The sequence below is a fragment of the Balaenoptera physalus genome (assembly GCF_965194825.1).
Source record: "Balaenoptera physalus genome assembly, chromosome: 7".
Lineage (NCBI taxonomy): Eukaryota > Metazoa > Chordata > Mammalia > Artiodactyla > Balaenopteridae > Balaenoptera > Balaenoptera physalus.
In genome coordinates, this window is record NC_138886.1 from 112,317,801 (window position 1) to 112,459,641 (window position 141,841).

General features: G+C 48.6%; 4 protein-coding genes and 1 long non-coding RNA gene across 11 annotated transcripts in view; 2 read left to right on the forward strand and 3 right to left on the reverse strand.

The window, feature by feature from the left end:
• The first annotated feature begins 1,098 nt into the window (after positions 1-1,098).
• Positions 1,099-34,453, forward strand: LOC309664022 (L-gulonolactone oxidase). Of its 4 annotated transcripts, none has more exons than XM_082468932.1 (12): positions 2,342-4,043; positions 4,800-4,900; positions 7,535-7,664; positions 8,947-9,041; positions 12,942-13,032; positions 16,138-16,323; positions 23,675-23,782; positions 24,626-24,702; positions 28,673-28,822; positions 29,706-29,870; positions 31,342-31,432; positions 32,084-34,453. In XM_082468932.1, exons 1-12 carry the CDS (start codon positions 4,041-4,043, stop codon positions 32,210-32,212), a joined length of 1,326 nt encoding a protein of 441 aa, XP_082325058.1. In that variant the 5' UTR covers positions 2,342-4,040; the 3' UTR covers positions 32,213-34,453. The 4 variants fall into 4 exon arrangements, with proteins under 4 accessions (XP_082325060.1, XP_082325057.1, XP_082325058.1 ...); XM_082468933.1 differs by having other exon boundaries at positions 2,364-4,043; positions 4,800-4,901; positions 7,539-7,664; XM_082468934.1 differs by lacking the exon at positions 29,706-29,870 and having other exon boundaries at positions 1,099-4,043.
• Positions 12,714-82,333, reverse strand: LOC309664109. Its single transcript, XR_014265622.1, has 3 exons — positions 72,759-82,333; positions 70,483-70,642; positions 12,714-12,725 (listed from the first exon to the last, which is right to left on the reverse strand). It is a non-coding gene; the product is annotated as an uncharacterized lncRNA (long non-coding RNA).
• CLU (clusterin) lies at positions 40,989-55,766 on the reverse strand. Its single transcript, XM_082468980.1, has 9 exons — positions 55,641-55,766; positions 52,043-52,159; positions 50,576-50,724; positions 48,316-48,486; positions 46,444-46,855; positions 45,290-45,394; positions 42,375-42,604; positions 41,487-41,656; positions 40,989-41,235 (listed from the first exon to the last, which is right to left on the reverse strand). The coding sequence occupies exons 2-9, from the start codon at positions 52,119-52,121 to the stop codon at positions 41,226-41,228; spliced, it is 1,326 nt and encodes a 441-aa protein (XP_082325106.1). The 5' UTR covers positions 52,122-52,159; positions 55,641-55,766; the 3' UTR covers positions 40,989-41,225.
• Positions 71,531-111,614, forward strand: SCARA3 (scavenger receptor class A member 3). Of its 4 annotated transcripts, none has more exons than XM_082468858.1 (7): positions 72,393-72,527; positions 82,342-82,409; positions 90,639-90,740; positions 91,961-92,080; positions 93,426-93,524; positions 94,511-95,554; positions 109,919-111,614. In XM_082468858.1, exons 2-7 carry the CDS (start codon positions 82,391-82,393, stop codon positions 110,368-110,370), a joined length of 1,836 nt encoding a protein of 611 aa, XP_082324984.1. In that variant the 5' UTR covers positions 72,393-72,527; positions 82,342-82,390; the 3' UTR covers positions 110,371-111,614. The 4 variants fall into 4 exon arrangements, with proteins under 4 accessions (XP_082324982.1, XP_082324983.1, XP_082324984.1 ...); XM_082468859.1 differs by lacking the exon at positions 72,393-72,527 and adding an exon at positions 81,428-81,443; XM_082468856.1 differs by lacking the exon at positions 82,342-82,409 and having other exon boundaries at positions 71,531-72,527.
• A 12,539-nt stretch (positions 111,615-124,153) lies between these two features.
• Positions 124,154-141,841, reverse strand: part of CCDC25 (coiled-coil domain containing 25) — an 82,680-nt gene continuing 64,992 nt past the window's right edge. The window contains exon 9 of the mRNA XM_082469036.1: positions 124,154-124,254. Within this exon, the coding sequence (XP_082325162.1) occupies positions 124,169-124,254 (86 nt within the window). The 3' untranslated portion in view covers positions 124,154-124,168. The remainder of the gene's footprint in view (positions 124,255-141,841) is intronic.

The following is a 141,841-nucleotide window of genomic DNA, read 5'->3' on the forward strand; positions in this document are numbered from 1 at the left end:
ACCCAGAGGTGGGATTGCTGGATCATACGATAATTCTCTCCACTGTACTGTTTTCCACACCGACTGAATCATTTTACATTCCCATCAGCAATGCAAAGGGCTTCAATTTCTCCACATCATCATCATCACTTGTTGTTTTCTGAGCTTTGGGTAATAGCCATCCTGATGGGTTTGAAGTGGCATCTCTTTGTGGTTTTGATTTGCATTTCCCTACTTCTAAGTGAAGAGCGTCTTTTCCTGTGCTATTCACCATTTGTATATCTTCTTTGGAGAAATGTGCATTCTTTGCCCATTTTTAAATCAGGCTTGGGTTTTGGTTGTTGAGTTGTAGGAGTTCTTTATATATTCTGGATATTAATCCATTATATGATTTGCAAATATTTTCTCCCATTCTGCAGGTCACAAACTCACTTTTTTTTTTTTTTTTAAACTTTAGTCTTTTTTTTTTTTAATGTATTTTTTTAAACGCATTGTTTACTTTGTTTATTTATTTATTTATTTTTGGTTGTGTTGGGTCTTCATCTCTGTGCCAGGGCTTTCTCTAGTTGTGGCAAGCGGGGGCCACTCTTCATCGCGGTGCGCGGGCTTCTCACTATCGCGGCCTCTCTTGTTGCGGAGCACAGGCTCCAGACGCGCAGGCTCAGTAATTGTGGCTCACGGGCCTAGCTGCTCCGCGGCATGTGGGATCTTCCCAGACCAGGGCTCGAACCCGTGTGCCCTGCATTGGCAGGCAGACTCTCAACCACTGGGCCACCAGGGAAGCCCCACTTTTTAATCAAGTAAAAATTTACTTCCAATTTTAAAAGGACCTGGGTTAGGACCTAGCCTCTGTTTTGTATGTAGTTCCTCACTGTTTTCCATAAAGTTACTGCCAAGATGGATGGGCAGAACGCCTCAGCACTGGGGAGCTTGTGTGACTATTCAGCTTGGGTCAGAATTTGGAAGACAAAAACAATGCTTTGTTTATGTAAATCAAGGTAAGAAAAATCCAGAGAAAGCCCCAAACAGTGGTCTTTGTTGCCATTGGAATAGATTGAGGAGATGTATTATTTGGTCACTGTCTCCATCAGTTATCCTGGACTGAGATGGAAAGAGTAGATCTCCCTGTGCTGTGCTGCTGCTTCCCACCAGCCAACTATTTTACCTTCGGTACAGCAGCCTTTTTAAAGAGAACGAGCTGGCTGAGTGGGACTAGGAAGTAATACCTACCGATCAGAAATCATTAAACACTCTTCCAAATGTTCACAGTGTTTCAAAGAAATGTGTTAAGTTACCATGTACAAATTGTATATTAAGAACTCGTTTTCACTGATTAATAAGCACAGGAGGGGAAAAGATTTTTTAAAAAAGCTTCAGTGGCCATCGGGATGGTAACATTAATTTCCCTTGCCAACAAATGTTTGGAAAAGTTAAGACTCAGCAAGTATAGAACAAGCTGAGTCCTTCAGACAAGAAGAAATGAGCAATATACCATCGACCTCAACCACGAGATGGTGGCGAGGCAGATTGAATTAACTGATAGACACCATTTTTGCTGATCTTTATATTTCTTTTCATGTCATTTTATTTTTTTTTTCAGTAAAGGCGATACATAAAAGTGATGCGACTGGTTTGGGGGTGAGGGAGGAAGCGTTCCACGCAAGGGCAGTAGCACAGGGTGAAGAAAGCAAGCCTGGTGGGTGACTCCAGGCTTCAGGAAATCTCAGCAGAGGAGGGAAGGGAGCCTGCAGGGAGTCTGGGGGCACAGGCCAGGCCCACCGACACCCATGGCATCCAGCTTCTGGAATGTCCTGCCTCAGAATGCATTCACCCAAAGGAGAAAACCTGGCTTCCGCTGTAGTTGCAGAGGAACATTTGTGGGTGGGCACAGGGTACATTTCGCCTGAAGCTGTGGGACAGGGCTTGAGGGTGAGCGGGAAGCAAGCTATTTATTTGGGGTGGCATCGGGCTGTGCCCTCCCCTCCTTGCCATGGGCCTCTTTGCCCTCCTGGCATGATGCTCACCCCACCCCATCTGGTGGCCACAGCCCCTGGACCCCCTTCCAACTCGGAGGAGGGACAGTAGCCGACCTGATAGGTGCTTTCTCCACCCCTCAGCCCTTGGGCCTCCCCACTGCACCCCTACCAAGGCCTGCCTCTCCCAGGCAGGGAGTCTATGGGGAGGTGCCCTCGGGTGATGGAGCTGGCCGCCTTGGAGCGCCCTGGCCCTGCCTTCCACCAGGGACAGCCCGAGGGAGACAGCGCAGAGGCAAGAGGCCTTGCTCTCCTCCCGCACAAAGTCCTTGGTGGAGACCCTAGCACGGAGGCTTGCAGACAGCCAGAGCGAAGAACCCCAGACCGAGTGGCTCCAACAACGGGCGCTCATGGTCTCACAGCTCTGGAGGCTGGAAGTCTAAGGCCAAGCAGTCGGCAGGGTTGGTTTCTCCTGAGGCCTCTCGCCTTGGCGTGTAGACAGCCGTCTTCTCCCTGTGTCCTCACCTGGCCTTCCGTCTGTGTCTGTGTCCTAATCTCCTCTTATCTAGACACAGTCATATTGGATCAGGGCCCATTCCAATGACCTCATTTTAACTTAATTACCTCTAAAAATCCTATCTCCAAATACAGTCACATTCTGAGGTCCCGGGGGTTAAGGCTTCAACCTAGGAACTTGGTGGGGGAAACACGATTCAGCCCATGACACAGGTCCCAGCTCTTGTGCCAGATTGGCTCGGCTCTGTGGCCCTGAGCTCTGCGTACCTGGGACTTTCCTCTCTGCTGTTGAGCTGCTGCTAAGCGATCATAAACAGCATCTCCACTAGTTGGGATCCCCCTGTGTGGAACACGTGGCTACCACTCCCCCTCAGCACACAACTTTGCAGTTGGGGAGTGTGATCGCACACACACACACACACACATGCACACGCACACACATATGCACCCGGCAGCTGGAGGAGATCCTGGTTTGGGGGACACAGGTGTCCCCCAACCCCCATTCCAGAACTTCTTCTGTGTATATCTGACCCCAAGCTCCGATCCTCCAGCCCGGCCTCGCCTCCAAAACCCTAGAGCTGTTGCTCACGCTTCCCGCTAGACCCCAGCTCTTGGCTTGGAGAGATCGAATGCCAAGATGCTCAGTGACTGATTAATCTGTTCATTGCACAAACATGCCTCAGAGGCTGGTGCGGTGCCAGGCACTGAGCCAAGGGGTGGTGACGTGGACAGGAACGTCCCAAGGAGCCTGCCACCGAAAGCTCAGCGCTGGGGGCAGATGCAAGAGCTTGATACCTTCGCAAGCTCTGATGGTGTCCCGGTGCTTCTCAGACGTCTGCTCTAACCTTTATGTCCACCCAGAGGATTAGGCAAAAATGCCACCACTTTATTGGAGAGAAAACTGAGCTTCACAGAGGTTAACCGGCAAAGCATGGAAGAGGAACCCAGGTCTGCCTGCCTTAAGGCCTGGGGAAGGAAGACCTCAGCTAGATGACTCTGCCTGGTCTGAGTGTCACTCGTCCGCCCCCTCACGTCCCCCGTCCCCCGCGTCCCTGTCCTACAGCCACCAGCATCCTGTTCTGTCTCCCTATAGCGATGGGCAGCCTGGTGTATCCCTCCCCCAGCTCTGACAAATGAACTAACACACGGGCCCCATGTCACAGCCTCCCCTGACCTGTGGCATTAAGGACCCAGTTTCGAGGCCGGGGGTCCCTCGGCTCCAGAACGCCTCTACTTGGTGTCAGAGCTCAGCAGCTTTCGGGAAGAGAGCAGCCGCCTTATAAATGCTGCGTGTCCAGCCTGCGGCCTGAGAGGAGCCCCGGGGCAGGGGCCAGGCCAAACTGCTGTTTGTCTGGGTGGAGCCTGTTGTCACACTGTTTATCCACCTCTGCCGGGGCCCCAGGCCCCTCTGTGTGCTGCAGCTGCAGAGTCAGCCCTGAGCTCCTGCAGTCACCGTCACCGCGCTGCTGGTTCCAGCCCCCCGCTCCGCCTGGCCTCCGCACCCCGCTGCCCTGTGCTCTGCTCCACGAGGAGGCCAGAGTCAGCCAAGGCCACTGACCCACCGCTGGAGCCATGGTAGGGCCACGTGGCCAGCCGCTCAGCCCTGCCCGTCTGCATCCAGGCTGTGCCTGTGAACCCGGCTTGGGAGGGCAAAACGAGGGCGGGTGTGGGGCTACTGGGAGGCCACGGGGAGGCCACGGGGAAGCTCTTGAATTAGACTCGCGGCTCTGGGGAGCCACTGGGGTGCTGGGGAAGGGATGGAAGAGGAAGGCCGGGGTTGGACTCCTGTGTCTTTCCTTGGTTGCTCTGTGAGCTCGGGGAGGTTACTCTACCTCTCTGGGCCTCAGTTTCTGCTCCTGAAAATGAGAGTAATGTTACCTATTTCATGGCTTTATTGTAAGGCCTAAATAAGGTATGACATGTGGAGAGATATGACATGTGGAGGACCCCAGAACAGTGCCCGGCACACAGCGGGGATCCCACAAACGGGAGTCTTTTCCCCAAGGCTCTCTGCTGTGGCCTCCAGGCCAGGAAAGGCTGCTGTGCTGTCTCCCAGGGCTGCACCCCTGATCTCATGTAGCCCCCTTCTCCTAAGGGGGGCCGAGTTTTCTGCGTGATCTGCTCCCCTGACCATGGGGGTCAAGGGAGATCGTAGCAGGAAGCCCGCACGTGGCTGCACGGCTTTAGGGCTTCCACTGTGTGTTTGAGCTTCCCAGTGGCTCAGCGCCGTGGCCCCAGCCTCCCACCTCTACAATGTTGGGACAGTGGGATGGGGGTCAGGGCAGCCCTAGACCACTTACTGGTGGTGACCCGGGGTTTGTCCTATCACAGGTCCATGGGTACAAAGGAGTCAAATTCCAAAACTGGGCGAGGACCTATGGCTGTTACCCGGAGATGTACTACCAGCCCACGTCCGTGGAGGAGATCAGAGAGGTGAGTGCCCATCTCAGCACAGGGCCCAGTGGTCCAGCCGCCGGACCTCCAGCTCCATCTGGGCCCTGTGGACCAGCCCCAGAGAGGAGGTGGACTTCCCAGCTAAGACCCTCATCCCCACCCCAGAACTGCCGGTGGGGTGACAGCTCCATGTGGTCGGCTCCAGCTGAACTCTGCTGCTGCGTGACCACCTGTGGTGTCTGCCAGTGACTGCCAGATTTTTATTTCTGGCTCAGGTCTCTTCTCTGAACTTCAGATTCGCTTTTGACTTCTTTCATCGAAGACATCACAAACTTATATGCCCCAAACGATGTTTTTGATGTTTGTTTGCTTTCAACCTGTCCTAGTGTAGTCTTTCCTGACTCTGTAGCAACCACGGGATTGCTCAAACTAGAAGCCAGGAAGTAGGTCACTGTCCCTTATCGGACCTCAGCAAGTCCTGCCTCAGAAGTTTCTAGAGCCCACCTCCTTCTCTCCGGCACTGTTGTCACTAGGCCCAGGCCACCATCCCTTCCTCACATGCCGTGGCCTGTGATGGCCTCACCCCTGATCTCCCAGCTTCAGTTCTTACCTCCCTCAAATGCACTTTCCACAATCAGCAAAAGTAATTGTCTTAAAATGTAAGTTGAATTGGGCTACTTCCTTGCCCTTCAGAGGCTTTCATTGTTTGTGGAATAAAATCCCAACTCCTGACCCCAAGGCCATGCATCCTCTGGGCCTGTCTCTCCGGCCTCCCTAAGGTCCCTCTCTCCCTGGCTCGCTACCTCCGTACCTTAGTACTTGCTGTTCCCACCGCCTGGGATGCCTGTCCCATCGCTTTTAATGCGACTGACTCCTTTTCATCCTTTAGGTCTCAAAGTAAATCACCTCCTCAGAGCCTTCCCAGACCATCTTATCTGAGTATTTCCCCATCTTCTGTATCTCAGCTCCTTGCTTATTTCTTTCATTGCATGTTCAAAACCTGTGGTTATTTCGTTGACATGAACGTTTGCATGCTTTTGTCTCTCTCCCTCATAAGGATTTAAGACCATGCTTGTCTTGTTTTCCATTTTATCCTCAGCACCCAGCCCTGTGACCTGTACACAGGAAGCACTTAATGAATATTTGTTGAATGAGTGAGTGAATGAATGAATGAATGGACATGACCCAACTTCTGCCCTTTAAAGGCTTGCCCCTAAGACAGGCTGCATGTGACTAACCCCAGAGGATGCAGACATTTCACTAGCACCAGCAGAGCAGAGAAGGGAGAAATTCATGCTGCGTGTGTGTGCATGGGTGTGAGTCTGTGCACAGGTGTGTGTGAGGGCACTTGGAGGAGAGCGGTGGGAACGACACTGTCACCACTAAGTGATCAGCACCACTGCTTCATATCTGTGGTCTCATCCATCCCCACAACCCCCTGTGAGGTAGTGATTATTATCCCCATTTTCCAGATGAGCAAACTGAGGCTCAGAGAGACTTCGTAATTTTCCCATATTAGTAAGTGTCAGAGCCAGGATCCAAACCAGGATTCAAAACCCCCAACTTCTCATGCATGAGAATGAAGGAAAGTGGTCACTGAGCCGGGCCCTGGAGGATGCATAGGAGCTCAACAGGGAGCTGGGCAAGGGCAGTGTGAGGTGAAGGAAGGTGAGGAGGACACCTGGAGAGTCGTCAGACGTGGCTGCATGGGGGAAGGGGAGGGCAGAAGAGGAAGGCTGGGAGGCAGAGTGGCTTTGAACAGATCTGAGGGCCTTGAATGCCGAGGCAATATGCTTCATTCTGAGCTGAGGGGAGAGGGTGGAGGGGTGCTGATGTCCTGCGTGTGAAGGCCGTTTCTAGCTGTGCTAGCCTGCACGATTGTGAATTACAAATAGGAGGAGGCTACTGAAGGCCCGTGTTTCCCTGGAGAGCTGGTAGGGTCGGGGGGCGGGGGGGGTGAATAAAAATAGTTGTGTGGTCAAGGGAGTGCGAGGGAGATGCTGTTAAACAGATGTCTTCATTGTACTGACATTCAGTAGAACCTGCAGCCTTACACGTGCTTCACGCATGGGGGTGGGCGTGGAAGACAAGGGCTATGGAGCATTTCCCAATCTTCCTTGACCCTGGAACCCCTCGAGGTATAAATCCGGAGACTGGTGTTCCACGCCCAGACACAAGGGTGAAAGAGTATGGATTCCTTTGAGTGACACCACGCGTTCATTTCTTTATTCATTCAAGATCACTAGAGACGGCCTATTCCCGTCAGGCCCGGGCTAGACACGGGGCTACAGTGTCAAATTAAGCCACCGCCCCTGCCCCCGGGAGCCTTCATCCCACCCTGGGAGGCAGCTGAGGCCCATGTGGGCCAACACGAGGAGACGGGCCTTCTTCTGAAGGTGCCGGGTGCCTTTGAAAGGTTTTGCCCAGGAGAAGAATGTGATCAGGTTTGCCAGCTGCCTCGGGGAGCACGCCCAGGAGCCCCACTTTAGGGTGCTTCCTTGCTTCTGCCTCCCGCTCGCTTCCCGGCCCGTCTCTCTGGCTCTTTCCCGGGGTGGCCTGCACAGCGGCCTCCAGCCAGGCAGGGCCTTGCGGGGCTGGGGGCCCAGAGCCTGGGCGGCCCGGCGCCCTCACGGAGAAAGGCCTGGGCCGGGGCTGACGCAGGCGTTGCCTCGGCAGGTGCTGGCCCTGGCCAGGCAGCAGAACAAGCGGGTGAAGGTGGTGGGCGGCGGCCACTCACCGTCAGACATCGCCTGCACCGACGGCTTCATGATCCACATGGGCAAGATGAACCGCGTACTCAAGGTACTCGGGGCCCTGGGCTCGCCACCTCTGCTGGGCCCCATGCCGGGCAGCCACGGTCTCCGTCTCAGAGTCCAGGTGGAGACTCCTTAGCCTTTTCCCTTGGGCCTTATCCCCTCCCCACCTCTGAGTCCCAAAGTGACCCCCCCATTCCTGGTCCCCGGTGATCACCCCTCCCCAGGGTCCTGCCTGGGCTTGCTCAGGCCTCTCGTCTGGTCTGTGCGCCCCCTTGTGGCCACGGAGAGGATGTCCTTCCTCCCCTCCGGCCAGAGCCTCCTCTCCACTTCTCTAGAACAAGAATGGCAAGTCAGGCCCCCAAAGGTGGGCTCACAATGAGAAATCCAGAAGGCTTTGCACTTAACTTGTTTTACTTTACGTATGGGGAAACTGAAGATCAGAGAGGGAGAGTGATTTGCCTAAGGTCACACAGCCGATCAGCAGCAGAGCGGGCCGCAGACTCAGGGGTCTGACATCAGCCCTGTGCTGGGATACTGTCCATGCAATTCAGCCATGAATTCAGGCCCCACCACCACCCCCTCAGGTGCCTTCCTGGGAGTGAGAGTTCTGGCAGACGTGCCGCCCGTTAGGAGGGCTCCTGTTCTCACCTGACCTGACGGGGCCAGCTCCCCTGAGCTGTAATTTTTGCCAGGTACCCTCCCCTCCAGCCCTGCTAGCAGAGGTTCTGGGTTTCTCTCTACTATTTATTTCCTGATTTGCTCAGGCTGACGGTCACCACCCCGTAGAAAATGTTCCAGTCAAGACATCAGTCATGGCAGAAATCAACTCTGATCGCTAATCAGTGAGGCCTGTGCTCCAGTAATTGATTTTGCCAGGCTCTGGGCTCGGGGTCAACGGAATGTGTGTTTTGGAGTCACACAGATGGGATTCTCATCTCGGTTCCGCCACGGATGTTTGTGTGACCTTGGGCAAGTGACTTCAAGTCCCTGAACTTCAGTCTCCTCGCTGTGAAATGGAGAGAGACTGCTCCTCCCCCGACCCCCGGGGCAGCCATGGTTGGGGGCGGTGGGTCTCAGGACACAGCACAGTTCCCCCAGTCCTGCAGTGACTTGGGCAAATCCCTTCTCTTCCCTGCTTCTTATTTCTTTCCTCTGTGAAAAGAAGGGTTACACAGAATAGTCCCAAAGCCCCAGCACGCTAGGGCTCTGCCTGCACCCCTTTGGCTGCCTGCAGCGGGAGACATGCTTGTACTCACAGCCCTGCGGGGCTGCAGGACAAGGACTGAGCGACGGCCTAGCTCATCCCAGTCTCCGCTGGTCTCTTGCAGGTGGACACGGAGAAGAAGCAGGTGACCGTGGAGGCCGGCATCCTCCTGGCTGACCTGCACCCACAGCTGGACAAGCACGGCCTGGCCTTGTCCAAGTAAGAGCCGCCTCCCTGATTCCCAGGTGGGCCAGTGATGGCCCCTGCTCCCTGCCCTGGCCTTGGCTGGACACTCAGGCATCTGTCAGGAGCCAGAGAGAAGCGCTTCTTAGGATGCACCTGTTTCTCTGGACCCCTGTTCCTCCCCCACAGAGTACCCATCTCCCCATCCCCTGTGTTCAGGGGCTATTGTGTGAGAATAGAAAGAAATAGGCCAGCATTAAAAAAAAGTCTAGTACAGGGATGGGAAAACCATGCATTAAGTCTTTCTTAAAACTTGCAATAAAACTATATGAGCCCAAACAGAAGGATGTACAAAATAAGCACTCAGAGAAGCAGAAGAGCATGCTGATTGAGACACAGGGCTTCCTGGCATACCTATATGTGGCTTCACTTGTTTCTCCTTCCAAACATGGTATCAGTGAATGCTCAAGTTTAATATCAGGAGGCTTCCACTGAAATAGGAAATGAATTTGGCTGAATGCAGCCAAAGGAGTGAATGTCTAACTGTGGGGTTTCAACCACTAGAAACAAGTGACAGAATTATTTTGGATATTGGGGTAGCAATCTCTTCACAGCTGGAAACTGCAACCATAGAAGCCTGTAGCTGGTCTTCAAGTGTGGGTGGTCCATTCACCTAGCTTTCTCATTGCAGGCCCTGAGGCATCACTATACTTTTTCACTCTGAAAACCATTCTGTTTCTGCCTCTCCAAGGGTCATGGCAACTCAAACATTTATGGAGTGTCTACCATGTGCAGGCTTTGTTCAGGCCCAGAAGAGGCCGGGATGAATAAGACCCAGACCCACTCACAAGGAGCTCCCTGCAAGGGGCAGGGGGGGGAGACAGACCCACGAAGTGACAATCATGACACAAAGCAAGAGGCTCTATGCCAGAGGAGTGTTCAGGGCACCGTGGGGTTCTTGGGGGCCCATGTTCAGCCTTGGCAGGCAGGGGAATGTGTGAAAGGATGGGAATCAGGGCAGGCTTCCTGCAGGAGGGGCCCCTTGGTGGAGCCCTAAAGGATGACCTGATGTGAACCAGAAAAAAGAGAGGAGAGAAGGGCTTCAGGCAGAGAGAGCAGCGTGAGTGAAAGCCCAGGAGAGGGAAGGTGTGGGAGTGTGCAGGGGTCTGTATGCAGCTAGCGGACACATCTCCGTGACCAGCGACGACAGGAGATATGTTCCGTTAATCACAGGCTTTAGCTTCTGGGCCCTGGAGCATCTCTGTGCCCTGCTCATGATGTATCTCTGTCCTCCCTGGGGACCCAGTCCTCCTCAAGTACCTGCCTGCACGGGGCTCATCTGCCTCTCAAAGGGAGTTTGGATGTCCTGTCCTGTGTATCCCAGGGGCCACCTAGGTCTGCAGCTCCAAGGATGCTGTGGGGACCTCGGGAGTGGCTGGGGGCTTGGGGGGAAGCACAGAGCTGTGTCAGGCCGCATGCCGGTGGCTTCATGCCCTCTCTCATCGTATCATCATCCCTGGGAGGAAGGACTGGAACCCCCATTTAAGGATGCAGAAAGCAGGGTCTTGAGGCAAAGGTGCTTCTCAAAGTCACGCAGCTGGAAAGCTCTGGAGCCCCCACTGTGTGGTTAGCCAGAGGGAGCAGGCCACAGGCACTGTTCCTAAGAGGGAGGACAGCAGCTTGGTGAAGACCCCAGCTCCAGAAGCAGGCCTGGGTGCGAATCCTGCTTCTACCTCGTACCAGCTGTCACTCAAGTTCCTTGACCCTTCTGGGCCTCAGAGTTCTCATCTAGAAAATGGGTCTGTGAAATAGGGGCGCTCAGAGGCCTGCGTGAGTCAAAGGTGCCCCACATAGTAAGGACTAAGTAAGTGTCAGTTCCCCCTTCATTTTGCTGGCTGTGTCTCGCTGCACAGACTCCGGAAGTGACCCCTCCCCTTGGCTTGTTCTCTCCACCCCTCGGGGGACAAAGTCTAATCCTTCCTTCCTAGGTCTTCCTCCCTGAGGGCCTCACGTTTATCCAGCTTATTTCTTTTACTTATTTATTTATTTTTATTGAAACATAGTTGATTTACAGTGTTGTGTTAGTTTCAGGTATACAGGAAAGTGATTCAGTTTCATGTATGTGTGTGTGTGTATTCTTTTTCAGATTCTTTTCCATTATAGGTTATTCCAAGATATTGAATATAGTTTCCTGTGCTATACAGTAGGTCCTTGTTGGTTATCTATCTTATATATAGTAGTGTGTATCTGTTAATCCCAAACTCCTAATTTATCCCTCTCTTTCCGCTTTGGTAACCGTAAGTTTGTTTTCTATGTCTGTGCGTCCACTTCTGGTTTGTAAATAAGTCCACTTGTGTTGTATTTTAGATTCCACATATAAGTGATAGCATATGGTATTTGTCTTTCTCTGTCTGACTTTTCACTTAGTATGATAATCTCGAGGTCCATCCATGTAGCTGCAAATGACATTATTTCATTCTTTTTTATGGCTGAGTAATATTCCATTGTATATATGTACCACATCCTTATCCATTCATCTGTCAATGGACACTTAGATCAGCTCTTTCTTTTAACGTGGCCCCAAGCCCACTTCCGTGTTGCTCTGTAGTCTCCGTGGGCTTCGTGGACAAGGGTAGACTTACTGCAGGTTGGTGAAACATCCCCTCCCCTGTCACGGGCACATGGCTGTCCTCAGTTGTTCACTATCGTTCATGATGCCTTGATGAATGTCTTCGTGCATCTGCCTTCCCACATGCTGGGGCATTCCCTGCGACAGGATTTCTGTGGTCTTCTTTTAACATTCTGGTATTTTCACAAGGGGTGATATCACCAAGTCACCCAACTAATGTGGACAAAAAGGCAAGAGTGACACAAGGGTGAGGGCAGAGGAAGGAAGAGGCTTTGGTTTCTTTCATCCTCTTCCTGTTTCACCAGGGCCGCCCCAGGTCCCATTGCAGGAGGGTATGAGGCTAGATTTTCTCATCATTGTCAACCTGCCTCTTTGGAAGCCAGGGCCCTCCTGCCTCAGGGGCCCTGGGTCTGCGCTGAGGGCCAGGTTGGGTCAGATCCCTGCCCTCCCGGCCGGGCCCATTTCTCAAGTGTGAACCAAGGCAACTGGGCTATTGTGAAGCTGTCGTGTAGTGTGCAAAGCTCCAATCTCCTTGGCCCCCAGTGGGCCTTCTGTAAACACTAGTTCCTTTCTCCTTTCAGCCGGGGCTGGGATGTCTCAGAGAAACCTCCTGAGAAGTAAGATTTCTTAAAAACTCCTGACCCACTCTCTCTCCTGGACCCTGAGATCTGAGCACATCTTTCTAATTCCCGTCCTCAGAGCCCACGCCGGTGGAGGCGTCTTACTCCCCTTTAGGGATCTGGTCCTCGTGCACACGGCATCCTCTTATTATTTGTTCCAGGGCCTGGAACACCATGCTGAGGGGTGCGGGCTTGATCCTGGAGGCCCCAGGGGACCCTGGAGGTTTCTGAGCAGGGCGTGACGTGGTCTCCTTCTCCTGCGTCCTCCTACCATCCTGGGATGGCTGTGTGTGCAATTCTGACACGGGGACTCTACAGGCCTCGATAGGCTGGGTCTGGAGAAGTCTTAGTAGGAGCGTTTGGCCTGTGGTTGGCGGAGAAGATATTGCTGGCAGATGGAGGTCGGAGGAAAGGGGTGTTCTAGGCTGCAGGAAGCCCGAGGCAGGCAGGCAGGCAGGCCTCCCCTCGGAGCTGAGCCGTATCCCCACCAGCTCATCTGACGGGCCACGCGGCTCACAGACAAGGGCTGGCTTGAGTCAGACGATCTAAGCTGTGGTAAGTTGGGGACGAGATTCCCAGGCAGGAGATGGATCAACTATTCTGTTCTGAGGGGCCTCACACCGAAACCCCAGGGGGCATTGTCACAGGAAGCCTCACTGGTCCCTTTGTCCCTCCCCCTCTCTCCAGCCTGGGAGCCGTGTCAGACGTGACTGCAGCTGGCGTCATCGGGTCCGGAACGCACAACACGGGGATCAAGCACGGCATCCTGGCCACCCAGGTGAGTCTATCCGCTTCACCACTGACCGCCAGGGAGAGGGGAGGATGGGACGGAGCCCCTTTCACCCTTTGCTCCGTGGCTGCTGGACAAGCAGGTACTCCAGGGCAGTGTCGGCACAGCTCCACGAGGGCCTCAAGCCCATCCGGGTCTCGCCTCTGACAGAGACTCGGCAGGGGTCCTTCAGAAACATCGTCTCCCCTAACCCTCATCCATTCCCAGCAGACACAAGTGATGAAGGTGCCCTCGTGCATGTTGACGCTGCCCTGCCTCTCAGGAGCCTCCTGGCCACCCTGGGGAAAAGGGCAAGCAGAGCAAAGGGTTCCATCCCCACTGAAAGGTCTGAGGCAGGAGCCAGGCAAGGCAAGGGGCCTTTCCAGATTAGCAAGTCGGGGAGAAGCCAGGAAGGAGCCCAGCACAGGCGGGCCTGGGATCCGCACCTGACCTTCACCAAAAAGCATTTCTTAAACTTCACGAGAGCCCAGTTTGGGGCACAAGTCTGGGACTCAGACCTGGGCCCCAGACCTAAGTCCGATGTGCTCTGTGTGCGGCATGTGGGCAGGTTACTTAACTCATCTGGACATCCCTGTTTTCAGCTGTCACCTGGGGAGAATACTCCTCAACCCAGGGAGGGTGGTCAATGGGACAGCGTGTGTCAGTGCCGGGGGCTGGATGACAGTTCACGACGCCTGCGTCAGGAACCACCCCTTTGGGGGGCAAACTCCTTTAACTTTCAGTATTAGGAGGAGCTTCTAACAGGCCAGGCTATGGCTCCGTGAAGCAGGCCGCGTGGAGGCTGGCCGCTCACCCTCAGGGGAGAGAGAGAGACCCTCGTGCTGGCCGTAGCTCACCGCGTGCTTCCCTGCAGAAGTCCACCTGCACTCTGGGCCATGTGGCCTCTGGCCATCGGAGCATCACTGCTAAGTGCTGGGCTTTGGCTTTTGCCTCCCAGCTCTTTGACTCTTGTCTGTGTGACCGGGGAGGGGACAGGTCTCTTCACCTCTGGCTGCCTCAGTTTGCGCCCCTGGAGAATGGGGATGGTCACGCCAGCAGTGCGTGCAGGGTGCTTAGCTAGGTGCACACAGTTAGTGCTCGGTACGTGTCTGTGATGGGCTTGTACGTAGGGCAAGGCCCTTTCCAGAGCCCACACTCTACGCTGTCAAAGAAATTTCAGCTTCGTGGCGGCACTGACCGCACTGATGACTTACGTGTTCCCCAGTCAGCCAGCCAGGAGCACGGCTCCCCTGTTCTAAGGAAGACGGACACCCCGGCAGGTGCTGTCTGACTGTGGCTTCTGGGAGCTGGTCCCACGTGCTCCAGTCCGGAGCTGCACTGGGTGGAAAGAAAATGGCCAACAGCACTTTCCAAGGATTCACTTTGTTTTCTCACCACGAGGGGGAGCCACTTCAGTTACTGTTCCGTAAATCCGCACTTTGCTTTCTCATCAGCCTTATGCACGCACAATGGTGGCCCTTGTCCTTTTCCTCCCCCCTCTTTCAAGCACAAAAGCCTCAGAGAATCACCAGGCAAGGGAGAGGCAGCCTGAGGGGATGCCTTGAGCCAGGGAAGGGGAAAGGCCCAGGGCATTCGACCACGAAGCAAAGCAAGGTAGGTTTTGTGGGACCTGATTCCCAGGCACTCAGAGCCCTCCGTAGACTTGTTGTTACCCCCTCAGTGCGGGTTTCACTGTCCAGGAGAGCCCAGTGGTAACTGGGGGTGAAGGGTAATAAACCACCCCTCCCAAGATCTGGCCACAGTCCTAGTCTACTCTCCAGGGGTGAGGTCAAGCTGTTGCCTCAGTTTCTACAAAGTGATCAGCAGAGTACGGAAAAGAATTCTGAGTGGTCAGAAATCAAAATGCACGTGAGATTTACTGGCCACTTCCCTGAGGAGGCTCAGCTGAGCAGGATGGGCCCTGCACGCAGTAGACGGGAGGGGACTGGCATCTTTAATATCCACTGTACCCCAGGCAGTTAGCTGGGTGCTTCACACACTCTCTCAGAGTTGCTTATTATCCTCATTTCACAGATGAGGAAACAGAGAGGTTAAGTCACCTGCCCAAGGTCACACAGCTGGTGAATCGTTGTCCGCATTTATTGTCACTGGACCCTGCTGCAGTGTTTCACTGGCAGCTCTCAGGCTCTGCCCTGGATCTCAGACAAAGTCTGGTTTTTATAAAAGTCATTCTGGCGCCCTCACTCCCACAGAGGGCCACCGTGCCCCATTTCTGCCAATTTCTCCTCTATGGTCTTGGCTGCTGTTGATTAGAATTAGTTCAGCTTTATCTGTTCTCTCACCCTGAGCACCCAGCCACCAGCTGCACATGTCGAAAGCAATTTCCATCCAAATGAGCAGGTAGCAGAAAAGTACTTCCACAGGCGATGAAAGAGGATTCCTCTGGAAATGGGGGCCAAGGGCAAGGATGCTGACGTTAACCACCTGTCTTCAACTGGGCAGCCCACTCTTTGCAGAGACCAGAGGTTTCCAGTTGTGTGTGGCCATGTAGGGGAATCTAGTTCCTGAGGCAAGTGAGAGGTCCCCGAATGAGAAGATGGACTTGGGTTGGTGCCCAGGGGGGCGACAGGCAGAGAGAGCCTGAAGGGGACCCTAGTCCCCGGGCTGCATGTTGGGACAGCAGGGCCGGCTCTCCCCCAGATGCACACACATCCTCCTTTTGCCTTCACAAGCCACTTCCACCCAGGGCCTCGGGGCTCTTTGGAGCCTGTCTCGTCTTAGACTTCTTCCGGGCAGAGGACAAGCTCGCTGCATCCTGAGTGTGAAGTCCACAGAATGATCAAGGCAGCGGTGGGAGGACAAGCCACCGGGGTCCCACGGAACCACAAGTGATATATGGGCCCCCTCCCTGCTGAGGGCTGATGCCACCCAGACACAGCCTCCTTCTCCCCATTTCCCCTTTCTCCCTCCCCCAAGACTGAGGCTCCCTCAGGCTGTGACTGGAGACCCAGCTGGGAAAGTTCCCTGTGACCAGATGAAGGCGGTCTTCTGGGAATAGGAGATACCTGGCCTCACTTCCAAGGACAAACAGGGAAGTGAGGGCTTCACGCAAAGTCTAGGGGTTCTGAAACGTGGCTCGTCTCCCACTGCCAGGTGGTGGCGCTGACCCTCCTGACGGCCGACGGGACCATTCTCGAGTGCTCCGAGTCCAGCAACGCGGAGGTGTTCCAGGCGGCACGGGTGCACCTGGGCTGCCTCGGGGTCCTCCTCACCATCACCCTGCAGTGCGTGCCCCAGTTCTACTTGCAGGAGACTTCCTTCCCCTCGACCTTGACAGAGGTACTGTCTCTCCTTCATCAGAAAATAAATGGAGGGCATTAATAAGTCATGCTCCACTGAGAGCCCCCGCGGCTCTGTAGGCCCCCTGAATGGGGCAGTGGGCTGACCTCACCAGACCTTCGCTGGCCCTAGGTTACCGTAGCATATCCCTTTGTGAGCAGGTCAGGGGAGCTCAGAGGACCTGGATGATGGGGGGCAGAAAGGATAGCTTCTGATTGATAGCAGTGTTTTTCTGAATGAATGAAAACCCATGTTGGTTAGCTGGATGGATGGATGGATGGATAAATGGATACATGGATGGATGATGGATGGATGGATGGATGCATGAATGAATGGATGGATGAATGGATACATGGATGGATGATGGATGGATACATGAATGAATGGATGGGTGAATGGATTATGGATGGATGGATGGATGATGGATTGATGGACTACTGGATGGATGGATGGGTAGCATGGAATAGGCCTGAAATGCCTGGCAAGCATGGATCTCTCCCTGGTAATCACTAAGCTACAGGACTCAAATCTATGGTTCCAAGTTCCTTGGCATTTGAGTTCCTCCATAATCACCTCACCATTCAATACAGGTAGACCCTCTGTGCAGGTGGAGTCGGCAGTGATGCAAGCACTACTGGCCCCACATGGTTATGGTGGGATTGGGGATCAAATTGATCTGGCCTTGAATGCTGGCAGTACCACTTCCAAGCTGTGACCCTGAGCCAGCCATTTAACCTTGCTGAGCCTCAGTTTCCTCATCTAAAAGCAAAGTAAATCATGTCTACCTTAAAGTATTGAATCTGAGGATTAAATCAGATAACACCTGCAAAGTGTCTAGTTCAGTATTAAAACATGTTCCCCATGGTACCTAGTCAGTGACAAATGGAAAATATTGTTACCTAGAATCTGGTCTAAAAATCCTTACCATTGGAATTTCTAATGCATTAAAACCTCAAGGCAAAGGATTTAGATCCAGAAGACCCTTTACTCAGAGGCATGGTGTTTGGTGAAACTTTAATCCCAGTTGGTGGCTGAGAAAGTGATTCCGGGGATGCCGTAGGGGACGCGGCACTGATCCCTAGGGTACCAATGCTGAGCCTGCACGGACCAGTCTTGGCAAATGAGCTGCTTGATGCTTTGGCCCAGTAAGGAGTTGTTTGGCAGTGACAGTGCATGGCTAAGCCGGGGAGCCCCATGAGGGCGGGGCTGGTCCGTATGACTGCCTGGAACCACCCCAGACTCTGAGCTCTCCGGGGCCACCTCCAGTCTGCCTCCCCAGACCGGCGTTAAGGGGCAGATCTAGGCCTCTTGTTCACTCCAAGCAGGCCCTAGCTTCAAATATAGTCACATTCTGAGAATGAGGGCTTCAATATATGAATTTGGGGTAGATGCATTTCAGCCCAAAGCAGAGACCAACAGCCCCCCGGGCGATTGACCATGGCAGTGGATGAGGTCACCCACGGAGAGAGGGTCTGGGTGAGGAGACAAGGGAGCCTTACTGCTTAGTGCCCAGGACAGAGCAGCCAAGAGTCCAACGCTGTGGGGAATCCGGGATCGACACGAGGGTCTGGTCATCAGGAGGCCGTCGCTGACCTCGGTGAGAATGGTCTCAGTGGAGCAATGGACAGGTTAAAGGGTGGGTGGGCATCTCAGGCAAAGAAGGGAGCTGGGCAGAGACCACCTTCAACCAGAAAGGGGCTGTAACGTGCTTAGTTGTTGAATCTATTTTCCTGCCTCTCACTTAGGTCAGAACCTGTTCATTTCGAAGCTGAATACTTTGACCCAGAGATAAAGAGATTGCTTCTTTTTTGCAAGTAGGACTGGCCCCCGGGCGCACACGCACACACACACGCGCACACACACACACACACACACACAATTACACAGCAATAACACTCAACGAGTATATTGTAAGGGCTCTGGGGAAGCAGGCAGGGCCCCAAGCCTGACTGTGCAGCTCACTCTGTGTGACCTTGACCAAGTCCTTCAAACTTCTGGAGCCCCGGTTTCTTTGTCTTTTAAAAGTGGGGTCCGATTAGGTGAACCCCGAGGTCCTTTTCAGTGCGGACGTTCTGTAAACCAGTGCAACACTTCGATACAAGACTGTGCCCTCACCTCGTCGCCCAACCCTGGAGACAGAGGGTCCTCTCTTACGTTATTCTTTCTTTCCCCTGGAGCATCTGGTGACGTTCTCGGCCTTTATCCCCAAGAAGGGGCATGAACCCTGGTGGGAAGGCCCCCGTCCTTCCCCTGTGACCCCAGCGCATCCTGCAAGGCCTCAAGAGGCTAGATCCTGCTTCTCCCCCTCTTCCATGAGTCAGCAGGTCCTCCGTGGATTCTCTCCCTCCCCACTAGCGGCTCCTGCTGCTATTCCACCCCGCGCCGCAGACCCAGCTTAGGTCTCTGTCGGGCCCGTCATCAGCATCCATGACACCCACGGACAGCCTTCCCTGCCCCCAGTCGCCGGCCACAGATAAGGACTGCGCAGAGGATGGGTGGCATTTACAACCCTGGCATTTACTGCCAGCAGTATGTACGGTCAATCGCCCCACATTCAATTCATTTTTGCCCTCTCTCCACTCAGAGCAGCCTTTAAGGGGCTCCTTCAAGGGGCTGGGAATGCTTGGGAAGAAGAGTAAGATGGAGGTGGAATCCGAGACCCAGGCTGCTTCCCTAGGAGGAAACAGCCCATAGAGGAAGGAAAGAGGACCAATCGGAAAACCGTCACTAGAGCAGTTTCTCCTCGCTCTTGAGTTGCCTGGAGGTTTTCCTTCTAATCCAAAAGGAAAAATAATGGGACCTCACTTCCAGGAGCACGCAGGTTCCTGAGAACCGATAAGAAGGCAATAAACCTTACTGGGTTCATACGTTGATATCGGCTCCCAGTTTCTTGCCATCCAGGTGTCTAGGAAGCTGTCCCACCTCCCCTGGGGCTGCAGACCATGCTGCCCCGAGCATTTGCCTCTAAGTAGCAGCTGCTCCGAGATGCACACAGCCCCCCAGCCTCATGTCCCCTCTAGACGAGGGTGGGCTCCCTGATGGCCAAGCCCTCCAGGTGGGCTGGTCGTGAGCCACAGGAGGGCATTGGAGGAGAGGACAGAAGCCAGGACAAAGGACTATGACGATGGCTTCCTGCATGTAAAGTTGGGTTTGAAGATTCAGCTTCTCGGCCATTTTTCCTTCCCTTGTATGTCTTTCCTTTCCTTTCCTATTCCCTTCCTCCCATCCAGCACGTGTATCTATCTTGGGGCTTCCAGCCTGAGTTCGGGAAGAGACCCAGGAAAGCCACCGCGAGGGTGCAGTGTAGAGCCTGTGACACCTCTCTGAGTCAGACCACCCTCTCCACTGACCCGCTGTGACTTTGCACAGTTCCTCCCTCCTCCAGCCCCGGCTTGGATTCCTCACCGATACAGTGGGGATAAGAGCACCACTGCCCCCACGGGGCTGCTGTCAGGACTCAAGGACACACAGCACTTGAGTCCTTGGCCCTTTATAGCCTCCGAGAGAGGGACCCTCAGTCCATCCTCTCTCTGGCTTTATTCGAAGAGAATACTACCTACTGGTACCTGCTCTGTGGGTAGATTCTAGACTCTGAATCTACACTGCACTTTCCAGACCACACATGCTGGTTTCCCTAATTTGCTCATGAGCCTCTTAACATTTTTTTTCCCTCCTCCTTCCTGCTCGGTGGTCAGTTTCTGGAGAGCAGGGATGTTATCTGAGGTCTTTTTACCTCCCCAGGGTCCACAAAATACAGACCTCAATACCAGGTAACTCAAGGTCAGTTGGTCAAGAATTTATTGAAAATCCATCCCTTTCTGGGATTTTCCGCATCTCCTCCCACCCATGCTGTGTGTGGTCCATCTCAGATGCAATTCCGTGCTTCCCATGACGGATGTTCTTAACTACATCTCAACACGGTTTCTGAAGGTTGCTCAAAGCCATATGAGGGGAAGGGGGAGTTCGGAATCAGGGCTTCTGGGCAGTGAGGCCAAGAAAAGGGCAGGTTTCATGGCTTTTTATGACAGTCTCAGCATTTCTGACTCTTTTTCAGTCTGATTGGTATGAAATCACAGCCAGTGAGAGGACATGAGGATTTTGGAAATTGCTGTCAACCTTTTGCCCTTTATGCCATGCAAAGCATAATGAGACGTGAGGAGTACAGCTGGCTGCCTGCATCACCCGCTCCCGCTACGCTCTGGGAAGCAGGTTCGGTCCCAGGGACACACCAGCCTTGTCAGCAGCGTCCCAATGCCTGCCACTATCTTGGGTGCTTGTTCGCTGGTGACTGGGTAGCCCCCAGCCACGGGACATGGAGCTCTCAGCTTCTGCTCTTGAGCCTGGTAACCACGTCCCAAGAACCAACTCAGTAGTGGCACTAATTTGGGGGGAATGAATCCTCTAAAGCCCTTCATGCCAATAACATGCCAAGGAAGACGTTCCTCTGGGGCCCAAACCCCTTTGATGGTGCTCCCAGGAACCACTAGTCAGACCGAGGAAATCCATGATCCTAGGGACCCTCCTCCTCCAGATGGGATTGTTTGTAGGCCCTGAAGGGAGAGGGTTAAGCTCACAATGGGATGGGGCTTGGGGTGGCTCCATCTTTCAGCCACCACTCGGTGCTAAGTTAGGGACCACAGAGGGTACAGAGCTGGAGCGTGCGTGGGGCATGCCTCCAGGAGCTTAGAGTTTAGAGTCGGGGAAAAGGATATGTCTTGTCCCTCTAATTCAGGGAGGAAAAGAAATGACAGATGTCAGGAGAGAGGCACAAAATGTGATGTGAAAGTGGCTCTCATCACTCCATTCGGGGTGGAAATCTGGGCACGCATCTCTCAGTCACCAGAGCTGAGAAAGGGGCGCCATTACATTTACTGCTAAGATTCTGGGTGATATAGGATGGCCTTGGATGCTGGGACACGAGGAAATGGGGGATTTTCTGCTCTCTTGTGTCCTAGCCCCATCCTCCATCCAAGCCCCAGACTGTGTTCCCTGCTCTCCCAGGAGAAAATCAGCTCTGCCCGGAGGTGATGGGTCATGGGTCCACCACCCAGTCAGGAGGGAAGTGATAGTAACAGGGTTCTGGAGTTTCTTCCTGAACTTCTCCCAGGTCTATAGCCCAGCAGAAAAGGCCCTCCTCTTCAAATAAGGAATCATAGGGCCCTCCCGCATTTATTGTGTCCAAGGAGCTATGCCAGCAGCTCTAGGGCAAGGGGTTGGGAAACTACGGCCCCCAGGGAAGAGCTGGCTTACTGCCTGCTTTTGTAAATAAAGTTTTATTGGCACACGGCCACGCTCCTTGTTAATGTATCCTCTGTGTCTGCTTTCACGCTACCATGGTAGAGTTGTGTAGTTGCAACAGAGACGGTAAAGCCTAAAATATTTACTATCTGGCCCTTTACAGAAAAAAAATTTGCTGATCTCTGCCCTCGGGGAGAAACTAAATATGAATGAAATAGTCACTGACCTATAGGAGACACTTGATGAATTTCAGAGACAGATGTATGCTTCAATACCTGTAATATACTTCTGGGATGGATGTGATATAAATAGAAACTGCTTAGAATGGAAGGAGAGAGCTTTGGGGCGGTGGGGGGGGGGGATTTACATTGAGCTTTAAAATTACAGTACATCTCAGTTCAGATCCCACACTTTCCAGGTGCTCCATTGTCACTCGTGGCCAGTGGTGAAGGTACTGGACAGTGTCTGTAGAAGGAGGCTTCTTAGCGCTGAACTGTTTGGGCTCGATTCCATAGGAAATGGAGTGCTGCTGGGGATTTTTGAGCTGTGTCTTGGGGTGCTTCCCTGTGACGTTGTCTGGAGAGATGAAAAATGGAGCAAATTATGAGGCTAGTGCAAGAGGGCAGGTGAGAGCAAAGAAGGCAGCTAAGTCAGCCACCTTCCTTGGCAGCAGGAGCAGATTATAGGGAAGACTGGAGAGACATGTACGGAGATGCAATAGGGTGACCGACAGCTTGGGCCTGGCATGGGCCGGGGGAGGTTTAGCATGGCAGCCAGGTCACTGGAAGGCAACCCATTCCTGTATCCCCCAGGCCCCATCAAGCATCGGTTAACAAGTTAGGGGTCCTCCCTGAAGTGATGACAAGGATCCAGAATTCTAAAGTTCCCCCACTGCTCCCAGATGCTCCAAACTGAAGTTCTAGGTGGGCTCACCTCAGTGCTTCATCTTGCCTTCACCTCCCTTCCTGGTCAGATGTGGAAATCACAAGTTGTGTTTAACAGCTTATAAACTGCTCTCACATTCATCAACTCCCTTGGTCCTCACAACAGTCCTGGAAGGAAGGAAGGAAAGAAGGAAGGAAGGAAGGAAGGAAGGAAGGAAGGAAGGAAGGAAGGAAGGAAAACTATTAATGTCTTGGTTCTACAGATGAAGACATGCTGCCCAGAGGCCTCAGAGGGCATCTTGAGACTCAGAGCTGAGAACTCGGGAGGTGGGGAGTAGGGCCGGGGCCCTAAATGTGTGCCAGCTTTGCTCACATTCAGAGACAAGACTCTCCACTGGGCACATGCCACGTGGCAGGCACTCGACTCGGAAGCGTCAGCGTAGGTTATCTCATTTCATCTGCACAAGTGCCCACATGTTATTGGTGGGAAAACCAAGGCTCAGAGGACGTGGTTCCTGCAAGGTCGTGCAGCTGCAGAGCCAGGACTTGAATCCAGAACTTACTCCAAGATCGGTGCTCCTCCCCTACCTCCCGGCTGCCTATCAAACCCCAAATCTGTCTCTGCTTTGGCTCAGAACTTGTCCTGTGTCAGCTTGATGGACGTCAAGGAGACATGATTTGCTCCGCGATGTTATTCCCACGTGTGCAGGTGATGAGCCGTATTCGAGCAAGGCTCTCCTGTCCGTTTTACTGAGGGCCCTCGACGTGTCAGGCCTCGTGGGGATAAGAGGTGATGACAAGGACAATGTAAGAGTAATTGTAGCAGCAGCAGCCTGCACCTGTACAGGGCTCACCAAGCTTGTGACACCACTTTAAGCACTTTCTAAGCATTAGTGCATTTAATCTTCATCACAAGCCTGACATAGGTACTGTTATGAATCCCACTTTACAGATAAGGAAACTGAGGCACTTGCCCAAACTTACATAGATAGTAATTATTCAAGCCAGAACACATGAGAAGTCATTTTTGTCCTCTAAGTTACTAAAGGAAGTCAACCTGTAAGTGGACCATTTTAATGTCCAGCATCTTATAAGACACATTCTGTGCTATTTGACAATGTTAGGACAATTTCAGGTATTTTCTTTTGATAGTGGGCTCTGACTTCCAGCAGCCCCACCATCATCCTGTGACCAATACAATGTCTGCTCCTTCCTCCTGCCTCGGACAGGTTCTTGACAACCTGGACAGCCACCTGAAAAAATCCGAATACTTCCGCTTCCTCTGGTTCCCGCACAGTGAGAATGTCAGCGCCATCTACCAGGACCACACCAACAAGGTAGCCGGGGCATCTTCCCCTCCTCACGCACAGCCCACCATTCGCACACGGCCCCACCCCCAGCTCCCAGGGCGCCTGACACCTGTTATCGTGCTGATGAGCTGTGAGAGGTGAGAGGAAAAGCAAGGGTGAGCATCACTGAGCCTGAGGAGAGAAACACAAAAAGCCAGAAGGTGGAAGGAAGGAGGAAGGTGGGCCCAGTAAGGGTCCGTGTGTCTGCGGGGAAGGATGCATAGGGATGAGGTCAAGGGACAATCTAGGTGTGGGGCAGGGGAACAGGGGACAGAGGTGTGGGCAGGACAGGATAGGCTGAGTCCTAGGAAGCTGGGCTAGACCTCAGAAGCCAGCTGATACATCCCACCTTCCCTCCAGCACCCCCATCTTTCCCACCCCCAACCGTACAGCTGAAGAAACCCTTGGTTTTGTCTCCCCACCGTGACCTTAGCAAACAGGCTGCTTCTCAGCAGAAGAAAACAAAACCATCACTTAGGATGATGTTGATTGAACAAGTCAGGCAAAAGCCAGGACACCTGCTGTGTGTAAGGGGCTGGCGTGGGGTTCATAAAGGATGATTGCTGGACACCCGGCTTGTGGGCTCTGAAGAGTAGGGACTGATGCACATTTTTGTCTTGTGCAAAATACATGAATACATGAACATATAAAAAAGCATGAAACAGAGGGGATAGGGCATGGGAATCAGCGGCAAGAAGTGAGGCTTTCAATCGTCCTGGCAGGTGGGTCACCCTTCCCCCATGACACACACACAGTCTCTCCTGGGACACATCTCCCTCTAAGGAGATACTCAGCTCTGGCCCCAAACTGACCACAAATTCTGCTTCCCAGCCTCCCTCCTCTTCAGCCAACTGGTTTTGGGACTATGCTGTTGGATTCTATTTACTGGAGTTCCTGCTCTGGATCAGGTAGGAATGCAAGTGTCTCTTTTCCCAGCACCTGCCATATACTGTTGCAGATGTGGCCCATCAGAAGAACAACATCCTACCTAGTTGTGCAAACTGTGTCTGTCTCCTGGGTCCAGAGCAGGGGTTTTCAACCCTGGGGAACTTTTTAAAAAATACCAGTGCCCAAGCCTCACTCCCTGGCTCACAGGTGTTGTGAAGCTTCGTATTGTCCTGTTTCTTACCTCCTTCACAGCCTGAAGTCTGTGCTCAGGCTCAGGCCCAGGCCCCATGTCTGCCACCAAACATGTAACTATGAGTGATGGGGAAGGTTTTATGGGGCCTTGAGTGGTGACTCTGTATCCAGCCAAGACATGGAATGGCATCAGATAAAGATTTTTGAAATGTTTCATACATATAAATAATATAGGCAGCACAAATTTAAAATATAAAGAATAATATAGTAAGCACCCACATCTTGTTGTTGCTACCATATTAAGAAGTGAGACAACACTAGTAAAATTGGAGTCCTCTTGGTGGAACTCCCAGATCACAGTATCTCCCCGAAAAGGTAAACCACCACCCCAAACTTTATGCTTATCATTCTCTTGCTTTTATTGATACTGTAGTTTTCTGAATCCTGAAATAAAAAATTGGTAATTCAGCTCTGATAGTGATATTTTTCCATGTTGATATGAATAGTTGTAATTACTCATTTTTCACTGTATGCATTTACCACAGTGTATTTATCCATGCTCTTGTTGATGGATACTTAGGTTGTTTCCAGGAATTTTTTTTTCCATGTTCTTGTTGATGGATATTTGGGTTGTTTCCAGGAATTTTTTTTGTCCATTACAAACAACATTCCTGTGAGCATTCTGGAAAATTGCTTCTGATGTCTTGAGTATATAATCATGAGTCGAATTCCTGGGTCACCAAGTATAAGCATCTTTAGTATTATAAGATCAAGTTGTTCTCCTAGGTAGTAATACCAAGTCAACTGCCAAGCACTGTAAGATTCTCTGTCCTCCATAAGCTGGACAAAATTGGACCTGTCAGGCTTTTAAATTTTTGTGTGCTATGTGTTAAATGGTACCTCATTATGGTTTTTAATTCTTATTTCCCTGATTATTAATAAGGTTGCCCAGCTTTTCAGTTTATTGATCCTTCAGATTTCTCTTCGGTGAGGTGCCCATGTACGTATTTTGTTCTTTTAAAAAATTGGGTTGTTTTTTTCTTAGTGTTTTGTACAGCTTTATTTACATGTATTTTGAGCACCAGTCCTTTGCTGGTTACGTGTGTTGCATCACCTTCTCCCTGTTGGTGTCTTATCTTTCACTTTCATGGTGTTTTATGATGTGTAGATGTATTTAATTTTATCAAATGTAGCCATCTAGTCTTTTATCTTGAGGACTTTGGTGTCTTTTTAAAGACGGTGAGCCCAGCCTAGAGGCCATCGCTCCATCAGATGACGGATCGGGGGTGAGAGTGGAAAATGCCCAGCCAGCTTCTCTCCCCTTCCATCACAGCAGCCTGGCAGCTTTATGTGCTTGTGTCTATGGAGTCCGGGCCCAGGGAGCATCCAAATAAATTGGGCCCTAAATCACAGTTGGCACATCCCAGCCAGGGCGGATGCTTCGAGGGAGCTCCATGACCTCTGAGCACAGCCCATGTGGCCCCCCTTTTCGTGTCTTCTAGAAACTGCATCCACCCAGCCTCATCCCTGCAGCTCTGGGCCTCTCGCTGAACTACGTGCCCAAGGATGCGGGAATGAAAACTAACATAATGGATTGGGTACCTGGTGACTTAATGGCTGCTTTGCGATCAGACTCACTGTAGCCCCATGAGGGCAGGGATGCCGTCTGTCCCGTCACTGTCAATCCTCAGAGCCCCAAACAACGCCTGGCACCTAGAGGAGGCTCATAATATTTGTGTAGGAAATGCTCATGAAAAGCTCGGTCCCTGTCCTTGAGGTGTTCAGTAGCGGTCAACCGTAGGGGTGATGGTGTTGGCCCTGGCTGACCAGGACAGAGAGACAGGCTCTCTCGGGAACAGATCCCTGGAGGGTCAGCTAGGACCAGGGCCAAGCTCAGCTCCTGTGCTGAGAACAGCCCTGTGCCCTGGGGCCGGTGGGAGCCGCCCCATGGCCATGCTGGCCTGGGACACCAGAGAGCATCTGCCTTGAGAGATACAGCGTTCTCTTCCCTTTCCAACCCCTGCAGCATGTACCCTTCCTCCCCTTCCACCCCCTGCAGCTTTTACCCTTCCTCACCCCCCGACCCCACCCCTGCATCATGTACCCTTCCTCCCCTTCCAACCCCTGCAGCACATACCCTTCCTCCCCACCCCCTGCAGCTTTTACCCTTCCTCACCCCCCGACCCCACCCCTGCAGCGTGTACCCTTCACCCTCCCAACCCCTGCAGCACATACCCTTCCTCCCCACCCCCTGCACTTTTACCCTTCCTCACCCCCCGACCCCACCCCTGCAGCGTGTACCCTTCACCCTCCCAACCCCTGCAGGAGAAGGAGAAGCAAGGAGAAGGCTGATTTTGCTTTCTTGGCTTCCCAACACATCTACAGTGAAAATTTGTTTCTTTTATAAAGACCAAAAAAATGAACTTCAATCTGTGTGTGTGTGTAAGTATACATTTGGAAGAATGTGACTTGGTGAATGAGTTTCCCAGAGCAGAAAGCCAGGTGACAGCTCCTTCGTGGCCCAAGAAGCGCAGAGCCTCCCCTTTGCAATTCCTTGGGCAGTTCATTTCCAAACACAAGAATCCATAAGCCCAGCCCCCACGCTAGGCCACTGGCCCCCACTGGCCACTTACAACAATCAAGTCCTCCCTGGATGGCCAGGTGTGGAAGGAGGGTGAACTACTACAGTCCTTATGTAAATTAAACTGGCAGCGACCTGCTGAAATTAAAACTCTGCCTGCCCTTTGCCCCAACAATCTGGTGAGGATATAAGTACAAAGACGTTTGTTATGGTGTGGCACGTGGTGGTACTACACCGAAAATGACAGGTTTTGGCGAGGATGTGGAGAAATTGGACCCTTGTGCACTGTTGGTGGGAATGTAAAATGGTGCAACCTCTAGGGAAAACAGTATGGAGGTTTCTCAAAAAGTTAAAAATAGAATTTCCATATGACCCAGCAATTCCACTTCTGAGTATATATCAGAAAGAATTGAAAGCACGATTTCAAAGAGATATTTGCACACTTGTGTTCACAGCAGCATTATTTACAACAGCCAAAAAGTGGAAGCAACCCAAGTATCCGATGGATGACTGGATAAACAAAACGGGGTGTGTCCATACACTGGAATACTCTCCAGCCTTAAAAAAGGAGGAAATCCTGACACAGGCTACAATGTGAATGAATCTTGAAACATTGCGCTAAGTGAAATAAGCCAGACACATAAAAGGACAAATATTGTGTGATTCCACTTATATGAGGCACCCAGAGCAGTCAAATTAATCGAGACAGGACGTAGAATGGGGGTTGCCAGGGGCTGGAGGGAGGGCGCAATGGGGAGCCGTTGTTTCGTGGGGACAGAGCTTCAGTTTTGCAAGATTCTGGAGGTGCACCGCACAGCGATGTGAATATACTTAACACTACTGAACTGTACACTTAAACAATGGTTAAGATGGTAAATTTTATGTTACGTGTTTTTTTTTTTTTTTTTAATCACAGTTTGGGTTTTTCACCAAACCCAAACCCTGAAAATAACCTAGTCACTGAAGGGGAAGAGAGGGATAAAATGTGAGATAAAATCCATAACTGGATCACAGGGCAGCCATGGAGAGAGTGATGGAGGGCGATATTCACGTTCCCTGGAGGGATTTCCAGGCTGTAGGTAAGCGAACATGGCAGAGTATGTGGAGAATGAAGTCCTGGTTTGTAAAAGACTCAGCCCGGCGCCCAGCAAACAGCCGGCACTCACTCACTGCTGGATAATACGATGATCACAGGCCCCTCTGCCCTGCCCCCCCAGCACCTTCCTGCCAGGCCTCGTGGGCTGGATCAACCACTTTTTCTTCTGGCTCCTGTTCAATGGGAAAAAGGAAAACTGCAACCGCAGCCACAAGATCTTCACCTACGAGTGCCGCTTCAAGCAACACGTGCAGGACTGGGCCATCCCCAGGTAGGGGCTGTGTGGGCCAGCCTGCGGGTGGGTCAGCAAAAAACAGATCCCCTTGGGTCCTCCCCACAGCCCTAGCACGTACACTGCCAACCAGGCTCCCCATTCTACCTGTTATTAGCAGGGGGGCAAACTGGAGGCTCCGAATCCCCATCCGGTGCCCTTGCACCATTGTGCCTCTCAGGGAAACCAGCCAGGGGATCCCTTCCGCTTTCCCCATCAGCTCCTCTCCAGCCATGAGGCCGGGTAACAGCAGGCTTGGGCTTGAAGCATAGTGCTTCCTGGCCAGCATCTGGTTTTTCTGAAAGACTGTCCCCTGCGTTGTCCCTCGGTCGGCAGAGTCCATGGAGCAGGCTGGTGGCCGGTATTCTGCATCTCAGTCCTGAGGGACACGCCCCCTCGGGACTGAGGCTAGGTCTGTAGCCCAGATCACTGCAGCTTTCTCTCTGAATTGCCCCTCTTTGTCCTTCTCCAAGAAAAGGGTGGGGGTGGAGGGTTGGTGCCCAGGGCTTAAGGGACACCTCTGTTACCATGTTCAGGAGCTGAGGCCACCACACTCTTGGGGCAGGACTATTAGAAAAAGTAGAAATCTTGGAATCAGAGTGACCTGACTCTGTCTGAAGAAGAGGAGGCCGGGGCATGGGACAGCTGTGGCCAGAGACCCAAGGGGAGCCCCCGATTGGGCGGGGGCCCTGGGATCTGAGCTGGGAGCAGTAGGTAGGTCTCCTCTTCTGTGAGGAGGACTTTGAGAGCAGCCATGAGGACGGGGCCTCCTGGGGACCGGGATCCCCGAGGCCCCCAAGGCTGGGAAACCGTGCAGAGCCTCGTGGGAGCTCAGGAGGCCCCTTCCTGAGGTCTGGGTTCCATCCGCCTGGGCCGAGTGCAGAGAGAAGACCAAGGAGGCCCTGCTGGAGCTGAAGGCCATGCTGGAGGCGCACCCCAAGGTGGTGGCCCACTACCCCGTGGAGGTGCGCTTCACCCGGGGGGACGACATCCTGCTGAGCCCCTGCTTCCAGCGCGACAGCTGCTACATGAACATCATCATGTACAGGTGACCAGCTCGCGGAGGGGGCGGGGTGGGGCTGGGCTCCCTACCCCAACCCTGCCGCCCTGCTTCGAAGAGACCCCTCTCCTTCCCCAGCTTTCAAGGCCAGTTCAAATGCCACCTTCTCCCGGGAGACTTCCATGATCCTGGCTGCAAAAAATCGTCTTTCTCTCCTTCGAGTTCCTACAACCACCCTTTCTAGCCTATGTTATGTTAATGCAGTCATTAATATTAATGAATATGTAATATTAATGTTAATGTTAATATGCATAGCTACTACTTGTGAAGCTGATATTACTGAATGACAAGTCTATGCTATCTCATGTGCCTGCCCTAGTCAGTGATTCCGAGAGCCTGGAACTCTGTGTCGAGAAGGATTCTGAGGCCAGGTTTCAGTTCAGCCAAAAAGAGAATCAGGCCTGGATGCATTTGCCCATCTTAACTGGCTCCACCAGGCCCTGTGCCAATACCTTAAGCTCATAACTGCATTATCTTTTTCCTAATTAGTTGCACAGTAATCTCTTGTATGAGGCTTACAGACATGCACGGTTTAAGAAGCTCCTCTTTTCTAAAACCTCCTGCTTAAGACATGTCTTCCTTCCTTCCCATCCCCCATTGATAATAGCCCTTCTCTGACCTTGCAAAAGACAAATATACTCTCTCCCAGCCTGAATCTTGCTATGCTGTATTTCTCCAACATGTAAAAACCCCCAAACTCAAGGGATCCCAAGGGACAATTCAAGAAGGCGCTGTCCTGGCGGGAGTCCCCGAAGCCAGAAAAGAGTTTCTGAAACACGTACTAAATGAGAGGCGGCTTATTTCATGTAGGGACAGACTTGCAGCCAGGCTCATCCACACCTGTCTGTCTGTCTGTCTATCTTATCCCTACCTGTGCATGCAAATTCAGAAGTGAGAAAGTTGCCGTGGGGCTGCATCATAACATTTGAATTTTTTAAAGCTCTGACTTCGATTTTTTCTATCAGTAAATCTGACTTCCCTGGACTGACCAGCTAGGTTATATGGCCATGCTTTCCATACATCAATGAGGGGATTCTGATATAAATATTTATTTTTAAGATTTGTGTGTATATATATATATATCCTTAAAGTAATCTTTACATTAAAATTTTTTTAATTTACATTTTTTAATATTTAGATTTAAAATTGAAATCTTCAAGCTGCATGAGTATATAAATATGCATACATATATATGTGTGTATGTGTGTATATATATATATACATGCACACACACAAATCTTTAAAATTATTTAAACTCATGACAGCTTTCAGTGGCCAGTTAAAAAATATGCAAGAGGATGTAAACCTTTCCCAAATCCTTCTGAGCAGAAGCCCTCAAGGCGCTGGGTCACTGCTGTCCGTGTCCTGAGGGCAGAGCCCAGTGCCAGGTGCCTGATAACAGTGGGTGGGACCATGCAAAGCAGGGACAGGGCCTCACCTCCTTCTGCCCCCTCGCCAGGCCCTACGGCAAGGACGTGCCGCGGCTGGACTACTGGCTGGCCTACGAGACCATCATGAAGAAGGTGGGGGGCAGGCCCCACTGGGCCAAGGTAGGATGCTTCATGCGGGGGTGTCAGCTGGGCAGCTGCTGTGAGCCGGGGCTTCCACCAGAGGGCGCCTCTCTTCCCGGTTGCCCTGCCCGCCCAAGGCTCAGATGTGGGGAAACTTGGGCTAAGCAAGTGACAGGAAGGAGGGCCTCCACGACCCTAACCAGACCCATCTTCCCTCTGCATTCATGTTCCAACAGCCCAGTGACTGTAATTCTCTCAGAGTTTTCAGAAAACTTCCTCACCTTTCATTTTATTTAATTCTCATAGAAACCGTAGGAGCAGGATAAGGCAGTGGGTCCATTTAACAGACAGGAAACTAGGGGTCTGTCAGAGGTGACGGGACTTACTTACCAATTAGCAGTTGAATTGGGGCCAGAGCCCTCTCCACTGACACACTGCCGGGTGGCACAGGGAACGGGAAGTTTAATGCTGCATTTGAACACCTTCCTTCTTTACTTTCCAAGAAACTCCGCCCTCCTCTTTGGGTCTCTACACTCTAGGTGCGTGCGAATGAATGCACGCGTGTACGTGCTGGTGTGTGCCTGGGGATAGCGTCACACACGCAAGCATCCAGAGTGGGTGCCTGTTTGCAGCCCCCCTGAAATGCCGCTTCCAGGGAACGAGGCCTGTCGTATCTGGTTGCTTCCTCAGGCCCACAACTGCACCCGGAAGGACTTTGAGAAAATGTATCCTGCCTTTCCGAAGTTCTGTGCCATCCGAGAAAAGCTGGACCCCTCGGGGATGTTCCTGAATGCGTATCTGGAGAAAGTGTTCTACTGAAGCACAAACAGAAAACAAGTCGAGCCCACCCCATCCCGTCCCCCAGGCCCACTTCCCATGAGGTTGAAGGCTCCGTGTCCCTCCGGCCTGGTGGGGAACAGACCTCTTCCCCCAGGCCCTCTGCCACGGTGCCCGCAGCTGCCCTGACCCAGTGAGGAGCCTGGATCTGGGCAGCTCCCCCTTCCCTCATCCTCACAGGAACCCCGTGTAAGGAAGAGCACCAAATCCCCCTTTACCTCTCCAGCCGCATCCTCTTAGCCCAAGCCTGCAATCACCATATCCTGTTTCCCAGAAGACAGAGAAGCCCCCAAACGTTCTGTGTCTAAGAGGTCAGGATTCAGCGTTTCGCAGGTTCCACCCGCTGGTTGGGTGTCCGGAGCTCCAGGGACCCCCGCCCACCCTCGCAGGGAGGGGTCCCCCTGGCATGTGTTCGGGCACAGAGGTCGTGTGTGCTGTGCTCTGCTTTGTTTCACTCTCGAGGGTCTTTCAGATGCTCAGGTGCGTGCCCCCTGCCCTGGGACTGCCCTCTTCCAGAGGGTCCACCTGTCTGTCTGACCTCCCATAGCCCGATCTGCAGTGTGTCTATTCCAGCGGATGTTTGGGGAGTGGGACTCTCCTTGCCTCCTTTTTAATAAAGGCCAAGAGTTCATTCACTCTCTGCTCCCTCCTCTTCATCTCCAAGGTAATCCTTCGGGAGCAGGAAGCTCCCTGATTCCCCGGCTGCCCTCCAGAGGTAACGGGTCTTGGACTTGCCTGGAAAATGCTCTGCCTATTCCTTTTGCAAACTTAGTTTCAAGCTGCCTCTGACCTACCACACTTTGTGGCTATTCTTTCACCAAGCTTTTGTTGAACATCTACAAGGTGCCAAGTGCTTTGGGGGAATTAAAAGGACCTGAAGGGGCTTCCCTGGTGGCGCAGTGGTTAAGAATCCGCCTGCCAATGCAGGGGACACAGGTTCGAGCCCTGGTTCAGGAAGATCCCACATGCCTCAGAGCAGCTGAGCCCATGAGCCACAACTACTGAGCCCGAGTGCCACAATTACTGAAGCCCGCGCGCCTAGAGCCCCTGCTCACGACAAGAGAAGCCACCGCAGTGAGAAGCCCACGCACCGCAACAAAGAGTAGCCCCCGCTCACTGCAACAAAAAGAAAGCCCACGCACAGCAACAAGGACCCGATGCAGCCAAAAATTAAATAAATAAATTTATTTTTTAAAAAAAGAACCTTAAGACAGGTTCCTGGCATCCAGAAATGTATATTTTAATCATATGTTTCATAAGAGGTTAATACGCAGACTATATAAGAACTCCTCAACAACACAAAAACAAACAACTGATCAAAAGTGGACAAAGGCCTTGAATACACATTTCTCCAAAGAAGATATACAAATGATCAGTAAGCACGTGAAAAGATGCGCCACATCACTAATCACCAGGGAAATGAAAATGAAATCACCATGAGATATCGCTTTACACCCATTAGGATCACTATTATCAAAACAATAATAACAACAGAAAATAACAAGTGTTGTCGAGGACATGGAGAAATTGGAATCCTTGTGCGTTGCTGGTGGAAATGTAATGAAATGGTGCAGCTGCCATGGAAAATGGTATGGAAGTTCCTCAGAAAACTAAACATAGAATTACCACATGATCCAGCAATTCCACTTCTGGGCATATACCCAGACGAACTGAAAGCAGGGACGCAAAACAGATATTTGCACACCCATGTTCATAGCAGCATTATTCACAGTTGCCAAAATGCAGAAGCAACCCAAATGTCTACTTTTGGATGACTGCATAAATAAATTGTGCAATATACATACAAGGGACTATTGCTCAGCCTTAAGAAGGAAGGAAACTTTGATATATGCTACAATCAATGAGCCTTGAGAATATTCTGCTATGTGAAATAAGACAGTCACAAAAAGACAAGTGCTGTACAATTCCAATTACATGAGGTACCTACAGTAGTCAGATTCGCAGAGACAGAAGGTAGAACAGTGGGTGCCAGGGGCTGGGAGGAAGGGAGAATAGGGGATCGTGTTTAACTGGTACAGGGTTTCAGTTGGGGAAGATGAAAAATTCTGGGGACGGATGGTAGTGATGGTTTCACAATAAAGTGAATGTACTTAATGCCACTGAACTGTACACTGAAAAATGGTTCAAATGGTACATTTTATGTTATATATATTTTTACCCCAATAAAAGTAAAGAAATTTATATTCAAATTCAGGGAAACAAGACTAATGTGCGTAGGACGTTAAATAGCAATACCAGGGAGTATGTAATGAAGTGTCAGAGAAATGGTACAGCCACAGAGACCTGGCCGGTCCACTTGGACTCAACTTCCCCAGAGAAGCTGGCTCAAGACCTAAGTCCACGGCCTCGAGGGCAAGAACTACCCCTTCAGCAGGACAAGCTGTGTAATTCACAGGGCCCAGCCCAAAATGATTAAGAATTTCACGAGGGCAACTATACTTCAACTAAAAAAAAAAAAAAAAAATTTCAAGAGGGTGACAGCAGAGCATTAAAACAAGCATGGGGTCCTTCTGAGCTCTGCACAGGCCAAGCACCCAGGAAACCAGCCCCGCTCACCGCCACCAGGTGTGGACAGTAGTTATGTGTCAACTTACTGGGCTACAGTCTGAACTGCTTCATCAAACACCGACTTAGATGTCGTTCTGAAAGAGGTATTTTGTGGAGGCACTTAACATCTACTATGAGTTGACTATAACAAAAGGAAATTACCCTCAAAAATGTACGTGGGCCTCATGCAATCAATTGAAAGGCCTTACAAACAAAAACTTGAGGTTTCTGGGAGAATAAGTTCTGTCTCAAGAGCTCCTGGCTGAGTTTCCAGCCTGTGGGGCTGCCCTACAGATCTCAGGCTTGAGCCAACTCCTTGAAATCAGTCTGACATAAACATATACATTCGTTCTGTTTCTCTGGAGGACCCTGACTGATACATAAGGAAAGAGATGGATTGGTGAAGTTAATACAAAGACAAGCATGGCAGGCTAAATCCTGAGGCTTGGGAAATGGCGGAGTCCGAGTCACTCCCATGTTCTACAGATGAGGAAACAGAGGCTCAGAGAGGTGAGGATGCTTGTCCAATGTCACACAGCAAGTTAGGAAAGACAGTGCCAGTAAACCAAAGTACATCTTGAAGCCCTGTATTTTCAATAGCTGGAATTTAATTTTTAAAATCTATGAATTTTGCATTCTATTGTATCATGTAATTGTGTTTTAAACTTTTGAGTAATGTTCTATTTTCCAACTCTTTAAATGACATTTCCGCTCAAGGCAGGAGTGCCATGTTTGTTGTGTGCTTTTATGGCACCTCACATCTACTCCAGGGGGAGAAGTACAGACATTAAGGAACACACAGTGCAATGGCTTAAGTCCCAAACCCTGAGGTTCCGTAAAACTTCAATTCCTGGAATGCTGAGGCAAAAGAATGTTCTGGAAATAGACTTTCTAATTACCAGAGAACCCGGGTCCCCTTTCTGGATCAGGCTTTTGATGAATATAATTTACTCTTCCTTTGATTTGAGATCTTTTGATGCCTGAAGGTCATCCTTCCCCCCAGAAAATTCTCCTTGCAGAGTTCTTTTGATACCAACTGTGTACTGAAGCCTTAAATTGGGCTCCTGAAGGCATTGCTAATCCAGATCCCCTTTTCTCTCCTCCCTCGCCTCCTCCTGGCCACTGCTGGTCCAGGTTCCCACTGACTGGCTTCTCGTCTCTCCCAGCACTGCCCTCAGGTCCAAGCCTCAGGTAGCGTGAGCCCCAGGGGCACACACTGTCCTCATCTCAGGGGACTCGAAAACTCGTGGGTGCTGAGGCTCAGAGCCTGAACTTCTAACAGCGAACAGTGATTGCCGGCGTCAGCTAAGGAATCGGCTGGAAGGATGAGGAAGGGGGTCCCCCTGGGACAGTGTGAAACTAAATCAGAGCACAGCATCAGAGCTGCTGGGCCATGAGCGGCTCTCAAAGTTGAATTTGGGGTGAGTGGTCACCGGCCAGAAGGAACCGTATAAATCTCATCAAGCAGAGTGAGTGAACTCTGGGCAGCTCTTGCCCTCAGGGCGGCCGCCTGGCCCCAGCACCCCACAAATTCACAGCTGAGAACGGGAGGGCTCCGGGTGAGCTCTGAGGGTCCCAGAAGGATGCACCACCGCTCAGAAAGCCTCCCCAAATGCAAAGAGGTGGGACATTTAAAAGCCAAGCCAGACGCCCCCTCACTTCAATTGTAGGTGTCTCTGCATGGGGATAACCCCAAATCTGCAGAGTCAACTTGGCCACCTGCAGGGGCTGGGCCCAGAGGACAGATACGGGAAGGTGGGTGGGTCCCCTGACTGGAGGGAGAGAGGGCAGCGAAGCCCAGCCATCAGCGGAGCCGGAGCGCAACTCTGGTCCTTCTCTCAAGGTCCGCATCCGCTGTCAGCCCCGGAACAGGGATTCATGCCGCCCCCTGGTGGCAGCTGTCGGGATCCTTCGAGGTGCGGGCGCAGGAGGAGCAAAGCCTCCCCCTCTGACCTAAAGGCATGAGGCTGGCTAGTCCCAAACTCTAAAGCGACCAGGAAAGCCTCAGAGAAGGGAGCAAACCCCGAGGGACGCCCTGGAGGAGGGGCAGTGCCGAGAGGGACGAGATCTCTCCACAAAGGTAGGTTTCACAGTTAGAAGGGGTGTCTCTGTGTCCGCTACTAGGAAGATCTTACCTGTAGGTTTCCAGTCAATAAAATGAGGCCAAAGCAGGAGTTATTCCAAGGACGGGGCAGTGGGAGCTGGATAAATAGCTACGAAAAATAGTTCCGTGAGGAACCCGTGAACTAAGGGGGAAAAAATACAAGGCAGTGTCTGAGTGAAGCTGCACTAAATACCCAAGCCTGGCTTATCTTAGTTTCCATCCTGAGTTCCTTTCCCCATGTGGCAGGGTCAAGAGCGGCCCAGACATTTCCAGAAAGTTCCCCAAAAGAGTTATCAAAATTTTGGTTTAATTTTTGACATCCACAAATGGATGTTTTTACACACACAGAGTGAGAGAATGTTACACTAGGGTCCAGATAATTGCTATTTTAAAAAATGATACCTTGGGACTTCCCTGGCTGTGGGTCCAGGGGTTAAGACTCTGAGATGCCACTGCAGGGGGCACGGGTTCCATCCTTGGTCAGGGAACTAAGATACCCCCATGCCACAGGGCACGGCCAAAAAAAAAATTTTTTTTTAATTAAAAAAAAAAAAAGGATGATACCTTGTGCACTCTGGGCAGGTGGGCTGGGGAGGGGTCGCAGGCTCGAATCTGGGGAACGAACACCTTCCTTCGGTGCTGTGAGTGCATCTCTGTGATTTTACACCTGTGCACGAGGCCCTTCCCAAAGAGGGCGAAAGCCTCTTTATGGATGTGAGGCTGGAGTAAGTGGCCCACCCGTCACCCACACCGCCGTGATGTGCCTGTGTGGCGGTCAGCCTGAGTCAGGTGCTTGTTTTTATTGAATTGGGCACCAAACGGTCTGGATATCAAGGGGAGGTTGTAGGAGAACGTCTGGTCCCAGCTGAAGGTCGCTATCTTTACTCCTTTGGTGCTGGAGGCAACAAACACATGAGGGCAAGTAAAGTGCTGACCTGTCTCCATTCCCTCTCCTAGCCTGAGTGAGCCCCCTTCCCCAACCTGGGAGTGGACTTGACCTGGCCGAAGGCAACTGTTGACCGTTAGTGAGCGAGGCCTCAGAGTGGTGGGCGCAGGGCAGGAGGCGCTGGACCAACGGCCGTCACCCCGCCCCACCCTGCGCAGTGTCAACCTCCGGGAGGATTCTGACCAAGGGGTGGAGATATCCCAGAGGCAAACAGAGAGTTCATTATTAACCGCGTAAATTTGTTCCACTTGGCCTGGCATTCACTTGCTATCATATTGACTGATTTGGTAATCATCAGTTCTATTAATAAATTCTGCAGACCCGAGTCCCTCTCGAGCTGTCTTTAGAGACATTTCATACTTCCTGGGTTTGCCAAGCTATCCTGTCACAGCGAGAAAACCCTGGGCAAATGCTGGGTCTAGAGAGGTTACTAAGGTGGGAACCTGGGCAGCGAGGGCCCCATGGACCCCAGAATCAGACCTGGGTTTGATCCCAATTCTGCATGACTGCAAATAAATAGTCCTTATTATGTCTACACCCGCACTCCCAACTACCTCTCCCCGATCCACTTCCTGTCTGAACCTCAGGCTCAACTGTGGATGCGACTCCGGGAATCTGTTTATGGTGGAGTTTTGATTCCTTTGGCGGCACAAACATGAAACAATTTGATTCACTCTGACCACTGTTCCCATCACTTAACAGCTCACGCAGATTGGGTTTTTTCTTCCTGAAAAGATCACAGTTACTAAAACGATCCAAAGTTTACTATGGAACGTCACCCTCCCATCCAAAGCAAAACTCTCCCCCTCCCCCATCAGAGGAGGACGGGTGGAGGCGGTGAGGGGCACACAGGCTGCCCTCCTCCGGGTCTGGGCAGAGTGGGGAGGGGGCGTGGTCCCACGCTGGGCCCCCTCGTCCCCCTCGCTCCTGGTCAAGCTCCTCTGAGGCGAGGCAGGGTCTTGCTTGGCCTGTTGACCCGGGCTGCTACTACCCAGTGGTCTCCTCTCCTCCTAGACAAGTGGGCCGTGTCCTTGGGCCAGCCTTGAACTTGGTGCTTGTGTCCTCCTTAGGCCCCTGCCAGCAGTCTAAGCCTCCAGCGTCCTGGGGGTGGGACAAAGTTTCTGTTCCGTGGTGAGCATTTTCCTCCAATCCCGTCACTGTGACTCTGTGACCTTGTAACTCCAGGGGAGGTGATGCCTAAAGGAGCCTAATTGGAGGCCTTTGGGGGAAGGGAAGCCTGAACCAAGTGGCCCCTGTCAAGCCCACCCTCACCACTAGGTGGCGAGCTCTGCTCCGCGCACTCTGGCGGGGCTTCCGGGCTCCCACGGCTCCCCTATTCCCCACTCCTTCACGATGCAGGGCTGCAACCCGGGGTCCCCGCCTATAGCCTCTGTGGACCACAGGGAACTGGGGTGAGGTGTTCTCCCCTCTAGGCCCTCCCGTCACAGGGCACTTCTCTAATGAAGGCTACTCCTGGAAGCCTTTGTGCTGTGCAGCGGAGAAATAACCCCTGCCCTGAGGGTAATTGTGAGGACCCGATGGGATTACACAAAGCAATTGGCCCAGGGCTTAGAGCACTGTGCTTGGCCCAGGGCTGCTGGTTACAGTTGCCCAAGCTGCACACGGCACAACTCTGGGGTCGTTGCACCTCATCAGAGATGAGATCTAATTACAATTTTCTGGCAGAAGGTTGTCAAGTGTCAACACAGAGGCTGACAGTGGATTCGTGCCACCCCCCTTGCCAGGCAGAGGACAAGCCCGCTCTTCTCAGAGCATCAAGCCCTGATCCCATTCTGCTGCAAGGATCCTAGAAGCCAGAAACCAACATCTCATTTCCTGCCTCGGACTTTCTAGGGCCTCAGGCTGGAACTTCTGTTAGGGATGGAGGGACGTCCACGGACCCTCAAACCAGGCCACTGTGCAAAGAAGGAAGAGGGTGGGGAAAAGGGGTCCCAGTGAAACTGAGTCAGCTTTAGCCTCTGAATTTTAAGGGGCAGGTCTAGGAGAGTTTAAAGGAGGTTGCATAAAAAGAAGCAACAGCTTGGTGTAGTGACTGCCAACATCCAGCAACATAATGGAAAACAGAAAATAATTTTCGAAACATAAGCTGTGACAATTATGTAATATATAGTTTACAATTATGGTCATTTTAGCAAATGCCGTCTGAACCATAACCCTAACTAAGGTTATGGTATATCTTTAAGTGAGTCACCCTAACTTTACTCTGAATTTTCTTGATAGCGATACTAAAGTACTAGCTTCTGTGGACATATACTAAGCCATAGCGTTTGTTGCTTGTGTGGCAGGGTTGTTGATAACTTAGAAAGGAGAAACAAGGAATGGTAAACTAAGAATATTTTAAGCTTTTAATTTACATGTGGACTTTGCTACAAACCTGGGATGCATCCAGATGGCTTTTATTTCCATTTGAAGTGTATTTGATGAACAGAATTCTGTAGAGAAGATTCATAAATGGAAAGCCTTCTTAATGTGAAGTACCGCGGTTAGTCACTGCCACCTGCTGGCAACGTAGGGTCCTGCAGGCCAGCTATGTTTCAGAGTGGGGGGTGAATAGTCATCACGAGAAACCCAGGCAGAGGAGAAATTCCTGGGGTTGAGGGAAAGATATAAAGGTTGTATAGACAGACAGTGGCCAATCAATGCCACAGTCAAGAAGGTGCCAAAGGGATTCTAGGCTCTTACAACTAAAAGAAAATTACCTCGTTTTGTTTTTGGGGGGACTACTTTTTCCATAAGGAAAATATCAATTATGTATGGAAATAACTGGTATGCCTTATTTTTACCCCTTCTGCACCCTAATTTTCAATGTATTCCTTCAGGGTATCACCCCCCCCCCATCAGAATATGTATCTGCTTTATAATGGAATGGAAAAGATTCATTTTTCAGAAACGTATTTTAGCTGGCTATAGGGAACATCTCTCTTCCTAAAAGAAAGAAATCTTTGAACTGGGTCAACTTCACTGTCCCACTCCTTTTATTCTCAACTATATGAGAATATACCATCTTAGCCATTGCTTTTTCTCTTCTCCTTTTTTCTTCCACACCCAAATGAAGGTGTGTGGGAGATTAAAAAAAACAAAACAAAACAAAAATAGCATAAAGAGGACACAGCAGAGCATTCAGATTACAAGGCGGTTTATTGAGTTAGTGGCATGCAGGGAAGTTCTTCCCGTGATCAGCAAATGCAGGCATTACAGTGCAAATCCAGAGGGAGAAGCTGGGTGCGGTCAGGAGGGCCTCGAGCCCAGGGCCTGGTCAGCTGGTGACGTGCAGAGCTCTCTAGAGGGGACTGTGCCTCATCGCGGGGACAGCTGGACGCAGACACCCCCGCACTTGGAAGAGCAACGTTCACATCTCATTCCTCCCTGAAAAAGAAGGCACGGAGGGGAAGGTGAGGCCTGATATTCACCGAGAGGCAGCAACCAACACTCCAATTCTTATCAACGCAGAGAAAACATCCTCCAAAGGAAGGAGAAAATTCCCAGTAACTTTGTGGCTTCCTGCCTGCGCTGTGGCTGCAGGAGCAGCGATTCCCAGGCCAGGTCCTCTGCCCTTTTCTCAGTCCCCAGGGACCTGATGGGCCCAGAGGGACCGCAAGTGAGGCCCGCACACTCACCGGCTCTTCTGGCGGTATTGTTGCAGCGCTTTCTCTGCCACAGTCTCCATAAACTTAGGACTGGAGACTTCTTGTGGGACCGTCACAGTGAAGGGGTAGGAATCAAAGAGCTTCACAACCACCTTAGTGAGGCCAGAGGGAACGCTGGGGTCGGAACTGTGGGAATTCACCTAAAAGGAGAAAAGTCACGAGAGAGTGGAAACAACGGTCAACACAGACTCATCTGGCACCTGAAGCCAGGCTTAATTCAGATCAGTTGACCCCTTTGCTTTTTACTGACCTCGACATCTATACAACTTGGTGAACAGAAATGCCCTAATTCAGAGACCCTCATTTGTGGGTGTAAATGTCATTCACGAAGGACCAACCCGGGGGAGCCCCACCAAGTAAAACATGTTTCCTTTGAGCAGCCACTGGCCACGCGGTGGTAGAAGAGGAATCAGAGGAAGAAAAAGAAAAGGTTCCCAGCGCTAGAGGAAAGCTTCTTATCACTGGAGGAGAACGATGGGCCGATTCGTGAGCCATCCTAGGTGGGACAGGGCAGCAAGGCAGCTCCCCGGAAAGAGCACTAGCGCTGCAGCCGGGCAGACAGGTTCAAACAAACACCCAGGAGATCACCCTGCAGATAGGAGACCCTGGGTAAGCTGTTGAACCTCTCAGTTTCCTCATCTGTAAAATGGGTTCATGACATTCCACGTCACTGAGTGATGAGGTTTCCATGCACCACTGGACCTGAGGTTTTTGTTTCCTACCATATGACAAATGCTCAGTGAAAAGCAGACATGCCCTCTTGAGCATCTTCACCCCGTTTCAGCCCTGGGGCAGGATCACAGGAGCTCCAGACAACACCTTGAGCCCAGCTTCAGTGTGTGGCCAGGACAGACTCACCGTGGAGACGTGGAGATAGTGCTGGCTGTCGCTGTGCGTGAGGTTGGCCAGCTGGGACACCCAGGTGAACTGCTCGTTCAGCTGCTTCAGCAGGGAGGACGTGTTCAGCATCTTCTGCTGGTAGGACTGGAGCAGCTGGTCGTACAGTTTGCTGAACTTCTCCGCCAGCTGCAGGGACGTGTTCAGCTGCTGGCGCAGCTGCATCTGAGAGGAGTCGTTGGCTGAACAGTCTGCCCGGAGATTAAAAAAAAAAAAAAAGACAAACGACAGAAACGTGAAGGGAGAGCTAAAAAGGGATGAAAACAAATGGCAACCAGTTCACGCAGCCAGGACCTAAGGCAGAGCTACTCCAAGCTCCAGTCTGCCCAGCGTTCGCTAGCAGCCCAAGACAAAACAGACGGCTCGCCCCGAATGTAGATCGGCACGCGCGTCCTTCATTGAGAAAGTCTTGCTCTGGGAGACAACGTCAGCTGAACTAAAGTGTCTCAGGGACATCACTGATTTCTCTTTGGGTGTAAGACCCTGTCTCCTTGGGGACCAGCAATGAGGGGCACTGCCCACACCTCAAGAAGCACGGACCTCAGGGCTGCATGTGCTCAGACCTCCCTGCCCTCCTCCCTCCATTAGTCATTTCAGGAAACGGTGATGTTACTTGCAGCTGCCGTTTGCGTGGTACCTGCTATGTACCAGGCACCACCAAGTGCTCGGGATAGCCGTGATCTCTCATAGTCACATGTATTCTGACGTTAAGTCTTATCAAGAATGAAACTGAGGACCAGAGCGGTAAATCATTTGCCTAAAGTCATAGGATGAACGATTGGCGAGGGCAGGATGTTGAACCCTGGGCTTTCACTCCTAAACTTGGGCTCTTCCTACTCTGAGTCTGTGGCTCTGGAAGATTCTCCAAGCTTGCCTATATCTATAGAGTTGGAAATTCTGGCCCCAAGAGCCTGGGTAGCAGAAGAGCCGGTCAGGACCCCCGGGCCACAGAGCACAGTAGCCTGGGGCTGGGCAACCGGGCTTGCCCACCTGCCCACCATGGCTGGTCGCCAAGCTCACCAGAGAGCAGGGAAGTTCATTGCTTTTGGTCACCAGGTGCCCACTGCAGGTTGTCAGGTGGATAAGAGCTGGAAACTACCCACTCTCTCTCTCTAAAAACTACTGTTTTTCTCTCCCTTGATTTTTGAAAAATATCCTCCAAAGAGCTCATCAAACCCAAGCAAGTCAGGGGGAAGGAGGAGTTCTTTGCACACTTCACCATGGTGGCTGTAATCATTTCTAAAATAAAATAAAACGTCAGGTGGGGCAAGACATAGCATTATTAACAATAAACTGGGTTGAAAAAGATATATAATGATGAAACTTAACTCTTCTTACCAGGGAATCATTGAAAATAAGGACAGTCATTGAGAGCTGGGTAGCAGTCTAGAGCAGTGGCTCTCACCTGGGGCGGTGCTGTCCCCAGGGATATTTGACAAGGTCTGAAAACCTTTTTGGTGTCACAACTGGGGTGAGGGTGGGAGGCTGCTGGCATCCAGTGAGTAGATGCCGCTAAACATCCCAAAGTGCACAGGACAGCCCGCCACAAAGAAGGATCTGGTCCAAAATGCCAGTAGTACCGAAGTTGCGAAATTCCAGTCTGGAGGTCCCGGGCAGCACATGCTCAAATGGCTGCAAGCACCTTAGATAAGAGGTCATAAGTCCTCCTCGATGTAGAAAAGAAAACCACCGTTTCAGGAAGCTGTGATCAGTGAACGTTAAGGTCAGCGCCAGGGGCGCCAATCTGAGCTTGGGGATCTGTAGGTCTCTTTTTCTGGCCCTAACGTGACTTTCTCACGGTGTGATTTACACTCTTCTAATCATGGTATTTTATGGGATAAACCCAGGAGCTTGTGTACTCACCTCTCGCTTCTTCATAGATCAGCCTCTTACAGCACTTGTATTTCTTTTGCAGTAGCTTCTAAAATCACAGCAATGAGACTAGGAATATTTAACTAGACTCTGAAGGCCTGCCCGGGCAAACCCAAAAAGTATTAAGTAAGAGCAAAGCCGCAAGATCGATCCGCCTGGTACAAGGGAAACGATTAACTTTTTCTGAGCATAGACTGTTGTGGGCCAGGAATTGTTTCGCCGCTTTTATAGCTGTTACTTCCAAGTAAGAATAATTTAGTCTGCCTGATAAAACCGAAGGAAACAGTGGAAGGGAGGTATTTCCTCTGCCTCAGGGACCAACCTATCAAAGGTAAAGTTACTGGGAAGCTAGGGTACCACTAGGAGAGACCCACGTGTTCAGGGTAGAGAACACAGCAGCACTGGTTGGGAACACATCACAAGCGCCCCCAGGGCGTCATGTAATCTTGGGCAGGTCACCAAACCTTCTCTGACTGAGTTTCCTCCTCTGTGAGACAGGGATGGTAAGTGTAGCCACCCGGTTATTCCAGGGAAAAGAGTAAATGTTTGTAAAGTGTTTACAAGAGTGTTTAGTAACAAACACATGGGAAGAGTTTGTTTAACAGAATCCACACTGCCTAAACTCTCATTGTCTGCAGCAAAACATGAGGACGTCTACTAGGTTTGGCCCTTGGGAACAGACCAACTGGGGGAAGTCAAAGGATGACAGCTCTTTAGAAAAGCACAGCAGCTCCTCCCACCGTCGGCCTGTTGACCGTGAGCTGGATGATGTGGTAAGCACCTTGTATTCTGTCTCCCGACTTCAGGGACAGCCCCTCATCTTAACCCACGACCCCAAATGGGGACCCAAGCAGAGCCGGGCAAAGGACTCCCCCACCCAGATTCACAGCTGGAAGGCAGCAGACCTGGCATTTGAACTCCCGTCCGTCTGAGCCCATAAAGGCAGCCCCAGTGAGGTGCTGGAGACCCGAGGACACAGGAGACCACGGGGCCCCCCGACTCACCCATGGACAAGATCTCCTGGCACTTTTCACACTGGTCCTTCATCTTCAGGCATCCCGTGGAGTTGTGGCGGATTTCCTTGCACACGGTGCGGTCACTGATGTTTTCTGGAGACACATGAGGGAAAGTCATACAGAGCTACACAGAGATGGACCACCCCGATCTCCCAGAGCCCTTCCACACTACTGTCTGGCCCTTTGACATGGTTCTGCGGGCAGAGCAGGTTGGACTCTGGTTGTTTGCCTGCAGACACAGGCTCGGATCGGGGCTCCCTGCAGCGGGACCAGGAGGTGGTTCGGCCCCCTCCCCCACCATCCCCACCTGCTGACACGTCTCCTGCCTGCTTGTACTTCTCTTTGGCATCATAACCCGTTCTGCTCTGCATTCTGTCTGGCTCATTTCTCTCCCCGGGCCAGACAGCAAGCGCCTTGAAGGCAGGAATAGGATCCACCTTAGAACCTCCTTATAACACAGGGAGCCCCCCATTATGGATACGCAGTAAACTCCTTGTTCAGTTCAGTACCCTCCTGTGTTTCCAATCCGTTTCAAGCCACACCCCAGTGCCGGTCAAACTGTAGCGTTTAGGAGATGGGGTTGGCCAACGAGTGTCTGTTGGTTCAATGAAGGAAATCACTTCTGAAAGTTTTGGCTTCTCGTGTCCATGCTAGAGTTCCTTCATTCAAAATATATTCATTGTGTGCCCATTCTCTACCAGCCCCTAAGGTTACAGCCACAAACAGCTTTCTTAACTGTACCGTGAGCTGATTATGTAATTTGTCGCCAGTATATGCGTGGCGTCCACATAAAGCCATCTGAGTTCCCAGGACAAAGGGGTCTAAGTTCTCTAGAGGAAATAGTCAATGTCATGCCCTCCAGTTGCTGGAAGGAGCTTGGTACACTCGAAAGAACACAGATTCCAAATCCTGCAGGGCTAGATTTGACCGGCTCCCACTTTGCCAGCTGTGAACCCTCGCACATGCTCCTTTACCATCCTGCCATAGTTTTCTCCCCGTCAGACCGGGATGAGAGCACCCGCCCCAGGCTTCTGGGGCCGGAATTCAGATGAGATGACACGTGCCAAGCCCCGGCCACCCTTCTGAGCATCTAACGGGTTAACATCTCGATGAACTGTGAGTTCCCATCCCATCCTCCTAACCTCCTGGGAATTCCGCCATCGGGAAGTGGTAGGGAATTCTATGCATGTGGGCATCCATGGCCTGCTGGGCCTGCTGGATCATGTCAAAGAAGGGCTGAAACATGTCATGGAAGTTCAGGGGCTCCAACACGGGGAAAGGCATGACATTCCGGGCGAAGCGGGACTTGGGATTGAAGAAGAGCGATCCCCTTGGGAACGAGCTGAAGGGCGAGTAGTACTGAGTGTCCTGGAACTTCCGGGGAAAGAACCGGTCCTGGAAGAGCTCGTCCATGATGTTGGCTGCACGGTTGAAGCTGTCCTCCATGACGTCCATCACGTGGCCCTGCTGCCGGTCGTTCTCCAGTAGGGAGTCGATGCGGTCACCGTTGATCCACAGGTAGAAGGGGGAGCTCTGGTTCAGGAACTCCTCGAGCTGCGACAGGAGACAGGGGACAGTCAGGGGTGCTTCCCCCTTGTCAAGACGGGCCAGGCCCGGCCCCTCCTGGCTGCACCTGGGGCAACTCAGAGTCACAGCAGGCGGCAGAAGGCCAGGCTGGGACTGGCTCCCCATCTCTGAACTGTGCAGGCCAATGCCCTTCCATTCTACCGACCCCGAGGGGAAGAGTTTAGGAAGACCTGCGAGGCCGAGAGAGTCACAAGGCCCAAGCCCGCTCAGCCAAGGGCCAACTGATGGGACTCCTGGAAAGGGCAAAATTCATGAGCCCTAGCTGAGCAAGGCCCACAGGGGAGGGAGGATCAATAATAGCGTACTAAAATTTCTTAATTCCTTCTGTTTAAGTGGACGCAGGGCTCTGCCACACTGTGGAGCCATTTGTTATGTTAGGCAGCTAATAATTGCTGAATGAGAGTCTTCAAAGATGGCAAATACCTGGCACAGGTGCTTTTCATGACTCTACATTACTGCACTCATAGCAGACATTACCAATTGATCACAGCGCTCTGGGCCCAAATGCAGCCAGAACTAATCAATTGCATCTGGCATATGAAATGAAGCTGTGATATTGTGATTTATAATAAGAAATATATATTTGGTCTGGTCCTTGACAAAGAGGTCCTAAAGCCCTTGGAATTTCCTGTGATAAGAGCAATAAAGGTGTCTTTTGTTATGTTAGTGAGGTGACTTTTCGGAAAGCATCTAGGGATGGGGGCTGGTCGCCAGGGGAGCCAACCCTATATTAGAGGGTTGGAACTTCCAGCCCCACCCCCTGATTTCCAAGGAGGGGATAGGGGCTGGACCTTGAATCAATGACCAATGGTCAATGATTTAATCAGTCGTACCTATGTAATGATGCCTCCATTAAACCCAAAAGGATGGGCTTGGGGAGCTTCTGGGTTGATGAACACATGTGCCAATGAGATGCAGGAGACTGTTGAACTCGAAGAGGGCGTGGAAGTTCCCCACCCTTTCCCCATCCCTCCCCCTGGGCATCTCTTCCATCTGGCTGTTTCTGAGTTATACCCTTTTATAACACACCAATAATCTAGTATGTAAAATGTTTCTCCGAGTTCTATGAGCTCCTCTAGCAAATTAATTGAACCCAAGGAGGCAGTCATGGGAACCTCTAATCTACCTCCAGTCAGTCAGAAACACAGGTGACCACCTGGACTTGTGATCGGCAGCTGAAGTTGGGGGTGGGGACGGGGAGGCGTCCTGTGGGACTGAGCCCTGAGCCTGTGGGGTCGGACGCTGTCTCTGGGTAGACAGGGTCAGAGCTGAGTTCAACTGCAGGACACCCAGCAGGTGCGGGAGAAATGCTTGATGGGGAAATCCCCACACTTGGAATTGGGTGCAGAATCAAAGAAGCATATTCAGTTCTCCTCACTGCCCACCCAGAGCCCAGGCTGTGCTGAAGAAGCGGGGCCCCTCGTCACCTGTTGGCCAACCAGTCCGGAGCCGCTTCTGCAGACGCGCGCGTAGAACTTCATGCAGGTCTGTTTCAGGCAAGGCTTACACTCCTCCCAGAGGGCCGTCATGGTCTCATTGCACACCCCCTGGGACGCCTTCAGCTTTGTTTCAGAATCCTTGGTGTCATTCAGGGCATCCTACAGGAGGACCCAGGCTGGGTTAGCCACAGAAACCACGGCTTCCCCTTCCCCAAGCAGGCACCGTGGTGCTGGCCCCCCGGCCCAACCTGGCCACATGGGGTGCTTATTTCCACCCCTGCTCTGGCTCACGTGTTCCCGCATCTGCCCACCTGGAATTCCCTCCCCATCTGGCTCTACACGTCCTCTCGTCTTCAAGATCCAACTGCTCCTTAATCCTTTCCAGCCATTAGAGCCCCTCTGGACAGCTCCTTTCTCTGACGATGCACTTACAGTCTTTACCCCAGGACTTCCCTCTCACTAATACCCCAGAAGACTCCAGAAGTCTCAACTTCTGGAATTTAAATGTCATCTTTCAAAGCTTCCCTGAATCTTATTTCTCTGTTGCAACCATGGTCCCCGGCATGCCAGAGGAATAGGTAAGCTTCCGAAATTAAAGCCACCGCTACTACCAAAACTCTCCAAGACGACCATGACATTTGATCCAGTAATTCTACAAGAACCTATCCCAAGGAATTCCTGCAATAAAGGAAAAATCCATATGCTTGAAGATATCTGTTACAATATTCATGTGTGGCAAAAAAAATACTGGAATCAACCCCAATGCTCAAAACTAGGGGACAAGTTAAGGACACTGTGGTACTTACAAAAGGTAGATAGGACAGCATTACAAGGGATGTTTGTAATAAGTTTTAAATATTATAATAAGCATTTTTCACGTTAAAAATTCATGAGTTTGAGTATAGCCACTGTCCAAAAAGTATAGAGGAGAAAATGTAGTAAGAAATAGATCTAATGTTAAGTGAATCATCCTTAGGTAAAAGGGTTATGGAAAAACTTCTGCTTTTCTATATTAAAATCTTGATAAATGAGTGTATTACTCTTCAAAGAATTAAGTAGACCATCCATACCCCAAAGCAAAGCTACACTATGAATATCTGAAAATGTGAGATCTTCTCCTGCTCTGTGTCCCCTGTCTCCTCATCTGAGATGGGGAAGGCCACCACGCCTCCAACTGGGCCAATTCACAGGCGTCAACTCTGCTGTCCAATTCCATTCCTTTCTTTCCGGTTCATATATTCCTCAACTAAGAAGTCATGGAGTCTTTTTCCGAACTTGATATACTTTATCATAGAACCTGGATTGTCAAATATCAAACTCCAATGAGAAGTGCAAAACTTCAAGAACAAGACTTGCCACTTCTACATGGGCTCTAGGTTTCTCATAGTGTGACAAGAACTAATACTGATGCCAAGAAAGGCACTAAGTTTCAAAGAAAGTTAGAGCTGCACCCAGGCCAACATTTCCTTAAGTGGTTTCCATGGAATTGTGCTACAAGCTATCAGGAAAAAAATAAATGGATTCCATGGTCAATTCGATTTGGAAAACACTTGGATTAAATGAAGTTACACGTGCTTCCTTTACCGCACAACTTCTCTGAGTCTTTATAATGCTTTTACTCTACGCATTAGGGATCATGAAGGTGGCAGGGGGCCCCATCTCAGCATCTCTGTCATTAGGGGTAGGGTGGCAATGGGCATAGGCTTTGAGGAGACCCTGAAGGACACTGTTGACTTTTTAAATAAGCTGTTTATTGAATTATAGTGTTTTACTTTTGTATGTTCACCATTGGACCTAAGTGTCTCTTTACGAAGTAGTCCAGAACTCTGTAGAGACTTGGGCAATACAGCGTGTGCCTGCTGTACCCCCAAAGGTATTGCCCCTACTAGATAAGCTTCCTGAAGGTAGGGTGCCATCCCTCTCCTAACCTGTGACAGTGACAGACCCTACCCAAAGCCTGCCTTGGAGCTTGCACATAGTCTGGGTTTAGAGAAATCTACTGAAGTGAATCTGGGTGGCAGGCCCTGGGCCAGGCTTGTAACAAAACCAGATCCAAGATCTCACTGCTTGAAGCTTTCAAAAGCAAATAAACCATCCCTATTTGTTAACCACAGCCCCAGTATCAGCTGACACAACCGGAGAAGGCCTGCGGGTCACCATAGTAACCTGGCAGGGCACTCGGAAGAGCAATGCCCCCCCTCCCTCCAGCACAGTGGATCGAGGCTTGGGTCACCGGGCTCTTCCTTACCTCTTTCTTCTTCTTGGCCTCCTCTAAGGAGCCAAGCAATGACTTGCGCTCTTCGTTGGTTTGTTCTATTAGGGTCTTTATCTGTTTCACCTCCTTGAGAGCATTTTTAATTTCTTTATTAATGTACTTACTCCCCTCGGTGGACATTTCTGCAAGAAAAGAGCAGGGAGGTAGATGAGGCCAGAGGAAGGGATGGTGCTGGGGATATAACCCTGGAACCAGCTGGAACCATCTGGAACGGTCAGAAAGGCCAGTGGGCCTAGGGGCTGCCATGGCTGGGATCCCCCTGGCAGGCAGCCTTCGGGCCCCAGCTTTGCCCTGACACAGGTTCCATCCCAGGGCTCGCTGTAGACCCAGGGCCAGAGAATCGATTACACCCAGCTGCTCAGAAATGCAAACCATCGGGGAGCGGACACGCCCCAGAGGAGGGACAACCCAGTCCGCCCCTGGAGCTCTGGAGAAGCAGCCTACCCAGCTGCAGAAGAAATTTTTCAAGGAAAAACAAAAAATCCTGGAAGCGTATCAAAATATAAAATAGTGTTATTGTGGATACAACTCTTTCTGCAATGCAGTTTAAGCAAACATCGGAACTTCGCTGTTCCGATGCACAGTGTCAGGTGACAGGGCCACGGAGGTGACTTAATAGCACCATCCTTCAAGGAGACTGGGATCAGACACCACACCGTGTGACAAATGCAATGAGACAATGTCACCAAAGTACCGAAAGTAACAGCCAATGCTTCTCTGGTTCTTATCTTGGGCCAAATGCTGAGCTGGACACTTCACGTGCATTTTATTTAATACTCTTGACACCATCTTCACCCCTCTGCACAATCGAGGATAAAGAATCGCAGTGAGATCAAGATACTTACCCAGGGTTATACAGCTGGGGAGGGCGGAGCCAGATTCCCACCCAGCTCTGGGCTCAACGCTTGGGTTTTTAACTATTACCCCATAGAGTCAGTCAGCTCATAGGACAAGAGTGGGGCAGAGGGAAGACAGGTTTCAGGAAAGGCCTGGCAGAAGAGGGGAACCACCAACTGGGCTCTGAAGGATGACAAGCCCTCGTAGTGAATGATATTCCGCCTTTCCTGAATCCGGAGCATTGGTTTTCTAGGTGGAAAGGTGGTGGATACAGGTAGTAAGGGCTATGGAAACTCAAGGGGAAATCCACAGAGGCTCCAATGGTCCAGGCTTCATGAAGCTTCGTGGAAGAGGTGTGGACACCAGACCGAGCAGACGGGAAGCGGAACAGCCAAACGAGCTGCAGCAGCCAGAAAGGACTTGGGGTCTACCTGGAACTGCCTGGAAGCCCACCTGACCACAAAGAGCCTAGGCCGGCGAGAGAGGGCTCAGAGAGGGGCCCGGGCAGAGCAAACCCGATCCGATGCACAGGACAAAGATGGTCTTAACCCTTGGGGCCCTGACAGAGGGAAGCATGCCAGGAGGGCACTCCTGGTCACTTACCCTGGAGCTCTTTGTCCGAGACTGCCCTGCCATTCTCCCAGCTCAGCAGCAGGCCCACCAGCAGCAGTAGAGTCTTCATCTCGCCTCCTTCTCCAATTCTGGAATCCTAGCACGCCTCTGTTTGCAGAGAACAGGGGACTGTCATGGCAACAGCTAGACAGCCTGCTGGTTACGGGCCCAGCCTGCTGCCTGTGTGGCTTCCCAGGAACCCTGCCGAGGCCTTGCCCTCCACTCTCCCCTCAGCTGGCATCACCGACTTTTTATCCCAAGGAAGTGACAAGAAAGTATCAGACTTGCCACTGGGCCCCTTCAAAAGAAAGTGGAGGAAGCGGCTACGGGGAGGAACCACAGGACAGCAGCCTAATATAGAAGAAACGAGAACTCCAGAGTCAGAGCCACTGGGCTCTGGTCCAAGCCGCCCTCCTCCTCCTCCTCATCCTCCTCCTCGCCCCCCATAATAGCTGACTATGCCTAAAAAAGGCACATGTGCTTTCTGCATCCAGAAAGGGCATCTATCTGATGATACCTGCTCACATCAAACAAACCCTGAAAACACCTCTCTTGGGTCACTCATCTGGCCTCTGCCGTCCCCCTAAAGTGGGGACTGCAGCCCAGAGCACAGACAGCCCCCTGCTGTCTGCATCACCCATCCTGCCCACAGCAGGCATCACCAATCAATCACAGCACTGTCCCCACCAAGGCTGGACACCTCCTGAAATTGCTTTTCAAGGGTCTGAGGCAGTGACAGCCTCTGGGTTGCTACAGGGAAGTAAATCCATTTGTCATCCCTAGCGTGGAAGAGAGTAGAGCAAGGCGGGGAGGACAGTTGTCTTCAGGGAATAGAGAGGGAGGGGCAAAGCCAAAGGATTAACGGCGGAGGGGGGGCAGGGCAAGGAACCTCCCCAGGAAAAGTCCCCGTGGGAGGACGTACCACTCTGCTCTGCCAGGTCCCTTTCACGCAGCCAGTCCCTCTAAGCCCACAGCAGGGTGTCTGCCAAGGTCCTCCCGCCACCACTCGGCTAGCTGCCCTGAGCCCTGGACCAGCTGGTCTTACACAATGGACCCTTTCCCAGAAGCTGAAGTTGTTGCAAAACAGAAACCCTTCCCCCCGCACTGCCCCCCAATGCTCATCCAAACTCACCCGTTTTCCCTAAGAGAATGGGAAGGGGGTCTCCCCTTCCTGAAATGATGTACATCCAGAAGCTGCCCTCCGCTCAGCAGGCCCATCTGGACCCTTGGGAGAATATTAATAAGGCAAGTCTCTCCTGAGACATAATTAGTAAGGCAGCCAGGCTGTGATTCCCCAGCAGCGTGGGAGAAGAAAGCGGGTCACCGCCTTCCCCAGAGATGGTGAGTGGGCAGCTGAGCCAGGGTGCTATTTCAGGTCTGTGAGGCTCTGCCCTAGCTGCTCACTGAAGCCTGAAACGCCTCAAACAGGGACAGAAACTTTGTCATGCCAGAGAGAGAAAGCCGGCGAGAAGCACCCTTCCAGCAGAGGCCCCCGATAGCAAAGACTTCTGAGAAATCCAGACATGAGCCTCTGAAATAGGTTGGGACCAGAAGACGGGGCATTGGGTCCTGACAAAAAGAGAGACAGGGCAGCCAAAGGCAAGAGCTCTGGATGAGAAGTCTGGAAACCCAGCTGTCAGTACGGGATCTCCCACCAAGAGCCTGGGGGCCATGGGAGCCATCGAGTTCCGAGCTGGGAGAGAGACCTGTCTCCTGCCCAATCCCTCCACCTCAGAGGGGAGGCCGAACCCAGAGACAGGATGGGGCTCCCCAAGGCCTGCAGCAAGCTCGTGACAACCCCAGGATGAGAACTCAGCCCTCCCAAACCCCAGTTCAGTGTTCTTTCCTTGACACCAAGTCACTTAAATCTCTGAGCCTCAGTTTCCTCACCTGTAAAATGGACCTAATAGAGACCTTAGAGATGGAAATGTGTTCTGTAAACACAAGGGTCTTATGTAATCATAGGAAATTCCGACTCCTTCAAAATTGACGTAGGATCAATCATGGGCATTGGCAGTATCTATCGGGGAAGTGGGAGGAGGTGGCGTGTTGGGAGAGGGACAGAGGAACTGAAGCAGGTACACAAAGGTCACCTGTGGTCCCTCCCCGACTGTGGGCTTTGCCTTAGTGATGTGATCAGCTCCTACGAATTACCCGGGAGTCTTATTATAATGCTGATTCTGATTCAGAGACTGCTTTTCTAATAAGCTTGCAGGTAATATTGACACTAGTCCAAGGACAGTACGAGAACAGCGGCTGCGCGGCCACACTGCCCTCCCTTCGCACTGACTCACCTCCCCACCCATCTCCTGGCCAGGGCGCCTGGTTGCCAACTGCTCTGATTGAACAAGCCACTCCAAGGCCCTCCTTTCCCCAGAGGAAGCCGTGGGGAGGACATGGTCACGCAGCTAGTAAGCTGCAGGGTTTAAAGCCCAAAGCCCAAGCTCCTCCCCTACTGCCTCCCCAAATGCAGAAAACTCAACCAAAAAGAAAAATGAGAAAATAATTCACCTGTAATTCACACCATCCAGAGGCAAACATTAGCACCGTGGTATATTTCCTCTTTTCTATGCATTTGCATACAATCGGATCCTTTACACCCACTATCTTCAAATACTCTCTAAAAGCACACTTTTGTACCCGTATAATATGGTCCTTTTTCTGATGTACTTTATTTTGCCATCCCACAAGCCGGGCATTTAAATTGTCTGTAATTTCCAACTATTATTATCGTGAACACTCTCGCGCTTATCCTTTTATAGTATCTGTGCTTACTCTTAAATTCTGAACTTCACTCTTAAAAAAATAATAATAATCAGTTTCTTTTTTTCATTAGGTCCAGAAATTCTGGAAGGTCAAGGCTTGGGTTCTAATCCCAATTCTGATACCTATTTGCTGTCTATCTTTGGAGATGGTCCTAAACCTCTCCAGGTTTCAGATTATCATCTATAAAATGAGACAGTTGAATCAGATGTCTGAAGTCTGATGGAGGTTGTGTGATGTTTCTCTGATGTACCCTGGTGCATTAGGAAGCAGAAAGAGTAGGATTTCAGTGGTTGCAACATATACTTAAATCAAAACATCACTTATAAACACACAATCCAGAGAACTAGAGAATTCGGGAGCAAACAAGATGACTCATGCGCGCAAGCTGACAGCCACCCCTGGAGATCAGTACCTTTCCAAGCAAGATGCCGCGGGAAGGCTGCAAGTGCAGGCCAGCTCTGCCACTCACTAGCCTGGCCTCGGGCAACAGCCTCAGTCCTCCAAGTGTCCATTTCCACATCTTTACAAAAGGAGGATCCTTACACCTATCCCGTTTACTCCACAGAATTGTGGTTGGAGCTGATGAACAAAGGGCCTCCTGAGTCCCTTGCCTGTCTGCCGGCAATTCCGTCCCGGCTCGGCTGTCTGGTGATGGGGCTCCGACCACCTCCCTTCTCTGGATCCGCGACTCCATCTAAAGCGCCCCTCTGACAGCCCTGTGACTCCCAGTGGTCGTCCTCTCCTCGCCTGGGTGCCGCCCCCCGCCCGCTCATCAGTCCCGGCCAGGCTCTGCGCAGGGGCAGGAAAGGTGGGGATATCTCACCGGTCAGCGGTGCCCGCGCGCTCCTCCTGGCGACGCCGCGTGCACAGCACGGTGAGGCGCTCGTATTTATAGCGCTCTGCTGCGTACACACCCACTTTGGGGCTGGCTGCAAACCTGCATGACTCACGCCCCAAGAATGCGGTAGAAAGCACCGGGAGCTTTCTGGAAGCCGGTGCGGGAGGGGGTTCGGAGGTGCGGGCGGGTGGATGTCCGGTGCAGCACCCGGCAGGGGGCGCGGGGGCGCGTATCAGCACCGCGAAAGGCTCCGGCGGAGACAGACCCTGGGGTGCGGGCGCGCACCGCTGCCGGCTCCCCGTCCCCGGGGGCTCAGAGCTGGCGCACGGCGCCCCCAGGAGGGCAGAGCCTGAATTAACGTGCACAGCTGGCGCCCAGCTCCGCAGAGATGGAGGGATGCTCTGCGCCCCTGGCTGGTGCCTCGTCCCCAATAGAACGTCACTGTTCCGCTGCCCAATTGAACGTTAACCTTTCGCATTCAACACGCGCCACTCCTCTGGCTCCATTGAAGTAGAACAGCGTCAGAAATAACGTGGGTGTGATGGAGAGGGATGTCGTGCTAAAACACAGGAAGTACAAAATGCCGGCTTCCCGAACCACCACCTGACCTGGTGGTCCCTTGGCAGACCTGCTGGCCGGGAGGAAACAGAAATGTGTTTTTAGGGATGAACAGAGCATCCATATGGGTAACTAGAAGGCCTCCCAGGCTCCTTGACTCCTAGACGTTAAGCAAGTATTTTCCCCATCCACTTGGGACCCAGCCAAGCAGGGCGGGCTTCATGAGCACAGGACCCTGCCGCCCCACACTTGGTTTGAGGAGCTACTGCCCAAGTCTTGAAATTCTTAAGAGTTTTTGAACAAGGGGCCCTGCGTTTTCATTGTGCACGGGGCCGCCCAAATTATGCTGCTGGTCCTGCTTACAAGGGACTCACTGATCTCCACCAGCACCAAGTTTCCTCTGCTGGCTCAGGAGGAATCTTGCCAAAGGACTTTTTGGCAGGGGGCTTTGATGTGGCAGAGGGATAGGAGCTGTCACACCACGCCCTGGCAGGGAGGGGACTAACTGAGAAGCCCCTCAGGCGTAGCTACTTCTTGGGGAAGAAACAGAGCCACGCACTCTGACCCTAGGATGTTTGAGCCCCAGGAGAAAGGTCCAGGGGCTGGAGGGTGGTTCTTATACTGGCTGGGGGAGATGGGTGGGCAGGGCAGGTATAGGCAGCTTGGTTTGCTGGCCGACTGAAAACCAGCAAGATGAAGGGCTCAGAGGAGAGCTCTATGGCCAGGGGCTGAGTTGTCCTGCTCACAACTTTTGAGATACAGCCTAAGGCCCAGTCCCTGGTCGCCCAAGGTCCAGGGGCAACTAGGACCCCACCCTTTTCAGGAAGGAGCACAGAGGGAGCTTCTAGGCCTGTGAAAAACAGGGGATGGGGGAAGGACCTGAGCTGGGTGCATGGAATTCTGACCACAGTCTCAGCTCTGTCCCGAGGGTCTGGGTGACCTTGGTTGGACCAAAGACTTTAACCCCCACTCCTCAGTTCTCAGTTTCTTCCTTCTAGACAATGAGGAATCTGGAATGTATCATCTCTGAGGCCCCCTTCACCCTAACCCAAGGCAATGCCAAGTGTGAGGAGATCATCAGCTCAGAAGGAAAAAAAAAACAATCGACAATTGGGAACAATATTTCTCCCCTGAGGCTTCACTTTATCTTCCTTAAAAAGTCAAATTATCAGTAACAGCTACATTTTCTATGGCAACTGCCTCTTCCTTGGCATCATATCAGTGCCCGAGGCCAGAAGAAGTCTCTCTGAGCACGCTCCTTGTAACTTTTCTATTCTGCAGCTCCCCCAGCATCCGGCACAGGAGGCACATATCTGTAATAATTATATTTTTAAAAATCGGACTTTGGAGGACAAGGCAAGGAGATCTGCCTTAGTCAGCTGAAGTAGGGGAAGGGAGGAGAGGAAGAAGGGATTGGGAGAAAATAACATGATTCACAGCCATGACTGCGGTCCTCTGGGAAAGATCACTTGATGACTCTAGCTCGCTGCTAAGCACACAAGGCTCAGAAGATTAAACTTTAAGGAAAAGAGTTCACCATAAATGCATCACTGGATTTTAAGTAGTCTCAGTAGATCACAGATGCCAGTTGGTACAGCTGTCACCCAATACTTGATTCTGGTTTTTTTTTTTTTTTTTTTTTGGCATATAGTTGATTTACAATGTTGTGTTAGTCTCAGGTGTACAGCAAAGTGAACCAGTTAGTTATACATATACATATATCCACTCTTTTTTAGATTCTTCTCCCATATAGGCCATTACAGAGTATTGAATAGGGTTCCCTGTGCTCTACAGTAGGTCCTTATTAGTTATCTATTTTATATATAGTCATGTGTATATGTCAATCCCAATCTCCCAATATACCCCTTCCCCACTTTCCCCCTGGTAACCATAAGTTTGTTTTCTCTATCTGCAACTCTATTTTGTAGATAAGTTCATTTGTACCCTTTTTTTAGATTCCACTACTTGATTCTTAACTGCCCATTCTTAACTACTTGATGCCACCGCTGCCACATTCCCATCAGGTGGTCATCCTGCCTCTGTTTGAATGCCCCTGGCAACAGGGAGCTCACTACCTACATGGGAGCAATTGTCTGGTAAAACTGTCTACAGAGTTAGCTGTGTGTAGACTTTGTTGAGTCAAAGTCTGGCTCCTGCAAGGGACAACCCCAAGCCCAGCTCTGTCCCCTGGAACCACACAGAGAAAACCCAATCCATCTCCTGGCTGCTAGCCCTTCAGATATTTGAAGGCAGCTAGTCACTTCTCCCAGTGGTGCCCCAGGTTTGTCGCTGCCTGCTTTGTCATTGAGTGCAAGATTCTTCCCCAGCCCTTTGGCCTTCCGGACCTTGCCTCTCTCGAACCCTGGGCCTGCCAATACCAGTGAGGACTGACCACAGAGCAGAGCGGGACTACCTGCTCCCTTGCCCAGACACTCGAGATAAGCTTTTATTTAGCTGCTGAGTCACTTGGCTGGTTCATATAGAATTCATCATCATTTTGGCAGAGGCTGTTGTTTAATCATTTTTCTCCCATCATGGACTTAGGCGGTCAGGTTTGGGGTTTTGGGCTTGATTTTCTTCTTGGAGTGGGGGATCATCGGGGAGGGGGCTGGGGGAAAATAAAGAGCTCTACATTTATCTGTTCATCTCTTAATGCTTTGCCCACCCTCTCTCCCCTGCTCTGCGATGTCTTTGTTATGCACCCCACCTCTGCCACAGCGGTCCAGCTCTGCACCACGGACAGGGCGGCAGCTTAACCCCTGCTGATAGAAGTGGAACAAGTTGGAAATGGACAAGAGCAGTAAGTACCCTGTAATTAAGAATCACTCTCCAGGCTCTAATTATTATTCGGGTGTATTCAGTCAATCATGGGCTCATAAAGAATCATGGGTAATAAAATCAGATGAGATAAAATTAGCCCACAGCTGATGCGGAGGCATCCTGACTGCTTTTTCAGGGCCTACCTAAAGTCCAGAAACATTCACTCCATCAGATGTGTTTCCCTTATCTTCCCAAATAAGATCTCTTTGGGAAAAGATCTGGGGCTAGTCTCTCCTGAGTTGCTTATCATGGACCTATAAGTAGACAAATATTACTTAGACTGTCTTCACTGTTCATCATGCTATTGACCAAAATCCAAGGATGCTCAAGTCTCTTACAAAAATGGCATAGTGATTGCATATAATCTACTCACATCCATAAAAGTCTCTTACAGAAAATGGCATAGTGATTGCATATAATCTACTCACATCCATGTACTTCTTGCTTATACATATTATAAGCAATCATCTCTAGATTGCTTATAATATGTAATACACTGTAATGATGTGTAAATACTTGTAAATACAATGTAAATGCTATGTAAATAGTTATCAGAATCTCAGTAAATTCAAGCTTTGATCTTTGAAACTTTCTGGAATTTTTTTTGTTTTATATTTTCAATCCGTGGTTGGTTGAATTCACGGATTTGGAATCTGCAGATACAGAGGGCCAACTGCATCTCACTCCAGCGCTGGTCGACGCTAACCTTTAGCTCCAATTCTTAGACTAATGGGCGTTTTTTAAAATTGGCCCCCAGATCTGCCTCAGGTCAAATCTACTTTTTCCACAATCACCTGGAATCCAACGGATAATTATTTTAGATCAGTGATTCTCAATGGAACTGTACAATATAATTACCTGGGAACTTTAAAAATTAACCATGCCTGAATCCCACCTCCAGAAGTCATGATTGAAGTGATCTGGGTGCAGCCTGAGATTGCATCAGGATTTCCTAAACCCTCCAAGTCATTTTAATGCACAGCCAACGTTGAGGATCACTGCTTTCCAGTTTATGAATTCCTAGCTTACACTTTGCCCCATCTGATCCCTACTGCATCTCTATGTCATTGCTAGAGTGTGTGGTATTAGTCTCACTTTATAGAAGAGAAAACTGGAGGTCAAAGGAATCTTAGTTAGCAGGGTTTTACACTGAGTTGAAATCTGCTTCCTTGCATCTTTTCTCTGTCCTCTGCAAGACGGCCCTCTAAGTATTTGAAAACAAATATTCTATCTCAGATGTACTTCCTTTTCATAGAGTGAGGTCACCAGACCCTCGCTCGGCTTGTCCCTGCCCCTAGGGTGTTCCACCCTGCCATCGTCTCTCTAGCGTGGCTTTAGGAACAAACGGAAGTCACCAGCTTTGGTTGGCCAGCTGAGGGGGCAGCAAGCAAGACTATCACTACACGTGATTTGATATGAAGTTCCCGGAACCCCAAGGCCCTCTCCGCTAACTTTTACATTATGTTTTAACAAACTGTGCTCCTCATATTGGTTTACACTGGCCCCCCGGGGCAGGCTATGGTATGCCAGCTGTACACAAAGACACAGAAGCAAGTGGCTCTAGTTTTACTCAAAGATTTAGAGAGAAAAGTTAATACTTAGTGAGTAATCAGTCTTCCTTCTCTCTCTCTCTTTCTTTCTTTCTCCCTGTCTTTTTTCAGTTCCCCTCTAAATCTCGTGCTTCTAAAGCAATGGATGTCTATTTACATTTGTATTTAGAATGTGTGTGTATGCATAATATATATGCATAATATATACTACATATATAAATGTATAAGGGATTTTTCTTTTTTCTTTTCTCTTTAAAATAAATATAAACTCAGATTATATATGCTGCTTTGCAACATGCTCTTTTCCACCTAATAAAATATTATGGCCAGCCCTTCAAGTCAATGCTTAGATAGATCTTTTCAGTAACTACTGTACATATTTTATTCAGCCATTCTCCTATGCCAACTTTTTCTGTCACTATAAGCTGTGCCACAATAAACAGACTTCTGCATATATCCTAATATGTTGGTGCCTTTATTGGTATAAGAGGTTCTCAAATTGGGACTGTAGGGTAAAAGAGAGTGTGTCATCTTAATGTTAATACATACTGGCTGATGATTTTCCCAAAAAGTAGCTGCTACTCCCACTGTCTCTGAGAAAACCCATTTCCTATGTAACCATAAGGCTGGATATTGTCCTTTTGAATTTTTGCCACTCCAGTGGGAGAAAATGACATTTTGCTCCCTTAATCTCTTTGCCTGTTTATGGTTTTCAACTATTCATTTTAAAATAAAGTTTCTGTTTCCGTGACTTGCATATTCATATTGTTTGCTCATTCTATTGGGTTATCCGTCGTTTTTTAAAATCCAAGTATAGTTGATCTACAATGCATCCTTTTTTTTTCTACCAGTGTATAGGAGCTCTTTAAATAAATGAAGTAATCCTATGTGTGTTGCAAATGTTTTTACCAAGCTGTCGTGTGTCTTTTACCTTTGATTATGGAAGGTCTTAAAATTTTTTATGTAGTGAAATTTATCTTTTCCTTTATAGTTTCTAGGTCTCCTATCTTGCTTAAGAATGTCTTCCTCTCACTAAAATATAGACCGTTAAAAATACTATATCACTATGCTATATGCCTGAAGCTAATATGGTATTGTAAATCAACTATACTTCAATACAAACAAATTAAAATTAAAAAATTATTAGGTAGATGTCTATTATGTAATACATGCCCAAATACTGCATAGTGTAGATTGGGTATAGTTAGGTATAGATAGATAGATGTCACATAGCTAGAGAGACAGAGAGTTCGATGTAGAGTTAGAGATAGATAGATAGATAATAGAAATGATAGATACAATAGATGATAGATGATACATAAACAGAAGATAGATAGATGATAGAGTTAGAGATAAATAGGTATAGATAGATGATAGATATAATAGATGATAGATGATAGATAGAATAAATAGTAGATGATAGATAGATGATAAACAGAAATAGATAGATAGATAGATAGATAGATAGATAGATAGATAGATAGATAGATAGATGATAGATAGATAGGGCCTTATCCTCGGAAAAGCAAAAATATAACAGCAATGGAAATATTAAAAGCTATAGAATAATATTAGGGAGTGATGCTTTCATTAGCATTCTTTCAAAAGACACTTTAAAATTTTTTTTCATATGGAGAATTTTTAAACTCTTTATTGAATTTGTTACAATATTGCTTCTGTTTTATGTTTTGGGTTTTTTTTTTTACTGCAAGGCATGTGGGATCTTAGCTCCCTGACCAAGGATCGAACCTGCACCCCCTGCAATGGAAGGTGAAGTCTTAACCAGTGGACAGCCAGGGAAGTCCCTAAAAATTTTAACCTAGACTGAAGTGCATCTAATACATCACAAAAGACAGACGTGAGAGCAAGTGTAAGGCCCTGCAAATTCTTAATACAACTCCTGGGTTGTCAAAGAAATATTAAATTATGAATACACTCAGCACAAAAGTGAGATTAATTGTAGTTTATAGCCCATTAAGTAATCAGTATTTATTTGGGAAAAGATCCCAGGGGCTGTCAGCTTTCGTATGGCTGTAAAAAGAGAGCGATATTGGGTAACACTGAGAAAAAGAACAATAAAAGAAATAGGTGAAAATAAAATATAGACAGTTATTCTAATTTTCTTCTAGCTTTCTACTGTGTTAATTTTTATATTCAGATTTTTTAATTCAAATGAAACGTGTGTGAGGGGAGTGTATGCGTGTGTGTGGTGTGTTTGTGGAGGAGGGAGGTGAGGCAGGGATCTAACTTGTTTTTCTTCCAGATGTATACCCAATTATGTCAACACGATTTAGCAAATAAACCACCCTATTCATACTCAGTTGAAATGCCAGTTTGTCATCTACAAAGTTTCCCAAATACACTTGGATCTGTTTTAGGACTTTCTAGTTTATTCCTCTGATTTATTTCTTTGTTCATGTGTAATATATTGTTTTTATCACATGACTTTAAAACAACATTTAATGTTGAGAAGGTAATCTCCCTCACTCTTCCTTTACAAATTTTCTTGGCTGTTCTTGGACATTAATTCTTTTCTATAAATGTTAATTTAATTCTGCCCAGTTGAAAAAAAATGATATTGTAATTATAATTTCACTAAAAGTACATAATAGTTTTGGAAGAATTCACAGTTTTATATTCTTTCTTCCTATTTAGAAGCATAACATATTCTAGAAGTCATTTAAACTATTATTTTTATTTCTAAATGAATTTTTTAATCAAAGTCTTGTATGCATATAATTTAAAAAAATCAAATAGTACAAAAGTACTAATGCAGAGTCCTCTGCCACGTTCCTCACCATTTCTCCAGCCTGCCACCAACCCACTCCCAATCCAGGAAAACCATTATTTTTATATTAAAACAAACATTGTTTCATCGTGCTATGGCATGCAACTTTTATATCATTTTTTAAGTAAAAGGAAAGATTTCAAAGATATTTTTGCTACTTCTATCATTATGGCAGTGGAAAAGTTTGAAAAATCCTGACTAAGTATATTGTATTGAAATTGCTCAGATGATAGTTCAAACGTTTCCCCTCTTTCATTCAGCTTTGTGCTCCCATTCTCTAAGACATAGCCCAGCATGCAGTATGTATTTAATAAAGACTTGTTAAATTACCTGAATTAATTTTTCAATTAGTGCCATCTAAGATTCCATTTATTTTTTAGCAGTCCACCCTAGTTTTGCTTTTTTTTAATGTCATTTTATTATTTTTTTAAATTTTATTTATTTTTGGCTGTGTTGGGTCTTCGTTGCTGCACGCGGGCTTTCTCTAGTTGTGGCGAGCGGGGGCTACTCTTCGTTGTGGTGCACAGGCTTCTCATCGTGGTGGCTTCTCTTATTGCGGAGCACGGGCTCTAGGCATGCAGGCTTCAGTAGTTGTGGCATGCGAGCTCAGTAGTTGTGGCTCGCGGGCTCTAGAGCACAGGCTCAGTAGTTGTGGTGCATGGGCTTAGTTGCTCTGTGGCATGTGGGATCTTCCCGGACCAGGGATCGAACCCATGTCCCCTGCATTGGCAGGCGGATTCTTAACCACTGAGCCACCAGGGAAGTCCTCACCCTATTTTTGATTTGTATCAAAACTGTAACATCCATGAGGATAGGGAACATATCCCTGATAATAGCACGGTCCTTGGCTGTGTATTCAAAATATATTTGTTTAAGAAATAAATGAAAACCATGTATGGCCAAATATCACCTAGATTTTTTCATTTATTTATTTCTTTATTTTGGCCGCACTGTGCAGCTTGTGGGATCTTAGTTCTCCAACCAAGGATTGAACGCTGGGCCACAGCAGTGAAACCGCCGAGTCCTAACCACTGGACCGCCAGGGAATTCCCATCACCTAGATATTTTTCTCTGAATTACTAAGCTTCATTCATTGCTAGTGCAACTGAGGGTGAATCTAAATGTAGGGTTTAAATTTATTTCTCTTGAATTTTCTTTCATACGTGCACTTGTAGGCATCTGTCAAGATTGTTCTAAATTTTGTTCTTCCAGTTTTGAATGAGAAACAAATAAATAATCTTCTAGGTCTGTATCCAGAGTATAGCTGGAAATGTCCATTAGGACCCTTTTTACCCCAAAAACCCAACCTCTTGGGGTTTCCCTGTTGACGCAGTGGTTAGGAATCCGCCTGCCAATGCAGCAGACACGGGTTTGAGCCCTGGTCCGGAAAGATGCCACATGCCACGGAGCAACAAAGCCCGTGCACCACAACTACTGAACCTGTGCTCTAGAGCCCACGAGCCACAACTACTGAAGCCCGCGCACCTAGAGCCCGTGCTCTGCATCAAGAGAAGCCACCGCAGTGAGAAGCCCATGCGCCTCAACGAAGAGTAGCCCACACTCGCCACAACTAGAGGAAGCCCGCACGCAGCAACATAGACCTAACTCAGCCAAAAATAAATTAATTAATTTAAAAATAAATAAATAGATAGATAAAAGCCGATGAATGTTAAAAAAAAAAAAAAAAAAAAAAGCCCAACCTTTGCTATAAAGAAATTCTTATGGACCAAATTTGGAGAATATCTTCCTCAAAAGCAGTCATGCCCCTGCAGCTCTGATCTTCCCATTTTAGTGTGTAAGGTTCCTGGCCAGCTGGAGACAGGGATTTTTCCGGTCCTGTTTGCAGTAGTCTAAATTGTGGATTCCTGCAAGGATCGCTTTCCACTGTCCAGTGGATGGTCCGGCTAAAAGAGGCTACTCCTTCTTACAGACCATCAGGGATCCTTCTGTTTTTATCTACATCCAGCTCCAAGTGAAGTCAGCCACTTTCTTCCTGAACTTATGATTGGTTCAGATGAATAATCTAAGTAGTCTGTCTTTGCTAAGACTTTATCATATTAATCTAGAAGATTTGTACAAGCTCTGAAGCATCCTTTGTAATTAAACTGCTTTTCTCAGAACTTCACCCTTACAGAATTCATAAAATAAGGTATTAATTTGATGATATGAAGCCCCCTTTAAGGATTTCTCAGGCTAGAAGAGTTCATATTATATGGCATCTCCCACTGGTAAAGAGTGGTATTGCAAGGCACCTCTTGGCTGCTGTATGCTCAAAAATGCCAGAATTGGGACTTCCCTGGTGGCACAGTGGTTAAGAATCTGCCTGCCAATGCGGGGGACACGGGTTCGAGCCCTGGTCCGGGAAGATCCCACATGCTGTAGAGCAACAAAGCCTGTGCTCCGCAACTACTGAGACTGCGTTCTAGGGCCCACGAGCCACAACTACTGAGCTTGCGTGCTGCAAGAACTGAAGCCTTCGCACCTAGAGCCCGTGCTCCGCAACAAGAGAAGCCACCTCAATGAGAAGCCTGCACACTGCAACAAAGAGGAGCCCCTGCTCGCCACAGCTAGAGAAAGCCCGCACGCAGCAACGAAGACCCAACGCAGCCAAAAAATTTAAAAATAATTTTTCAAAAATGCCAGAATTGGTAAGTGTAAAGTGAGGCAAGAATCCCAAACACAGGATGAATCTTAGGGAAATTTCTGGGAGGAAGCAATAAAATATAGGAAACTTAAAAATCATGAAAGGATCACATAGTTCAGAGAATGGGGCAAAAAGAGGCCAACTTAATTTTTCTCTGAATAAGTCTTCAGTTGAGAATGTTGATAGATTCCCCCCCCCCCAGGGAATTCTATTTCTTATTTTAAATTGAAGCCAATAGGAAAATGGGATTTAGGTTTTCCTTTATGACCAACGTCGCTGGAGTACTGCTATGAATTACCCTGGACTGGCCCTCTCGTCCTTTCAAACATATTGTACTCCTGTGCAGTATTGGTGGTATCGTGGTGAGTATAGTAGCCTTCCAAAAAATATTTTACTCTTTAGCTTCCAAAGGATTCATGATTTGGGTGAAACCTTGGCATTCACAAGGCAGTAACAGTGCACGGAGTTGGAATCCATGCTATTGAAGAAGAAAGGGCAAAAAACTTTGCAAGGTCTGGGTTGGGGAGAGGATGGTAAATGAACGGTAGGACTCACCAGTATCCACGTTTCCTCCTTTCCTTGCGGTAAGCCAGCTAAGGGATATTTCCCAGCCCCCTTGCCTTTGGTTGGGGCCATGTGACTGAGTTCTAGCCAATGGAATGTGGCCCGTAGTGACTGTATGCCTCGTCAAGTCCTGTCCCATGATCATCTCAACCCACAACCCTCCAGTCTCTCTTCCCCTTCTGCAGCAACCTCGGAGGCCGCTTACTGAAAGGTGGCAGTGTTACAGGATGGAAGAAGCCTGCATCCATAAGTCAACATTTGTTAAGAGAACTCCCCGACCTGCAATGGATTGTGATACGAATGAGAAATAAACTATTACTGTACTGTCATTAAAATCTTGCAGTTATTTTTTAGAGCCAGTGTTCCTTGCTCTCACTGCTATGGAAATCGCTATCTTAAAACGGGATGCCATTGTAATAGAAACATCAATATGTAGTGCTAACTTAGCATTGGGTAGCCCGATGTGAGGAGCCTGGTACCAGAAGCTGAAAAGATGAAATTCTTTATTATGCAGTGGCAAAACATTGGGTAAACTGTGCCTATGTTATCTGGGATAGCAGACCACATGCTTACTAAGTAGGCATGTCCAGGGGGCACTGGTTAGAAAAGAAACAAAGTGATAGTGTATGTTCTCTGCTACTTGGCAAAGCAATACAAGGCAGAGATGAGCTCTGGAGAAGTGGATGGTTTGCAAAGAGAAATAAGAGGGAATGGGGAGAGCAGAAAATTTGAGCCTGAAAGAGGAAAACATCGACTGCTTCTAGATCCCAAATGGCAGAAAATAAGATTGGAAAGCTTTCTAGCAGCAAAGACCCATTAAGACCTTGGTAAAAGACTTGGTGAAAAGGCCAGATTAAGGATGACTTTCCCAGTCAAGTCTTGTAGCAGCAAGGTAGTTAACTGCCCTTTGAGAAACAGAGAGGGGCACAGGGGAGGGGAAACAAAGAAATAAAGCCAGTTTGAGAACTATTTCTAGGAAAAAACTCTGCGTGTGGTCACTGGCCCACGACACTGACTCGAAGCAAATAGATGAGACTTTGCTAAAATTTTGAGGGACTTTCTTGGGAAACAAACAAAACCTCACATGCCTAGACCTTTACCTGTCATCTTGACAGTTGGAGATGAAAAACAACCTTGCTCCAGGAGGTAATGGGCTGTGAGAATTAAGCAGATCTCAGGGAAGGCTCACCACCTCCCACCCGCAGCATCCACTTCAGATGTGTCCCAGGAGGATGGTAAGCAGGAAGAACCTTCTAGAGGGCAGAGCCCAGAACATAATGGACAAGAGATTTCCTCCAGAGTTGAATGAGGGCCTAAGCAAAGAACTTCCCCCACCCCAGGATTAGGGGCCTTTAGAGCACCTGTGGGGTCTCGAAATTTCCACAGACCTGTAGCTACTCTGTGTCTTTCATTCTTCCCTTTTCTGAATGTGTGGTTTTTTTTGTTTGTTTGTTTTTTAAACATCTTTATTGGAGTATAATTGCTTTACAATGGTGTGTTAGTTTCTGCTTTATAACAAAGTGAATCAGTTATACATATACATATGTTCCCGTATCTCTTCCCTCTTGCTGAATGTGTGTTTTTATTGTGATTATCTGATCCAGGCTCCTCCGTTTGGACTGGAGCCACTCCCAGACCTGAAGGAAAAGACGGACTCACAGGGAGAGCCTGAACTTAGAGCTCAGTGGTGGGCGTACTTTGAGTTGCCTTCCTGGGGAGGAATGAACATGTATTATGTGCAAGAGGAAAGGAGCAAACAGGCATTTGGTGACCATGAAGGTGGCCTGAACGGAGAATGCCCGTGCTCCCTGATCTGTGCTTCTCCCTCTATCCAGGGCACACAGCAAAGTCTATTTTCAAGCCCTCTCACTATGAGGGGCTCTGGCCAATGGAATATGGGTAGAAGTGCTGTATACCAACCCAGCCCTTAAAATTCTCCTATGCATGATCCTACATTCTCTCTTCTGTTTTGCAGCAACCTTAAAGCCATTTGTTGAAGACAGTGGTAATACAAGATGGAAGGTCCCTGGGTCCCTGAGTCACCATCTGGAAGAGAACTGCCCAACCCACACTGGATTGTCATGTGAGAAATAAACTTTTGTCTTATTAAGAGAGTGCGTTGTTGCCACAGCAGTGTATTTTACTCACATCAACTAACTAATATAAGGGTAAGGAATGTCTACATTCAGAAAATATACCAAATAGGAAAGGCCATTAGTAAAAAAAGAAGTCAAAGAAGTTCAGAAGGAGAACCGGAAGTAAGTAGGATAAGATAAACTAGGGGAAAAGAGAGATTCAAGAAGGAGCTGCCAATGGTTTGTGATGGTTAACTTTATGTGTCAACTTGGCTAGGCTATGGTACCCAGATATTTGGTCAGTCATTATTCTAGATGCTTCTAGATGTGAAAATGTATTTTAGATGAGATCATTTTAATTAGTAGACTTGAGTCAAGCAGAACACCCTCCATTGTGTGGTGGGCCTTCTCTAATCAGTTGAAGACCTCAAGGGGAAATAGTCTGACTTTTCCCACGAAAGGGGGAATTCTGCCAGCAGACTGCCTTTGGACTTGAGCTGCAACATTAACTCTTTCCTGGGTCTCCAGCCTGCTGGCTATTGGTTCTATTTCTCTGGAGATCCCTGACTAATACAGTGTTAAAGCTACAAAATGGTTGAAGAGGATACAGATTTTGAAAAGGCTATTATATTTGGCAACTAGGAGGAAGGGAGCAATTTCAGTGAGCATTGAGGGGGGAAGCCACATTCTAAGAAGGAAAAGTGGAAGCAAGGTCCTAATGCTGGAGAGGAGCATGGGTGGGGTGGGGGGGAGGGAAGGGATCAAGGGCATTGGTGGAGGAATTGAGTTTTAGGAGAAAGAGAGCTTTTGGGGGGTTTTTTGCCTGAAGTAGAAAATAGAAAGGAAAGTCTGGGGAGCTCCCTGGGAGACTTTGTTCTGAGTAAATCACAACAGTGCTCAAGAACTGAAGTGGAACAACCCAAGTGCCCATCAACAGACAACTGGCTTAAGAAGATGTCATATATATATGTCATATTATTCAGCCATAAAAAAGAATGAAGTACTGCCACGTGCGGCAACATGGATGAACCTAGAGAATAATATACTTAGTGAAGTAAATCAGACAGAGCAAGACAAATATATGATATCACTTACATGTGGAATCTAAAAAATAAGACAAATGAATCTATATACAAAACAGAAACAGACTCACAGACATAGAAAACAAACTTATGGTTACCAAAGGGGAAAGGGGGGTGGGATAAATTAGGAGTATGGGATTAACAGATACACACTACTATACATAAAATAGGTAAGCAACAAGGATTTACTGTATAGCTCAGGGAACTATATCCAATCTCTTGTAATAACCTATAATGGAAAATAATCTGAAATATATATATTAATACACACACACACACATATATATATATGTAACTGAATCACTTTGCTGTACACCTGAAACTAACACAATATTATAAATCAGCAATACTTCAATTTAAAAAAAGGACTGAGTTGGGACTTTGTACCTTCATTAATACATGAAGTTTCCACCACTAGTGATTCCATTTTTTTTCCTCTAAATGACCACTGCTCTTCAGCGATTTCCTTTGACTTTCAACATAAGTACGGCGTATGTGCCACAATCAACTGTCCCACCTTCCCCACCCAAACTCAAGTTAAAAACAATATTAAGCAACCTTCTGTATCCCACCCATCCCACCCTGCCTACCCTGTCTGGTGCTGTCCATGCCTCTGCACTCAAGGCCCAGCTGAGCCCCATCCTAACAGTTCCATAATTTGGTCTCTCAGGGGGAGTCATCCCAGTTGACCCTGGGTTCACCCCTCTGGCTGTTGATAGAAATTGCCTGAAATTACAGCTGAAAACTCTCACCCAAAGGCTGGTGTAATTTCTAGGCAATCCGGTCTCCTCTCTTCTTCATCTGTGATCTGTGATCTTGATCTTGATCCCACAGTCCTTTTGGAGCAGGAGTTCATCCTCTGAACCTCTTCAGGGCTGGGTCCAGCTCTGCTCACCCAGGGTCCATCTACAGCCAGACACCAGTATATTTCATTTTTCTGCTGATGCATCTGCATTACCATAGCAACACATACATACATCCTCCGATCCCAAGGGGGCTATATTAGGACTATAATGGTGCTTATCTCATAGGGTTGCTAAGACCATTAAATTAATTAATACATAGGTAAACCGCCTGAAGGATGCTTTGCGGGTGGCTAGCTCCCTGGTGTTTACAGAACAGCTCTCCTCATCCATGCCACAGTCTGGGAGACTGAGGCTCATGTGGCAGACTTGGAATCCAGATTCAAAGCCCCAGGAGTGCCTCGTGACTACTACCGGGTAGGCAAAATCCTCTCCGAACCTCAGTCTCTTCACCTGTAAAATGGGCAGTAGGTTCCTGGCTCCCTCTCTCAAGGTCATGGTGAGGTTCTGCTGAGATCACAGAAAGAATGCACTTCCTGAACTGAAACTTGCCATTGGGAAGGGGAGGAGATTAGAGAGAGCTGAGCATTCCCCTCTCTGACTGGCTGGGATTTGTGAATGGGGCGGGGGCCGGGGGTGGCTGTCCTTGGCCCCTTCTCAGCTCCCAGGCTTAGGAGACAGTTCCTCTGCCCCTTTGGCCTCACCTACTTTACTCTAAGGGCCAAATGGGGGCGGGCATGGAGGTGTGGAGATGTGGGAAAGGGGCTGATGTAGCAATGGAAAGAGGCCAGGCCAGGTGGTCCCCACTGTGTGGTCCGTCTCCCCCTGCCCCATCCTGCCACCATGGCCATCATGCCTCAGCACCATTACTTGTTAAATTGTTCTCTTTCCTCACAGGATGCAACCTCAGGGAGTCCGGGACAGTGTGGAATGTTCCCCACACTCCCAGAGTTTGGGGCAGGACCTAGCCCATGGCTGGTTCTCACTAAGTGTCCCATCAGTGAACATGTCATGTGAGGCTCCCGGAGGAGGGCCTTGGACGAGAGAGTCACCACTCCTTTGCCTGAGGCCCGTTTCCCTCAGATGTCACTGTTTATACCAGAGGCCTCTCCAGGAACAAAGTCACAGAAGCTGGGAGCGCTCAGGGCCCAGTTTTCTCTTGCAGAAAACCGAGGCTTGGAGACATGGAGTGGCCGCCCAAAGTCACTCACCCAGAGTGGCAGAGCCGGCCGGCCTGACCAACCGTCTGGGTCTGCCCCGGACCGAGGGATGTGCGACTTTCAGTGCTGAAACGGGGACAGTCCCAGGCAATCCGGAGGACGGGAGGGGCTGGGGCCGGGACCCGGGGATCCTAACTTTTCCAGTCCCTCTACCCCGCAGATGGGTGAGGAAAAGGTCCAGGGCGAAAATCGAGAGCCCCCAGCCACCAGGCGGCCCCCACCGCGCGAACGATTGCTCTGGAAGAGCCTTCCTTGCGCCCCCAATCCCCAGCGCCGCGGCGCCCGGGGGCGGTCTGCGGGCGGGGCTCGGGGCCTTCCCCGCGCGAGGGGACTCCGGGAGGGCCGGGCGTGGCGCTGGGGCCCGCGGCGGCACAAAGAGGCCCGGCCGCGGCACTTTTGAAAAGAGCGAGGAAGTTGATCTGGGCCGGGGCCCAAGGAGTGACGAGGAGGGAGGGAGGGCGGGCGCGCGGGGCCGGGGGCGGCCGCAGCCCTCGCCTCGCCGGCCTCCACGGGAAGCGCGGCAGCGGCATGGGCGGCGGGGCGCGGCGCCCCCAGCCTGCGACCCCGCGGACCCTCCTCTCGGCGCGCCGCCTCCGCAGCCGGGGCTCCGGCGTGACTCCGGCACCGGGCCCCACTCCCGCCGGCTTCGCATAGGGCGGCGATCGATCCGTGCCCTCCCGGGACCCGCCGGCTTCAGCCCGGGTCGCACGGCCGCCGAGCCGCCTCCGGCGGGGCCCTCCCGAGGCCCCGGAGCGGGGACCATGAAAGGTAAGCCCGCCCGCGCGCGGGAGCTCCGAGGCGAGCCCCCGCGGGACCCCTCACCCTGCCCGGGCGCGGTGGGCACCTCTCTCTGCGGGCGGGCGAGGACGGGAGGACGCCCCCGGGTAGAAGTGCGTGGGCTCCTCTTTCGTCTCCTCCGGAGAAAGGTATTGGGAGGACAGGCTGGAGCCCTGAAGTCCCGCGGCAAGGGAGAGGGGAGGCGGGATGCAGTGTGCTCACTGGCCACGGCTCTCTCCCGAAAAGCCGTGGTAAATCCAGAGAAGTATCTGATCCCGTTAACCTGTCAGCACAGAACGATGTTACCCGCCCAACCTTCTGCCGGTGTCACCCCCTCCGGAGGACCTGTCTCAGAGGCTGCTGCGGCCCTCACCTAGCCTTCTGCCCACGCCAGGCCCAGGATTCTCCTCCGGGAACTTCCACCCTTTCCCCAGGAGAGACCTGCCCTGGCTGGGTTCCTCAGCCCAGGCCCAGCCCTTCCTGACCTCTGAACCCTGGCTGACCGTCCTCTGACCTCCTGGGCGCAGAGCAGCAGGGGGAGATCAGCGGTGCAGGCCTGAGCTCTTCCCCAGGCCGGTGGGCATCACCGCAGTGGTCCCTGCAGCCAGTTCTTGGGATGGAAACAAGAACCAAACTTGGTCCCTGCTGCTCATCCCTGGGCCTGGTTTACTTGAGGCCCGGGAGAGTGCACCCCCGGTCTTCACGGTCGTTCTCAGGCTAAGGGAGAAGCAGGCTTTGGAGTCCTACCGCGGGACAGGGAACTTGGGGGGTTTGATGCTCCCTCACCTGCTTTACGATAATCCTTCAAATAGCACTGGGGCAGGCGCTTGTGCTCCTAGCGCCTCTTCCACTTCCTGAATGTGGAAATGCCAAAGGGCTTCCGGGGTCATCCGCAGGGCTTTCCACTGTGCCGTCAGGTGGTGTTGGCGAAGCCGCTTCATTTGCATAGAAGGGTTTGAGGGTTCCTGTGAAGGAAAGGCTCCACGGGTAAACCTCTGATGGATCACAGCCTCCATGTTGTATAGTTGCGGAAACTGAGGCCCAAGCAGGTAGGACCAGCCTCGTGGGTGTGTCACCTGTGCAGTCCCCCAGGGGCCCAGGGCGCCACACGAGGTTCAGTGCTCTGATGTTGCTGTCTGGAGATTATTAATAATTTTTTAACAAGGGAACCCAGCAGTTTTATTTTGCACTGGGCCCCGCAAATTACGTTGCTGGGCACGTGGATGAGAGAAGGGACTTGCTTAAGATTCACAGCTCGTCAGGGGACCGGCCCAGGGCTCCTGACTTCCAGGCCAGTGTGCTTGCTAACGCATACATCCCTCTTCCTTCCCTCCGGCCTCTGGTCCCTCTGTCTGGGCCTCCCGGTGGCCTCACCACGTCTTGATCTATCTGGGACGAGGCAAGCAAGTTCTCATCAGCCCCAGGGAGTTGCCTTAGCAGCAGACAGGAGCCTCACCCACCGGGTTCCTGCTCTCAGCTACCGCATCTGCGCAGTGTCCTGTGCCCAGTCAGCGGTCCCGGGGCAGGTCATTACCAGAAGCTTCTGGAAAGGTCTGAGGCCACATCTCGCCACAGGCTTGGGGCCCACGCTGCTCTGGACCTTGATGGTGATGGTAGACGCTGCACATTCTCACGGTGGTTTGGCTCCACCAACATTCCAGAAGAGCTCTTTGGGGGGAAACAGACTGGGGGAAAGCCAGGCAGGGCCAAAATCCCCTGAAATGGAGGCGACACCCAGCTCCCAGGAAGGGAGTCGGGAACACACGGCCCGCCTTTCTGAAGCTCAGTGAGGCGATGCCGCTCCTCTAAGCGGCGGAGGAAAGAGCTGGTGTGAACAGGTATTTGGAGGAGGTCTGTGAGGAGGGCCGGCTGAAGCAGGTCGTCGGGTCCCAGCTTCTTCCTGGCCTGCTGACTGGGAGGCTGTGGGCTCTGAGCAAGAAACCCAAGTCCTGCCTCTCTCACGCCTTTTCCCTCAGACTGCAGCTTCACCACCACCTGGGGCCCAATTCCTGTCCGCTGAGGCCTTCAGGCAGCTCTTGTGTGGTTTTCCCCCAGTTTCGGGAAACCTTCTACGATCTTCCATAACCTCCCAGCGCCCGGGCCACAGAGCTGCGGGGAAGGCGGGGTTGATTCCCAGCCCACCTCCCTGCAGGGTCTCCCCTCATCCTCCCCAGGGGCCAGGAAGAGCCACCCCCGTACCTGAAGGGAAAAGCCAGGGCAGTCAGTCAGTATTTGGCCTTGGGGGCATCTGTGGAGTGTGAAGAATCAGGATTTTTTTTACACACGTGGAAAAAAACAAAGTGCCCAGAAGAGCAGGCGGCCCCTTCCAGGATGGCCCTTCCCCGGGGGGGAAGCTGGCTTCAGACTGTCCTCCGAGGGCCGCACCAATCTGAGAAGTACATCTGCTGGCAAAGATTCACTATCCCCGCTCAAAGCAAAACATGGTGATGTTATGTTTTGTGGAGGTTGGCGGGGACGGTACTTAAACAAGAAAACAGGTCTGCTAATGCGCGCTGCCACCCGTGGCCAGGTGCCAGGGCCCGCTCTGCCAGCCAAGCTGTTTCCACCCCGAGGCGCCTCCCGCCCACCCGCCCACTGGCTGGCAGCCGGGCCTCCCAGGCAGCCGCATCTTTTGATGTAAGCCGCCCCAGCTCCGGGTCCAGCCCCTCTCACACCTGAGGGGCACACAGCTGCCACCAGCCCCTGGTGATGGGCCCACCTTGGAGCTGCCCGCTGGCTTGTCTGAGCCATTGACAGCCACCTGTTGAATTGCTCCCACATCTCCAGCAAGAGGGTCCTGTCGTGAGATCCCCTCCCAGACATGTGTCACCCCTCCAGAAGCGGCCTGGTTCCCTGCGAAGATGACTGACTTGAGAGTCAAGGACAGAGGCTCTAGTCCTGGCCCCGCGTGAGGCTCTGGTCAGTGTTTCCCTCTCTGGGCCTCGTTCCCCTGCTGGGTGGTCCCGGAGGCCCATCTTGCTCTGACGCACGAGAGGTCCCAAGGAGAGAGTTTGGGTGTTATTGGTCCTTTTCCCATCTCTCCTCCTTTGCTGCTCCTCCTCTGGAAGAGTCTGTGGTCTCAGCCGTGGACTCCCATTCCTTGAACAGTCCCACCTAGTCTCAAGGATGTGATACACGAGACAGGCTGGTGATACCGGATTTAATCCTCTGAGCCCCAGACCCTTACCCGGCAGTGTCCTAAACGTCTAGCTGGAGACCTGCAGACACTCCTTTAAGGTGCAGATGGGAAGCCTTCACATCCAACTGAACCCAGGTTAAATAGCGGTTATTCTGGGATGTTGCCCCACACCTTTCAGTCGGCAAACATGTATCAATACCCGCTTTGGGGGAGGAAGCGGCTAGTTTAAAGGGGAGCAAGGATGCCCTCCGGGGGAAACGAAACATACACACTTAAGAAGAGAACCAAGTAAGCAAGGGGGATGATGCGAAGGAACCAGGGAGTGGTATATACAGTAGATTGCGTAGGAATCCCCAGAAAGAAAGAGCCTTTCAAGTTGGGGCAGGTCGGGAAGGCTTTAGGGAGGAGTAGAGGGTGAGCAAGGTTTGGATGGGGTCATCCAAGAGACAGGAGGAGCAGGAAGCATGTTGGTGAAAGCTGGGCACTGTCACTGGGTGTGTTCACCGGTGATGGGAAGAGAGATTTGCCTGGAGACTGAGGGTTGGCAGAGAAATGCAGGGAGCCACAGGACCAGGAGGCCGTGAGTGCCACGCCAAGGGCTCCAGCTGTGTCCTGTTGACTCCTGTTGACTTTGGAGAGGCCCTAGAAGGGTTTGTCAGGAGATGGCCGGTTGCTACTTCTCTAATGACCTTCCCCCATGTTGGGAGATCTCTACTTTTAGAGGAAGCAATGAGGGAAGAAGAAAATGAGCCTGTAACAGAGCCAAGAGGAGCGGTTGGGGACACCAGGGGAGAAGGAGGATGTAATGTAATGGAAACCGAGAGGAGAAAGTTCCAAGAAGGAGAAAATGGTCAACAGTGTGACTGTTGATGGACAGGCTTAGCTAAGGGTTATTTGATTCTGAAAAAAGTAGGCTGCAGAGACCTAGAGGGGAGTGGGTGTATTTGAAACAAAGGCACAGGAAGACCTTGTGTTAGAGAAGTTTCAGGAAAAGGGAGCTAAGGAGTTGAAGTAAGAAGCAGGGCCAGGTGTGAATGGTTTTTCGAGGTGGTGCTGGCCTGCCCATTGGAAGGTGGAGGGAGAGAAAGGAAGGAGAGATGGGGGCCCAGGGATGAAGGAGATAGGAGTGGCTGAGCTTTGCTGTAGAAGGAAGAAAGGCTAGGACTTCCCTGGTGGTCCAGTGGGTAAGACTCTGCGCTCCTAGTGCAGGGGGCCTGGGTTCAATCCCTGGTCAGGGAACTAGATCCCACGTGCAGCAACTAAGTCCCAGAGCACCCTAAATAAATAAATAAATATTTTTTTAAAAGGAAGAAGAGCTGTCTTTATGGGGGCCCCAGGAAGGATGTAGACATAGGCTCTTTGCATTCCTAGTTGCATTTAATCTTTTTACCATATATCCCCATTATAAAAATTTTGAAAGATTCAGAAAAGGAAAAAAAAAATCACACTCACCTGAACTCCTACCCCTCAGAGATAATTGACAAGATTTGGAAGAGAGTTCTTCCAGAAATCCTTCAGTGTATATTTTCACATGGATTTTTTTCACATAAGTAAGATTATACTACTAATAACATGGCTTATCCTGTGTATGTATTTATAAAATTCAGGAATAGAACCTAGATATCTTCCCTAGGCAGTAAGTATAGATCTGCATTCTTTTTTATTGGCTGCATAATATTCCATAGTATGGCTTTACAATAATTTATTTAACCAATCCCTTATCAATGGGCATTTAAGGTATATACATTTATCCTCAGGTTTATCATAGCATGCAGTGATAATCTTTACATCTCCATCTTTGCCTAGTGGTATATGTATCCCCTTAGAAAAAAATTCCTAGAAAGGGGTTGCTGAGTGAAAAGGCACGCTCATTTGAAGTTTGGCTATCATCAAAAAGAACACAAATAACAAATGTTGGTGAGTGCATGGAGAAAAGGGAGCCCTTGTGCACTCTTGACAGGAATGTAAATTGGTGCAGCCACTATGGAAAACAGTATGGAGGTTCCTCAAAAAACTAAAAATAGAGCTACCATATGATCCAGAAATTCCACTCCTGGGTATATATCCAAAAAAACCCCACTAATTCAAAAAGATATATGCACCCCAAAGTTCATAACAGCATTATTTACAATAGCCAAGATAAAGAAACAACCTAGGCATCTGTCAACAGATGAATGGATAAAGAAGATGTGGTACATATATATATATACATACACACACATATATACACAATGGAATATTACTCAGCCATAAAAAAGAATGAAACTTTGCCATTTGCAACAACATGGATGGACTGGGAGGGTATTATGCTGAGTGAAATAAGTCAGAGAAAGACAAATACTGTATGATATCACTTATATGTGGAATCTAAAAAATACAACAAACTAGTGACTATAACAAAAAAGAAACAGACTCACAGATATAGAGAACAAGCTAGTGGTTACCAGTGGGGAGAGGGAAGGAGGGAGGGGCAAGATAGGAGTAGGAGATGAAGAGGTACAAACTACTTGTATAAAACAAGCTACAAAGATATATTGTACAGCACAGGGAATATAGTCAGTGTTTTATAGTAACTATAAATGGAATATAATCTTTAAAGATTGTGAGTCACTATGCTGTACACCTGTAACATATAATATTGTACATCAACTGTACTTCAATTGAAAAAAAACGAAGTTTGGAAATAGAGTCCACACTATGCTCCCAGGGCACGAGGGCCCATCTCCACACATCCTCATCTACACTGAGTTTAAGGGGTAGGCACCTGGAGGAAGTTAGGGCAAGACGAAGAGCTTAAACCTAATGGGTTTGATCTTTTCAGAAAGGGAGGTAGTGAGCTCATCTTTGGAGAATGAGGCGGGCTGAGAAGAAGAGGAATAGTGGGTGAGGATGCAGATGGGAAGATTTGACCGGGGACAGAGCCACACCAGTGTCTGACATGCCCCCACGGAGCTGGGTCCCCAGTGCAGTGCAGAGAGAAAGGGCTGGGGAGTGAAAGGCACCAGGGCCAGGAGAGAAAGCTAAAGGCTCCCGGGAGCCGCAGGTGATCCTGGGGGCCAGACTGATTGCCTGGGAGAAGCAGGAGTATAAAGACTTAGTGCAGGGGATTAGGAAAAACAGCGGGAGAGGGAGCAAGAAAGGAGCTTGCGATCATGCAGACAGAACAGCAGTGAGGTTTACCCCAGAGGGTGTGCAGGCTGAGCTGCGGCCAACGTGGAGATGAGACCTACAGATTCCAGGTCAAGGAGCCCTGTGGTCTAGAGACCCAGTGGGCTTTCAACATGTTCCCTCCATTAAAGCTGGTGGCGGGAGACAGGATGAAGAAATCATCGAATCCAGGTGATGTACTTATCCAGAACTGTATTCCCCAAAGTGGGTGCACCTCTGACTACCAGTTCCATTGGATTTAATAGATCATTGTTTTCAAGAATGGCAAGAAATTCTATGGTGAAATAAGTTTGTGAAACACAGAATTAAACACAGATTCAGGTGGACTTTTTTTCTTTTTTGCAGAACTTTTCAAAATTTGTACTATGTTAATGTGAGTCTCGAGATGGTGATGGAAAATGCAGCATTTTCCAGATTTACTTGATCAAAGAACCCCTTTTCACAAAGAATATTTTGAACTAGTGCTCTGTAGGACGTGTTTTTGAGAACTGAACTTCTTGAAAGTTGGAAATTGGTCCTGAGAGTGACAGGCATTAGGAAAGAGAGATAAATGACAGCAGCAATTCAAGCGGGATAGAAAAACAATCCTAATAAAAATGGCTGTTGCTAGCATTTATCAAGTATTAACTATGTACCAGGTACTTTTTGTATGTTGTCTCATTTTCGCAGCAGCTCTGTGCAGTAGATGGTCTTCTCACTATTTTGCACACGGAGCCCAGAGAGGGGAAGGGGAATCCCCCTGCTAGGGACCGCATGACTGGAAGTGGTGAAAAGCAGAGAGTGAGGGGTTTGAAGGCCCAGAGGTAAAAATCAAGATCAAGAAACTCATGAGTCCCACCCCTCCCACCCTACTGGGTTTGTGGGGTTCAGGAGCGATGGAGGAGCTCCTGTCTCCACAGAGGAGACCATCGTGTATGTGATGGGGGAGGGTTAAGATCTGTTGTACTGAGTGAATAGCTGGGGTTCTCTTCTCAAATAGAGGCTATACAACCCCTTGAAGGGGTACAGTCATCCCTCTATATCTGCGGGGGATTGGTTCCAGGGTCCCCCACAGATACCAAAATCCAAGGATACTCAAGTCCCTTATATAAAATGGCATAGTATTTGCATATAACCCACACACATCTTCCATATACTTTAAATCATCTCTAGATTAGTTATTACACCTAATACGCTGTAAATGCCAGTGTAAATGTAAATAGCTGTAAATACACTGTAAATGCTATGTAAATAGTTGCTGGTCACTCAGCAAGTTCAAGTTTTGCTTTTTGGAACTTTCTGGAAATTTTTTTCCGAATATTTTCTAACCACGGTTGGTTGAATCCGCGGATGTGGAACCCACGAGTATGGGTTGGCATTTGGAGTTACCGCAGATAACCAGGGATTGCTACTGGCATTCAGTGGGTCAGAACGCCAGATGTCTGCTCGGCGTCGGTAAATCCTGTCTAATGGAGACCTGTGCCACTCAAATGCCAAGAGTGCCCCAGTTAGAATACTGAGGGCAAGAAAGGGGAGGAAAGTCATTTAGGATAAAGAGGGAGATTGCCCACAACCTCTGTGGTTACAGGAACTGTGGAAGGCAGCAGATGCTGGGGGCTGCGGGCTGGCCCTGAGGATGCAGGCAGAGGTGGCAGCAAGGAGAGGAAATGCCTGTCCCAAGAGCATCGAATGTGGATTTTGGGAATGAAGGAGCAGAAAAGAGGTGACTGTCACAGGGGAGCAAATCATGACACCTTGCTGAGCAGGAGAATCTGAAAGGGAAGGACCAGATCATCAGAGCAGAGAGGGACAGACTGATTCCCATACGAACATAAACGTACCCGCAGCGGAAGCCTGTGGGGAGGGGGTCATGGCAGAAGGGTTCCAATGAAAACAATTTTACCACCTTAATTATAGCATTCTCCGACCATAAACTACAATTATTCTGCAACTTTAAATATAGCATTGGCTCCTGAGAAGACTCCGAAATCTTTATTTTTACTGACCCAATTGGCTGTTTTGAAAACCCACTCTGTGAACTCCATAGAAGATAATCATCAAAATATGTTCCTTGAAGTTCCCAAAGAAAGACCTTTTATTCAGTTCCTCGAATCTCTCCCCCTTGCTGACGCTGATGGAAGATTGCAGTCCCTGAAAGGCTAAAGAATGAATCAGCACCACATTTTCAGTCAACCAAAAGCTGAATTCTGCGACCACAGTTGAGTTAGCAGTTGGTTAACAGGTCGGGGCTATTTTCCACCTCCAGAGGGACAAGTGAACCCGGCTCAGCCCCAGCAGAGCCAGGAGTCATGCCCAGCCATGTGCCGACTCTGGCACCTTCAAATCAAACTCTCTACAACGTGGCTCTGTGGCAGCTGAGGCTTGAAAAAAACAAGGGAGTTCCCTTGTGGCTGCCTTTCTGATATTTGAGTTGGAGAATATGACCGTAGGTATGGGAGAGACAGAGGTTCTTTCAAGTCTCCAGTGGCTGCCACTACTTTATGAGTCTGGGCTTGCAGCGCTGTCTTTGAAGGCTAATTTTTTTTTTTTTTTTTTAAATTCACTGCCTGGAATTTGGGTAGAGATCGCTAGCTGAAGAGTGGGCCCCAGCTGTGCCTTCGGTAGGTCATTCATGGGCTGGGCTTCTTCATGACACGGATAAGACGCTCCCTCACGACAGCTCCAATCCCTTGGGGCCTCTGGGACAGGGGAGGCTGAAACTGGCTCACAGAGTCTTTGATGTTTGCTACCCAGAGTAGCTGGCTGTCCCAAGCTTGTCTCAAGAGAGGGGTTTTCCTGAATACTTAAGGTTCCAGGCATTAGCCTAGCTTTGCCGGTGCCCTTTCCCAAGCCCACGCCCCTCCTGTCCCAGTGGCCTTTCTCCTGGAATGAGCAAAATGAAAAAAAAAGAAGAGTACAAAAAGAGAGACAGAGAGAAGGCAACAGAGGCTACTTCTGCCTTCCTGGAAAGGTGGCCTCTTTTCAGACAACTGTGGCGACATCTTCAACCATTCCGGGCACCTGGCAGCTCACACTGACAACGCAGGTGCTTCTCAGTTTTCAGCATGTCAGGAGGTGCTCAGTTTCATGGATGGTTTATTTATGATGCAGGAAAGAACCACAGCCTGATCTGAGAGGGCCATAAAAATGCTGGTGGTATTCTGAAGTGATTAACTGGACACTGATGGAAAAAATTAACCACCACCCACCCCCCCAAAAAAAGGGAGGCCTTTTAGCTTTAGGAGAGGAAAATCATATCCCTTGCTCCAGCTCTGAGAAAGGCAGGGGAAGAAGACCCTAAATCTTGCTGCACTGCCCCCAACCTGCCCTTTCGTTCCTTTTCAATCCAAACATTGGGCCCCTCCCTGTGTATTCATTTTAAGTTTCTGCTGCTCTAAGCCTTTGCATATCCTCAATGCATCAGCACTCCCCAACACTCCCTAGCCATGGAGAACTCTAAGAATAAACCGTACTTAACCCATATTTTAAATCATTCATCTTTTTTTTTTTTTTTTTTAGTAAAACTGAGCTCTTAATTAAAAGGGCAGAAGTTAACAATTAACTAAGGATGCAGACCTTCTCAAAAGGTCAGTAAACCCATCTTTTTTGAACACCCACTCTGAGGTCAGCCCTGTGCTGAAAGAGGCTGAGGGGAGATTTCCTGACCTCATGGGGATGACAAACCACTGGCAGGCCAGACGCGTAAACAGATGCCGAGCCTGGATGGAAGAGGCCTTTCCGGGCTCTGTGGCCTGTCTGCGCTGGGTGTGTGTAACTCTGCAGGCACTCTGTATGTGTATTTGCATCTTGCTTCAGATCCCTGGGCATTGCAGAACCTCTAACTAGCTGACGGATCACTTAACCTCTGCCAGCCTTTGTAACGTGACAGGTGGGCTCTGTGACTTGTAAGTTCCCTTCCCACTCCCTCTCTCTGAAGGCTCTGGAAAGCTGGGGCACCCAACACTAAGTCCCATGGCCCCAGAAGGCATGGGAACAGGCAGCGTGGGAGATGCGGAGGGGGGTGGAAAATTCTTTTCCTGTCTCCGCTGACCCCACTTGGTCCAGTGCAAGGGGAGAGTACAGATCGTGTCTCATCAATCATCCTCTAGTCAGTCATAGCCTCTGTGTCCTCAAGCCCAGCTCTTCTCAATTCTTTACGTCTGTTTCCTCATCCTTCCTCTGACTGGCTCAGTCTTGGTGTAATGCGAGTATAATGAGTCCATGCTTGCACAGGGTTTGGCTTCTAAGAGCCTCACAAAGCTTTGGATTATGTCCTCATTCAAATGAACAAGGCTGAAGTGGAACAGTTGCTATAGCGTTCCAGACATAGGTAAATTAGGGGTCCCCAGGGTCCGTGGCTCAGCGCTAGTAAACAGGAAGTTGGAAGGATTAGAAAGAGAAGATCTCTTTGGGGATGGGACCCGGGGAGCAGGGGCGGCGGGGAGAGGTGGGGCTGTGCGTTATGGAGCTGTGATGTCAGCAAAGGGAAAAAGGGAATAGGGCCAAACATTTGCGAAGCCCCTCGTCTAAAGAGAGCTGAGATCGTGCTGGCCACCATTCCCCTTCCCGCCGGCGGCTCCGCAAAGTATCGGACGGGCCTCGGTGAATTCCCACTTGCTAATGACTGCCAATCTAGGGGCTCTCAGTGGGAGAGCAGAGTTATGACAGAGCTGTGTGCTCTCCGAGGGGGTGTTTGCTGAAGGTTGGTGTCTGTCCATCTCGCTTGATTTAAGTCTTCCCAGATTCCCTGCAAAGGCTGTAAACAGCGAAGTGATGAAATTGACCCTGGAGCCAGAAGAGGGAGGAGGCCTAGTCACAGGGGCGGGCACGGAAGCACCACCAGGGGTGGAGAGAGACGAGAAACACAGGCACGAAGGCCTAGGAGGTGTCTCTGCTCCAATGAGTGGAAGGAATACCTCCCCGAGGGGCCCCCGGGGCTGCTGTAAATCCGACAGCCCACAGCGTGGTTCTGGCTGAAATCATCTGGGGGTGAGAGGGTGCCGCTAGTTAGGGTGAGGGTTTGGTCTGACACAGCACAGAAGGCACCGCCCCGCCTGAGGCGCTGGTTTATGGGGAAGCGATGGCAGTCCTGGTAACGTCCCAGGCAATGTTATCCTCTTAAACTGTCGGCAGACTGATGACAGGGTAGCAGCCTGAGACACAAAGCGGGGCTCAAGGGGTTGATTTCTTAGGATACGTATAAAGGGTACCAGTCATGTCAGCCTTCCTTCTGCTACTGTACCCACCCTCCTCCAAAGCGTGCACACACACACACACACACACACACACACGAGAACACACTAACTGTATCAGACAAGGCTATCTGCAGTTTGTTACTGTGGAGAGGAAACTCAAGCATAAAATTCAGGAGGCTTTGCTATTCTTACAGATCAGGGGTCTTGGCCTTCCCCAGTCAATAGAAATTGATCAGAGGCCAAACAAGAAATTCAGGCAAGGCTTTACTGGGGCCCCTGAAACAAAAGGTTTCCTTGCTTGCTCCCCGACGGGGGAGGGGTATGAGCTGGTCCCTTAGATGGGGTGAGGGTAGGGGTGTGTCCAGGGGTCTGGCCGGAGGGGCGGCTTAGGAGTTTTGCCCACCCCTTACGTTGGTGTTGCGTGCAGGGGGCATGCACAGTACCCTGCTTTTGCTCCCGACACCCTGGTTTTGCTTCCTGCTCTTCAGAAGTGGCAGTTGGGGTTTTTTTTTTGGTCTTCGGTATCTTTTTGTCCATAATTTGCAACAACTGTGCATGCACGCAGTTATTTTTAGGCCCTTATAGTTTCTTTGTATGTTATTGCTCGAGGAGATGTTTTTGTCCAGGTGCAAGCCCTGCAGCAAAGGGTCCCAGGTCCCAGGTCCCAGCCTGTCTCATCACTAGCTGTCCCTGTGGCTTTAGCCAGGCATTCAAAGTTAACCCTCCTCCCCCTAACTCAGCTTCCCCATCTGTAAAACTGGGAGAATAACTTCTCACCCTGTCTCTCTCTGTCAGGCTAGTTGTGGGGATAAAGGGTATGAACCCAGGTCTCTGCCTTCCCCCCGCGTTAACTCAAAGTCTCTGAGGGTGACGGGCTGACCTTGGTCTTTGCACCAGGCTTCTCCATGATTACACATGCAGGCATAGACCCCCTTCCAGGAAGGATAACACAAAACCATTCATAGTCCCATGCGAAATTGTGTTTGTTGAGCACTTCTCTGTGCCAATCCCTGTGCTAGGGGCTTTGGGTAAAGCAGAGAAAAAGACAGACACAGTCCCCACCCTCAGATCTTAAACACTGAGGAAGAGAGCTGTTGGATAAATAATAACAGATATACTGCATTCCACAAAGGGAAAATACAGACCACGTGGAAGAATATGTAACAAACAAGAGACTTCCTCCAGTCTGGGAGCTCGAGGAAGACTGCTAGGAGGTGACATGTAGTCATGACCTGGAGGATAAGCAGAGGGCATTCAGGGCAGTGATGGTGGCATCTTTAATTTGGGGCTGCCCACAGTCCCTCCCCGACCGAGCCCGTTCAGGGCTGCCCTCACTTATCGGGCACTCCTTGCCCACTCTGCCTCTTGGCTCCCGGGTAGGTCACAGTGGTCACGACAGCACAGCATTTGGGAAATGAGGCTGCTTCCGGGTCATTGCCAGAGAACCTGAGAACCGTGCCCAGCCCTGGGCCCAGCCCCCTTCATGGCTACCTGCTCACCTTGTAGTCGCAGGAGCAAGGATTCTTAGCATTTGTAGAACCTTGGCTTGTTACTCTGACGGGGGAGTGGGTGCGGTAGAGAAGACTTCTGAGTTCAGATCTCAGCTTCACCACATATCCTGGGTGCTGTTAAGCAACACTCTTAACTTCTCTGAACCTCAGTCTTTTTGCCTATGAGAGTGGTACTTTCGACTCCAAAGTTTATAGCATCATTGTGAAGATTGCCCCAAGGCAAGATCCAACCCTTCATCACTTTAAAAAAGGGAACAAAGAAAAACAAATATTGGAGCTTCTACTTCGAGCATTACCAACTTAAAATATTCCTGGGTTATAAAGTTTAAGTGCCTGATAAACTACAAGCAAACTGCTAAATGCATAGCTAGAGCTGAAAGAAAACGGGAAATCCCTAGGGACCAAGCCAAAAAAAAAAACCCTTAAAATTAGGAACTGAAACCAAACGAGTCCACAAATGCAAGAGCTGGATGTTAGGAATCTCTAGTCTTGGGTGCAGGAGGAGACAAGGCTGTGAGAGGCCCAAGGGGCACTTGTGGACCTTTGCTGAACCAAAGACCTCCCAGCATAAAACTCCAACCCTAGAAGATGCTGCTTCCAGGTGCTGTCACCCTGGGACAGCCATTCTGGTTGGGGTTATTTACTTTTTTTGGCCCCAGTGTTTTCTGATGGGCCACGGTCTTCCTACTGTTTGGTCAGCGCCCAAACCTGTGGTTAACGATCTTGAGTCTCACCCCAGCCAGTCTGCTCCTTGAAAGGGGGGGAGGGGAAGGGAAAGAGGCTAGATGCGAAATCTACCTGCTAGAGAGCTGACAAGGAAATGGGATATCTCCAGACAGTCCGCGTGAGGGGAAAGCGGCGGTGCTGGGTTAACACAGGCTTGCCCTCAACTGGTCTGGGGATCTAGTATATATTCTATGTGCACACTTGGGTGATCCAATCTTAGGAATCAAACCTCAGTGGTCCCAGATCGGTAGCTCCCCTGGCACCTGGCAAAAGTCTAGGAAATGCCCTCTGGAAGAAAGAGTCTTGAACACAGACCCCTCAGGATCCACTGTTTAATCAGGGGCTACAATATGAATGCCTTTCCACACCTCCCCACCCTCTCCCTCCCCCTGGAGTGCATTATGGTGGCCCCAAAGCTGTGCACACACAAGCTTTAACAATTTTCGGAAATAAATATATCGAAACATCTGCAAGACACATGATGATAGGTTATGTTCTCACCAAAACCTTCTGTGAAAAGAAAAATCAACAGTTCAACAGAAAAATGGGCAAAGGCTACATATAGTTAATTCATGGAAAGGCATGGTTAGTAAGCACTTGAAAATGTTCCATTTCACTAATAATTCTTAAATGTGCAAAATAAAATACAGAGATTCTTTGAGTTAAACTCATAAAGACATTTATTTTTTATGAGACTCATTGTGGGAGGGACTAGTATATCAGTATATATTCATATGCTATGTGGGTGGAAGTGTAATTTGTATGCCCTTTCTAGGTGTCAGTCTGTTCATTTGTTTCCAGAACATTAAAATGTTCTTACAATCTGATCCAGTCAATTCACTTTTAGAAAACTGTCTAAAGAAAGTCCTATATGTGTGTAACATTTTACGTATAAGGATTTTCACTGCAGTATTATTCATACACACACTTATTGCATATGCACACAAACACATAATTTTTTTCTGAAGCTCTTGAGGGTAAGTTACATACATCATGGTTCTTTACTTCTGAATATTTCAGTGTGTATTTCCTAAGAACAGGAATATGATCAGGGTACAATTATGAACTTCATGAATGTGCTTCAATTCTTTATCTAATGTACCATATGTATTCCGATGTTCGTTGATCAAATAATAACCTCGATGGATTTTCTTTTCCCTCTAGCACAGGCTCTAGCTTAACATTAAGGATTGCATTTGGTTGTCATGTCTCTTCACCTTTCACTGTCTTTTTTGACTCTAATATTTTTGAAAAATACAGCCCCCCCCCCAACTTTTTAAAATACAATGCTTACGTTGTGTTTTTCTCATGTTTCCTCATGATTCGATCGTGGTTATGCACTCTTGGCCAGCGAGTTACGTAAATGATGGTGTGTGCTGGTCAGCGTTGCCTGATTGCCCCACTATATAATTACTGGGTTTTTTCCTCCCTTGCAACTAATAAGTAGTCTGTAAGCAGACAGTTTAAGGCCATGAGTAAAGGCTTATACGTAAGCATACATATATGCTGTTCTTCATCAAAATTCTCCCAAGAGGTGGCATCCACTGATGGTTCTTGCCTGATCTGGTCTTTACCGTGATGACTGCAGAGTGCTGATCTCCCAACTCCAGCAGTAAGAAGAGCCCTCCCTTCTCCCTACCTGTCTGTCTGTCTGTCATTGGTATGGATTCCTGTTTTTTCAATGACTTGTAATTTCATTATTATACTTAATTATTTTAGTGCTCAAATTGTTCCAGATTTGGCCAGTGGGGGCATCTTCAGGCTGGTTTCTATTTCTTTTTGATATGTCCTTATCATTTTTTTTTTTTGAGCATTCCCTTAATTTCTGAAATAGCAAGATGTTCTAGATTCATCTTCTACCCACCCTCTGCCCCAACCCTAGAATCAGCCATTTCTTTAAGAAGCCCGGGTTCTTTTTAGTGGGAAATGGTATTAGAGACCAACATCTGGATTGCTAGGGGGGGTGTTCAGTGCTATTTTGGTGTCTTTGTTTCCTGGACCTTTCAACAAACAAAGTTATATGCATACACATAGCTACAAATATAGATGCATCTATACATATATATGAACATAAATAAATATGTACACACATAAACATACTTTAGAAATTACTGATTCCCACTGATACCTTCAAATTTCAGTCCAGCTCCAAGGGGTTCTTATTTGTCTCTCCCATTGTATGTTTCTGTATCCCTTTTCTCACAGTGAGAACCCTGGGTCCAAACCACATCAATGCATTTACTCTATTTGCTGAATCTTGAATTAATGTAAAATAACTTCAGAATTGCTTTACCCATGCTACACCAAGAAATAAAATTGCTTTAAAAGTTCAAGATTTGTTTGCACTTCTTCCCCAATCCTACATTATCACATCCTAGACTGAGATTACAGAGTCCAAACTGTGTCATAATTTACTTAGATTAGTTCCTCTTTCCTTTTTTTCCCCACTTAGTATGTTTATTGTATTCATTCAAGCAAGCAAGGCTTATTTGCTTCCAAGTATTTTTTATTAATAAAATTGAATTTTTTGAATATGTAAAATATTAACATGTTTTCAGCAGTCAAACTATACAAAAAACTATATTCAGAGAACTGTGACTCCTTCGTATATCCCTTTCCCCCACCCCATCCCTTGTAGAAAACAACTTCATTGTTTTTCGGTTTACTCTTCCTGTTTATCTTCTTTTAACGATAAGCAGATATATGCGTGTTTTCTTATTTTCCCTTCTTTCTTATAAAAAAGTGACATACCATATGTGCTCCTTTGCTGTTTTCATTTAATATCTCCTGGAAATGACTCCACATCGGTTAATAGAGATTTCCTTATTCATTTGTATAGTTGCACTGAGCCCCATTGCGTGTATACATACCATCGTATGTTAACCAATCTCCTATAGTTGTACGTTTAGATAGTTCCCAAATTTTGTAATTACAAGTAATCCTGTAATGAATAACCTTGTCACATATATTTTCAGATTGTTGGAGGTCTATATTCTGGACAAATTCATAAAAGTGTGATTGCTGTGTTGAAGGGTAAATGCATCTGCTAAGCCCCCTCTCCACAAGCTTGGGGCCATTTTGCATTCAGACCCCAACTCCCCCCACCACCTAGGCCAACAACGTGTATGGCCCTCTGCATCTTTGTCAATCAGATGGGTGATAAATATTATCACAGTGTAGTTTTAAGTTGCATTTATCTTATGAGTAAAGTTGAACATCTTTTAAATTATTCAGGGGCCATTTTTATATCTCTTTTTGTAATTGCCTGTTCGGGTCTTTTGTTCATTTTTCTGTAGGATTTTTGGTCCTTTATTTCCTCAATTTTTAAAAGCTCTTTATAAATTTGGTATATTAGCTTTTCATCTGTGATGTATGTTGTGGATATTTTCTCCCTGTTTGTCATTTGCTTTTATGGCCGTGCAAAAGTGTTGTTTTACTAGCATGTAGTCAAATGTATTAATCTTTTCTTTTATTGCCTCTGGATGTTCAGACGTAGCTTAAAAAATGCCCCCACCAACTATCTCCCAAGCAATTTAGTTGTCATCATAAGCTTGCACCCCAACTTCCCAGCACAAAAGCCCTGGTCAGCTCGATGCAGACCACCTCATTTCTCAAACACCCACTTGGAGGTCCGGCTCATTCTGCCAATATTGGACATCTTTCTTCTGGTCATTCATAAAAAGACCAGATCTTTTAAGGAGGAAGGGATATGCAGTGTCTAGGGGAATGGGAGCAATCTTCGGAATGAGGGAATACATCACTTAAGTCCCAGGGAACGAGCATGGAATCAGCCTTCCCGCATGAGATCTGTTCCTGCCACGGTCCCTTCCACCCCCTGGCACGTCCTGCGCAAGGCAATGTGTGAGGCAGAGGCTGTGCCCATCCCGTGTCCTCACACCGCCAGCTCCTCCTCTCCGAAGCCCCCCAGCTGGGCTGGACGCAGAGTCTTGGTGGGGACTGTGCTGGGGCCAGATTCGCCCTTGTCCCTGCAGAAGCAGAATCCTGCTTCCGTTACAACCTGTCAGGGAATGGAAGGGTGCTGAGCCAGATCAAGCAAGCTCTTCTTACTCCACCCCAGGGGTCTGAGCAAGGTACAGATAGAGAAGGCACCTGGGCTGGCCTGTGTTTCTTTACCAGTTTGCCAGAGATCATGAACTCTCCTCCCCCAGAGGTGTTGGGACTTCCCAGTTCCTCAGCCACTTGTTTCTGACCTCCATCCTTCTTTGCTCTGCTTGCTGTCAGGTCACCTGGAGCTCAGGTGGGCTGACTTGGACCCAGGGGCGGGGTTGGGCGTGGGGTGTGGGGACAGTAAAAGAATGGGGCAGCTGGAGAGGGGTGGGTGTGACTCCCCAGCCTGGGTCTGACAGCTCTGGCTCCATCACAGTGAGGTCGGCCGCCGGCGACGGAGATGCGCTGTGTGTCACGGAGGAGGAGCTGGCAGCTGACGACGACGTGGACATGCCGTCCTTCCCGTGCACGCAGGAGGGTAAGGGCTCCGGGCTGATCCCAGGCTGGGGAGAGACTTGTCTGTCCGCATGGCTTCAAAGTCCTGGCTGTCCCTTCCCCGCTGCTCCCCGGAAGCATTGCATGGGCCCGGGTTATGCGGTACAGATGAAGTCAGAGTTTGACACCCGTGACATCTGTCTCCAGGGCTCCTCCTCAGACCTGTCCGGGACCATCTCCCCCAGGGCCTGTCTTCCAGCTGGCCCAGAACTGTCCCCTTCGTTGTATCCCATGCCCATCAAGTGGCCCGTCCTTCTCAGGCCCACAGGACCGGCTTGGCATGTGGCTGATCTGAGAAACCAACGCCCTCTGAACTGTTACTTGCAGTAGGGCTTCTTGGTGGGTTTCAGTATAGGTTAGAGCAGCTGTTCTCAATCTTGGCTGTGCATTGTAACCACCCAGGGATGCCTGAGACCGACACTTAGAAATTCTGACCTCTTTCGGTCTGGGGCGTGGGCGGGCATCAGGGTATTTAAACATTCCTGGTACTCATCATGTGCAGCTGAAGTTGAATCCGTCTTAGAACTTTCACAGCTGGGAGCATCACAGCTTTCCCGCTGGCCACTGGCCACCTCCCAGAGCCGCCAGGAACACCTTCTTCCAACCTTCCTCTATAACAAGGACCAACTGATACACTGGAATCATCCGTTTGGCTTCCAGGAGAACTTCTGGTTACCTGCAAAGTTTGGGGACCAACCTTCTGGTTGGCCTGGGACTGAGGGGTTTCCCAAGATGTGTGACTTACAGCTTTAAAACTGAGACAGTCTTGGCAAACCATCCTGGTTTGCCCAATACCAAGGAGTTCCCAGAACAGAAGACTCTCAGTGCTAAAGTCCAGGAAAGTCCTAGGCAAACTGGGAGGAGTTGGTCACCCAACGGTGAGACGAGGCTGGCTGCCCTGGGGGACGGCTGATGTTTCGGGAAGAGGTGCTTTCCGGCACCATGGGCTGAATGACGATGTCACGGAGACAGAATGATGGTGTGATGGCCGCGTACTTTGAAGATCCTGACTGTGGTCTTGCCTATTCGCAAAAGCTCTAGGAGCCCCAGAAAAGGCAGTGAAGTGGGTAGAGGTGAGGAGCCAGGAGAGCTCCCGTTCGGAGGCTGGTTCAAAATGGGGTGAGACAGGCCAGAGCAGGAGGACTGACCCTTTAGCCGCGGCCTCTGCCACCGGCCTCTTTTTTGTCCCCCCCCCCTCCACAGGCCGGCCGGGGCCCCGCTGCAGCCGCTGCCAGAAGAACCTGTCTTTGCACACATCGGTGCGGATCCTTTACCTCTTCCTGGCCCTCCTCCTGGTGACTGTGGCCGTGCTGGCCTCTCTGGGTGAGTGCAGGCTGCCAGCAGCAACCCGCTAGTCCGGGGCTCTCCACCCCGGGCTGCGGGGGAGTTTCTCATCAGGGCTCCTTTCAGTGCCAAAACCCCCTACAAAGACAAACACAGATCTCTGTGGCTCACGGACCAGAACCAGCATCTTCCTGACTAGGGGCTCTTAGTGCCTGATTCAAACTGCAAAGACTTGGGCCTGGGTTACTCGTTACTACTGGGAAGCTCGTTACTTCTGGTCAATAATTAGCTGTGTGGCCTTGAGCAAGGCACTTCCCCTCTCAGGACCTCTGTTTTCCTGCTGGTAAATGAGAGGCTAGGACTAGACAGTAGTTCTCAGTTTCAGCCCCATATTAGAATCATCTGGGAGCTGTAAAAAAAATATGGATGCCTGGGCACCCCCCCCAACTCGGATAATGGAATTAATTCAGTAGTTAAGCTCTTCAGATGATTCTGGTGTACACCCAGGGTTGAAATCACCAGATCGGACAATGTCTAAGCCCTTTCCATGGCCTTGGTGTTTCTCAAAGTGAGGCTGGATGTGTACCTGCGTCAGGGTTGCCCCCAGGATTTGTTAAAATGCAAATTCCTGGGTCTCCCTCAGACCTACTAAGTCAGGGTCCTGCTGGCGAGGCACAGGGATCTGAAGTTTGGTGGGTCTCATACCCTCAGCAGTCTGTATGACTGTGGTAGCTGACCCAGGTGATGGCGTGCTGCCAGTTTCAGGTAACTTCTGCCTTCTGGATACTAATACAATTTATGGTTAAAAAGTGAAAACAAATTTGAAAGTTTCTTACTGCAATCTTATTCCATTCTTAGCTTCAGAGTTAAAAAAAAAAAGCTTTTTTACTAAGGGAAGCCTGTAGGTTTGTTTGCTCCAATGGACTAGATATTAAAGACAAAGCTGGGACTCAGGTGAGGCAAAGGAGGCACGGAGATGGATAGGATTAAGAATCATTTTTATTTTTATATTTCTTTCTTATTTGTCCCCATTCTACCCTGTGGTCAGGTCCTAGTTCTAAAATCTGAGGGGGGTGGAAATTAGATATGTATATGTATAATTTAGGTACTACTATATATTCTAATATATACATATATACCCACATACGTATAAACACATATATACACTTAAGGGAGATATATAAAAAGATTATATCTATCTATGTCTATAGATATACAGATACACAAGTATATATTTTTAAGAGATGTGTGACAGACTCTGGCCATTGGGAAGCCCCACAGAAGAGTGAATGGTTTTGGCCGCAGAGGGGCTGATAAAAATGTCTTCTCAACAAACGACTAGGGTTTCTCTAAGACCATTTTCTCATCTCTGTTTCCCCTGCAGTTTTCAGGAAAGTGGACTCTCTCTCAGAAGACATCTCCCTGGCCCAGGCTCTTTATGACAAGAAACTTGTGTCCATGCAGGAAAATCTCCAAGGGCTGGGTGAGTGTCCAGTGTCCAGATGTGCTAATGACCGTGACAGAAGGCCGATATTACTTGACGGGAGGTGGGGGGGCAGGGTTCCCCCCATGCCATGGTGCCCTGGAGCAGGGCAGCCTTCACCAAGCTTCAAGGCACGAGGGAAAGACAGCCATGGCTCCCGGCCTCCCTGTCCAGCTGGAGAGCATCCAGCCAACGAGGGCTGCTACCCTGGGATGCACCCAGGAATGGGGCTGGGGGTTCTGTGAGTGGCATGGATCTAGCCAGAGCCTCCAGGTAGAGAAGCAAGCCGAAGGTAGTCCACTCGCCAAATATCTTCATGTATCTGAAATTATTTTTAAGATCTTCCCTATGCTCTTGACAAGTCGGCCCTTTCCTCATCACTGCCTTAAAGTTTGCACAATTTACTATCTCTTTATCTCTTGCTTTCACAAGGGACGTTCTCATTCTGAGAATGAGACAGAAGGAGCCATAAGAGAAGGGTTTAGAGGGGGTCTGCTTGGTGGGAAGAGAAAGTCCTATTCTGCCACTAATTAGCTGAGTGACATTTGGCAAGTCACTTTTCTGGGACTCGTTTCTCATCAGTCGCGGGGGGAAACTATCCCTGTACCCTCTTCTCCACGAGCTTGTGACAGGCTCAAATAAGCACAAATATTAAAATGTGGGGAGACATTTTAAGAATAAAATGTAAATGGGAGGTTCTTGGCAACCTCAGAGAAGTTATGAAGATACATACTCTCAAGAATTTGGTGGTGAGATGGAGAAAATATCCTAAAGCCTACATTTCAGGTCAGAGTAAAGTCATTTGGTAGAAATAAGATTGCATAGAGGTGGCAAGACTTTTCCAAAAAGGATTTCATAGCAGGTCTTAGGAAAGGAAGAGGGTTAGGAAAGCCACTTGCCAATTCATTATGCTCTGAAATATTAAAGAAGCAACCTTTGTCCCGTGATCCTTCAGCAACTCAAAATGTTGTCCCTTTCTCCTGAAGAGCTGAAAGCCCCGAACAACTGCTCTTTCTGCCATGAGGCTGGGCAGCTGGGGCAAGAGATCAGAAAGCTGCAGGCGGAGCTGGAGGGAATTCAGAAGATGCTTCTGGCTCAGGAGGTCCAGCTGGACCAGACCTCCCAGACCCACGAACTGCTCTCCACCACCAGCGGTCAGATCTCCCAGGAGATGGGCAATTGCTCCTTCTCCATCCACCAGATCAACCAGTCGCTGGGGCTCTTCCTGGCCCAGGTGAGAGGCTGGCAGGCCACCACAGCCGGCCTGGACCTCTCTCTGAAGGACCTCACCCAGGAGTGCTACAACGTCAAGGCTGTGATGCACCAGATCAACTTCACTGTGGGGCAGACTTCTGAGTGGATCCACGGGATCCGGCGGAAGACAGATGAGGAGACCCTGACCCTCCAGAAGATGATCACCGACTGGCAGAACTACTCACAGCTCTTCAGCAGCCTGCGCACCACCTCGGCCAAGACGGCAGAAGCGGTCAAGAGCCTCCAGGCCACCCTGGGGGCCTCCTCCCAGCGCATCAGCCAGAATTCTGAGAGTATGCACGACCTGGTGCTGCAGGTCATGGGCTTGCAGCTGCAGCTGGATAACATCTCGTCCTTCCTGGATGACCACGAGGAGAACATGCACGACCTGCAGTACCACACCCACTACGCCCAGAACCGCACGGTGGAGAGGTTCGAGACGCTGGAAGGACGCATGGCTTCCCATGAGATCGAGATCGGCACCATCTTCACCAACATCAACGCCACTGACAGCCACGTGTACAGCATGCTCAAGTACCTGGATGACGTGCGGCTCTCCTGCACGCTGGGCTTTCACACCCAGGCCGAGGAGCTCTACTACCTGAACAAGACCGTCTCCCTCATGCTGGCCACCACCGACCTGCTCCGGGAGCGCTTTGGCCTGCTCAGCGCCCGCCTGGACTTCAGCGTCCGCAACCTGTCCATGGTCATGGAGGAGATGAAGGCCGTGGACACGCAGCACGGGGAGATCCTGCGCAACGTCACCATCCTACGAGGTGAGAGCCAGATCTGGGCCGGGCTGCCGGGGAGCCCCCAGAGGGCCTCGGTGACCTTGGGAAGCACAGAAGGACCTGGTTTGGGGCAAAAATCTCAGTGGGCTGATACAATCCTGCAGCAAATTCCTGGGGTGACTGGCAGCTTTTACGTCCTTGCCAACCTCTTTTGGAAAAGTGTATGGCTCCTCACTTTGCCCGACATACAAATTTGGATTTTTATGTGTGGATCTGTTTAATTGGGCCCACAGAGAGATATAGGTAGAGCTCATCTTTCGGAAACTCTGTCTCCTTTTGTTTTCTCCCTTCCCACCCCCTTACTGGTGCTCTCAACCATCTGCCCTTCAGATGCCTGTCACTCTGATGCCCTCTTCTCCTCCCTTCTCACCCCTGTCTTAGGCAGAGTTCTTCAGAGATATAGGAGAGAGAGAGAGATTATAAGGAATTGGCTCATGTGATTTTGGAGGCTGGCAAGTCCAAAATCTGCACAGCTGATGTCCTAGTCCAACTCAGAAGGCTGGAAGCTGCTGTAGAACCAGGAAGAGGCAGTGTGCCAGTCGAAGGCTGTCAGGCTGGAGGATGCTTTGTTACTTAGGGGAGGGTCAGCCTTTGGTTCTATTCAGCCTTCAACTGATTAAGTGAGGCCCACCCACATTGAGGAGGGCAATCTGCTTTACTCAGTACTGATTTTTTTTTTTAACTTTTTATTTTATATTGGAGTAGAGTTGATTAACAATTTTGTGTTAGCTTCAAGTGTACAGCAAAGTGATTCAGTTATACATGTACATGTATCTATTCTTTCTCAAATTCTTTCCCCATTTAGGTTGTTACATAATGTTGAGCAGAGTTCCTACTCAATACTGATTTAAATGTTGATTTCATCCATAAACACAATGGAGACACACCCAGAATAATGTTTGGCCAAATATCTGGGTACCCCGTGGCCCAGTCAAGTTGACATATAAAAATGAACTGTCACAAGTGCATCCCTCATCAACCTGACACCCATGTACATCTCCTTAAATCATACTTAATCTCCAAATGAAGAAAGTAACAAGGTCATAATTCTGCCTAATATACATGATATAACTATCCTGAGTATAACCCAAAATGCACTAACCCCTTCTCCAGAAGAGGAGGTAAAGTCCTTGAGTGATGTTTACTCTTCTTAATATCCCATAACTTAAATATTATGATATAAAGTTAACAATATTTAAATACTGTGGTATAAAGTCAATACATTTTGTATTTTTTGTTACATGGTAAGGGGATAAGAGAGGGAATAAAACAAAGATATATATATACATATATGTCAACTTATAATCATAACACAATGAGGAAATACTCTTGACAATTACAGTCCTCGCTCATGAAATTGGTCAGACAGTCACAGCTAGTGACTTCTTCCACTACCCATTCCGTATTCCCTTTGCCTTCAGCAAGCACCTCAGCTGGTTGTGCTTCTTTACCTGGTAGGGTGACCCAAACCTTCATTCCTGAAGGGCCATTAGTAGTCCTGCCTGGATTGGGTTGTTGTAATTCTCCATTGACCTTAATCCCAGGACATGGTAATACTGAGAGACGCCCTAAGTGATCTCCTAGATTCCAGACATGTTCTTTCTTACCTCCATTGTGGAGAAGTAGTCTGATTTCTCCTTGTCAGTCAGGGTCAGTCATCCCAGTCAGCACAGTAACTTCTTTGCCTGTTATTTCAGAGGCATGAGGAGCCCAAAGTGAGCAGGCGACAGTCTTAACTTCCAGTTCAATGGAATCGTATCTCCTGGCAGAAGTATTTCCCTCTGGAACTAAGATCACTAAGCCAGCAGGGCATAAGTTTCTGGGAACAAGAAGCAAAAAATTTGCTAGTGGGGCACTAGGGTTAATAGTGAGTGGTGGCTTCCCATTTCCCCTTCTTGATCCTTGGACCCATGAGTCCTGGCTGTAAGAGAAACAGCACCATGTTTTTGTTGCTGATTCAGAGCATATACAGCCCTGCAAGGTATTAACCACAGAACGGGCACTGTAACTGAGTCTTCAAAAGGCCATTTCACCCTTCTATCCAGCCAGCTGCTTCAAGACGGTGGGGGACATGGTAACGCCAGTGAATCTTATAATCATGGGCCCATTGCTGCACTTCATTTGCTGTGAAATGAGTTCCTTGATCAGAAACAATGCTGTGTGGAATACCATGTATAATGCATTCTGCAAGTACATGGCTGGTATTTTTGGTGAAGCATTACATGCAGGGAAGGCACTTCTATATCCAGAATAAGTGTCTAAACCAGTAAGGACAAAACACTGCATGATGGAAGTGGTCCAATGTAATCAACCTGCCGCCAGGTAGCTGTCTGATCACCCTGGGGAATGGTGCCATATTGGGGATTCATTGCTGGTCCCTGCTGTTGGCAGCTTGGGTGCTCAGCAGTGGCTGTAGCCAGGGCAGCCTTGGTGACTGGAAGTCCATCCGTGTTGCTGAACCCATGCATAAGCTCCGTCCTTGCCATTTCGTTCATGAGCCCATTGGTTGATGACAGGGGTGGCTGGAGAAGAAGCCTGATTGGAATCCATAGCACAAGTCCTCCTCTTCACTTGATTATTAAAATCCTCCTCTGCCGATATCACCTTTGGTGAGCATTCACATAGGACGCCACGAGATGGACCTCAGCTAAAGCTCCATTGATCACCTGACCGCCATAAGTCCCTACTCTGACTGGTGCGTCACAGTGATGGTTGGGTCTCCTGGAATCAGTGTCAGATCAGAGCTTGTGTCCACTGGTGCCTGAAAGTTCTGATTATTTCCTCTTGCCCAATGCACAGTTACCCTGGCAAAAGACCATAGGGCCCTTTGGGGAAGGCTGGAAAAATGATCAGTAGTAAATATTGTTGGTAGTGTACGAGGGTCCTTCCTCGAGGGGACCTGGCCTCTTCATTCAAAGGCTTCTGAGTCTGTAAAGTGGCTCAAGTCTGAGAACTGGTTGGGGGTTATGACAGTCTGTTTTAATGATTCAAGTTAGACTCTTGTTCACTTGACCTAGAACTTTTCTGCTTACACAGAACAAGTAAGAATTAGTAGGCTTCCTGTCTATTTCACTTCCAGGAACCCCATGACGAGCTAGCCAATGCCATCAGTCTGCAGGACTCAGGCCATTCTGATTGCGGCACTGACCCTGCTGTCCATCACAGGGACCACGCCCTCCTTGCCTTCGGGGCTTTAGTGCCGCCACTGGTCCCTGCCACCACGGATCCAATCACTCTCATTGTGGTTACGTTTCCCAATTCCGTGACTGCCGTTCCCTCTGTGAAGTCTGGCCCGCAGAGAAGAGCCAGGGATGCCAGGGCTTCCCTCTCAAATTTCTCTCTCACAGTCGTGGTGAAAGGCATGTCTTCTGGACCTTCCCAGGGTGGGTGAGTGAGTAGGTTTCATCTGACAAACTCACTCTAACATTCCAGTCTCCCTAAGTCATGGAATCCCTTTCTCTACATTAAACCAAAGCAGGTCTGGCAATTCTAATTCACTCACTGTGGGTCTCCTTTTGGCCATATTTCAGCCAAGCAACGAAGCAAACTGTTAGAGCCCTTTCTTCCTCCCCAAGATGCAAAGTTAGATGCAGAATACCTGCTTAGTGAGCCCGTGGCAGTAAATGCCGCCTGATCCAACTTTACGTTCCTTCCACGATTTATCCCACAGCCTTAATACCCATCCCCACACGTGCGGCCCGGGTTTCTATCTGCAGGAGTTAGAACACTCAGAGGGTAGTGCACCTCCCCACGGGTCACACTTTGTACCTCACCTGTAGGGGCTGCTGGGACTTGAGTCTGCTCATAGGTCTAGAAGCCAAGAGGGGTGGTGGGGTTGACACTGAGGAGAACCGGCAGTGTCTTGCTTGTCAGCTGCCTCAGGGGCGGTCATTACCCTTTCCTCAGGTAACGCAGGGTTAATACCCTGGGATGGGGGTGGAGAGGCATCAGAATTTAGGGTTCAAGGTCCGCAGCTCCATCAGGGTCTTCCCACACACCCCCCCATTCCAACTTACAGGATCCCATTCCTTCCCAGTCCGTGTCCTCGCTTTAGCAGGAGACACCCTGGGAGGCTGGGAGTTCAACTCGCATTGTAATTCAGCCAGTCACAGGGGGAGATGGCGGGTCTGATTTTCAGCACTCTCAGCCCTGTGGCTACAGGGGGTAAGGGTCTCCTTCAGGGCAGACATAGAAGCTTTCAGGTCATTTATGGGGCCCTTGAGCTAGGAATTCAAATCCCTGAGCTCATCCTTTTCTTTCCCCACTTTGTCCAGTAACATTAGAAACAACCAGCCAATCTCATCATACTTGTTATTTTGACCAAAATGTTCAAAGGTGTAATATACATGGTTGCCTAGATCCTTGCTTAGGCGTCTCCATTATTTTGGGTATCTCTACTGCCAGGGATTCTCCGGCTGCTTTTACTACTGGATAGAGAGTCCTGAGCATCTTTAAATCTAATCATATTAGACAGCCAGTTCCAGAAACCCCAGACCAAATCAGAAAACTCATCTTTAAAATTCTGTTCACCTGGAATCATTCTTGGTACCAAAATCTGTATTAGCGTTCTCCAGAGAAACAGAACCAAACAACAAGATGTATATTTATGCTGTGTCCAGTAGGCTCTCTGGAGAGAGAGATTGATGTATTATAAAGAATTGAAGGTATTGGCTCACATAGGTGTAAAAGCCAGCAAGTCCCAGGATCTGCAGGGTGAGTCAGCAAGCAAAAGACCCAGGAGAGAGGATGCTTTAATTCCTGCCTGAGTCCAAAGGTCTGAGACCCAGAGAGCTGGTGGTGCGGTTGCAGTCTGAAGGCCAGCAGTCTCAAGACCCAGGAAGAGCTGATGCTTTAGTTCGAATCCAAAGGCAAGAGGAAGCTGATGTCCCAGTTTGAAGCAGTCAGGCGGGAGGAGCTCCCTCTTACTCAGCCTTTTTGTTCTATTCAGGCCCTCAACTGATTGGATGAGGCCCACCCACACTGGGGAAAGCAACTTGCTTTACTTGGTCCACCAACTCAAATGCTCATCTTGTCCAAAACCCCCTCACAGACACACCCAGAATGATGTTGCACCCATGTCGGCTGAAAAAAATGCACAATCTTAACATTGAGAATGATGTTTTATTCAGCGACTATACCGAGGACTTAAGCCCAGGAGACAGCCTCTCAGATAGCTCTAAGGGACTGTTCCGAAGAGTTAAGGGAAGGGCCAGCATATATAGGAGTTTTTGCCAAAAAATCCAGGTAGTTGAACATCAGAAGATTACTCCTAATTAAAGAAAACCAGACATCTCAAGTTAATGAATTCAGCACTCTTCTATGTATGGGAAGATGCAAGAGTCTGGGCTTAATGAAATTATTCCTTTGATAGGCACCTTCACTATCTTGGGCCAATATCCTGGTTTTTTCCATCCTGAATCCTCTCAGCGTGCACTGTCAAGGGTGACTGCAAGTGACTGATGGCTTGATGGCCGCAACATCCTTTGTTTACTGATATGGCAGGCGACATTCTTTGTCCACACCAAATATCAGGGCTCCCCCGGCCCAGTCCGATTGACACATGAAATCGACCACCAGAGGTGACATCAGAAATGAGGCCTGAGAACAGGGGAGAAAGTCAGGTAGAGCAGGGTTGGCAAGGATGAGCAGAGGAGCTCCAGGTGGAGGAGCAAACACGCAGAGACCCTGGCCACACACGTCATCGCCTTTAATTCCCATGGTCCCTGAAACCGAAGAACCGGCTGCCGGATGAGGTCTAGTCAAGCTCGCGCAGCTCGCAAGGAAGGGAAATGGGATTCAGATGCAAGGTGGTTCAGATCCAATGTTGTGCGAGCTGCCTTGAGTGGCCTTCTCCTCCAAAGTCACCTAAGACCCGCATTCCTCTAAGAGCACCTGAGCAAACGACAGATGCTCCTTGCTGACGGCACGGGCTTCCTGGTGGAGTTTCTGCGCTCTATTCCCGTCTACCGTTCGTCCATTTCCCCAAAAGGGACTGACCTCTTGCTCCCCTTGGGACAGCTCTGCCCTCAGTTTCCCCTTAGATCCCACATCAAAGGTTGGTTACCTGGCCCACTCTTTCAGTTGACTTGAAATGCTCTATGGCTTCTGCTTATGAGTACTTCATTCTGAAGTAAACCCTATATTAGTCAACCCGGGCTGCTGTTAAAGCACCACAGACTGGGGATGCTTAGAACTGAAATCTCTTATCTCACAGCTCTGGAGGCTGGAAGTTTAAAGTCAAGGTGTTGGCAGTGTTGGTTCCTTCTGAGGGTTATGAGGGCAGGGTCTATTCCAGGCATTGGCTTGTAGACGGCCATCTTCTCCCTGTGTCTCCTTATAACATCTTCCCTGTGTGTGTCTGTCTCTGTGTCCCAGTTTCCCCTTTTTATAAGGACACCAGTCATATTGGATTAGGGGCCACCCTGATGACAACATTTCAACCTGATTATCTCTGTCAAGACCCTGTCTCCACGTGAGGTCATATTCAGAGTGGGTTAGGATTTCAGCATGTGAATTTTGAGGGAACACAGTTCAGCCCATAACAAACACCGTTACCTTTCTGTTTTAGTCCTTCACAGCAATATTTCCAACAGTTTTTCTCCTGGAAAATGGCCCAGAAGACTCCTAATTGGGATTCCATACAGGAATTTGTATGGCTATACTCAATTTCCTGGACCCTTCCCCAGGAAGTGCGTGTCTTTGTGGGAAGAATGTTCAAGCTGAAAATATAGCAGCTCTTGGCTCTAGAGAATAGAATAAGTAGCCACTGAGATCTGGAGGTTCTAGAATGTATAGTCACATTTGGAGGGGCCAGAAGTCCGGGCCTGATCATTCCGGGAGCTCCAGGAGACAGGAGGGAGGGCCCCATGACCCCAGACAGCGCTGTTGTCTTCACAGAGCTCAGACATGGAGCCAACCTCTCTGATTCTCTGGTTCTCTTTAACCATTTGGTTTCAAACCTGTGTTACCTTCATTTTACATCAGTGAGCATTTCTGCTAATATTTTCTTTACTCTAGATTGGCGGTGTTGCAGGGGATGGAGGTGAGGTAAGATCTTGTTTGCCTGTTGTCATATTCTGGCAACAAAGCCAGGTACTGAGTATTTCCTTAGTAATTGAAACAGTCCCACAGTATTTCATCTAAAATACGTATCTGTGTGACTTCTAGGATGCAGTGTTCCAGAGAAGGCATTAACAGATTGTTCCCGTGGTTCATCCTCTGGTAATCTTGTTGTTCTTAGGTTGCATTCAATCATGACGAAGCCCATTCACCCACTTTGTTTTATTTTAGCCTCACAACGTTTTTTTTTTAATTTTTATTTTATATCGGAGTATAGTTGATTAACAATGTTATGTACGTTTCAGGTGTACAGCAAAGTGATTCAGTTATACATATACATGTATCTATTCTTTTTCAAATTCTTTTCCCATTTAGGTTATTATAGAATGACGAGCAGAGTTCCCTGTACTATACAGTAGGTCCTTGTTGGTTATCTATTTTAAATATATCAGTGTGTACATGTCAGTCCCAAACTCCCAATCTGTCCCTCCCCTAGCCTGACAACCTTTGTGGACAAGACGTGTTGCAGGTGTTGGTGTCTTTACAGAAAGGTGACCTGAGACTGGGAAAGGTTAAGGGATAACTCAAGGTCGCCCTATGATTAAGATCCTGACCCCTTGCCATGGCTCTGAGACGCACACGTCTAGTGCCCAGCCAGAAGAGGAGACACTGAGAGCATGAGCTTGCAGATACCAGAAAGGCATTTCCACTCAGGCCCTTCTTAGGTGTCATGTGTGGGACAGACTGGAAAACAAGGAAATGGTACCAAGAGTGTTAGTAAGGGAACAATTTGAGGACCTCACTCTAAGTATAACCCAACAATAGTCATGGGACTTTGTATTTGCTCCTGTTCTAATGATGGCAGAGTTCTCATCAAAGAACCTCATCCTAACTGGAGAGCAAGGTGGGACATCTCTTTGAGCTACATTTGACTCTCAGTTCAACATCTGCATATTTGTTTAAATTGTGTCTTTGGGCAACATTTCTCTTGGTTGTTAAATCACCACATATAAAGTCTCTCACATCTGAAAGAAAATTTCAGGGACAAAAGGAACATCCCTTCCTACAGGAACATGTCATTCATTCATTCATTCATTCATTCATAGACAGGTGCTGATAGGCACTCACGCTGGGGCTAGCAATGAGGTCTCCCTCTGGCTGAAGCCGAGCTGCTCTCCAGAATAAAGGAAGAGGGACGGCAATGGCCACAGCCAGTGTGGAAGGTGCCAAGTGCTGACTGAAGCTCTGGGGCTCTTAAACTGTCCGGGGAAGGAGCCTGGATTCTAATTTGCTGTGGGTCTTGAGGCAGAATCACTTAATCTTTCAGGGCCTCTGGTTTTTTTGGGGTTTTTTGTTTTGTTTTGTTTCATATGTAAATCAATGGATAAGACCAGCTGTTCTCTGAGACTTCTTCCAGCTCTGTGATTAATTCTGAGTCTCCATTTGCCAAACAGAAAGCCTGTGGTACTTCTATAGTGTTTGTGCCTCTCATAGAATGTTTCTTCCTATTCTATAGGAGGATTTCTGTGTGTGTGCTAGACAGTGCCTACCCTAAGACTATCGCTTGGGAATTGGAGCCAAGAAAGCATCATTGCTTATTTGCTGAGTGGCCTTGGACAAGGCTCTTGGCTACTTCCTCTTTTTTTTTAATAAATTTATTTATTTTATTTATTTATTTTTGGCTGCTTTGGGTCTTCGTTGCTGCACGCAGGCTTTCTCTAGTTGCGGCCAGTAGGGGCTACTCTGCGTTGTGGTGTGCTGGCTTCTCATTGCGGCGGCTTCTCTTGTTGCGGAGCACGGGCTCTAAGTGTGTGGGCTTCAGTAGTTGTGGCTCGCAGGCTCTAGAACGCAGGCTCAGTAGTCATGGTGCATGGGCTTAGTTGCTCCGCGGCATGTGGGATCTTCCTGGACCAGGGCTCAAACCCGTGTCCCCTGCATTGGCAGGTGGATTTTTAACCACTGCGCCACCAGAGAAGCCCTCTTGGCTACTTTCAATTCAGCTTCTTCATCTGCAAGTAGAAATATAATATCTGCCCTGCCTATATCCCATGGGTAGTTGTGAGTAACAATGTTAACAATGGGTGTGAACAGTTTTTGGTAAAATATAAAAGGGTGTCCTAATGAAGGGATGATTCTGAACCTAATTCACTTGATGGTGGGCTCCTTGTCTTGCTCATCAGTGCCCAGCACAGTGCCTGACCTTTGGAAAGTTCTCAGGAAACATTTGCTCGTTGAGTGCATCAATGAAAGCATGACCACAGGGCAGAAGCTGAGGACGGGGGATTACACTTACCAATTCGCTCCCTAAGCCCTAACCTCCTTCCTCCTCCCACAGACAGTGTCCAGGAGTTTACATGTTGTGAGGAGAACTTTGAATTATCCTGTGGTTTAGGGCGGAGGAGCTACCTGGAGGGGAGGCGGGGAGGAACATGCCTGCTTGGAGGATTAGTAGGTTCGCTTGTTATTGAGAAGCAAGGGGGATTAATGAAAAGGAGAATTATACCAGCTTCTGTGGGTGCCTGCGAGAGAGCTTACCATGACACCGGCCTATTTCTGATACGTTCTTACTTCCAGGGCATAGTCCTTGAGGAGTGTTTATAGGGCGCTACTACCTGTTGGCCTTGAACTCCGGTTGTTGTTTCCCCAGCCCCACAGGACTGAAGGAATGAAGCCTAATTCTCCGCTCAGCTTCTCCACCCCCTGGTCCTTACCGCAAATGCCCACACAGTTTCCTTTCTTCCTTTTCTCCTGCATCTCAGCCCTGGACCTTGGCAGCCCTGAGCCCCAGCCCCAGTGAAGCTGCTGGAAACCCTACTCAGCTTCTCAGCCTCTCTGCCCAAACCAATTACTAGTCAGCAAATGCCTTGAGAGGAGAAAGAGGCAAAGAAGGTCTGGCTTTCTTCAATGAGCCTCCCTTCTCCCTGGGATTCGGGCCCTTGATCGCTCTCCAGATCTTTCAGAAGGATGTCTTGGCATTCTGTCAAATGATTCTGGTTGTTCTCAGTGGGAGGTTGAGTCTGCACAGATTAATCCATCATAGGCAGACATGGAAATCCACTGGCATTTTTTCAATGCTCCTCAGGTAACAACAGCCAGGATTGAGAGTCCCTGACCCAGGCTGATATTCTCCTTGAACAAAGAGGAGCCTGCAGTCCAAAGAGGGCCAAATGACTTACCCAGCCACCCAGTTTGTTAATATGGGAGCTGGGACCCAGACTCGGGTCCTCTGAAGTGCAGGCTAGTGTGCCTTGCATGGCACCAGGCCACTCTCCCGAGAGCCTCCCCTTCCGTTTCCGGTTCCTCTCCCTTTGTAAGCTGGCACGTTGCTTTGGATTATGAGATGGCCTGCACCCACCCCTCCCGGCCCGTGCACTCCCCTACCCATGGGTGGACAGCGTTGGTACCCCGAGGGCTTGGTGCTTCTGCTCGTCCCCCCACCCTCTGCCCACTCCCAGTGCAGACCAGGAGCAGCCCACCTACTTGTCCCAGACATGCAGTCAGTTGTGCCTCTGCGCTGATGGGCCGGGATGGCCTAATTACAGCTCAGGGCTTCCTGAGTAATTATGGGCCTTCTTGGGACTCCACAGTGCTCTGTTCCTCTCCCCTATCTCCCCACCTCTGCCACTGCTGCTCACGTTTCCTCCTTTGTCTCAAATGTGCCCCCGCTGCTCAGAGAAGCATTTAGCTCCCTGCCCCCCACTTTGCCCTTTAGCCCTTCCGATACCCAGATCTTGTTACAGGCTGGGTGAAGGGCCTCCTGTTGTGGAGAGCCCCTGGTCAGCCTCTGCCTGCATCCCTTCCCCCCATGCTAACCGCTAAGCTTTGCTTATTGACTTCCTCCCCGGCCAGACCCAGGTCCTGCCAGCTCTCCCCTCTCTGACTGCATGACTCATGGCTGGCTCTGAAGGGACAGGCAGAGGCTCGGCTCACCAGAGGAAGCCAGTCCTTCAGGTGACCCCTTCCCAGCTCTGTGGGGACCCTCCCCCTCCTCCGAGTGGCACGAAGGCAGGAGGTCCTGGCAGTCGGAGGGGGTCTGGGGACCAGACCAGGAGCCTCTCAGGCCTGGGTTTGCATCCTGTCTCCACCCTTCCTGCTTGGTGATGGTGGGCAAGTCGCCACTCTCTGCACCGCGATTTCTCATCTGTAAAATGGGGCGATGATCTCAATGTACGGTGCTGGGGACGTAGGAGAGACTAGGCAGGCAAACGTTCACTGCTCAGAGAGATGGGATCTTCTGTGTGGGAGCCGGGAGCCCTCCCAGTGGCCGTGACCCAAGAGAAGGCAGGTCACGGAGAAGTTAGGGTGAGCTGGGGCCATCATGGGCGCACCGACACCGAGACAGGGCAGTGAGAGAGGCCAATGCCTGCAACACAGGTCCTGCCCCAGGTGGAGCCACCCCACCGGATGTCCTCAAGGGCACTGACTGGGAGACCTGCATGGGTTCTCAGAGACGGGGTCAGCAGCGGCAGTGGAGAGGGAGGTGACCCCTTTCCTGCCAGGCCTCCTTCCACTTGCTCTAGGGGCTGCAGCTCCTGGGGAGTGAAGAGGACAGTGCGACCCAGGCTTCTGCTCAAACCGACACCCTGGGCCCGTGGGCACCCAGCCTTCCCCAGCCAGGGAAAGGTACCCAGAGCTTTCCCAGAAAGAGGAGCCCGAGGGGGCTGGAGGGGAGGAGCAAAAGAGAGGCCTTTACTCTCTGCCTTTTCTCCCCCGCTGTTGGCGTAGAAACCGTGAGAAATCCTTGCAGCCGCCGTGCCCTTAGGGGCCAGGGAGCAGAGGACGAGCGCCGAAGATGGTGGCTCAGGAAGGACGGGGTCCCACGGAAGGAGGGAGGGGCTCCCGCTGGATCCGTGGGCGTCCTTGTCCAGATGAGATTTCTCAGGCTTTTCCTGAGTCCAGGCTGGGGATGGGGACCATCCATCCCGGGGACGAGAGTGGAAGCCACAGCCGTGGTTCTAGAAGAAGAGAGGAGAACCAGGGAGCTGGGGCAAGCCCTGGGGGTCATGTTCTTAGAGCAGGAGGGACAGAGGCAGGAGGAGGGGTCCTCGTGGAGCCACAGGGCCCTGGGGGACTGTCAAGTGCAGCCTCAATGTTATAGATGGTCTGAGCGCGGATGGGCAGCGACTTGCCCAGCGTCACTCCACGCCCTCTCATTCCCTTCCACTTGCACAGCCTACAGGGGCCTCTCCACCTCCGAATGGCTCTGTTTTTCCAGCCCCGGCTGGTCCAGGCGCCAAGGGCAGAGCTGGGGTGAGGACAGGCGCAGTGGCTTTGCCGGTTCCCGGCCATGCCTGCCGGGCTGGGGGAGGTGGTCCCTGCCCGGCGTCGGCCTGTGCCCTCGTTGGGCCGTGTTGTTCTGGCTGCTGTGCTGCGGACACAAGGGCAGGTCAAGCCGCTCCCAGACCCCAGCCAGCCCATGACGGCGTCCCAGCCGGTGCCGCCGGCAGGCCGCGTGAGCCGAGCCCACGCAGGCCACAGCCCCGCTGTGTGTGGGAGGCGGGCATGGGCAGGAGGTGGCAGGGACCGGCTGGAAGGTTTTTATTGGCCCTGCTGGGGCTGAGTCAGTCTGGGCCCCAGTTTAGATCGTCATTGGAGGATGGGGTTCACTGACTCTCCGCTCCACTTAGAAACACTCCGGGAGGGAGATGAGAGGGGGCACCGAGGTGGGGGATTGTAGGGGGAGGCTGGGGGCGGGCAGCAGGTAGCCCCAGCCAGGATGAACAGCAGTGGTGTCTGCATTAGCGGGGAGGGGGCCCTGAGGCCGCAGAACTGGGTCACGGCCACTGGGAGGGCTCCCGGCTCCCACGTAGAAGATCCCGTCTCTCTGAGAGGCCCACCCGGCTTCTGGTTTCCGCTCAGGGACCCCTGGGGCTATCACGTCACCTCTCTGAGCTTTAGATGCCTCCTCTCTGACAGGGAGGAGTTGGACCAGCTCCCACCGAGCTCAAAAACTCCAGGATTCTGTTACAAAGGGGGATGGTGTAGCAGCAGAGTTCTCAGGGAGAGCCGAGTACGGGTGTGAGAATTCACCTCCCAGGCCAGGCCTGGGGGGCAGCCCGTGAGCCGGTGCCGAGACCACTGAAGAAAGCCAGGCTTCTGCGGTGCCTTGACCCCGCGGGGGCTAAAGCTGTTCTCCACAATTCCTGTTCTCATTAGGCCAGAGGGTTCTTTTCTTCCGACCCCGGGGCATCCGACGTGCCTTGGCCAGAGTGACGGCCACACTCCGCTCTGTGTCCTCAGGGCTGGTACAGCTCTGAGAGGTGGTGACTCTGACCTACGTGGCAGGCGGGAAGGGCATTAAGGTCATCTGACCCCTGGCTTGAGCGCTAGACTGGGCTCTTTAAGGAAAAGAAGAGTGTCTTCATCCTGGCGTCTCTCCCAGGCCCTAGGCCAGAGCTGAGCAGGAGCAGGGGGTCCACAGCTGTTTGGTGAATCACGCTCTTCAAGTGTATACTGAGCTTTCCCTGCCGTGTGCCGGGGCTCCGAGCCCAGGGCAGGGGATGGGAGCCGTGCCCCCCCCATCTTCCTGGGGCCCTACAGTCTAGCGGGGTCCACCAGAGAGGTACCAAGGATTTGCTTTCACTATATTGTTACTTCTCTTTCTATGTGTTAACTAAAAGATTCAGAAAGTAGTAGCTCCAAGAGCTCAGAGAAGATGCTGGAGTAGTCAGGGTGGACTTCCTGGAGGAGCTGCCCTTTCTCTGGGTTGTTGCTGTTCCCACTCACTCACTCACACTGGGAGGGATCCACTTCTCAGGCTTCACTTTCTTGGCTTTCTCCTCCATGTCACCTGACTCCATTCCTGGTCCCAGGTGCCTAAAGGTCACGGGCAAATCCTGGGGTTGGGATGGGCTTGGGGCAGGAGGTCAGGACCCCAGTCAAAGTCCATAATGAGTGTAGGCATCCAGGCCAGTCTCCAGAGTAGGACACACGATCCTGGATGGTTGTGACCTTTGCCCAGAGCTCTCTCAGCCCCCAACCTGAGTGCACGTGTGGAACTACGGCCAAGCCCTGAAGTCAAAACAATGAGTGCCCTCCAGGCGCAGGCCTCATGCCAAATGCCAATGCATGTCACCTTGGGATGGGCTCACAGCCTGCAGGTGAGATTCTCAGCCCCACTTCACCAGTGGCCAAGCCGACTTAGAGGGTCAAGTCAGTCGGCAGACCTGGGCCCTGTGGCTTTGGACCCTCGGGTGTCACAGTGCCCACTGCCAGGCGTCCACATCACGGGACAGCCTTGGGACACCTGCCCTCCTGGACTGACCTCTCCCCTCTTCTCTCTGACCCTAGGTGCCCCAGGCCCTCCAGGACCGAGAGGACTCAAGGGAGATGTGGGCGTGAAAGGGCCTGTTGGCAGCAGAGGACCAAAAGGAGACCCCGGCAGCTTGGGCCCCCCAGGACCTCAGGGTCCTCAAGGGCAGCCAGGGGACACCGGGCCTGTAGGAGAAACGGGGCCGGTTGGCCTGCGAGGTTTCCCAGGCCTCAAAGGCTCGAAGGGCAGCTTTGGAACTGGAGGCGCAAGTGGACAGCCAGGCCCCAAAGGGGACGTGGGGCCCCCAGGGCCAGAGGGGCCCCCAGGGTCTCCAGGGCCAGAGGGGCCTCAGGGAAAACCGGGGATCGCTGGGAAGATAGGGTCACCAGGCCAGCGGGGGCCCATGGGGCCAAAGGGCGAACCAGGAATTGAGGGTCCCCCGGGCCTCCCTGGGCCCCCAGGCCCACCAGGAAGCCAGAGCCGCTATTGAGGGGCGGCCCAGTCCCGGACACTGCCACGCAGAAGGTGGGGAAGCGTGCTCGGGTGAAAAGAGACCCCCGGAAAGCCGCACCTGCAGACATTGTGGTCCTTTGGTCCCGAAGAGCGTTCCCCCAGGCTTGCCCCTGCACCTCCGGGCTTCCCAGTAGTGACTGTACCGTAGAAAGCAGCCCCTTATACGCACACGCACACGCACATTTCCCTGCTGGCCAGGGGGGCTGACCGGGTTTCCCTGGCTGGGCGGGAGGAGAGGGCAGGAGAAGCCCCTCTCCTGTGACTGAGCCTGCCAGGGAGGTTGCTACCTCGGGGGAACGGTCTTAACTCTGGCTCTGCATTGGTGACCAGCGCTAGTCTTTCTAGCACCTTCACACCCATCCTAGCTGGCTGGCAGTTCCCTGAGGCTCCCAGGGGTTGAAAAGACCCAGGAAAAGCTTTGCAGGGGATTATGGTTCAAACTCTAGGAACGAGGTGGATTTGGCAACCACAAGACCTTCCCTGTAACCATGGGAGCAGAGGCCCGGGAGCTCACACAGGACAGAGCAGCTCCACCTGGGCCCTGAGTGCTGTGCCCCCAGGAGTGCAGCATTTTTTCCCACATCTCCAGAAAATTCCTCGCTTCATCCTTGCGTCCGCCTCTCAGGAGCATCCCAGAAGGAATCCAAGCAGGAGTTTCATCTGCACCGGGACACTCTCCAGGCCCTGGAATGTTCTGCCAAAGTAGAAGGCCCGTTCCGATCCGGGGGATGACCGCTTTGTGGCAACTGGGGGAGGGCTGACCGCTGGGCCGCTCTCCCTTCCCCCGCCTGCTCTCCTCCTGACCTCACCCCACCGTGACCCAGAACGGCCCCGAGGCCCCTCTGCACGGGCAGCTCGACCAGATGAGGGGGAGGGGCCACAGCTCCCTTTGATGTCACCGCTCACCCACCTCCATCCTCCTGCGCAGCCAGCAGCACGGAGGACTGGGACATCCCCAGAAGGGCAAACTCGCGGTGAAGCGGCCCCTCCTTTGTGTTCTAACAGATAACGACCACCCCTGGGATGGGGACTTGCAGCTGTCCCCTCCCCAGCCTGACCCAGAGGCCGGCCCCTCCCCATTCCAGAAGGCTTCCCCCCTTCTTGTAACAGGTGTGCAACTGGCTTGCACTCCCGCTGCCCTCACTGCCGTGTAGTTCTCCTATCTACATATGATATCATGCCACGTAGTATCACCGACTCAGTAAAGAGCTGTTTCCAGGAGGGAGGTGTCTTCTGGTCCTTTCTGCCTGACCGGGACCGTGACGCCTTCAGGGGCTGCACCTCACCTGGCCTTTGAAGGGGAACCAGTGCACAAGGGGTCCCTTAGATATTCGGTCCCACTGTGGAGTCCAGGTCTGACCCCCTGGCCCTTCACTCTGGAAACACTGAGTTCTGCTGGGAGTTCCCAGGGGTCCTGCAGGGGCCAGGGACCAAGGGTGGCTGAGGGATTACCCACAGCGAGCAGGAACCCCGTGGAAGCAAGGTGACCTACTAATCTCGCAGCAGGGCTCTAGAGCTCTTGGGCTAGAACGAGATTGGAAAATAAGACAGGACACCTGAGTGATACCCCCCTGCTCCCCTGTCTTGTCCCTAAGACAAGGAGATAAAACAGAAAAGGGGGAGGAGACCAGACCTGCCCCAAAGGACCTGGCCCTCCAGGGTCCACAGGAAACAAAGGACAGCTGGGTCCTCTGTGAATCAGCTGGACCTGTTCCAGGAATCAGGGGTGCGTGAAGGGGCTGTGCCCTCGGCTGGCTTTCAAGGCATATGTCTTAGTCCGTTCAGGCTGCTGTAACGGAACACCACAGACTGGGTGACTTCTAAACAGCATAAACAACATAAATGATGAGGCTCATCCACCCTCGTGACCTAATCCCCTCCCAAAGGCCCCCCCCCTCCTGAGCCCATCACACTGGGGGTTAGATTTCAACATAGAAATTTGGGGGGCTGGACACAAACATTCAGACTGTGGTAGCATAGTAACCTCATTCGTCAGTGAAACATGGCCTAGTGAAAGCCCTGTGCCTTGTTTTGCTTTTTTACTTTTTTTTTGGGGGGGTGGGGGCAGGGGTTGGGGGGAGCGTCTTAGTCAGAATTCTCCAGAGAAAGGAAGGCTGAGAAGTGCCATGATCTGCCATCCCCAAGCTGGAGGCCCAGGAGAGCCAATGGTATGGTTCCAGCCCTAGGGCAGAAGACAGATGTCCCAGCTCACACAGTCAGGCAGAGAGAGAGTTCTCCCTTCCTCCACCTTTTTGTCCTATTCAGGCCCTCAACAGACTGAAAGGCTACCCATCTGCTGTAGTGAAGGGCCATCTTCTCTACTCAGTGCACCCATTCAAATGCTCACCTAATTCGAATTCTCATCTCTTCCGGAAACACTTTCACCGATACACCTAGAAAAAATGTTTAATCCGACATCTGAGCGTCCCATGGCCCGGTCAAGTCAGCACTTGAAACTAAGCCTCATGGGGTGTTTGGTAGAGGAAGCGAGCAGAGAGGTGGAAGGATGGGGATGGGGCCCCAGGGACCATGGCACGAGGCGCCCACCACTTCCTTACTCCCCGTGGTGGCTCAGGGTCCCTGCCCCGCCTGCCCCCCTCAACAACTGAGATGTGCTGGGCAGTGAGTTAGGTACTGAGGGGTTACAGGGCTGAAGCGGCCTTGCCCTGGGGGCTCGCCTCTCATAGGGGAGGGAGCAGTAGTGAAAGATACCTCTCCGCCTCGTGCAGGGCAGGCTGGGGGCTGGAGAACAAGGGGTCGTGGCACAGAGGTAATGGGCCTTGGGGGAGGCAGTGAGGACCACCCAGTGGTGTCATTTCACAGTCTGGGTCCCCAGGATAACCTCCAGGAAACTCTCACTACTCATTGTCCCGGGTGGGGTGGATGACGGGCCTGGCAGGGGTACCCCTGGGTGGGAGGGGCCGGCATGGGTTCAGGTACCCAGAGAGCTGGGCCAGGGAAACGGGAGCAGGAAAACCCAGGCATCGGAGCAAGCCAACGTCCCAGAGTCCAAATCCAGAAAAGTTAGGTCTGGGATGAATTCCAAGGGATGAGTTGGGGGCCAGAATGAGACACAAGGCTGCAAGGATGAAAAACTGAGTTGATTTCAGAACATAAGCAAAAAAACATAAGAAAAACTCATGGGTCCTGGACAATGGCCACCAACACGTCCCTGACCGTGTGGTTTTGGGGGATCAGCTTGATTTGCAGGCACAGGGTGGAGACGGGCCCTTGGAGTCCATCCAGGCAGTCACCACCACCTCTGGTTTCCCTGGTCACAGAAGCCCTCTCAAGCTCTAGCAAGGAAATCAGGAGGGGGCAGTCATGACAAAGCTGCAGCGGGTAAAATCAAGGCTATGGAAACTTGAGGTACAACTCCATCTCAGGGTGACTAGATGTGGAAAGCTGCCAGCGTCTCAAGCATCCGTCTTCACTCCAGAGAACCAACCAGTCTCCTATCTCTTTTCTCTCAGTGGCCCCTGACCTCCCCTTCCTGCTCCTCTTTGGCCCCTTTCTGTTGACCAGCATCTTCTGTTTGCACGAGGCCCAGCATAACAGGGCGACGGCTGACCACCAAAGGACCCGCTCCTACAATCTCTAGTTCCCAGCCCTAGGAGAGCAATCTGATCGCGGACCCGCTCCTACAATCTCTAGTTCCCAGCCCTAGGAGAGCAATCTGATCGCTCACCCTGTGGGTCAGGGGTCTACCCTGATGCAGTGGGCTGTGACCACCGAGGAAGAGGCGGAGGGAGAGGGATCACGTGGTAAAAAATTAGAGGCACAAGAGCAAGAGTGACCATGAGCAAAGCTGGCCACAAAATCTGTGTTTGGCAACAGAGGAAAGGGAGAATAACCTCAACAGTAATAATAATAGCAAACACCAATGGGAGAGCTACTGTGCAACAGAATACCATTCTAAGCACTTTTCATATATTTATTCATTTAATCCTCACTACAATTTGTAATGCAGCTATAATGTCTATAAATCTATAATCTCTCTCTATATTGTATCTACATATATTATTATTATTCCCACTATACAGATGGGGAAACTAAGGCTTGAAGAGATTAATTAACTTCCCAAAGTCACATAGATAGTGAGGTTTTTTTGTTGTTGTTTTTGTGTCTTTTTGTTTGTTTGTTTGTTTTTAAAGGACCTAGGAGCCAGCCTAAAGGGGTTCCCACTGGTCAAATCTGGGACACTTTATTTATTTATTTATTTATTTATTTATTTATACAATTCCACTTTTCTTTTTTCTATTTTTTTGGGCCATGCCGTGCAGCATGCAGGATCTTCCCTGACCAGGGATTGAACCCACGCCTCCTGCATTGGGAGTGCAGCATCTTAACCGCTGGACCGCCAGAGAAGTCCGATAATGAGTTTTTAGAGGTTTCTCTATGGAACCTCAATCTTGGGTGATTTAGCTTCTCTGTGCTTCTGTCTCCTCCCCTGTAAAATAGGGATTACAACTGGACCTACCCCATGAGGTTGCTGAGGGGATTAAGTAAGATGATGCTCTTGGCCAGTTTCCCAGTGTCTTAGTCAGCCCAGGCCGCCATAACAAAATACCACAGATGGATGGCTCAGACAACAGAAACTTATTTTCTCAGAGTTCTGGAGGCTGGAAGTCCAAGATCAACGCACCAGCTCTTCCTGGCTTACAGATGGCTGCCTCCTGGCTCTGCCCTCACATGGTAGGGGGAGAGGAAGTGTGGGGGAAGGGGAGAGAGAGACAAAGAGAAAGAGGCAGAGGGAAGGCTCTCTTCCTCTTCTTGGAAGGCCACAGTCCTATCAGATCAGGGCCCCACCCTTATGACCTCATTTAACCTTCATTACTTCGTAAGACCCTATCTTGAGATACAGTCACATTGAGGGTTAGGGCCTCAACATACGGATTTTCTGGGGACACAATTCAGTGTCTGGTGCCTGGCAAGGGTTACCATCCTGTAAACATCAGGCATCGTCATGGTGGTGTTTATCCTACAGACCCAGGCTTCCTGGATGGCAATATTACTCACCACTTTCCTCTGTAGATGAGTGGCCAGAACTCCAGGTCCTGCACACTCCCACCCACATTCCCTGCATGGTTAGAGCCAGGAACAAGCTGTGACTCACCCGGCTCAACCTCTTTACTTTTCAGGTAAGAAACCAAAGGCTGAGAGGAGCTGAAGGGCTCATTGCCCAACCGGGACCAGAACTCTGGTGTCTTGGTCCCTGGGCAAAGCAATTTCTCATGCCTCTGGTTTTGCCGCAGTTTCAGTTTGCTATTGGTTAGGACCAATGGGCACCAACCGCTGCACGTTCCCCAGAAAGTACTCCCCCTGCAATCCCTCTCTCTGTCTCATGTCATCAAACACTCCTGGTACTAACACTGCCCTTCAGGGCATCTGGACCATTGTAGGTATTGCCGAAAATCCTAAGAGCTGACCACAGGGGTTAGCAGGGCCGGCAGTCAGAATTGTAAAGTCTGCAGCAAACTCTGTGAATCAGTATCTTGTTCTGTGCATAAGCTTTGGGAAATGGATCCAACCCGCATCCAGTGGGGAGGTCGGGTGGGCTTCACGACAGAGACCCTCGGTGGACGTGGAATAGGGATCGGTCGTCCTTGCTCCCTGCTGGGTCCTCCACTTATCGGGGGAGAGTCGGCCCAGCACCGCCCTCTCTACCTTCACTTTCTTCATCAGGAAACAAAGAGAGTGGCCTGGTCTCGCCTCCATCTAGGAGTCATCAGATGGCCCCACCGACCCCTCTGTCCTACAATTCTAACCAAGTGCTCTTCCTCCTGCCCTGCTTGGTTGCTTTCCTGGAATTTGCCAGGGCCAAGGCAGGAAAGTCTGAATCCAGACTGAGAGGTGCCAGCAGCGGGATGCAGTCAGTGGCTTAGGATCATGGCCTTTGCTGTTGGGTTGTTTTCATCTCCACCAGATGTGCAAAACCTTGAGGAGCTCCTGAGCCTTCTTCTAAGCAGAGCAAGGGGCTTCCTGGAGGTCACAGGCCTGGGGCACGTCCTTGAGCACCTCTAAAGACCCCCGACCTGCCCACCCTTCCTCCCCGGCAGCCTCAGTGCCCTGCCAGCTGGGGCAGGACAGTGGGCTGGGCAGAACCTCCAGGCCTTCCTCCTGCTCCTCTTCCCCAGCCAGGGCTGAGCTGGCGACGTCTGCCGTGCCAGCCCGGGACACACCTGTCAAAAAAGAGCCGCAGGAGAGGAGAGTGAAGAACTGACAAATACGTTCTGACCACGCCGTACTTCCAATAGGGCGGGCAGGGCTGACAAGGAGCTGCCTGGACACATAGGCTGGCGGCGCACTGAGCAACCTCCCTGGGGATTTGTTTTCCTTGCCTTCACCTGTCCAGTCCTTTTGTTTTCTTTCGAATGCTTCAAAGGGCAAAGCTCTGTGTCTGATGTAACGGGAGAGGTGCAAAGGCTGGTGCAGTGCCCTCAGCGGGGCAACCACCCAGGAACCTGCAAAAATTCAGACTGCAGGCCTGCACCCCAGACCCACTGCTTCAGGACCACAGAGGTGGGGTGGGACAGGAGGAGTGAGGGGGAGAATTCCCCAGGGAAATCCAACGCCCCATGGAAAATCTGAGAACCACAGGCATAAGAGATAGAGAAAGGAAAATTTTTTTTCCGATTTATGTATAGTATCTCATTTAATCCTCATGCACTAAATGTATTTACATTTTATAGGTCAGAAAACAAGGCTCAAAACAGTAAGTTGCTCAAGGCCACAGAGATATTATGTGGATTTGAACCCAGGATTAATGGAAGCCAGCTATGCCGAGCTAATGCCGACCAGGGTTCTTGGTCTTCCCCAGTCAATAGAAATTGATAAGAGGCCAGACAAGAAATTCAGACAAGGCTTTATTAGGGCCCCTGCTCCCCAAGCGGGGGCACGAGCTGGTTCCTTATATGGAGTGAGGGTAGGGATGTGTCCAGGGGTCAGGCCGGAGGGGTGGCTTAGGTGTTTTGCCCACCCCTTAGGTGGTGCTGGATGCAGGGGGCATGCACAGTACCCTGCTTTTGCTCCCAGCTCTTCAGAAGTGGCAGTTGGGGCTTTTTTGGTCTTTTTGTATCTTTTTGTCCAGAATTTGCCCCAACTGCACATGCACGCAGTTATTTTTAGTCCCTTATAGCTTCTTTGTATTTTGTTGCTCAAGGAGATGTTTGTCCAGGTGTAAGCATTGTAGCAAAGGGCCCCAGGTCCCAGCCTGTCTCAGATCTACTTCTTCCAGAACGGTGGGATTGGGAATTCAATGGGGCCTGAGAAAGCCGAGATCCACAGAAACAGACTTGCTCAAAGTCCCAAAGCAAGCTAGTGACAAAGTTGTGACAAGGCCCCAAGTCTCAGGGCTACCAGGCTTCCCCATCCTGGCTGCCTCATCACTAAACATGACGATGGACTAGTGAGAACTGTGCAGGAGTTGGAGACAGGAGTGCGCTTCCTGCTGTGAAAGCTGGAGGCTTCCACGAGGAAGCCAGATGCCGACCTTTACCCAGGCTGCTAACCTCCCTACGTCCTTCTCCCCAGACCCAAGGCCTCCAAAACGGGTGCCCAGCCAAACCCTCCAGCGGGGAGGAACCAACTTTTCAATATTAAAACATCTTCTTGTTGTGTTTTATTCATTCAAGGTCACACTTTGTTTTCACATAATCAGATCTGACATGAAGTCAGCCAAAAAAGTGTGGACTGATCAAAAATATGACTTGAAAATAGATTTATATTTATTACCCTTCATGATCAACATCATTCTAAGTGTAATTTTGCTTTGAGACATTAACCAATAATAGAAACATCGAAAATAATTCATAAATAAATTTACATATATTAGGAGATCAAAGAAATAATCCCCCAATTTTTTTTATTAATGGGGGTTGTGATCAAAACATTTGAACACCACTGCCCTAAGCCAACTCTGTTTCTTCTGACATTGTCCCTTGTGATAAAGCAGAGTTGCCCCATATGAAAGGAAGAAAGAATCTCCACTTGATGATTTTAACCAGATTTATAACCTGATGGTTGCTTCTTTTTCTGAACTCCCAAAACCTCTAAATGCCTCCAACAAGCCTGACCCACAAGTTTATAATTTGGAACTTGCTGGCTCCCCATCGTCCATCGTTGTTCTTACTTCAGCTTCACAAAACAACCTTCTTCTGGACATAGAAACATTTAAAAACTGAATAGGCAGTGTGGGCATCTCACTGAGTTTGTTCACTCAGAGATCATTGGTCCCACAGGTTGGAAGGAATAGAGGTCAGAGTTTCCGGCTGCCAAGGCAGCTGGAATTGGGTACCGGACAGGGTACTAGGCAGGAGGGAGCTGTGCAGAGGCGGATCCCCAGAAATCTGCATAGAGCTCCCCTGAGTGGTTGGCTGGAATATACAGGGCAAGAATCTGTGCAGGCCTGTGAGCTGACTCTGAACTAATTCTAGACCAACAGCAACAAGGCCTAAAAACAACACCCATCTCTCAGTATTTGAAACAGAATAAGTAAGCAGAAAAGCCATGAGGATATAGAAATTTGAACAATACCATCAACCGATTTGACCTAACGATGTGAGAACACTGCACCCAGCAATGGCTGAATATTCATTCTAAACTGATATTGTAAGCACGACATACCAACATTTGCTGGATGCAGATAAAGTAGTTCTTAGAAGGAAGTATAGAGCTTTAAACGACTATATGAAAAAAGAAGAAAGCTTTTTAAATCAAAGAACATAAAATACTTGGGAATAAATTTAACAAAATTTGTATAAAATCTCTACATATAAAATTATAAAATGCTGCTCAGAGAAATTTTGAAAGACCAGAATAAATGGAGAGATACACATGTTCATGGATTGGAAGACTCAAAATCATGTATTCTCCCCAAACTGATATATAGTCAGTGCAGTCCCAAACAAAGTTCCTGCATGTTTTTTTGTAGAAATGGAGAAGCTGATGCTAAAAGATACATGGAAATATAAATGACATAGAATAGCAAAAGAGAAAAGAAAAAAATTATTGGAAAAAAGAACGAATTTGGAGGACTTACATTGCCTGATTTCAGTGGTTAATATTAAGATATAGTAATCAAGACCGTATGGTATTGGCACAAAGATAGACAAATGGAACAGAGTCAGAAAAATGTTCAATACTAAATGGTCAACTGATTATTTTTCACAAAGGCATCAAAAGAAATCAATGAGAAAAAGAAAGATTCTTTTAAAATGGTACTGGAACAATTGAATATCTAAACAGGAAAAAATATATATCTTGACCCCTACTTCATACTATACACAAAAGTCAATTCAAGATGGATCAAGACCTAAACTTAAAAACTAAAATTATACAGCTTCTGAATAAAATGCAGAAAAATGCCTTCATGATCCTGGAGTAGCAAAGATTTCTCAGCTGAAACAAGAATAGCATTAACCATAAAAGAAAAATATAATAAAGTAGATTTCATAAAATTAAAATCTGCACATTAAGAGAGCCAGTTAAGTAAATGATAAGGCATGTTACACATTGGGAGAAAATATTTGACAAATAATTTATAAATAGAATATATAAATATCTCTTGCAACTCAGTAACAAGAAGATAATCAATGCATAAAAATAGGTGAAATGCTTGAACAGACGCTTCACAAAAGATACTAGTGCATGAAAAGATGATCAACATCATTAGTGATTAGGAAAAGACAAATTAAAAACACCATGAGCTACCACTACACACCTGTTAGAATAGCTATAATTAAAAAGACAGACCAGGACTTCCCTGGTGGTGCAGTGGTTAAGAATCCGCCTGCCAATGCAGGGGACATGGGTTCGAGCCCTGGTCCGGGAAGATCCCACATGCTGCTGAGCAACTAAGCCCGTATGCCACAACTACTGAGCCTGCGCTCTACAGCCTGCGAGCCACAGCTACTGAGCCCACGTGCCACAACCACTGAAGCCTGGGCGCCTAGAGCCCATGCTCTGCAACAAGAGAAGCCACTGCAATGAGAAGTCTGCACACCACAACGAAGAGTAGCCCCTGCTCGACGCAACTAGAGAAAGCCCACATGCAGCAATGAAGACCCATCGCAGCCAAAAATAAATAAATGAATAAATAAATTTATTTAAAAAAAAAAGACAGACCATGCCAAGTGTTAGGATGAGAAGCAATTGAAACTCAATTACACCACTGGTGGAAATGTAAAATGATGCAACCTCTTTGGAAAACAGGTTGGTAGTTTCTTAAAAATTTAAGCACACACCTGTCATCTGGTTCAGCCATTACACTCCTAGGAATTTATCCAAGAAAAATAAAAACATATATTCAAAAAAGATTTGTACAAGAATATTCATAGAAGATTTATTCATAATAGCCAAAAAGTAAAAACAAATCAAATATCCACCCTCAGGAGACTGGATAAACAAGTTGTGGTACATCCATCCAATGGAATGCCACTCAGCAATAATAAAGAAAATAATTATGCTGAGTGAAAGAAGCCATACCAAAAGAAAAAAGTATCTCATGTATGAGTCCATTTATATGAAATTCTAGAATAGGCAAAACAAATCAAAAGTGGTAGGAATAAGTTTAATGGTTACCTGGGGCAGAAGTAGGGTGTAATTTGTTGGGAAGGAGCGTGAGGGAATTCTGTGAGGTGATGGAAACGTTCTATATCTTGATTAGGGTTGGTGGTGATACAGTTGAAGACATTTGTCAAAACCCACCAAATTATATACTTAAAATGTGTGCATTTTATTGAATGTAAATCATACATCAGTAAAATTGCTTTTAAAAAATAACTAGGATACCACAGCTTACTCACTAAAATAATTAAAATTAAAAAGACTTAAAAAAAAACAAGACTTAAAATGTCCAGTGTTAGTGAGGATGTTCCTGGTGGGAGTGTGAACATGGTAGAACGTCTTTGGGAGACGCTTTGGCAGTTTCTTGTAAAGGTAAATAAGCACTCACCCTATGACTCAGCACCTCCACTCCTAGGTATTTACCCAAGAGAAATAAAAACATATTCCACAAAAAGACTTACACAAAAGCATTCACAGCCGCTTTCATCATAATCACTGAAAACTGGAAGCAGCCCAACTATCCATCAACAGGGGACTGGATAAATAAATTGTGGTATTTTCGTGCAACGGAATATGAACTACTCAAAAGAGGGAGGGGCGAGAAGGAGTGGGAGGAGGATGAAGAAGAGGAGGAAGAAAGAGAAAAACAAAAGATACAAGCAACAACACTGAAAACCGCTATACTGGAGAAAAAAGCTAGACACAAACGAATACATATAGTATGATTCCATTTAGAGTAAATTTTAGAAGAGGCAAAGTTACTCTGTGATGCTTAGGACCAGAATAGTTGCTGCCTTAGACTGTGCAGAAAAAGAGTAGAGGTTGATGGAAAGAACATAATGCAACTATCTGCTGTCATGGAAATGGTCTACATGTTGATAGATGTGTGATTTATACAGAGTTATGCATTTGGTAAAACTCAACAAACTATACACATGATCTGGGCATTTCACTGAATATAAACTAACACTCAATTTTTAAAAAATCATAAAAAAGTAGAAATTCACTTCCCCAAACTTGTGAGTCAAAAAAGAAATTATAATAAAAATTAGGCTGAAATAGATATAGAAAATATTTTTAAATTATCTTATAATGAAAAGACTAAGTCTCAGAAGTTGAGCAGTGTAGCTGAGGCATACTTGGAGAGAAAATTAATAACCTTAAACACTCATATTAATTAGAAAAAAAGAAAGGCTACAATTCATGAGGTAAGTGTCCAACTTAAAAAGTTTGAGGAAGTGAACAGGAATACATATAAAGAAAATGGAAGAAGGAAATAATAAAGGGCAAAAATTAATGAAGTGGGAAAAAGAACGTTTTGAATAGAGAGGATCAAAAAAGCCAGAAGTTGGTTCTTTTCAAAGCCTAATAAAACTGATAAACTTTAGGCAATATTGATCAAAAAAAAATGAAAGAAGGCATAAATACAGAACATTAGGAATGAAAAAGTTGACATTAAGAGGAAATAATATGAACATTTGATGCCAATAAATTTGAAAACTTAGATGGAACAAACAAATTCATAGGAAAGTGCAACTCACCAAAACTGACTCAAGAAGTCTAAAACCTGAATATTTAGAAACCACTAAAGAAATTAAATCAGTGGTTAAAAATACCCCCACAAGGAAAACACCAGGCCCATGCAGAAAGACTTAAAGGCAAATTCTACGAAAACGTTCAAAGGACAGCAATTCTAATCCAACACAAACTCTTCCAGAGAACAGAAAAAAATAGGGAGCATTCCCCAACTTATCCTGTGAGAGAAAATCTTGTTACCAAAAGCAGAAAAGAAAATACATAAACAGATGCAGAAAAAGCATTTAGTAAATGAAGCATCCATTCATGACTCTTAAGAAATCTTTTCCAACTAGGAATAAAAGGGAACTTTTAAACCTGAAATATATTATCTACCCAAAAAGTCCACAGCAAAATCTTTCATTGAGGTGAATTGAAATTATTCCCTTTAGTATATGTACAATTGATTCACTCTGCTGTACACCTGAAACTAACATAACGTAAATCAACTGTACTCCAATAAAAATTTAAAAAAGAGAAATTATTTCCTTTAAGAGAACCAGACATTACGTACCTCCTGATATGGGCAATAGAAAGTACACAGTTCCACCTAGTAAGTAAACTTGCCAAAAAAAAGAAAGAAAGAAAGAAAGAAAGAAAGAAAGAAAGAAAGAAAGAAAGAAAGAAAGAAAGAAAGGAAGAAAAGAAAAGAAAATTGACCCTGATTGTAATCCAGCCTCTAGATCTGTCTTCTAGTTTACATACAATAGCTCCAAAGAAACATGTTAATACCATCTGCATGAGCTTGAGGTGTCAGCCGGTCAAACCCAGAATGACTCAGTTTCTTCAGCAAATAAATAGCATGGGAAAAGCAAAGAGAAGAGGGAATGTTATAGATTAAAAGAGACTTAAAATTCATCTTCAAGTCAAAGTGTATTGAAGAGAGAAACTCAAGAGACATATCAACCAAATGCAATGTGTGAACTTTGGACTTTAATTCAAACTAACCAACTTATAAAGACATTTTTGAGAAAATCTTAGAAACTTGAACACAGATTTATGATTAGACCATTTAAGAAATTAAGTGTGACAATGTATTGTGATTATGGTTTTTTGAAAGCCTCTATATGTTAGAGATACACACCTGAAATGTTTAGAGGGGAAATGATTTGATGTCTGGGATTTGCTTTAAAGTACTCCATGGGATATGACAAATAAAACACAATTGGCAAAACATTGATCATTGTAAAACTGGATGATGGGGACATGGGGTTCTTTATCCAGTCACTTTACCGTTGTGCATGTTGGAAATTTTCTCTTTTCTTTAATTAAAAAAAAAAATTTCTTGAAAAATTGATTTCCAATGTTCTGTTAGTTTCAGGTGTACAGCAAAGTGATTCAGTTATATATAGAATCTTTTTTAGATTCTTTTCCATTGTAGGTTATTACAAGACATTGAGTAGAGTTCCCTGTGCTATACAGTAGGTCCTTGTTGGTTATCTATTTTATATACAGTAGTGTGTATATTTTAATCCCAAACTCCTAATTTATCCAAACTCCTTGATAACCATAAGTTTGTTTTCTACGTCTGTGAGTCTATTTGTGTTTTGTAAATAAGTTCATTTGTATAATTTCTTTAGATTCCACATACAAGTGATATCAGACAATATTTGTCTTTTTCTGTCTGACTTACTTTACTTAGCATGATAATCTCCAGGTCCACCCATGTTGCTGCAAATGGCATTATTTCCTTCTTTTTTATGGCTGAGTAATAGGAAATCTTAGATAATCAAAACTTAAAAGACAAATAATGATGATGATGATGATGAAAACTGTTAGTTTAAAAAGAAAACAGAGGGCCAGAGGCCCGTCTCCTCCTTGGCCATCATGGGACCTCCCGGGGGCCCAGGCTGCTAGATAAGCTGTCTCCAGCCCACCTCCACGGCTGATTCTTGTACCGTTTCTTTCTCCCAGAATTCCCTTCCTGCTGGTCTCTGTCGGCTTCAGTCCTGCAAACTCAGCACCCCTGCTGCCTACGGCGATAGCTGCTGTGTTAGTTTCCCCAGCAATCACTGTCTCTTCTTCGGGTAACAACACCCTTATGCTCCTTTGCATAAACCTCTTTAATCACTTCATGCGGCTCAAATAGTGTTGACCTCACCACCCACGTTCCCCCCAGAGTGGACCAGTGACGCAGGGGTGACCGGTGAGAATACCCCTGCTCTGGCCACACCCTCTGCCGGAATGGACGCGTTACCCAGGCAGGACTCGTTCACCAAAAAGCATCAGCGCCCAGACTTGGGCTGGAAATAGGAGAAAAGAGACACTTCCTCCTTATGGGGTCTCAAGGTCAGAAGACTGAAACGCCTGGAGTGGCTGGGCCTTTGCCTGACACTGAGAGAAGACCCCGCTTGGGAAAGAAGCCACCATAAGTCAGCAGAGACTCAGAGCCTGGCGACAGCGTCATAATCCCTGAGCAGAGCCACACTCCCTGCCGTCAAAGCAGTCCCTCCCCCACCCCCTGCGCTCCTCCTGCGCATTAATGAACCAGATACCCTTTTGCTGGGAAGTGGGGGAGAAAGAGAGAGGAGAGAGAAGGGGGTGGGGCGAGGGCGAGAGAGTGCATTCTCTTTAGGATCAAGAACGAGAGATGATACTGCTGTCATTACTTGTATTCAACAAGGAATTGGTGATCCTGTAAATTTTAATAAAGTGAGGCACAGAAATTTGTCTTTCTCTGACTTACTTCACTTGCCACACAACTTTTAGAACTATTTGTTCTAGTTCTGTGAAAAATACCATTGGTGTTTCCACAGGGATTGCCCCGAATCTGTAGATTGCTTCCATCCTTGATGCTGTTCTCCTTAAAGAAACCAGAGTTTTTCGTTTTGTTTCAGCATAAATCAGATCTCATCTATTCCCTGCCTAAAATCCTTCCAATAGTTTCCCACCGCACTTAGAATAAAATCCAAACTCTTTAACAAGGTTCAGGAGGCTCCCCTGCTCTGCTCCCTGCTGGCTCCTCTAACTGTCCCTCTGCCCCCCACCTGCCTCCAGACACGGTGGCCTTGATCTTCCTCAAACAGAACAGACAGGTGCCAGCCTCAGGGTATGAACACCGTAGATATCACCGCCTGGAACTCTCTTCCCCGTGACCTTCATATGGCTGCTGCCTCATCCTTCAGAACTCCACTCAAATGTCACCTCCCCAGGGGGGCCTTCCCTGATCATCTCTCTGCAAGTAGGAGGAGAAATAAATAGGATGATGGTGGGGGAACTGTAAATAGGGAGCATTTCACACATACTGTTCACCTTGTAATAACCTGTAGGCATACGTGCTCTCCCACCAGACTGTGAGTTCCTGATGGCAGGCACTGTGTTTCATACGTTCATCTTTGTTTCTCCAGAATCGAGTGCTCCATCCCTGTGAGCGGAAAGGGACTAAATACAGCCCCCGGCTAGTGGTCTCAGGGGAGCCAGTCCTGGGTTACCTGTCAGACCTACTGGGTCAGTTATTAAGCTACTGTCTCTCTGTCCCAAACTCTGCACTCTGCTCAATGACTGCTTCGTGATGCCAGGACTCCCTCACTCACCTGGTTTCCGGTTACGCTCTGCCCAGCAGGGTTAATAGACAGAGATCGAAGCCTGGAGGAGGAGAGGAGACTCACTCCTTCCCATCTGCTTCCTGTGGGCTTTTGTTTCTTGTGAGTATCACCCCAACCTCCCTTCTTCACCTATAACAGCAGCTGGATCCAGTTCGAAGTTTGTCAAACACAGCAGCAGCCTGATTGCACGCCCCTCCCCTCCCCTGTTGGAAACTCTGATACCAGATGGCTGATGCCCCTCATCACAGGGCTTGATGCCCCTCTCCGAGCTCGGAGATACCAGGGTCAGCTGAGCCGAGCCCCCTCCTCAGACATCTGAGTTTCAGCCTTATGGGCCCTCTTCCAAGTTTCTGAGTTTCAATAACTCAGTCTTGACCCTTTGTTCTACCAGCCCTGGGGGTGGTGACTGCTTCCTGCCTCTGTGATCCCTTAGGGTTCCCTCCTTGCCTTTTCTCTGATGGACCACTTTACCCCAGTCCACACTTCTTTGTATTAAATACTCTCTATCTGAATAACTGGTGTGATTTCTGCTTCTGAGTGGATCCCGAATGATACAGCAACCCAGGAAACTTTCATTGGTTTAAAAATATTTATTGAATTCCTGTCCTTCAGGGATTCTAACTAAAAATGATGGACAGAACTTGATTCTGTGACCAGTCATCGTACCTGTAATTCGTGACCTACGCGTGGTTTGTACTCTAAAATTATTTCCATCTACAAGACGGAATGTTTTGTTGTGCCCACGATGACTGATGGTCAGTGATGACTTATGATGAGGAAGGAAGGAAGGAAAGTGATAGAAAAGACACAGGGTAAAGGGGAAAGAACCACCAAAGTCTTTGATAGTGGCCTAAAACAAACCAACCTACCAAAAAGACTTTCAAAAAAAAGAAAAGGCAAAGGAAGATTGACCGTAAAAAGCCACTTCTCCCTCACGAATACAATTCATTTGTGAAGTTTTTTTTTTTTTAACATCTTTATTGGAGTATAATTGCTTTACAATGGTGTGTTAGTTTCTGCTTTATAACAAAGTGAATCAGTTATACATATACATATGTCCCCATATCTCTTCCCTCTTGCATCTCCCTCCCTCCCACCCTTCTAGGTGGTCACAAAGCCCCGAGCTGATCTCCCTGTGCTATGCGGCTGCTTCCCAGTAGCTATCTATTTTATGTTTGGTAGTGTATATTTGTGAAGTTTTTTACCTACTAATATTTCTTCCTAACCCATTGGTGGGCTGGGAGGCAGGGCTGGGTGTGAGCGAAGTTCCAGAGCTTCATAGGCCCGGGAGAAGACAGCACCGTGTGTGATGGACGCTGTGAGGATAGCTGGGGGGACATTCCAGGACAGTGACCCACTGTTTTTCAGACTTGCTTAGGTGGAGAACTCTCACCTGAATTTCAACATGTCAAATAGATTAGGGAGGGCCACAAAGGGGGCTTCTAGAGTACTGGCAATATTCTATGTCTATACCTGGTGATGGTTCCATGGGTGTTGGCTTTCATTTTATTTTTAAACTGTACATATATGTTTTTGTACTTTTCTGAATGTATGATATAGTTCACAATGTTTTAAAAGGGGGTGGGGAACTCTTTAGTTAAAGAGGCTTTCCTAAGCAGCCCCAAGGCCCGCCCTTAGAACTTGGAATTCCTTGGGAAATACTCTGAAAACGTTAGGACCAAACCAGTCAGTCAGAAAAGACCTGAAATCACAAACAGCATCTAAGAGGAGAGTGTGCCCGGGCAACTCAGAAGGTCTGAGACAGAAATTTCATAAACCAGTTCCGGCAGTGCCCAGGGGAGACATTCTCTGGGCTTGGCGGGGTGGGGGGTCTTGTAGACACCCCAGTTCCAACCAAGGGGTTGACTTGGGGGGACACTGCGAACAGCTTTTGTTTCCTCAAAACCTGGAAAGCTAAGAGGGAAAGGGCCAAAGGCCAGGCTGGGGGTAGAAACGCCCTAGGAACAAGGAAGTGAAACGGGACTGCCCATCAAAAGCGTGATTATTCCGTGGTGGTTCCAAGCTAAAGCAAGTGACCCAAAGCGATGTTAGTAACGCACTGAGCCGCATCTTGTTTGTAGCTCATCATCTTCCCATGTTGCAGAGGAGGGGTTCGGGTGGCTAGGGCAGGCTCCCCAAGGCCCCATTTCAGAACAAAAGTCCTCTTGTGTTTGGATGTGGGTATGCGGACACTAAAAAGACATCTAAACGCTCTAGGATCTGGGGAATCCTGTGTCTGGGGGTGGTCTGGCCACGTTGTCTCAGGACCCCAAGACATCATAGGACCTGGTGGGATGGGAGCAGGCCCAGTTGTGCTTTCTTAGCTCTGCTCAAGCTGAGCTGGACTCAGCAGAAGACCCCAGGCCCACAGCTAAGACTGGTTTGGACCAGAAAGCTGATTTCGGTTATTTATCATGAAGGACGCATAGTTCTAGAGACCTAGCATCTCTACCCTTTATCCAGAGAGTTGCAACCTTTCCCAGTGTTAGGGTACCCAAGAGACTGATCGGAAGTTGCCGGGTTACATTGGGATTGCCAGCACCTTGCTGAGCTTGGCTTTCTTGGACAAAATATAGGAATGACTTGCCTCTGTACCTCACAGCATTGTTGGAAGAACTGAAACAAAGAGCGTATGTAGTGGTATATCTGATCAATTTCCTCCCATCAGGCAGATGGTTTCACAAATGAGCAGCCAGCACGCATTTAAAGAAGGGAGACAACCATTCTCCATAGTTCAAAATGCACGTATCCTTTGACCCTGCACCTCCACTCCTAGGTCCTCCCTGCTCCCTCATACCACACACACACACACACACACACACACACACACTCACACAGTGATGTATGTTCAAGGATGTTTATTGCCGAGTATGCAGTATGTAACACCGAAAGATTGGAAGTTAACCTGAATTCCCATCAGTAGGAAACTAGTTAAATTATGATACAGCTCTACGATGGAAAAGTATGTGGCTCTTAAAAAGTAATAAGGCAGTTGTCTAGGTACTGATAAGAAATAATTTCCAAAAAAATATTCAAAAAGTTAAAATTTATAAAAAGCAAAGTGCAAAAGAACATGTACAATGTGCTGTCATTTTGTGAAAGCTATCAATATATTCATAGCTGTTTTTAAATGCTGCAGATCTCTTTGGAAGGAACCACGTAAGCCTGATAATAGGAGTTCCTCTGGAAAGGAGGGCTGGGGAAGTGGGTGACAGAGGTGGGGGGAGACCTACATTTCCCTGTATATTCTTTTGCACCTTTTGGATTTTGTGAATGTGTTAATCAATTATTTTTATTTTAAAATATGAAAAAGTAAAGATGTCACACTGCCTTTCCAAAGCAAGGAGTGTTTACATTTAATTGAGACTGGGGAGAACTTAGCAAATCATCAGCATTCATCAGAGCACAGCTCTCTAACCACCCCATTTTTGAACCACCCCCCCCCCAGTTCAGTCTGTCTCCCTTGGCCAGGGTGGCAGAATCTCTGAGCGATCCTTACATTCCTTTACTTTCTTCTCTTTTTCAAACTCTCTGACTCCTTCCCTTCTTCTTGCACTTGTCATGACATTATGCTTCATTTCAATATACTTTCATAACATGCTAAAGTTTCTAACTAGACCACTCATTTCATCCTGATTATCTAATAAATGATGTTGGCACCCCTTGCTGAGACCAGGGGAGGCTGGTTACACTCACCCAGTTCCTGTCTCTTCATGTGTGAGTGACTTCTGGGAAGGCTGTCTGTCTGCTTCATTAATCCCGCCCCCGTGGATTCCTGTAAGTTTCAGCGCCGAATGACCTTTTTGTCACCTGAGGGTTCTGTTCTCCTTCTGACCTCATCCTCAATCCCTTCTCCTCCTAGATTTTGGACCCATTTCCTTGTGAATCCTATGATTCCTTTTCTGCAGTTTTCAATTACTTAAATCTCTGATCCCCTCGGCTAAGTTCTCCCACCCTCTTCATTCTCCAGTGCCTGTTCACAAATCCTCGCAGATCACTCAGATTCCAGGTGGGAGATTATTAGAGAGGATCCCTAAGATCTGACCATTTCCATCAAGGCAATACTGGACCATAGGTCTACTTCCCCATACATCTTCTTCCCTTCATTCCACCCTCACAAGTCAGGGAACTACATGCTCTTTGATCACTTTTCCTAACAGACATCTTTCTAGGGAGAAAGTATTGTATAGTGAAAAGAGCCCAGATATGAGCCAGAGAAACACTGATTTAACTCTTTGCTCTGTTGTTTACCAGCTGTGTCTGAGGCAAGTTACATTTACCTCATTGAGCCCCAGGTTTCCGTTTGAAAAATAAGTATAAGAATCCTTACTTCATAGAGTAGTAATGAAGATTAAATGAAGTTTGTGTGTAAAGGGTATATTTTAGTGCCTTGACTCAGAGCCAATGCTTAGTAAATAAATAGTTCTCTCCCTCTGGATGTTCTCCAACCTCACTTTGCCAACTTCATTCCACAGAAATTATGCCACACACATTCTCACTAACATATGCATGAACATCCCCCATCAGGTTGTGTAAATCATATATATGTATATGAATTTATATGTATAAATACATATAAATCAATTTATACAAAGATATATACATATTCATATGACCCCAGAAAAAAATTTTTTAATAAGAAATAAAGTAGAGAGAGGAAAAACACATATAGAATAAGAAAGGAATGAGGAGATAATTGAGGAAATGATCCTCTCAGAAGGAGAAGGGGAGGGATGTGTGGCAAGAAGTAAATGGGGCTCTGATCAATAAGAAACTTACCTCCCTGATAGTTTGGTCAGTACAGGTTATTCATGATCTAATTTGTGAACATGACATGGAGGAGGAATGCAAGCTATCCACAAAAGAGAGAGGTTTGTGCTGATTTATGAACTACCAGGACATAACACTGACCCAAAGGAATTAAACATATCTGTTTATCACTTCAGGTCCCAGCAGGATCAAATCATCAGAGGGCAGGGCTATAACTGGAAAAAAGGATACAGAAAAAGGAAGGAATGTAAGGGGAGTAGAAAATGTGGTAGAGTTTCCTAAGTGGTCTCCCTCAACACCTTACCATATGATACAAATTGAAGTGATTTTGAGACTTCCCTGTCTGAAATCCACTGGGTGACTTCCACTTCTGGATATCACAGGATAACTGGTATAGTCTTTCCATTATAAACAACCATAAAACTAGAAAAAATATATGACACAACTGTTTTCAGATAGTGGATAACAGGAAATCTAAGACTATGGTTTCCGAGAGAAAGAAAACCCACAAGGTTAACACCATGATCACCCTGGAGTCAGTTTTGTAACGGAAGGCAGAGGGCTAAAGACTATTCTAAGCATAGCAGTTTTGCGGAGCTGAGGAGTCAGGGTTCAGAGTTTGCAGCAGCTAAAGCAACTGGAATCTGCAGAGCAGGGCATTGAATAAGAGAGACATGTGCATATAAGAGACCCTAAAATTGTGCTTGGGTCACCCATGAGTCCTTGGATGAGGACTGTACCTGCACAGATCAAGACTACAAAGAATTACCTGTGAGGCTGATAAGGGCTTAAGAATAGAACAGAAATAGAAGAGGTCAAAAAGTCTTAGAGGTATTAGAAATCCGTACCAGCCAGAGTGGAGAGATGTCATTAACACCTTGTTAACATCTTGGACATCAGGCTGAGATATAAGAAAATCTGTGTTTTAGGAGTAAGGACTACACCCTAGGGGAAGGCCTCTCATAGGTCCACCCTAAAAAAACTAAAGCCAAACTCTGAAAAATGTCTAAGAGACAGAGTTTGGAGGTTGAGTCCTGTGAAGTTAGAGGGCTTAGAAAATAACTTGGGATCTTTACAGACTTACCATAACAAAGCATAAAATCAAGTCAAGCCAAGTTTAAGGGTATCAACCAGTGATCAAACTGTTTGCTAGAACAAAAATCCACTCTCTCAACACTCTTCTAAGGAAAATAACAGATTCCATAGTCTCTAAAATATGTCATCAACAATTTAAAATTACTAGATGTGTCCCACCCCTGCAAAAAAAAAAAAAAAAAAAGCCCAGCAAAACCCAGAAAAATGTGACAATTGTCAAGAAAAAAATTAGGCAATAGAAACTGACTCAGAGGTTACCCAAACGTTAGCAGACCAAGACTAAAAATATGATAATAAATATGCTCAGATAACTAAAGGAAAATATGGTCACGATGAATGACAACATAGAGAATCTCAACAGAGAAGCGGAAGTTATAAAGAAAAGAACAAATGGAAATTTTAAAACTGAAAATTTCAATAACTGAAATAAAGTAGTCACTGGATGGAATTAACAGCACATTAGCTATGAAAAAAGAAAAAGTCAGTAAGCCTGATGACAGATCAATAGAAATTATCCAAACTAAAGAATAAAGAGAAAAAAAAATACGGCAGAAAAATGGTCAGAATCTCAGAGGCATATGGAAAAATATCAAATGGTCCAACATACATGAAATTGGAGAATCGGGGAAAAAATTGAGGATAAATACAAAGGAAACCATACCTATGCACTTACTAATAAAACTGTTAAAAAACAAAAATAAAGAGAAGAACTAGAAAACAATCTGAAAACAAAGGACACATTACATACTGAGAAACATTGATATGAAGTACCACTGACTTCTAATCAGAAGCAAAAGAAACCCAAAAAAGGGAATAAAATCTTTGAAGTTATAAAAGAAAACACTGTCAGCATAGAATTTTGTATTCGTTAAAAATGTCCTTCAAAAATGAAGGGAAAACAAAGATATTTTCAGAAAAATGAAAGCTTAAACAGCTCAGAGCTGGCATAGCTGCGTTATAAGAATTGCTAAAGGATATTCCTCATGCTAACAGGAAATATCAGATAGAAACTTGAATCTACAGAAAAAATGAAGAGCAGCAGAACTGGTAAATGAGTGAATAAATATTAAAATTTATGAGGTTTTTATCTTCTCTGGGTTTTCTTAAAAAACAGTTAAGGAAAATAATAAGATCGCAGGGCATTTATAATGTATGTGTTTGTAGTATATTAAGAAGACATTTAAAAATAGCATGTTGGACAATGGGAAGCATGTAAATAAAATCATGCTGTTGCAATGTTACTACATTAGTGAAATGGGATGCGTGGAGTAGAAGTGTCAGGTGTGAAGTGAAAAATAGGAAATGTGAAGTGGAAATTGTGAATTATAAAGTGTGAAAGGGTACAATATTGACTATGAATAGATTTTTATAGGTTAAATGGATATTATTAATCCTAGAGCAAGCACTAAAATATAATAGTACGATGAATAGCTCAGAAGCCAATAGAAAAAATAAAATGGAATACTAAAAATTATTTAATCAGCCATGAGAAGGCAGGAAAGGAACAACAAAAGAGTAGAAGAGAGAAAGAACAAACGGAAAAGAAATACAATATAGTAGACTTACACCCTACCATAACAATGATTACATGAAATGTTGAAAGACTAAACACTCTAATTAAAATTCAGGTTTTTTAAAAAGACCCAACTAGCTGCTGTCTGCATAAGAAGAACTTTATATTTTAAAAAATTAATTTAAAATAATAGGATGGCAAAAGACATACCAAGTCAATCAACAGTACACATAAGAAAGCTGGTATGGTTATATTAATAACAGACAAGGCAGACTTCAAGACATTACAAGAGAGAAAAAGGGATATGTCTGAATGATAGAAGAGATAATTCACCAGAAAGACATAACAGTGTTACATATCTGTAAACTTAAAAAAAGAGCTTCAAAAGTCATGAGGCAAAAATGACAGAAATAAAAAAAGAAATAGACAAACTCACAATCATAGTTGGGTATTTGAACACCCCTCTTTCAGTAACTGACAAAACAAGTAGCCAAAAAATCAGTGAGTGTATAGAAAATCTTAAGCAACTTGAACTAATGGGTAACTATAGAACATTATGCCAAATAAGAGCATAATAAACTTGTTTTCAAGAAAATACAGACCATCAAAATAGAACATAAGTTAAGTTTCAATACATTTAAATAGATTTGAATCTCATGTAATATGTAATATGTTCTCTGATTACAATGGAATTAAATTAGAAATCAGTGAAAATAAGATAGCTAGAAAATCCTCAAATACTTGAAAACTACCAAACAACACCTGGGTCAAAAAAGATATCATAAGGGATATTAGAAAATATGTAGAATGAATGATAGTAAAAATGCAACATATATAAATTTGTAGGATGCAGGTAAGCAGTTTTTAGAGGGAAATTTATAGCCTTAAATGTCTATATTAGATAAAAGAAAGGTTAACGTTAACCTTAAGAAGCTAGATATAGAAGAGCAAATTAAACCCAAAGCAAGTAGAAGGGGGGAAAATGTAAGAAAAAGAATCAATAAAACAGAAACCATACAAAAAATAGAGAAAGTTAACAAAGCCAAAAATAGTTATTTGAAAAATTAATAAAATTGATAAACCCCTAGAAAGATTAATAATGAACACAAGGGAAAACATAGATCCCAATATCATGAATAAAAAAGGCTATCACTATAGATCATACAGACATTAAAAGGACCACAAAGGAGGGAATTCCCTGGCAGTCCAGTGGTTGGCACTCGGCACTTTCACTGCCAGCCTGGGTTCTACCCCTGACTGGGGAACTGAGATCTCACAAGTCATGTGGCGCACAGCCAAAAAAAAAGAAAAGGACCACAAGGGAATATTAAGTACAATTTTATGCCAATGTACTTGATAGCTTAGATGAAATGGACATATTCCTTGAATAGCACAACTCATAAAAATTAACTCAAGAAGAAATAAAAAATCTTAATAGTCCTATATGTGTTACAGAAATTGAATTTTTAATTAAAGGAAAGTTCTCACAAAGAGAACACTAGTCTCTGGTGGTTTTACAGGTGAATCCTATAAAAATATTTAAGGACCATATAATATTTTTATGCAAACTCTTTCAGAATATAGAGAAGGAAGGAAATCTCAACTCATTTTATGAGACTAGTGTAATGAACTGAATAATTATGACCCTCCCAAATTCATATGTTGAAATGCTAACATCCTAGTTTGTAATGGTAAGAGGAGGTGGGGCCTTTGAAAGGTTGACTAGGTCATGAGGGAAGAGCCTTCATGAATGGGATTAGTGCCCTTATAAAGAGATCCCAGGGACATCCCTCACCCCTTCCACCATGTGAGAACACAGCCAAAAGAAGACTATCCAGGAACCAGAAGGTGGGCCTTCACCAGATACTGAATCTGCTGGTGCCTTGATCTTGGACTTCCTAGATTTCAGAACTGTGAGAAGCAAATTTCTGTTGTTTATTAGTCACGCAGTCTCTATTATTTTGTTTTAGCAACCTGAATGGACCAAGACAGCCAGCATAAATCTGATAACAAAACCGGACAAGAACATTAAAATAAAGAAAATTACACACAAATAACCTTCGTGAAATTCTTAACAAATACAATTAATAATACTAACAAATTCTTAACAAATAGAATGAACAATATTAACAAATAAAATCCAACAATAGATAAAAAAAGATAATGTACCATGACCAAGCGGGATTTATCCCAGGAATGCAAAATTGTTTTAACATTTGAAAACCAATCCATGTAATTTACCACATTAACAGAACAAAGGAGGAAAATTATATAACCATTTCAGTAGATGCAGAAAAATAATTTGACAATATTCAACATCCTTTCATGATTTAAAAAAGTAACTCCCAGCAAATTATAAATAGAAAGGAATTTCTTCAATTCAATAAAGGGCATTTATAAGAAAAACCTACAGCTAATTGTATATTTAATGTGAAAGATTAAATGCTTTCTCTAAAATCAGGACCGAAGCAAAGATCTCATCTCTCACCCTCTATTCAACATTTTACTGGACATCCTCCCTAGTGAAGTAAGGCAAATAAAGAAATAAATATTGGAAACAAAAATGCAAAGTTGTCTTTATGCATAAACAGCATGGCTGTTTATGCAGAAAATCCTAAGGAATCACAAGGAAACAGTTATTATTAATAAGTGAATTTATCAATGTCAAAATACATAAGGCCAATATACAAAAAGCCATTGCATTTCGGTATACTAGGAGCAAAGTAATTGGAAAAATAATTTTTATGCCCAGAGATAAACCCACGTACATATGGTCACCTTATTTTTGATAAAGGAGGCAAGAACATACAATGGAGAAAAGACATCCTTTTCAATAAGTGGTGCTGGGAAAACTGGACAGCTACATGTAAAAGAATGAAATTAGAACATTCTCTAACACCACACACCAAAATAAACTCCAAATGGATTAAAGACCTAAATGTAAGACCAAACACTATAAAACTCTTAGAGGAAAACTTAGGAAGAACACTCTGTGACATAAATCACAGCAAGATCTTTCTTGACCCACCTCCTAGAGAAATGGAAATAAAAACAAAAATAAACAAATGGAACTTAATTAAACTTAAAAGTTTTTGCACAACAGAGGAAACCATAAACAAGAAAAAAAGGCAACCCTCAGAATGGGAGAAACAACAGACAAAGGATTAATCTCCAAAATATACAAACAGCTCATGCAGATCAATATCAAAAAAACATAGAACCCAATCCCAAAATGGCAGAAGACCTAAATAGATATTTCACCAAGGAAGACATACAGATGGCCAAGAGGCACATGAAAAGCTGCTCAACATCACTAATTATTAAAGAAATGCAACTCAAAACTACAATGAGGTATCACCTCATGCCAGTCAGAATGGCCATTATCAAAAAATCTAGAAATAATAAATGCTGGAAAGGGTGTGGTGAAAAGTGAACCCTCCTGCACTCTTTGTGGGAATGTAAATCGATACAACCACTATGGAAAACAGTATGCAGGTTCCTTAAAAAACTAAAAATAGAACTACCGTATGACCCAGCAATCCCACTACTGGGCATATACCCTGAGAAAACCATAATTCAAAAAGAGACATGTACCACAATGTTCATTGCAGCACTATTTACAATAGCTAGGACATGGAACCAACCTAAGTGTCCATCGACAGATGAATGGATAAAGAAGATGTGGCACACATATACAATGGAATATTACTCAGCCATAAAAAGAAATGAAATTGAGTTATTTGTAGTGAGGTGGATGGAGCTAGAACCTGTCATACAGAGTGAAGTAAGTCAGAAAGAGAAAAACAAATACCATATACTAACACATATATATGGAATCTAAAAAAAAAAAAAAAAAAATGGTTCTGACGAACGTAGGAGCAGGACAGGAATAAAGACGCAGACGTAGAGAATGGACTTGAGGACATGGGGAGGGGGAAGGGTAAGCTGGGACGAAGTGAGAGAGTGGCATGGACATATATACACTACCAAATGTAAAATAGATAGCTAGTGGGAAGCAGCAGCATAGCACAGGGAGATCAGCTCGGTGCTTTGCGATGACCTAGAGGGGTGGGATAGGGAGGGTGGGAGGGAGGCTCAAGAGGGAGGGGACATGGGGACATATGTATGCACATGGCTGATTCACTTTGTTTACAGCAGAAACTAACACAGTATTGTGAAGCAATTATACTCAAATAAAGATGTATTAAAAAAATTAAAAAATAAAATTAATAGCAGAATTAAAAATAATAAAAAATATCCAGTAATAGTATAAAAACATAGAATACATAGGAAGAAAGGTATAAAAGATGTGCATGACCTCTATGCTGAAAAACTACAAAACATTGCTGAGAGAAATTTTATAGAATCTTTACAAATGGAAATATATATTATTTTCATGTATAAGAAGACAATATTATTAAGATGTCCATTCTCCTTATATTTATCTGTAGATTCTATACATTCCCAACACAATTCCAGAGGACTGTTTTGGTAGAAATTGATAAACTGATGACAAGAATGTGTGTTCAAATGCAAAGGACCTAAAAAGCCAACAGAATTTTGAATAAGAGTGAAGTTGGAGGGCTTATATTACTTGATTTCAAGACTTACTCTAGGGACTTCCCCTGGTGGTGCAGTGGTTAAGAATCCACCTGCCAAAGCAGGGGACCTGGGTTCGAGCCCTGGTCGGGGAAGATCCCACATGCCGCTGAGCACCTAAGCCCTTGCACCACAACTACTGAGCCTGCGCTCTAGAGCCTGCGAGCCACAACCACTGAGCCCACGTGCCACAACTACTGAAGCCCATGCGCTAGAGCCCGTGCTCCGCAACAAGAGAAGCCACCGTGATTAGAAGCCCGTGCACCGCCAACGAAGAGTAGCCCTGCTCACTGTAACTAGAGAAAGCCCGCGTGCAGCAATGAAGACCCAATGCAGCCAAAAATAAATAAATACATAAAATTTTTTTAAGTTAAAAAAATAGAAATAAAAATAAATTATACCTCAATACAGTTGACTAAAAAAAGAAATCCACCCATACATAGCTCCTCATTGCTAACAGGTGTCACCGTAGTGAAATTTCCCAGCTCTCCTCCCAAGAGCTAGTCTCTGCGTCTCTCAAGTTCCATGCCTTTGTATAACCTCTATTAGGCCCCTCATCACATGCTATTATACATCTGCCATTACTTCCAGATCCCGAGCTGCTTGAGGTCTGGGGCTGGCCTGACCAAACATCCAGGTGTTCAGTACTAAAACTGGGAGAATCCCAGGCAAACCAGGGCTATCGGTCACCTTACCTGGGCCCCTGGGTTTAGTATCATACCAGGTGCAGGGTGTATGCTCAGAAAATGTTTGCTGAACACCTAGAATATATGGGCTGGGGGGTTCTCAAGGTTCTTCTACTTGGGGCCCTCATGCAAACTCAGGCCTAGGGAGGTGAAGCCAGAGGCTGTGGGATACGGGCCCAGATGCCAAGCTCCCTTGTGTCCTGCCCGTGGCCCTGGCCTCTCTGCCACGCTGCGGGGTGCTCTGGACGACAGATAAACAAGCCCTATTCAAGTTCTATGGAGCAGCAAGAGTCTCCCAGGGCCCCGTCTCCAGGAAGCTCCCCTCCCCTCTCTGGTGAAGTCATCCGACCTCAAGTAGCCTGCGGTTTCCTTTCTCCCCACATCTCCCAAACCCGCCCTGGGTCCCAGCGCTGCCTGGGATGAGTGCTGACCTTTCAGGGAGCAGTTTGCTCAGAAAGTGCCTTTATGTAAACAAAAACAGCCTTCGGGTCTTCCAGAGGCAGCCTTGTTTTCTCCCTCAAGTCCCAGGGAGAAAAATAACCAGTGGGAGGGAGTAGAGGAGGAGTGACCCTGCCTCCCCAGCCCTTGGCCTCTGTCCTCCCAGGCCCGTCCCTCAGGGCCTCCTTTGTCAGAACTCGGTTCTCAGGGGGGAAGGGGATGGCGGGGGTGGGGGGGGGTGCCGGGGATTGAAACAATGCCACCATGTCTGGCAGTGGGAGCTGGACGCTTGACCTGATTAGGTTCAGGGAGGCTGTGGAGAGGGAGAGAGCAAAGGCAGGCTCGAAAAACTGTTTTCCATCACCACCCGACGGCCTTTTGTTCCCTGTGTCTCTGCCGAGGCCGCTTCTTAGGTGGAAGAGGCTTTCTCGTCCCATTTCCACAGGGTCACACTGGTCTCTGTCCTCTCAGCCTGCACGAACGCTTTGCCCTGCCGTCCTCCCGTCCCACCAACAGGCTCCCAAACACAAAGTGTTTTTCTCACTGCCTCTCCCCCTCGTTGGGCACTGCCAGGGCCGGGGCCAGGCCCAAGAGTCCAGCTGGCACCCACATGAAAGCCCTTCCTGTTCAGAACCCACACGGAACCCAAAGCTGCCCACACCCACAGCCCTGGCCCAGGGTCCCCGCGTGCAGGGCCACGGAAACTTGGCCATGACGCTCCAGGGAAGAAACAGCCCCAAGCCATCCAGGAGAGGAGCCTCCCGGGGGCACCTGCATCCGTGGGGCACCTGGGCCTGGCAGAGGATGCTGAGGACATGGAAGGAGTGCTGGGGCAGCACTTTCCCTCTGTTAGTGCAGGTGGAGGGAACACAGGAGCCCTGCTGTTTCCAATGCATTGGCAGAAACCGTGAAAGCTGAGAAGGCGGGGTGGGCCCAAGGGGATGTGAGGAGGTGTGTGGCCACGCCCGGAATCCGGGTCTGATTCTCGGGATGGTGGCAAAAGGCAACGGGCTGGGGCTTTCTTGAGAGAAAAAAAATCTGGTCCCTTGACCTGGGCGTGCTACCAGCTGGCAGGGGCAGGCCTCTTCCTGCGATGCAGGTGCATCCCGGGGACACTGAGCCCCAGACGGGAGGCCAAGGGGCTGTGATTTGCTCAAGGCCGAGCTTCAACTGCAGACCCAGGACTCCTGACTTCTAAAGAATCTCCTAGTAGATTTGGAAGGGTCCATTCTTAGAGCGAAATCTCGGAGAACGTACATCACAATGTCAAAGATGTGATTATGGGGGGACTTTAACTTTTTGTTGTTGTTTTTTGTTTGGTTTCAGCTCACCTGTACTTTCTAATTTTTTTTTTCTTTTTACAACAAGCAAGATTACTCTTGTAAAACACTTAAAGGAAAAAATTTTTATGAAATGACACACTACCCATCAGGTGTTTAGATAAATGAGGGGCTGCCTCTCATCATGGATAAATAAAGGTTAGATGTTATTAGCTTAACGTGAAAAGGAGATGAGAAGAGGAAGCAGAGGAAAGGAAAAAGGAAAAAGAGGAACATGCAGAATGAGGAAAGAATAGAAGCAAAAAGAAAAGGAGTGAACGAAGGAAGGGAGGAAGGGAAAACGTGTGGACATGAGGGGTTCATGTTCACCTTGCAGATTCCCGGGGCTCAGTGCTGGCCTCTCAAAGAGGAAGGCATTAGGGGAGCAGAATAAATATTAGCCGGAGCCCCCTTCACTTTCCAGGTCAATAGTAAAGACCCTAGGCTGAGCTGGGCTAGAGGGAAGCTTCCTGAACTAGCTGTGCCTAGAGCTGCAGAGATAGCTCATCAGAGCCTTTCAGAACTCCTGCATAGGCTTTGTTTCCCATCTCTGGTTTCTGGGTCTCTCTCTCTCTCTCTCTCTCTCACACACACACACACACAAAGACACCTGGCCAACTCCCCTCAGAAGCACCATGCCTGCTTTGAAATGAGTGTTCTTGTCTCTCCCCTGAGGGAGGACGTGCTGGAGATGGGAGAGGGGTGTCTTTGCTGCCAGCACCCCACAGGGTAATCAAGCCTTCTTTGGTGACATCATGTTTTTGGAGTGGATGTTTGCTTCAAAAGCTGCAAAATAATCTGAACTTTCAGCCCAGACTGGTCCCCAGAGGGCAATGTCCTCTGAATTGGGCCAAAATGAAACTCATTCCTCTGCTCGTTAAGGGAGCAGTTTGTGAGGGCGCCACTGTATCCCCCATGAAAATCCTCACAGTCTGAGTTTCTCCAGGTACCGGGGCCAGAGAAAATGAGCGTTGAGGGGGATGAGGAGGGGAGGGGGAATGGGGGTGGGTCTAAGAAGCCTGGAACTGAATCGGAGGTCCCCACCTGCCTCCCTCTGGGGCTGCTGTCTTTTATCACAGGCACTTGGCTGGCAGGGACCTCTGCAGGACCTTGGTAGACCCAGGCAGGAGATGCTGGAGATCAGTGCCAACGGTAAACCACCCCAGGGGGCCCTGGAAATTTAATCCCCAGGGGCGCCAAGGCTGACATCTCTGAGTCAGAGGCCTGGGACTAGGAAAGCAAGTGCACTTGAAAGACGAGGTGCCCATCATCCAATAGGCTTCGAAGCCAGAGGGACCTCTGTGCAGATCCCTGCTGGATGATCTTGAATAATTCGTTTGGC

Excerpts from the sequence above, each read along its gene's own strand:
- LOC309664022 (XM_082468931.1), top strand. Across the intron at positions 7,665-8,946 it reads AGATGAACCGCGTACTCAAG|GTGGACACGGAGAAGAAGCA; the intron begins GTACTCGGGGCC and ends GGTCTCTTGCAG. Across the intron at positions 29,871-31,341 it reads ATGAACATCATCATGTACAG|GCCCTACGGCAAGGACGTGC; the intron begins GTGACCAGCTCG and ends CCCCCTCGCCAG.
- CLU (XM_082468980.1), bottom strand. The coding sequence starts at position 52,121 with ATGAAGACTCTACTGCTGCTGGTGGGCCTGCTGCTGAGCTGGGAGAAT. Across the intron at positions 42,605-45,289 it reads CCAGGAGATCTTGTCCATGG|ACTGTTCAGCCAACGACTCC; the intron begins GTGAGTCGGGGG and ends ATCTCCGGGCAG. Across the intron at positions 41,657-42,374 it reads ACTATCTCCACGTCTCCACG|GTGAATTCCCACAGTTCCGA; the intron begins GTGAGTCTGTCC and ends TTCTCCTTTTAG.
- SCARA3 (XM_082468856.1), top strand. The coding sequence starts at position 71,546 with ATGTCATGTGAGGCTCCCGGAGGAGGGCCTTGGACGAGAGAGTCACCA. Across the intron at positions 90,741-91,960 it reads CTTCCCGTGCACGCAGGAGG|GCCGGCCGGGGCCCCGCTGC; the intron begins GTAAGGGCTCCG and ends CCCCCTCCACAG. Across the intron at positions 93,525-94,510 it reads GGAAAATCTCCAAGGGCTGG|AGCTGAAAGCCCCGAACAAC; the intron begins GTGAGTGTCCAG and ends TTTCTCCTGAAG.